The 118,481-nt window shown below is 42.5% G+C and overlaps 1 protein-coding gene across 7 annotated transcripts; it reads left to right on the top strand.

Annotated features, from left to right (window-relative positions):
* Positions 1-5,943: 5,943 nt before the first annotated feature.
* On the top strand, positions 5,944-112,359 carry AGPAT3 (1-acylglycerol-3-phosphate O-acyltransferase 3). Of its 7 annotated transcripts, none has more exons than XM_068915607.1 (10): positions 5,944-6,159; positions 6,321-6,366; positions 90,125-90,351; positions 95,915-96,084; positions 96,284-96,445; positions 98,877-99,030; positions 99,474-99,576; positions 102,947-103,022; positions 104,882-105,080; positions 105,669-112,359. In XM_068915607.1, exons 3-10 carry the CDS (start codon positions 90,174-90,176, stop codon positions 105,755-105,757), a joined length of 1,131 nt encoding a protein of 376 aa, XP_068771708.1. In that variant the 5' UTR covers positions 5,944-6,159; positions 6,321-6,366; positions 90,125-90,173; the 3' UTR covers positions 105,758-112,359. The 7 variants fall into 7 exon arrangements, with proteins under 7 accessions (XP_068771708.1, XP_068771652.1, XP_068771681.1 ...); XM_068915580.1 differs by lacking the exon at positions 5,944-6,159 and adding an exon at positions 40,786-40,856 and having other exon boundaries at positions 6,261-6,366; XM_068915569.1 differs by lacking the exon at positions 5,944-6,159 and adding an exon at positions 7,341-7,519 and having other exon boundaries at positions 6,295-6,366.
* Positions 112,360-118,481: the final 6,122 nt, after the last annotated feature.

The following is a 118,481-nucleotide window of genomic DNA, read 5'->3' on the forward strand; positions in this document are numbered from 1 at the left end:
ATTACTCAAGAAAGTGCTTTAAAGTACATCAAAACCATAGTGGGAAGGCATATTCCCTTCCATGTAGTAGCAGTTCACCAAACTACAAATATCCTGCTTCCAAAACCAGGAAAAAACAACTGCTTCCACACTGGGGTCAGAAATCAAATTTTGATCCGTGTTAGGGATTTGGCACATTCCAGTCCTTTCTCTTCTCACATTTTACATGTTTACCCATAACAGGGCAGCCTACCAGCAGCTCTAGCCAGTAAGTGCAGCAATGGTTTAGCTACGAGTGGGCAGGTTTTGGCTGGAGAAGTGCATGAAATAGGTATTTTGGTTTGTCAACATTCAGTTCTAAGGACTGGGCTGCTTCCTACAGGGCTGACCACCAAGCAGAAATATAACAAAACAGAACTGTATACCAGTACCATCAGAACTAGAAAGCAAGGTATTGCAGTTGCTAAAAAGCTCTCCTAATGCAGTACTGAGGCTGAGGAATCTGATCTGCATTTACATTTTAGCCCCATCCACCATTCTGGCTACGCAGAGGAAAATCGATTGAAAAAGCTGCCAAAATTCTGTGAAGACTCACATAATGATAAATCAGCTTCCTGGTGTATATGGCAAATATCAGGAAATTCGGAGTTAACAATCCCCAGTGAATTCAGCTCTTGTCTCCTCTATCCTATGCCCTAAGTAGGGTTTTTGTTACTCATCCTACTTCTGCGTTTAACTGAACTGGATCAGCCTTTTTCAGACTGCGGTGTGGGAACCGTGCATGACTCATAAGGTATCAGAGGGTGGTTGATGGCACAGGCTGCCAAAACCCAGTATCAAACATACCTGCATCTTATCGTGCATGCAAGTGAGAAAATAAGCAAGGTCATGAAAAGAGGTATAATGAACAGATATTCAAAGCTGACCCTAAGGCTTTCTCATTGCAAATGAAAAACATTGCAGATGCGTTATAGGAGAAGATCCCTTAATTTTATCTGGAGTGGTTATGTAGCCCTTGGACAGGGTAAAAGAGCACTGGGCTAAGTGATTTCCCAAGGTCCCTTCCCAGCCTATGCTTCTGCAGCCATGTAACACACCATGTGCTGGACTCATTACACCTAGCGCTCAGCATCTATGACACAGATGTTTACACTGAGCTAGTAGTCTGGCCTTCCTATATCGTCAGTGGGAAGCAGGCCCTGCTAGGGGATGAACGCACATTTCTCCCCTCCACATAAACCCACGAAGAAATAATTTTCAAACCATTGGAGGGAAGCAGGGTGAAAAGATAAGTGCAACAGTAATAGCAGAATGTCGATTCCTAGATGAACTGTATTTTACTCTCACAGCAACTTCATGTTTGGGGTCATCTGTGCATCTACGCAGCTGCTCAGCTCTCCCTACTTCCCTTATTTCCTGGACCCACAACTGAATACGCCAAGCCCACAAGACAGTAAACAAGTTCAGAATTCTTGAAGTCTTGGGATTTTGAGGTTGAGAATACGCTGCTAGGAGAGACGTTAAGTCAAGTCAGTATTTATCCAACCTTTCCTGGAATCTAATTATGCATATGACTGTAATCCTACTTTCATTGTACAGAAGAACATCCACTAAAGTTAATGGGTATTTTTCCTCAAGAAGATGTACAAGGTAGGACCCTTAGATTATAGGGGAAAAAAAGGAAATTTCAGTGTAAGTCAAGAGTGTTTGGTTCAGCTCAGAGTGCCCTGTACATGAGCAGAACTAAAATTCACCTCAGGGCATTTGAAGATACAGAATGTAATTAGAGGAAAAAGTATATGGATCTGTGGTTATAGAAGAATGTGCATTGTGTATTTGTATTCTGCAAGGTTTTGTTATTTGCCTAGGAGCATGACCTACTTCCCAGCATCATGTGATTTCATATTGGAAGACTCTACTCTAATAAAGAAGTAGAATTAATTTGCCAGTGGAAAAGATACAAATCTGAATTTCTTTAATTCTGCCCAATAAAATATTCTAATTTTGTATTTCAGTTATAATTTTTTGTGTTTAACCTTCAAAACCCTTTTGAAACACATGCACGTGTAAAGAATAAACTTGTACATATCAGTGGTTTGCAGTAAGTAGTTTGATGAAGCTTTTATTCAGAGAATGTACAAAGCAGGGAGAAAATTCAGTTACATTTGGATTTAATTTGATTTACAGTCCATCTCCCACCACAAGTGCAGTTAAGCACTTAGGCATCTAAAGTGCATGAAGGGAATTCAAGCCACCTTCCAAGCCTCTTGACTCACACTGATGCCTAATTTAACTGCTTAAATTTAGCTTAACTGCCTAAAGTTTTTCAACTGTACACATGAAGATGAAAACCTAGGTATCTCACTGCTGGTGAAAATGATTTGGCATTCCTAAACTAAGAATTTGTGTGTCCCAGTCTCGTAAGCAACTCTTTCAGACTTGCTCAGTTCATTTCTAACGCAGACCAACATTAGGACTGAGAGAAGGGAGAAAAAAAATCATGCTATAATTGAGACATCTGGAAGAGAACTAGTTATATAAACTCAACAGCTTTTGAAAAGCAGGCCCCTTATCATTTGCCCAGTTAGTCACTCAAAATTAGCAGGCCCTTCTGAAATGCCTATATATGTATACTTAGCTTGTGACTTCTGTATTTCTAGTCATTTTTCTTCTAACATATTAGAAGCATTTGCATTCACGGTGACAGGATTTTTTTAATGCTTGCATAACTCAAAAGTGACCCAATGAAAGCTGATTACACTTTCCCAAAAGAAAAAAAAATGTTTTATGAGCTGAGAAATTTCAGCTCCGCTGGCAAGTGCTTTTCAGATAATTGACGGTGTTAGGAAGCGTACATTCACAGCACAGATTTCTGTTCATTTGTTAAAATCAACAGCGCAACAATACTGACAACACAACAAAGCAGAGAATACTGTAGAAATGATTATATGGGCAATGTTAACCGTTTGGTAAGTTAGGAGGATATTCGGCTAGTTTGGATATAAAACATTTAACCGCTTGGATGAATTCTAGCTTTTTGCATCTTTTGTATCATGTGCTCATTATTGCATTATGTCTGCCTGTTGTTTTGGGAAGACCTCAAATTAAATATTAAGTTGAGTTTAAGTTTTTCTCCCTGACTTTCCTACAGCTGATGCATCAGGGCTCATGTAGCATCTGCTGTACAAAACATGATCAGCTGCAAATATCCGCCTGGGCTCAGTTCACCCTAGAAGTTCATCAGCCCTCCGCTGCAGTTGACGGGAAGTAATGAAGAGCTGTATTTGGAGTTAGGTGTTAAATATGGCTCCGTAAACATGGATATGTCCTCCAGTGCTTTCTAACTAATGCTCTGAGAAGATAGAATGAGATGTTGGGGGCTGTAGTGGATATAATGGGTAAAAAAAGGCCCACCAATGCTGAAAAGAAAATATCTTCAGATGAAGAGATCTGCATCTCCTAATTGTATTGACATAGTCAGAAAAATTGGTTAGACATGTGAAGATCAATGTGAGACACTTCCTTTCCTGCCGACCCTGCAGACCTGTTGGGGTAATGTAAATAGCTACTTTCCCAAGACTGTTAAATAGATTTCAACGACTTTGATATGTTAAGTGTGTTTTGCTCAATAGAAAAGCCCAGTAGTGCTTTATTTGAAATCTTGCTTTATTCACATAGTGGGTATCGCTTCTGCTGAATGGCTCATTTTAAGCCTGGGGGTGGTAATGGATGAATATCAGGACATTTGTTTGCAATTTCACTGCGGAGGTAACAGTCAGCACTTCACAGAGCTGTCTTAGCATCTGAGAAAGAGAAGATGCTGCTTGCTGTCAGGATGTCAGAATATAGTCGAGCAGGAAGGTAGAAATGAGTTTTCTGGCAAACTTCACAGTTCTACCTTTGGGGTTTTATCATGCCATTCTATACCTACCATTCCTCATCCCAAACTTGAAAGACATTTTCTTTTTTTTTTTTTCTTGCTTTTCTGCATCTGTCCGATGCTGCTAAAATATCCCTTGAATGCGCTATCCTTTCAGATTGCAGTTCTGATCTTCTGTTACATAAATAGTACTCATACGGACTTCAAGTGACATTACAAACACATATGTACTGCAAGGCAGGGCTGACCATATATAAGAAAAATAGGGAATTTTCACTTTTCTGTGATTACAACAAGATTTAGGCGGATCAGAAACAGGTCAGGCAAGCTTACCCATCTTCCTCCTGGTGACATAATCTGAAGGAAGTCTTCTGACTGTAGAAACTGTATGTCATACTCTGCTTTTGCAATGAAACTGTCATGAGCTATTTCAATTAGATCCTTTCTTAGAGCAAATATTTCGTTTTTGGAAACAGACTTGTGAGGTATACTGAAAGTTTACATAAAGAAAGAATGGAAGCTGCACTACGTGCAGCCCTGCCCCCCCTCCATTCTTCCCATTCTTGTATAAAACCAGATAGCTGCAGAAAAATAAGCTGCAAATACCCAAGTACTAGTAGCATGGAAATGTAGAAAAAAAGGGAGTTTCAGTGCTGGGACACTTAGAGGAATGTTATTTTACCTTTGCTCTGTCTCTGGCTGCTTTAATTTATGGCAGCCTGCTAAAAAGCGGTACCAGCTTAGGACTGGCCGAAGATTTTGTGATTTGACAAACCAGCATAAGGTGAGCAGCGTTAGGTTAGGCTGATCAGGACTGTCAATAAGAAGCTGTGCTGGAGTAGGAGATACCAAAAAGAGAAAAGAAAAAGCAACATACGTACCTGACCTGAGGTCAGAATCTGTGCGTTGCACAACAATTTATATACAACTGGAAACCAGTAGTGAGCTCAGCACTAGTAAAAGCACAACAATCAGAGGATTTAAAGGGCACTTCGAGTAAACACAGAACATAAATATTTAGACATTGCCTGCATGTACTTTGCTGAAGTAGGTCGACTTATGATGCTCTGAATGCCACATACTGCAAGTGAAAGCGAGGAACATTCAGAACCTAAATAAATTAAAAATATTTCTTTTGCAGGTCTCTCAGAACTGCTGAGGGTAGCAGGTGTTTTATTCTGATGATCCAGAGAGCGCTATGACTAGGTATTTTCAACGTTACTGCTTAACACTAGTCTCCTCAAAATCCATATTCTGGAACCAAATAAAACAACATAATTTTCAGAGGTACTGAACATACACAATTTCCACTGAAAGCCTCTGCGAGCTGCAAGCTCTCACCCTCTTTAAGAACGAGAACAATTATTTGGCGGCATCGGTATGAATTTTCAAGCATGACATTGGGTACCAGTAGTGGAAAAACGTCGTCCCAATATTAAAGCTTGCTATAAACAAAGCTGTAACCTTCAAGCTTTGGTACTCGCTCGCATCGCAGCGGCGAAGGGCAAGGCAGACCTCCGTAGGCCTCCACCCTCACCCCCGCCTGGGAGAGCCTCCCCGGCTTGGCCCTCTCCGGCCAGGGCGGACGCTGGCGCGTTGTCCCCGCGCAGTATTGGGGACGCACGGGTTTTGTCAGTCTTAGGGTGTTTACGCTTGTTGAAAATTAAACAGCGTGGCCGACGTCTCGCTCTTTTCACGGAGGCCTTCCGCTCCCTTCAGCCCTTTGCGGGGCGTTAAGTTTTAACGCGCACACAGAGCTTCAACCCTGCACCTGAAGGTGCGTTTTGGAGAAGGAAAAAAAAACCCCCCACACACAGAAATCGGATGCAGATTTGTATATTTATTGTAGCCACCTTCACCCTCCTCCGCGAAACACTACCCGCCGCGCTGCCTCCCGGGCACGCACTTCTCCGCAGCCCCCGACCCTCCCTCCTCATGGCGGGGCCGCCGCCAACGGTCGCCTGAGGGAGAGGCGGGGGGGGGGGCGGCCGTTGCAGAGGCGCCCCGCAGCGGGGGGAGGGGTGGCGGCGCCCCCTAGCGGCGGCGGTGCGGGGGGCGCAGGCGGCGGCTGGGCGCGGGCGGCTGCGTGCAGCCGCGGCGCGGGGCCCCCTCTTTCCGAGCCGACCTGCCTCCTCCTCCTCCTCCTCGTCCTCCTCCTCCGCCCCTGCCGGCCGGCCGGCCGGCTCGCCTGCCCCCAGCGGCCCGGGAGGAACTGAACCATCGCTGCACAGGAAGTAGCGGCTGCGGGGAGCAGCGGTCGGCGGCGGCGACAGCTGGGGCTGCCGCACTCAATGAAAGAGGCTGCCGCCCGGCTGCCCGCGCCCGCCCCGCTCGCCCCTTCTCCGCCTGCCCAGGGCCGAGCTCGCTCGCTCGCTCGCTCGCCCGCCCGCCCGCCCGGGGGCACCGCGGAGAGCAGCAGGCGGAGGCGGCGCCGCGGGGCTGCGGGCTGAGCCGGGCAGAGGCGGCTCCGGCGCTTGGCGAGGAGGCGGCGGCGGCAACGACTGCAGGTTGGTGCCGCTGCGCGGATGGGGGGCGGCGGCGGATCCTGTCCTCCGCGGCCGCAAGGCCCCGGCGCGGCCCCCGCCGCCCCGCTCCGCTGCGCTGCGGCAGGAGGAGCCGCGCTGCGGCCGGTGTGTGCCGGCGGCCGCCCTTTGTGCGGCGGCGGCGGGAGCGGGGGGGGGCCGTGCGGCACCGGGAAGGGCGAAACGGGCCCGGCAGCGCCGGCTGAAATTCATCCCCTGGGCGTAAAATTAATCCCCCCACCCCGGTGGGGGTGTGAAGTGAAGGGAGGCCAAGGCTGCCCGGTCGCTGCTAAAGGAATTGCGGCTGGAGCCTCTGTGAAGCGTGCCGCGAAGGTGGGGAAGCAAGGAGGTGGAAACAAGTGAAAGAGGATGGTGTGGGGGGGGGTTTGGGTTTTTTTTTTTTTTTTTTTTTTTGGTAATCCCCTTTCTGAAGAGCTAGGCTGTACGTACCTGGGCGCAGCGCTTGCAAGTGCAAAATGGAGAAGAGCAAACCCTATTGATTTGAGAGCGTGAACCAAATAGGACGTTGTTGTGCCTGGATCCTCTTCAGAGGATGCTGGTGGATTTAATAAGCTGCTAACCTCACGTGTAGGCACCTGAATCAATAAGCACGTTGATGATTCCCTTTTAGCTTTGAATACACTGTTATATTCCGAGGAAACTTTTGTGTTGAGACTTCTGTCTGAGTGTTACCTATCTGATGCATCACTTTTATTTTCTTGTCCTCTAATATTATTCTTTTTCCCTCTTTGAATCTGCATACCTTCACTCCTTGTGTAGGTGGGAGGGTTGACAGGAGCAGAACAAGAAGGGAAAGCGATAGTTTGCAGTGATCTTGCTGCTCTTTCTTCCTCAAAGCAGTAATTTCATTGGCTCAAGCTGTTCTTTAGGTTATCAAACTCATTAATTTCAAGTCCAATATAACCTTAATGGCCTTTCTCCGTCTCCCACTGTAACAGGGATAAGGCGCAAATGTTTGCCCTCAGCGAGTTGCAGATCCGCGCAAGCACACGGAGGAGTAAAGTTGCAAGCTCTCCGCTTGTCTGGGCAGTGTTTCTTTTGGTGTGATGTTCCTCGCTTCAGGCTTTTGGTTTGAACTGCGGGTTGCCTGGGTGAAGTTTAACGTAATCACAGATAGGTATTTATGTTTGGTTTTAAAGTTTTGATTTTCCTAGCAGTAAACACATATGGTTTTCGTTCATTTTTTTTCGAGACTGCAGCTGCGTACAGGGTGTCAAAGTTAAACAGAGTTGAGCGAACCTGCGGTGAACTTGCTTCGCTGCTGTGCCTGTTGCGCTGTTACAAAACTTTGTAATGGGAGCAATTCTAGGCCCTTGGGTTTGTGAACGTAAATGTTCTGGTCTTTCCTGTAGCTCTCACAAGAACCTTGGCTTTTGGTTCCCTACTTTTGTGCCATAATCTTCTACCCCTTCATGTCTATTGTTACTGAACCTTTGCTATTAAAATTGTAAGCACTACGTTCAATGCTTTTAGTCAGCCTTTTTTAAGGACAGTGTTGCCTACTCTTAAGGAAGTCTTGTACCACTTTCTTGCTAATTCCCGCCTTCTCCTCTCCACCCCTATGCACACGCTTAATTGGAAGAAGCTGCATAGAGAACAGTTAGTCTCCAAATATAGCTTGGATTCAACAATCATAGGAGAAAAACTTGACCAATTTGTTCCTGCTGAGCGTGGTTAAAATGGCAGCACCACTTATCAAAGCTTTGTACTGCAGTTTAACGATACATTGCAGATAGCTCTGTCATGACCTCACTCAAGAGCGAGTTGTTTTCTCACAAGTGTCAAAATCGGAATCGGCTATAATTGAGGTAGTCTGGAACTGAAATAAGGAGGGTATTTCCCCTTCCCTCCCAGTGTATGCTTTTTAATCACTGAAGAGATGCATTAACAAACAAAATGATTCTATAATTACATAACATCTACTTGTGCAAAATGTGTATTCTTTTTCCAAGCAGAGAAAGAAAGCCGCCATCAGTCATAATCTTCTTATAACGTGAAGCTGGTTGTTGTACAGTCCAGTGTTAGCTTGACTTTTTTTTCGTTCCACTCGTATTTGTAGAAAGATGCATTGTTTTAAAATCCCAAGTGGTGTTTTGCTTACTTACAAAACTGTTACAGAATAATTGGATTAGAAGCTGCTATTCCTCCGTGTGAGGAAATAGCGTGAGTAAGGTATTGCTGTTAACTGAAAGGAGTTCACTTATATTAAATTTATGATAGCTATAAATTATGGTAGGCTGCTTCTACGTTTTCTGGAAAAACAAAGAAAATCTCGAAGGTTGCATTCAGTCTTGCATCTTTTGCTTATTAAAACATAATGACATTTCTTAGTCAGTATTTGAGTCTAGCTAGAAATGTCTTGTTCTTTCAGCGTGGATTTTTTTTGTGGTGGTGGTTTTTTGCTTGTATGTTTTTTAGAATGTTAATACTTCTTGTTGATACATGATTCTTAAAATCTATTTACAATTGCTGCTTGAAGAAAGAAGAGGTGACTAGGCTACTAGGTACTCTGTGAATTCTTTTATTCTTTTGTCTTGTAACGTTCAAAAAACGGAGGGTACCAACAGTTTCACAGCATGTCAGACTCTTCCACTACCCTCTAGCAATGAGTCCCTAGTAAGGATTCTCTAGAGTCCACAGTTGCGTTTCAGGCTAGTAGCGGGAAACTTTTGCTTTTTGATAGCTCTTGAGAAGATGGTATTGATTACTTCCTAAGCAAAACTGAAAGGAGGAGACTGTTGAGGTGTTAGAAGGTGCTATCCAAATCTCTTGTTTACCTATGATACCAACCAATGTAAAATGGGAAATAGAAACACTAATTATACAACTCCTCTGCAGTATATTTGAGGAAGATATTCTTAAAAGTGTTGTGCTAAAATCAATTTGCCATCATGACATATGATCTTACCAGATTCTAGGAGTGAGTTAACATTGAAGGTGGGGACCTGTTAGTGCTAGGACACAGAGACCTATAGGGAAAATCTGAATTATCTAGAGAGTGTCTTGCTTCACCAGCAAATTAAACAATTCTTTGTCTCCGATTCTGGTTTGTTAATTCCATCAGATGAATTTCAAATTGTTAAAAAGAAAGCACTTCTTACTTCAGTTCCTTTTTGATGCTTCCGAAATCAGTACATGCTTACGGTTTTACCTGTAAAATTTCCTGCATGCCTCAGAGTCTGGACATGTTAGGAATGTGCAAGACATGACAGTGATGAGAAGCTGAACACTTAAAGCCGGTAAATAGAAGTTATGGCAAGAATTAGAGAAACGTCTGTCTCATTTGTAAAGATCGATCTAGGAGGATTGTCTTTTGAATCAGGTGCTTCCCAACAGCACCTTCTTCTTCTGTGCTTTTATTCAGTGCTTGGTTAGCTAGAGCATTCATTCAGGGTGTATAAAGTAAAGCATTTATTCTCTTTGAAAGCTTGAACTTAGCTGAATACTGTGAGCACCAAGCAAGGGATGATGAGAGGTTTATCAGTTGTTTCCGTGTAACTATCTAGCCTTGTCTGGGGTTAGACAGCATAGCTGTACAGTTTAGTAGATGGGGCGTTTGTCTTGGGAAACAGGAGGCTGTGGTTCTTGTCCCTGTCCGAATGAATATTCAGTATTGGTGAAAGGCATTGAGAGAGTGACTCTCTTCCTGGTCCAGAAGATCTGTAAAACCATGTGAAGCAACTGTTTCAGTAGCAGAGAGGGCAGGGGCCAGCTGTGCTAGTATGCCCTGGCGCATTACTAAGGAAATAGTGGGTGAAGGTTATGATCCTGTCCAAGAAGGGAAACTGTCAAAACCACACACTGCTATGTGAGGGTTCTGCCTGTCAAGCTGATGGTCGAAAGAGCCTGACAGTCTCACCTTCCTGCTTCATACCTGTGTTTTGTGAGCAAAGGGTTGGCATAGTCCCAGCACCCTTGATCTTCCCCTGAAGCTGTTGATCCCTACCTAAAATAACCCCTGGAGAAGGCTGAGATTGGTAATGTATCTCCTTCCCATGTGCTGCTGGTAGTGCAGCCCAGCTGCTCAGCCTGCTTTCAACCCCCTCCAGGCTGTTCAGAGGTGTGTGACTCCCTCCATGCATTTCACAGGGAGAAGAGACATGTGCTTTGAGGCTGCTGATTCCTCTGGTAGTCAGGGGATTAGCGACCTAGGCTCTGTGATGCTTGTTACTGCAGTGTCTCATTCCTCGTGCACCTGTAGCTGCCAGCTCCTTGGTAGAAAGCTGGGATGAAAGAGTGGCCAAACAGAGAAACCTTTGTGTTGCACCTTGAATGGGGAATGAAAGCCAGTGTTCTCAACAGGCCTAGTGCTATTATTTACCTTGCTGTAGTATCAATAAGATGTCTTTTGCTTTCAAAACAGAAGATATGGTCTATGCTCCAAAGAGTTTAAAGATCCTTCAAAACTTTTTGTAGTGAAAGTGTTAGTTCTCTTGGCCAGATCAGTTTCTGCTCAGGGTACAATCCTGTGCGTTTCGTTACTGCTGGAGTCTGCGAATGCTCCAAAAAAACACTTTTCGTTGGAGTAGACGTTGAGCTCCCGATATTTTATGAGATTAAAGGGGCATATAAATTCTTTATGCACTTGGAGTGAAATGCTAAAATTTTACCAATAGAAGAGGTGGATCAGAGTATATGTTAGTTTCTCCTGGAGAACATTTAGAATCCAGCACTTTGTATGTATCTGAGTATTTATAGTAGCACTATTTAAAACCCTTTAAAGTAAGATGATTCTGCTTCAGTGTACAGAGCTCTTAAATAGTCAGCTTTAAGTAATACGATAGTGGCCGCTTTGTATGTGAATCACATCTTTTCACACTGACAAACTCTCTCTGTTGCTAAAAGGGAAATGGAATTTCAGTGCATTTTTTATTGTTAACTTTTTTTTTGTATATGCTGTTGTTCTTCTGTGTTAACAATACTTTGGTAATTATAGTGTTTCTTAGGAGCCTGACAGCATAAACTGAGTTATTTGTCAAAAATGTAATATTTCCCTTAATTAAGCAAGACTAGAAGCATCACCTGAGTCTGTTAATAACATAGTCAAAGTTGACATCTTCTTAGGATATATTAATGAGCAAAACAAAATACGTCTCTGACTGAAATCTTGTCCAGAATAAATGAGCTTCTGTGAGGCTTTTCCTATGGAGAAATAAACTATTGGTACTGTGACAGTCACACATTCATGGTCGTGCAGTATTCATCTGAAACCTCTCCAAATCCTGTGGTACATGAAAACAATACCCACTATTTCTTCTTCAGAGCTCTTCACAAACGTTAAATAATCCTTGTGACAACCCTATGAAGTGAGTATTGTAGTAATTTTTTATGGATGGCATAACGATTAATTGGCATTGTCTCTATCTATACTGTGAAAGTGGGATTTTCAAAGTGCCTGAGGCCTAGCCTGCTGCTAAAACTTACAGTTGTGTTAGCAAGGGATGGGTGAGTGCATCTTTCCACCTGTTTTTCTGGCTATAGCTGTGCTGATAAAGGCTTTTTATAGATACAGTGGTCAGCATGAAGATTTGTACATCAGTTTGATTTGTGCCTGTCCTCATAAAGGAAGAAGAACTTAGCACGCTATTAGCTTCAGTTCTTGGAGGAGAGGAGTGCAGGCTTGTTCACTATGCTAATATATGTCAAACTTAAAGTCTGTCTACACTCAACAATTGTGTTCCCCAAGCTGAATTAAAGAGTACAAGGGTATTCATTTATGGGACTCTGAACGGGGACTCATTTACGGGGCTCTGATGGCTCTCTGAAATGCCTGTATAGCAATGTGCGCAGCATGGGGAATAAGCAGGAAGAGTTAGAGATCTGTGTGCGGTCGCAGGGCCATGATCTCATTTCATTTACCGAGACATGGTGGGATAGCTCACATGACTGGAATGCTGTCATGGGTGGCTACATGCCTTTTAGGAAACACAGGCCAGGAAGGCGAGGTGGTGGAGTCGCCCTTTATGTGAGGGAGCAACTGGAATGTGTGGAGCTCTGCCTCGGGGTGGATGAAGAGCAAGTTGAGAGCTCTATCCTATGGGTAAGGATTAAAGGGCAGGCTAACATGGGTGACACTGTTGTGGGGGTTTACTACAGGCCACCTGACCAGGAGGAAGTCATCGAAGTCTACCGACAGCTGGAAGTAGCCTCACGATCACGGGCCCTGGTTCTCATGGGGGACTTCAACCACCCTGACATCTGTTGGGAAGGCAGCACAGCTAGTCGAGGAGGTTCCTGCAAAGCATTGATGATAATTTCTTGACCCAGGTGGTGGAGACGCCAACGAGGAGAGGTGCAATGCTAGACCTTGTACTAACAAACAAGGTCTAGCTGGAGATGGGAAGGTTGGGGGCAGCCTCAGCTGCAGTGACCATGAGAGGGATCATGACCAGTTCAGGATCCTGCAAGCAGGAAGCAGGACAATAAGTAGGATCTCAACCCTGGACTTCGGGAGAGCTGACTTTGGCCTCTTCAGGGACCTACTTAGGGGAATCTCCTGGGGTAGGGCCCTCGAAGGAAGAGGGGTCCAAGAAAGCTGGTTAATCTTCAAGCATCACTTCCTGCAGGCTCAAGAGTGGTGCATCCCTCTGAGTAAGAAGTCGAGCAAAGCGGGCAGGAGACCTGCATGGCTGAGCAAGGAACTCCTGGCCAAACTCCAACAGAAGAAGGAAGTCTACAGAATGTGGCAAAGGGGACAGGCCACTTGGGAGGACTATAGGGACGCTGTCAGAGTGTGCAGGGATGCGACAAGGAAGGCTAAGGCCCATCTGGAATTAAATCTGGCAAGGGATGTCAAGGACAACAAGAAGGGGTTCTTCCAAGACATCAAGAGCAAAAGGAAGACTAGGGAAAACGTGGGCCCGCTGCTGAATGGGGCGGGTGCCCTGGTGACGAAGGATACAGAGAAGGCAGAGTTGCTGAATGCCTTCTTTGCTTCAGTCTTCACTGCTAAGGCCAGTCCTGAGGAATTCCAGACCCTGGGGACAAGAGAGGAAGGCTGGAGAAAGGAAGACTCTCCCTTGGTGGAGGAGGATCGGGTTAGAGATCTTTTGTCCAAACTTGACATCCACAAATCCATGGGCCCCGATGGGATGCATCCACGAGTGCTGAGGGAGCTGGCAGATGTTATCGCTAGGCCACTCTCCACCATCTTGGAAAGGTCCTGGAGATCAGGAGAGGTGCCTGAGGACTGGAAGAAAGCCAATGTCACGCCAGTCTTCAAAAAGGGCAAGAAGGAGGAGCCAGGAAACTACAGGCCTGTCAGCCTCACCTCCATCCCTGGAAAGGTGATGGAACAGCTCCTCCTGGAGGTCCTCGCTAAGCATGTGAAGGACAAGAAGGTGATCAGGAGTGGTCGGCACAGATTCACCAAAGGGAAATCATGCTTGACCAATCTGATAGCCTTCTCTGACGGAATGACTGGCTGGGGAGAGGAGGGCAGAGCAGTGGATGTTGTCTCCCTGGACTTCAGCAGGGCTTTTGACACTGTCTCCCATCACATCCTCATAGGCAAGCTCAGGAAGCGTGGGTTGGATGAGCGGAGAGTGAGGTGGATTGAGAACTGGCTGGATGGCCGAGCTCAGAGGATTGTGGTCAGTGGTGCGGAGTCTAGTTGGAGGCTTGTAGCTAGCGGTGTCCCCCAGGGGTCAGTCCCGGGTCCAGTCTTGTTCAACATATTCATCAATGACCTGGAGGAAGGCACAGAGTGCACCCTCAGCAAGTTTGCTGATGATACTAAACTGGGGGGAGTGGCTGACACACCGGAGGGCTGTGCTGCCATTCAGAGGGAGCTGGACAGGCTGGAGAGGTGGGCGGAGAGGAACCTCCTGAAGTAGAACAACAGAGGCAAGTGCAGGGTCCTGCCCCTGGGGAGGAATAACCCCCTGCACCAGGACAGGCTGGGGGTTGACCTGCTGGAAAGCAGCTCTGCCGAGAAGGACCTGGGAGTCCTGGTGGACAAGAAGTTAAGCATGAGCCAGCAGTGTGCCCTTGTGGCCAAGGTGGCCAGTGGTATCCGGAGGGTGCATGAGGCAGAGTGTTGCCAGCAGGTCGAGGGAGGGGATCCTGCCCCTCTCCTCAGCCCTGGGGGGGCCTCACCTGGAGTGCTGTGTCCAATTCTGGGCTCTGCAGGACAAGAGAGACATGGCACTGCTGGAGAGGGTCCAGCGGAGGGCTACAAAGATGACTAGGGGACTGGAGTATCTCTCCTCTGAAGAAAGGCTGAGAGAGCTGGGCCTGTTCAGCCTGGAGAAGAGAAGACTGAGAGGTGATCTCATCCATGTGTACAAGTATCTGAAGGCAGGGGGGATGTTCAGAGGATGAGGCCAGTCTCCTCTCCGTGGTGCCCAGCAACAGGACAAGAGGCAACGGGCACAAACGGAACCACAGGAAGTTCCATCTGAACCTGAGGACAAACTTCTTGACTGAGAGGGTGACAGAGCACTGGCGCAGGTTGCCCAGAGAGGCTGTGGAGTCTCCTTTGCTGGAGATATTCAAAACCCGTCTGGATGTGATCCTGGGCAATGTGCTCTAGAGGACCCTGCTGGAGCAGGGTGGGGTTGGACTAGATGCTCTCCAGAGGTCCCTTCCAACCTCAACCATTCTGTGATTCTGTGGGACGAGATCCTGGTAGAGCTCTTATTGCTGGGCTTGTCCCAGAGTGGATTTTTGCAGGTTACATGGTACCTTGAGTCTGTGCTCTTATGTTCCGTGTTCTGAATAAGCTGCAGACGTGGCAATTTCCTTTACTCTATGAACATAAGCAGTATGTGTAAGCTGAGGAAGATCTGGAACAGCTGGACCGTAAATTCCCATTCTGGGTGTATCCATGCGTGTCCCTCTGCTCTTCTGGGTCACACCAGTGGCTTAACTTTTCTTTGCAGCCTGGCTTTGGTTGGTGAAGTATGTGTGTCTGTTCTCCTCCACCAATTCTGCCTGCTGCCTTCTAGGATTTATTAATGCCACAACAGATGGCTTGGGGAAGCAATGCCTGAAATCACTGTTGCAAGGTTTGCCTAATCTTGACTCTGTACAAAGAGGACTTTTTCCCTAGAGATTTCAAGATGTGGGTACTGTAAATGTAGAGTTGATCTTTTTAGGGGAACATAAGAGTTAAAATGTAAGGATTATGTGCTAACTTAAAATGCTGTCTTTTCTTTTCATGTGCTTTGCATGATGATTTGGTGTTACCAGTTTGTAGTCTTCTGTTGCTGGGTCAGGTTTAAATTTCTTGGTAGTGTCATAGGCTAGACTGCTTGTGGACCCAAAGTTTGGTAATGGCCGATAAACCTTTAAATAATGCAACCATAATCAGTTTATTTAATAAAGGTGGACTTTAAGATCCATTAGCTTGACAGGTATGGTTTCGTCTGATTTTAATAAAACTTTTGTTTCTTCTCCCTGCTGACTAAACAGATACCAGGCTGTACAGCTGATCCATACATCTTTAATGCCTAATGGCAAGTGTTTGTCTCCCAGTTGCAGTTGCGACTGATTGATCTAATGTTATGCTGCACAGTATGTACTTTTCCATGGGTCCCCTCGCTCCAGTTGCCTTCCCCCCCCTGTATTTGGCTTCCTACCAGCATGTGTCTGGGCTCATCAGCTCCTCTTTCATCAATCTGGTGTCTGCCGCCCTTGGGTTACTAACCATTTAGCCAGCTTCCACTTTAAGTTTACATTGCAAGAGGGCTGGAACCAAAGGGGAAGAAAGGTTTTCACTTGTGCTCAGTGTCTGCTGAGCCAAACCACACAGACCTGCAACAGTGCAGTTTTTCCTTCTGGTTGTCACAGCAGAGAGTGACACCCGATTCCTCAGACAGCCTCCTGGGGATGTTCGCAGCACAGAGCTGGAGTCCCTCCTTTCCAAGGGACCATGAGGCTCTGGTCTCTGTTTGAGGGATTTTTTTCAATTCATTTTGCAGGTCAAGCACTTTCAGCTAAAATTCTGAGCAGCAGTGGGAATTTTGATCAAATTCCTGATCCTTACCGACTTCCCCGCTTCCAGTGGAATATCCTTATCCCTGGAATCATGCGTTCAAGGTCCTTTTTGGTATTTGATTTTTTTTTTTGAGGTTTTTATCTTGTGTGGTTCTTGTGGTTTTTGTTTTGCTTTTCTGGCCATTCCATGGTCGGCTTCCCCTGAAGGAGCAGTGTGGCATGTCTTTTAATAATCTCTGTTCATAACTAACTCTTCTGAAACTTGTAAATGATTTTCATACTGAATTTGTGTGTGTGGCATTGCTTTTACCAGTAGAGAGGACAACAGCTCTTTGGAAATAGACACGATTCAAGCACAGCTAGTGCTGCGGCAAAGATGATTGTATGATCTCCCTGAAAAACTGAGATCACTTGATCTGAAATATAATGTGCTTCTAATAATTTAGTTTGCCTTTTCTCAAGTTTAGTTTGCTTTTTGACAGTGGAAAGTAAGTTGGCTAGTTGCATCTTCCCCAACATCTTCCCGTGATGGTATGACTACTGTCAAGTGCTGTTGATTTCCTTTCAAGCTTTCTTACCCAAATGCTCATCAGAAAACAAGCAGCCCCCTCCCTTAACTCCCTCTGCACCCTCTGAAAGTACCGAGTTTGCCTTCATTTTCTAAAAACCTCTCTGAGTGCATCTTAAGCTGAACTCCAAAGCTTACTACTTTGGCACTACTTCTAGCTAGAGAAGTACCTTGGCTACAGTGTACTGGGTGCCAGGAGGTCAGTCAGCAGCAGGGTCACAGTATGCTTGCCCTGGTCGTTGGCTCTTCCATGGCTGTCCAATATGCTGCCAAGGACGTATTGGGAGGCTGGGTGGACCTTGGCTCTTAACAGATACAGCCATCCCTGTTTTCTGCCTGAATCCTGCTCAGCCCTAGGAAACACGCTCAGCCTTGCATTTGAAATGAATACTTTAATTAAAAAATGACATTTCTTAAACTTGCTTGTTGCAACCATAGCCATAGCTGTGAATTGAGGACCGTGCTTTGTTAATGTGAAAGGTTCTGGCACGTAGCCTCGGAATGAAGATGTCAGCTAGATAAGCCTGTGTGCTTAAACTGTTAAAAGTGTGCTAGTGTAGTTCTCCTGGATGCATTTGTACCCATATAGAAGACCTCTTGATGGTACTTCCCTGCTCTTTTTTTAATTTAGAAACTTCTGCCAGCACCTTATCAATAAGGAAATAAGCTTTACTGGCTGAAGGGTTTCCTATCAGTTTAATTGTTCGCCACAGGGCTTTTACAGACATGAATATGACTTCTTAAAATTTGCTCTGCGTTCTGCTCCAGTAGTAATATTATGCTGGCCAAAGAGGAGAGCTGACCTAAGTGATGGTTGTGATATTAAAGGGAATTTTATGTAGTAGCTCGGAAAGTAGGTTTTGTAGCTTTCCAGGATGTAAAGTCATCATGAGCTTTACTGGAAAAATGAGTTTCCTTATGTTGATGTTTACATGTTTATACAGTATTCACAATATCATCTTGGTAATATTTCAGAGTAAAAGCCAGATAGATAACGTTCCTGATCACTGAAATAATAGGACTTGCTCTTGTTTTAAGCACTGATGTCACTGTGCCTTTTTCTACAACAAAAGGAAGCAATATAGTTCTTTCTTCTCTTTTTCCTTAGAATGTCCCCCCCCCCCCCTTTTTTTCCTTCTGTTTGTTTCAAAGCTAAAACTTCTTATGCAAATGTGATGATCTTGGTTGTTCTCACTCTCCACTTTTCCCAGTAAGCATCCATATGGTGGGTCGGTGTTTCAAAGTTGAGCCTTTGATTTCCTTTCAAGGCATTATGAGTGGAAAGGCAGTATTTTACATCCACCTGCACTAATCCTTAAGACTCCAATTTAAAAACTGTCCTGATGGATTGTGAAGGAGGCCATGAACCCCTAGGAAGGGTTATCAATGGATAACTTTTCCTGAGAAAGGAAGAATATGTGTTTCTGTATGAGGGAAATAGTCAAAAGGTTTACTGCCGTTGGCATTGCATTTGATGCTCATTACACTCATGACTGCTGCTGCGAACTGAGAAGCATCCCTTGATGACATGATTGGGTTTATGATGTCAGAAAGAAGACTAATTTTTCATTGAAGGAACATTTAAAGAAAATTGGGTTTAATATTGATTTAATAAGCATTTCATTAGTTGACTTATTTTGATAAAACTTCACCTAGATGGCTTTTTTTTTAATTGAATATGTAAGCAAGCTGAAAGGAGGCATTTTTCTCTCTGTTTTTAATTTGTGCTGATATTTGGCTTAGTATAATTATTTTTTAATATCTTTTTTTAAAAAATATGGTGCCCTGATTCTGCTGAACCCTCCTTATTCAAGGGAAAAAGTAGCTTTAATCTGTTTGGAGAGAAAAGTCTACTGTATTGCTCCTCTGTGACAAAGAGGCGTGTAGGAGGGGTGGGCTGGGTGAAGAAATTGCTGGCTGTTAAAGTGATGGGTTCAGGCCAAAAAGCTTTAAGAATGGTCTAACGTGTGCTGTGCGGTTTGTAAGCTCCGTTTCTGAACGTCATGAATTCACTTCTAAATAGGAACCTACCAATATTACGTAGATGCTTCAGTTTTACTGGGTGACCTAAAATAACCAAGTTATAGCTTTCTTCTTTTTCCTTTTTTCCCTCCTCCAGGAAGCCTGTCCTTTTCTTGTTCATCAGCATTAACATTCCTGAGATCTGACTATCTAAAGAAGGAACAGAGTAGTATTCCTGTGTGTTCAGGTTTCTGCCTGATGCAGCATGTGGAGCAATGAAATAATGGAGTACTCCTGGGTGGGAGCAATTTGTCAGAGGGCAGATAAAGCTGGCTGCTTACCTTCTATTTAGTTGGCTCCTTGCTTCTTCCCAGTGTGGTAGGAGTATCAGCACTGAAAAGAGATTGGCAGCATCTTTTCTACTGGGATTGCAACTTAGTCTTGGAGGGAGGAGTCCATTTGCTGCTACTCTTAATCCTCTTTCCTGAGTAAGGTCATCTAAAACAGCCATGCTTTTTTGGTCTGCCGTACGGTTTGTGGCCTCCCTACTTACACTGGTAGACCCCGGTGGGGCCTTTTCTTTAATGTTCGTTAACACTGCTATGTTGGCAAAGTATCTAAGGGAAAAGAAAGTCCTAAATTTGTCTGTATTCCTACCAACTATCTATTTTTGATATCTGAATGGAAAATGTAGTGCTTCTGTTTAGTAGATTGACTCCCATTCAGTTTGCAATCTTATATGGCTGCAAGAAACTCCCAAACCCCTCCACTTCACATCTACCTCAAAAGAAAAAACAAGCACATAAGACTGGGATGTGTACCTGCTCCTGTTTGAAATCTGTGAAATAGTCCTACTTAGCAAGAACTGCAGTGTGGTATGCAATTGTAGGTACTTCCTTTTAAGAATTCCCTTTTCCCAAGGGGAAATCAGTGAGCAAAATCACAGAGAAGTCTAGAAACCTTTACTGAAGAGAAGGTTTATAGAATGAAGGTTGTTGCATGTAAAGAACACTTGAAAGCGTGTTGCAGAGGAGAAGGGAATAAACTGCCCTCCTTATCCTCTCTACAGTGGACATGAAGTAACAGGTTTGTGATGCAGAAGGGAGAACTAGAAAGCTTTGGAAAAAGCTTTCCGTTGCCAAACGGGAGTTATGAAATCTGTTGGAAGGAGCTCAAAAGGAAAATCTCCTGGCAGATGCCTTTGGAAAGGGTTGGGGTTTGGTGCCCCTGCACTGGGAACTGGAGTGCCAAGTCCCTCATGTGGAAATGCACCATTTTTAGATGCAGGGCAAGGTGCCGGGAGGAGGTAAAGAAAGTCGTTTCTGGCAGTACCTGCTCGTCCCTTACTTTGCCATGCACAAATGAGAGAAGGGTTTTGGGAGGCAAGAAATTAGTGTGGATGAAGAAGAAAAGTTGGAATTGATGGAGAAACTTAGCTAAGGAAGGTAGGAACAGCTGGGCTAGATGACATCTTGAAATCCCTTTCAACTATATCATCCCTGATTCTGTGCACACTGCAATTTTATTTCAGCAGAGACTGATGCTCCAAGGCTGTTCTGGTCTAGGAGTCTAACATGCTGTAAATCCCAGCACAAGGCAACGCTGATCAATCTGTGCATCAGACTGACCCGGAGAAGAGTATTGGTAGTCTTGCTTTTCTGACAAGGGGTCCTTTTAATTCGTGGCTGCTTTATAACTTCCTTTTAAGTGTATGGAAACAAACTTGCAATCCATGTGTTCCAAGCAGAAAGTGGAGCAAAGCCTTGAGGATGTTGATCTTGTAGATCAGCCTCAAAATTGGAGCCTGAATCCAGAAACTGCAAAGACCACAGTGCCCCTTTCCCTTATTTTGCTATTTTTCAGCCATTCAGTGCTCTGCTGTACAGAATTTATTCCTGACAACCAGCCAAAGTACCTTAGAGTCGCACTGGCCAGAAGCAGTAACTACCAGCCATGTGTGGAGATCACTAAACAAAAGCTGAAAGCCTGAGTGAACCTCATTCAGAAGCTAGCCAGCATGTGCCCTCAGAATTTCAATGCGAGCACTGGATCTGTTTAAAACAGAGTATTGCTTGCCTTCTTGGTATTGCAGTCATTGCACAAAGCTGGTGGGTGCTGAAATAAATAGTTTTGCAAAATGATAAGCAACAAATTAAACTGAGTCAAGTTCCTGGCCCCCTGTACTGGTGAACACTTCACTATCAGGTATTAAAGAAGAAGTACCAGGAGGTCATGGACTCTGAAGGTCTGCTATTCTGTATGGACAGAAAAGAAATACAGTCAAGCTTCCTGAAGTGGTTTCTTTTCTATGTGGTATGCCTGAAATTGTTTGGCAGGGCGTATGGTCTTTGCATGTTAGTGAAACAGAGGCAGTCCAGGATGCTCCACACAAGGAACTCCTTGTTCTTTCCCCAGCAACAGCTAATGCCTAACCTTGGCAGTACTGAACTGTAGTCAACTGCATCTGAAAAACTGATTGAAAATGTGGATATCTTTAATATAAATGAGACACAACTTGCCTCATTATGAATGTGAGGAACTTCAGTCTTCTGTCACTGACTGTAGAGCGTGTGCCTAGGTAGGAGAGATGGAAAAGATAAATTGAGCCTCTGTGGAATGACTCAGTCATTTTTGTGTGAATTTATAATGTGCTGCTTTTTAAAATGCCATATGTTCTTATGGGAGGAGAGTCCTGCTATGCTTCTGTCTTGTTTCCAGAATGCAATTAAAATGAAATTCTTTAAGTTGGAAGCATTTTGGATGTTACTGTTTAGCAAATGGATCCCATATCTTGGGAGAGTGTACTTTTCTTTTTTCTTTTAGTTAGATAGTATTTGGAGTTCACAAATATAGTATAATCTAATGGAATGGATTTTTGCACCTTCCAGAGAAGGTATAAACAACAGAATGCCAATACCTCCACTTCATAATGTGCATTGGCTCTGACTAGCCAGTGAGTCCTCATTAGCTATGTGCTTTTAAACCTGAGAATAATTGTTATACAAATTAAAAACCCACTGCACTGATTTAGATCCTCTTTGCAGCTATGTCTGTTTTTTGTTACTGAATTTTTGCAGGAAACTTTAGCTTGCAAGTCCTTACTAGAAGAGGATGGGTCTTTTCAGACAGGTGAACTTGCGTGGATTTACCTTCTCTTGATCTCTTGATGGAAGTTTCTCTTCATGTTTTGTATCTTCCTACTCTTCCTTGTTCCATCCTACATGCTGTGGATTTGCTCAAGGGGTGGTTTTTTTTTTTTTGAGCACTTAATTAAGGTGCCATATTACGGTAAGGAGCAGGTAAGTTCAGTGCTGTGTTGCATGATAGATGAAGTGATTGTACTAGCAACACTTTGTCAGTGTGTTTGAATCTTTTTTGTACTTCCAGTGTAATTAGATCAGGTTTTTCTTTATTGTGCCTATAACCATTTTCCTGTTCTAGAAATATGGGAGGAAGGGAGGGAAAGGAGAAGGAGCGTGAAGGGAATGAAAAAAACTTTTAATTATTTCTGTTTTTTCTTGAATTTGCCAATAGCAGATAGGCTTATATAAATACAATGGGTACCAGTATCGTTCACCATGATACTATTGGAGCCTTTTGGAGAAGGTGAGACCTGGTGCTCTGAGCCTGAAGGATGAAGAAACTCTTTGCTCCAGCCTGCTCTGGCTGGGGAAGCAGGATCCTGGCTCTCGGGCTTAACCGTGGGTTAGAGCTGCAGTTTTCTCTCCGGATCTCATCACATATGTAGCCAGCAGGCCTCAATGTAACAATAATCCTAAATCCAAGTTGGTATAGACACTGCTATAGATCAGTTATGAACCAAGTTAGAGGATTTTTGGAAATAGTCTTTGCTGAAGTAGAGGGTATGGGGGAAAATGGTAGAGAGCTTGTTGTGCAAGATCTGTTGAGAGCAGATCTCTCCTAGCCTTTTTCTCTTCCTTCCCACCCCTCTTTTCTTTCCAGGATCTTTCCTTGACCCGCTGAAAGCGGGTTTGGATCTTGAATTTGCTTTCTGTCAGACTTCTCAGTTTCCTCCAACTTACGCTCATTTGTTTCTGCTTCTCCATCCCCTCTGCACCAAGCAGAAGCTTTCTACTTTATTAGAAAATGAGAGGATCGAGCTGCCTGCTGGAGTGTTGATAGAAACATTTAAGAGCCTCTTCCCCTTTAGAATTGCAATATCTCTTTTTCCTAGGGAATCTTCATTTGCTGCTTTGAGACTGGATGCAGTCCTAATTTGAGTAGAGATCCTATTTTAATACTATTGTTCAGATGTTAGCCTTGCACGGACAGCTTGAAATCGTCTATGATAGGGTGATCGTTTCTGCATGGTGAAGGAGTTTTGTAAGCCTGCTCAAGACCCTGATTATACTGGCCAGTTCTTGACCCTGGTTTGGCTAGTTGTTTAGTGATATGTTAATTTGGGAAGAAAAATGTAATCAGGTCACAAATCTTTAGCTTGGGCTAATTTATTTTATGTGAGTTTGCTCTGTTTGCTGGACATTGCTTAAATAGAAGGAATAGAAGCTGGAGGAACTGAGGTGTTCAAATTAAGTTTTGCTGGTGATCTTTCCTGTTGGTAATGGGTAGTTTCCCTGATGTGGTTTAGTTTGAGATTAACTGCTGAACAGTGATTTCTGTCCTCTATCGAGTGTACTTTTAACTGTCTGAACAAGAGTGTTTTGGAGAGAATAACAAAGCCAAAAGGAGAACAAAGATTTTTCCTTTTGGCTTAGGATGTTTTCGTTTGTTTGTTTGTTTTGATAGCTGGCTATGTTTTGTTTTGACCTACTTTGTTTCTAGTACAAATTTGAAATTTAAACTCCTGCCAGTTAGCAGGTCAAATTTAATAAAACTTAGGTAAGATTACGTGGAGGACTCTGAGTGTTAAGCAACACTTCTGTCAAGCTTGTTCATGATGTCTCATGGTGGTTCCTCATCAGTAATCACAGTGGCCTTAGAGGAAAGGTAGAATTTCTGTGCAGGTAGAAAACTCTTTCTGAAAGTGTGCATATCAGTTGATGTTGAAATCTTTGATACCTAAAGAACGGTTTTTTGAGTTCATAATGTATGCTCTTAATTTTGAAGCTGCCCCCCCCCCCCCCAGTATTTCTGTTCTAAGAATAGAAATTGCCATGATCTCACATGAATCATTAGACTATGCAGACGTTTTAAACCCTCTGTTGATGTGCTTTGAAAACCTCGTCCTTCCAAGTTTGTATATTCTGTTTGCCTTTGGTGCAGCTCAGTTCTAGTGTGTGCTCTTCCTCCTGTGGTGGCTATTCTCAAAGTTTTTTCACTTGTTTGTCAGACTAATGCCATGCCAAGTATTTCAAATATTTACTTCGCAATCATCTTTTCTAAAATGTTCAAATCTTATGGCCTTTCACCATAGGAGCTAGCTGATAGGGGATAGGGCAGAAGGATTGGGCTGATTATAAATCCAGTTGTAATCTTCTTTGGTTGAATTAAATGCTGTAGAAACTAGGGGAGTGATTCCGGTATCTGAACATCTAATGATGTTTTAGGCACGCTAGGATGTTCCTCTGGCCTTCAGCTACAACTCTCAAAGGGTATAGGTTTCCCATAGGTCCAGTGTCATATCTGCCAGTCCCATCTGGATGTTGTGGATATACCTTAAAAACATCTTTAAATGACACTTGGTGTCTGTATTTAGAAACATAAGCAGATACAAATGTTGGTGCAAATTTTGAGGAACAACTTTATTCTGCCTATCAACTTGTAAGCCTTCATAGTTGATAGGCTTTTCCTCAAACCTCAGTTGTCTTCTCACCTCTCTGCCTCAGTATTGTTCTATGTGTTTAAAACCGAAACTCTAAATTAATACCAATAAATACAACCATAGGACAGTGTATAAATTTTGCTTACAGTTACTTGACTCTCATAAAAATGTGCTTTAATTATTGTAAAATTTTTTTTAAAGTTGCACTGGGATGAAGATATCATCGGGGTGGATGAAGAGCAAGTTGAGAGCTCTATCCTATGGGTAAGGATTAAAGGGCAGGCTAACATGGGTGACACTGTTGTGGGGGTTTACTACAGACCACCTGATCAGGAAGAAGTCGTCGATGAGGCCTTCTACAGACAGCTAGAAGTAGCCTCACGATCACGGGCCCTGGTTCTCATGGGGGACTTCAACCACCCTGACATCTGTTGGGAAGGCAGCACAGCTAGTCGAGGAGGTTCCTGCAAAGCATTGATGATAATTTCTTGACCCAGGTGGTGGAGACGCCAACGAGGAGAGGTGCAATGCTAGACCTTGTACTAACAAACAAAGAAGGTCTAGCTGGAGATGGGAAGGTTGGGGGTAGCCTCAGCTGCAGTGACCATGAGAGGGTGGAGTTCAGGATCCTGCAAGCAGGAAGCAGGGCAATGAGTAGGATCTCAACGCTGGACTTCGGGAGAGCTGACTTTGGCCTCTTCAGGGACCTACTTAGGGGAATCTCCTGGGGTAGGGCCCTCGAAGGAAGAGGGGTCCAAGAAAGCTGGTTAATCTTCAAGCATCACCTCTTCCAGGCTCAAGAGTGGTGCATCCCTCTGAGTAAGAAGTCGAGCAAAGGGGGCAGGAGACCTGCATGGCTGAGCAAGGAACTCCTGGCCAAACTCCAACAGAAGAAGGAAGTCTACAGAATGTGGCAAAGGGGACAGGCCACTTGGGAGGACTATAGGGACGCTGTCAGAGTGTGCAGGGATGCGACAAGGAAGGCTAAGGCCCAGTTGGAATTAAATCTGGCAAGGGATGTCAAGGACAACAAGAAGGGGTTCTTCCAAGACATCAAGAGCAAAAGGAAGACTAGGGAAAACGTGGGCCCGCTGCTGAATGGGGCGGGTGCCCTGGTGACAGAGGATACAGAGAAGGCAGAGTTGCTGAATGCCTTCTTTGCTTCAGTCTTCACTGCTAAGGCCAGCCCTCAGGAGGTGATCCTGCCCCTCTCCTCAGCCCTGGGGGGGCCTCACCTGGAGTACTGTGTCCATTTCTGAACTCCCCAGGACAAGAGAGACATAGCACTACTGGAAAGAGTCCAGCGGAGGGCTACAAAGATGATTAGAGGGCTGGAGCACCTCTCCTCTGAAGAAAGAGTGCAAGAGCTGGACCTGTTTAGGCTGGAGAAGAGAAGACTGAGAGGCGATCTCATTAATGTGTACAAGTATCTGAAGGGGGAGTGTCAAGAGGATGAGGCCAGTCTCTTCTCCGTGGTGCCCAGCAACAGGACAAGAGGCAACGGGCACAAACGGAACCACAGGAAGTTCCATCTGAACCTGAGGACAAACTTCTTGACTGTGAGGGTGACAGAGCACTGGCGCAGGTTGCCCAGAGAGGCTGTGGAGTCTCCTTTGCTGGAGATATTCAAAACCCGTCTGGATGTGATCCTGGGCAATATGCTCTAGAGGACCCTGCTGGAGCTGGTAGGTTGGACTAGATGATCTCCAGAGGTCCCTTCCAACCTAAACCGTTCTGTGATTCTGTGATCTCGGAGTATTCTATAACAAAGGGATGTTTCATGGGTTGGACCTTGCAAAAGTGCCAATGTATTAGCTCTTTCTTCAAACATATGTACTTAGCACTCATGGTCTCATAAACTATAAACCTTAACATTTTCAGTGTTGGCAGGATCAAGATTTTTACTATGCGTTGTATAGTTTGCAGGCAATGAACAAAGGAGTGTCTGATTGTTTACTTTCTTCTTTATTCTTGGCCCACAGTGTCATACTCATTTTGGCAGGTAGCATACCTCTAATATGAATAAGGTTATTTCATTAAAATGAGTAAGGTAGTGAATGGGTTAGTGCAGTAAGTTTTTTGGGTTGTTTTTTTCCCTGGTTTCCCACCGTCTCTTAGCACAACTAATAGATAAAATGGAACAGTATGTGATAGCTTTGTTTAAAAAAAAATTATGTATAATAATAAAATTTGACTATTTAAAGATGCAAAATATCCCTGGGGGTTTCTAGCTTCAGAAATATATTTGTTCTGTAAAGAGCAAAGTCATTCCCTAGCAAAATAATACTTACATCTCTGTGCTTTCCAATGATTTTACTCCCCAGTTTATTAAAACACTTAGGTGTATGTTTAAGTTCTCTTAACTTCAAGATTCATATATGTCCTGAATGAAGTTTTTTGGTTTGTCTAAAAACAAACCCCCCAAAAAAAACCCACGAACAAATTTTGAAATGGTTTATGAATAAAGGGATCAGAGTTATAAGAACACTTTAGAAAAGAAACAACCATCTTGAGCTGTGGAAAGAATGGTTAACATGGATATTAAGAGAAAATACAGTCCTTCAAAAGCAGCCGCATGAGTGGTGCCAACTCTGGTAATAAAGACTTTGAACGTTATTGAGCTTGGCACCTGAATGCCTTTCAGAAATTAAGGTGGTGCAAGTTTTTTGCTCATTAAGCATTTAGTTATTAAATGTGTGTGTGTGTATGTATATACCTTTTTTAGATGCTATATGGACTTAGTATGTATGTTGAGTAAGCATTTCATGTTTTGAATCTTTCTTCGGGAGGGAAGGCACACAGTCGAAGGAGAGGGGAAAGCTATTTTTTAAAAAGGTACATTTTTAATTAATGTATGTGCTTCCAGAAGATGTTAACTGTGTACTTATTTTTTACCATCCCTTTATCTACTAATCAACCAATACTTTTATATGGGTCAAAATATAGTCTGTTCACCAGTGCCTATACTGTAAAGTGGACAGTCTTTCTAAGGACAGCATGTTACAACATTATAATGAAATGGATAAATAATACTATTATTTGTGCTTTCTTATGTGTTCCAACTGTTTGAGGGTGGTAAAGAAATGCTGCTCTGTGGCATAAGAGAGCACTGGTGATGGGGCTAAGGATGCTTGCAGGGGGTGAACGCAGCCTGGCAGAAGACAGCAGTGAAGCCTGCAGCATTGTGGTGGGGGCTGGACAGTCGGACAGGACGCTAGTTTTAAAAGCCACGTGACACCTGGCTAAATGCAGTAGTGAGAACTCTGACTGTGTTGCTGGATAAAATGCACTCAGAAGGAAAGAAATCCTTTTGTATTCACTTCTGCTTATCAGTAGACCTTATTGAAGGTTGCGAGGATGTTTCTCAGGTTCATCTGTCTCGATACGCTCAGTGCCAGGGCTGACCTAGCGGGTCCAGAGGGCATTTTTATATTTGTGTCACTTGTGCACTTTACCCTAGTTATGTGACTCTGCCAAATGCTATCTTTTGTATTTTAAGCAACACGAGATTGCAGCAGATCTTTGAAGGCTGTTGCATATCGGATTCTGCTGTGAGTAGTTAAGTGAATAAGTGTCAGTAAATAATTGCAGTTCTTCTCTGGATGTGATTAGAAGCAATGCAGGCTAGTTCCAGCCGTTTTAGCAATGCCTTCCAAATCGTCTGACATAACAGTGGCGCGTGCAGGCGGGCACATCTGGCAGTAGCAGGGTGTGCGAACATGCCAGCATCTCACCAGCTGTCTCTTGTGTAGGTGGTGCCGTGGAGAGCATTGCTTAATCTAGGACTCTTTCTTGCAGAGGAAGAAAAACCCATAAACCTCAAGTCAGCTGTCCCTTTGTGCCAGTAAGACCAAATGGTGCTAGGTTAAACCTTACGAGCTGCGTGGGGTTCAAAGGTGGGTAAGTCAAGGAGGCTGCTGCTATGGCTATATGTGCTGTGGCAGCACCTTTAAGATGCGTGGTACCTTTTGTCACTGGAATCCCCGAGCAACAGTCCTCTGTCTGCAGCCTGCTAGTCTGTAAGCAGTATTTTTCATTGATGTTTCTGAAAGCCCTGGTTTGTCAGCCTGGTGCTGAAGATACTAGCTCTTATGTATGAAAAGTGGCACAGCTTTATTTCTCAGCTTGTAAAAGTGGATCACCAGTTGCTATTTTAAAAAGATCGCTCTGCTACAGGGTGAGTGGAAGCTGGAAACTCTCAAGCGGAAAGAAGTAAAAGTTGGCTTTTATGCCCTGCAGATGTCTTCTCTGAAGTGTGTGCAATACCTTAATCAACTTATCACTGAATGCACTATACTTACAATGCCCTGTCATCTGGAATTTTATTTTCCATGTACCATTAAATATTTGAACCTTGAATTCTTTATATTGTTGTATCATCTTATGCATGCCATGTTCCTGGAAGAGCAATCTTTTTCTTAAATCCACCAATTTCTCTAAACCATTTGGGAAATGTTGTTTTTATGTATGAATTTCTATTTCCCAGCAAAATCATAAGGACAGTTCTTGCCTCCCATGATATGCAGAAATAAATTCGTGTTATGATGTAGAAGGGACGTGTTGCTTTTTTTGGTCTTTTGGGTAGGGAGAGAGGTATGGCGTTTTCTTTTGGTTCCTTAATAGGATACAAAGTGGCTCTGCTGTTCCATTTTAGCCTCTTGGGGTATTTGAGAATGAGAGGAAACCTAACCCTCTGCTTAGAGATTTCTGACAGATAGGTGTGAGAACTGTCTTGCCACATGTAGATCCCTTGACTCTTGAGCGTGAAGGCAGAAGGTCTTATTGCAGCCCCCAAACCTGTCACAGTTTAAAAAAAAAAAAAAAAACTCAGTATTTGTCTATTCTTGACTCTCTTTTTTTCCTTTACTCTTGTTTCTGTGAAGAGAGAGAAAAAAAAAAAGAATTTTATGCAAAGAAAAAAATTTAAAAACTGGCCTATTTGGACAACATTAATTTTTTTTAAAGCATCAAAGAAAAAAGATAACAGAGCGTTTGGCTGTTTTTAAAAAAAAAAAAAAGCATGCCATTCAATTAATCTGGAAAACAATAGGTTGATTAAAAAAGAATACCATTTTCAACACGAACAATGGAGCTCACAGGAACAGAGTGTCGGGAGGGAGAGAAAAGCAAGAGAAGGAATAAATATTTTTATGAATTAGCTGTTTTATATTCTAAGAGCCTTTCTGCATGGGGCATGAGTAAACTACCAGCCGTCTCTAGCGTTTGGGAAGAGCTCCTCCCCTTTCCCCCCTGAGTCATGCCATGAACCCGCACGTTAGCGAGGGCTTTCTGCCTCTCGTCCTGGTGCCTCCAGAGTGAACGCTGCCTGGGACAAGCTTGGGAAGCGCGGATCGCTGAGCCGGTCCTGGGCAGTGTTACCCAACTTGTTAAAGGGCCTATTTGGGGGTCAAAGGAGGAAAGATGGAGGTAAAAAACCATGCCTTTGCATGGTGGGTGAGGTTTTTGGGTTTTGTTTGTTTGTCTTTGTTTTTTCTCTCCAATCTCTGAGTAGGAGGAGCAGTGTGGATGAAACATGGCTGTAGGTGAAAGCAACAGGGAAAGTTGGAGAGGAAAAAAACATATATTTTTTACTAAGACTTTTAGGAGACTTATTTTCCCTCAGTAACTTTTTGTGCTTGTAGGATGCTACATGTATTGTTAACTTTTTTAAAAATTAAACCTAGTGGTTGTGCTCAGTTACAAAAAGTGTAAGCTTTATGTACTGTGTACCCACTTCGAAATTTCTGTTCATGGGTGTGTGTGTGTGTGTTCCTGGATGTGAGTTTTAGAGCAAAGTAAAGATAGGAGTAAACTTGGAGACCTGATAAGGGAATTGATCTCTCTGCCCTCTGCGCGCCCCCTCTCCCCCTCCGAGTAAGTTATTGTATATGCCTAGCAAAGGGGAAAGAAACATGTTGTCCTGCAGGAAATAGACTTTCCCTTCTTGCTGTGTTCAGAGAGATTGATTGCTTTCATTGATAGAGATGTAAGCAGGACAAAACAGCTTGCTTTCAGTAAAGCCTTCATGGCTAATGAGTTGGTCAGTACATTGTGTGTGCTTTTTTTATTTTGTGTGGGTTTTTTTTTTAAAAATATAATTTATCCTCTTAGCTACATCTGACTATGAACTAAGGTTCAGCAGGCAAACCCTTATGATTTGGTTATTGTTGCTTGACCCTGTCGTCGTTGCTTGAAGAAGCCAATAGAAAGTATACAAGGAAGCAGTACCTTCCTTCTTGGACTTCTGTATACCGGTGTCTCCTTCTGTGTCTTGGTGTCTCCTTACTCTCTGCATAGATCACAATGCTTGCACACATCCGATCCCCTGGCAGAGCTCGTGTCCAGGTAAAGTTTCTCTGCTGTACTTTGTCACAGCTTGAAGCAGTGAAGTCAATAAATAACAGCTGTATTGATCATGGCAGCATTTGGAGGAATGTAGTGGCTTTAAATGGTCATCTGCTTATGCATCTCATTTGGGCAGGGAGTTGGCCTTGATCTGGAAGGTCTAGGCTATTTTTTCAGTGTGACTGGGGGATGTGTTTCAGGTTTAGCATTTTTCTGGCTCGCATCGTGTACTGTCTGCACAATATGAGGTTGATATACCACACAGCAAGCTGGACCTGGATTCTGTGAGACTGGAAACTTTACACTTGAAACTCACTCCTAAATTACTCAGTGCTCTGAAGAACATGTTTTCCCTCCCAGCCCCTTCTTCACCCCCTTCCAGCTGCAGTCTCCTGCCACAGACTCATTTTCTCTTGTTCCTCTTTATTTCTTTCCTTCTTCCCATGCATATTATATGAACAGTAAAATGATATAGATACTATTGCTTTCTCTTCTTTGGCTGCTCTTACATGTTCTAGTTTGATATCAATGTGCTCTCCTTGTTTCCCTCTGTGTCTTTTTTATAACCTCTTACTTTCATTTCCTGCTCCTTTTTTATCCCCCCACACCTTGGATTTATGGGTCATAAGCCAATATTAGAGGCTATAAGAATTATCAGAAGGTTAATCCTGTGTTTCATGTATCTATACTTAAACTACAACTCACCTCCAAGGAAAACATCCAGACTTGATTTAAAAAATGGTTAGTTATGAAAACTCTGTCCTGACCCTTGGTGAGTTGTTCCAGTGGTTGGTGATCTTTGTTGAAGTATCGTATATGGCTTGTGACTTGAAATTTTTAGTTTAATCTGGAAGCTGTTGACACTTGTTTACCAAGCTTTAGAGCCAGCAGCTGAGGTATAATCTACCTTAAACTGGTTTCCATGACTTAAACTGGAATCAAGCTTTTTTCTTTTTTTCTCCCCTCCCTTTTTTCTCTTTTCTTTAGTTGAAACAGCTATTGACTCTTGCAGAAAACTCTTTTTTCTGATTGTTGAAACTGTTTGTGAAGCTTTTCCATCACGCTTTTCAGTCAGTGAACGTTGTCCCTGAACTACTGAACATAGTGACACAGGTGCATGATGACAGTCTCATCTCCTGTTTATACAGCTCCTAGCTACAGCAAGGCCCTTTTTTTTTTCCCCTCCTGCTCCTCCCCAGGCCTGCTTACCACCATACTGCATTTTCTATGTCTTTGACTATCGCTTCTTCTCCTACCTCTGCCATATTGTTTCCTTTACCTGCTCTGCTTCCTTTGCTCAAGGACTATCCCACCTTCCAGTGATGCAGATGTCTGTCTTTTCCCCATTTCCCCAGGACCTAATCCCTCTACCCAAAAGGTATAAAATTTATCTAGTTTGAAAGCCATTGAGCAAACAGTGAAGCACTATCCATATGGGTCTACTTTTGAGGTACTGTTTCTGTTTGGAAGGATTGGCTTTGGAGGAACCATTCATCTCAAGTCATGGGACTCAGCAAGTTAGGGAATTAAATATGTACCTAGCGCTCTTCCTTTGTTTTCAGTGCCTGAATATTTAGAATTAGAAAAGCTACCTTTTTTACTTTTCCAAGTGCCTATCTAAAGAAGGCATATGTGGAGAATGTAGTTCTTTCAGTTACCTGGAAAAAAAAATGAGGAAAAAACCAACAGGGACTAGATACACAGGACTTAGGCTGAGTGTAATAGTTTTATTTAATAATACTATCTGTCTAGTTTATTTGTGAGGCCCAGTTTATTTTGTCTTATAATTGGCAGGGCTCAAAAAGTCTTGGAAGCTGTTGATCTTCCCCCCTCCTCCCCTTCCCCCCCAGTTCACAAAGGCAGCATGGGAAGATATTTGAAGAGAGTAAATACTTTTTTCTGCCCTTCAGTTTGACAATCTGACTAAGCATGTTCTAGGGAAAACTGTCACTTGTCTTTATAAGGTCATTCACATATTCAAATAACTGTATGCAGAAACAGAAAACTCTTTCAGAGTAGGTGTCCAGAGGTACAATAAAAGATAACTTCTTGTATCTTATTATACCTGTCACCGTAGAAGGCTGGTGAACAAGGCTCCAGGTGCCAGTGGGAGAGAGAAGTTGCAGTGAACAGTAAGAGAGAGGCCCACCGGAAATGGCAGAGGTATCATCTTGCACACATACTGGGAGCTCCTTTATATCATCTGAAAAACAGAACAAAATAACTAAAACTTTAGTACGCCGCTGATGGGACACAAACGTGAAGCATTAGAAAAAAGTTAAAAGATTGAGTTACTTAGCGGTTCTCACTGAACTTAGGCCTTTATCTCTGAGCTGACAGAATTGAGATGAGCTTTTATTTATTTTTCAAAGAAAGGAAAGGATCCTTCAGTCCAGCCTAGGAACAAAGATGGGCTTTTGTTCCTGAAAATCTAAAATTCATTGGCAGAGTGGATTATCGCATGAAAAGCTGTTAGAACACATGTACATTTGTGGTTGTAATTTTTCATTACATGCTTCTTTACCTTTGGTGCGTGGAGTACATCACTGCTAGAGGGTTGTTATCTGTCATCGAAAGCATGTTTCGAGTGGGGAGACAGTAGCAATCAAATGATAAACTAGTATTGTGTTTAATATGTGGAAGAACAGTTTTGTTCCCCAATATTTCTCTATCCTGCTAAGGTCACTTGGAAATAAAGATCATCAAAGCTGAAGCAGGCTTGTACCTTTTTATTATGGGTCTCATTTAACTGCTCTGTGACTTAGCTGGAAGGGGCAGGAAGATGCTGATCAAATCTTTGTAACTGATTAAAGCCAGTCGGAGAACAATATGTATTTATCAGGCCTCCTCTGGGAGGTTTATCTTGAAGAGTAAACAATCCAGCTTGTACTGGGGTTTTTTAGTAGTCATGGTAGGTTTTCATATGAAGCACTGATATTGTATTTTAGATAAGGGCTTATTCCACATCAGTACTCCTGTGCAGGTATATATTTGCATCAAATGTTTGATAAAAGTGAAATAATCCAGAACATGTCCCTGGGATGGCTCTAACCTACCTCCCTTTGAATCAACGCGCTTGTGTGGCAGCTTGTTTTTGCAAGACTAGCCAGCCATAGGCTTTTTGCTTACCTGCTGTTTGGTCTGTCTGCATTCTGGGATTCACTTTCCTGTGTGTTGTAAGAGGCTTTCCAAAGGACACCAGATATTTGGAAGTGTGAGCCCAAATATCAATTCCTGTGATTCTTTTATCCTTCACATTTTCCATTTTTAGGTTGCTGTCAGACAGCAAAGTGGAACGCTTTCTTGGTGGCATGATCCTGAAAATCATCAAGATATTTAAGCTGCAGCACGCGTATGTGTGATCGTGCAGCCTAGTTGCTCTGACTGTTCAGCTGCCAGGGTGGAGGAAGAAGCAGAACTGCTGCTTTGCGATGCCCTTGTCTGCAGCAGCCTCTCTTAGAGGCTGTTTTTGAGTATGGAAATGAAATGTGGGCCTGATAAGAGAAGATAGCCATGCAGGGCAAGGGTGACCGCTGGCAGGAGCGCAGCCTCTGCATGCTGAAGGTCAGCTTCCCAGCGTTGGTGCTGTTTCAGAGGAGCTCTGCGTGGGAGCACATGGGTGTGATTTTTCCCCTGGTGTTCTGTGCAACCCTCGCCACCTGGGAACTTCCTCTGTCTCTTTGCTTCTGATCTGCTGCTGCCTAGTTCGGTGCTCGATTGTTATGTGAAGAGCAGCTTGACAGTGTGCTGGAGAGCTCTGAGGAGTCTGTGCAGCAGTGGCTCCTGGAGTGGCTTGGGGCCACTGATAATGCCATCAGCCTTGAGCCTGCTTTCTCACCTCCAACCAGGTCTCTTGGTGTGTCAGCAGAGACTGGGCGAAGAAATCCCAACACCTAGACCTTTTTTGGAAATTCACTAACTAGCAAAGGCCCGTGATGTCAAGGTCCTTTCACTCACTCTGCCCTCTTTGTCAACCTGAAAACAACTTGTTCTGTTGCAAGAAACCTTTCCTCTAGTCATTCTGGGAGACAATTTGATTGCAATTCCCCTGACTTAAGTATTTCCCAAGGATTGTTTTCCTAAGGAGAATAGCTGCCTTGGGGATTGTAGCGAGAGATGGGTGGAATACCCCAGGCAAGGCTTGATGCTGCAATATCGAGTGCTGCTTTTGAGTTGTTGGTTGAGCTTGTGTGCAAGACTGGGAGAGGAAAGGGGAAGGTGGAAGCTTCATTGAGCAGAAAAGGTGCAGTAACCTCTGCAAAACGTTGAAGAAGCAGGAGGACTGCTTCTGCAATTGCAGCAAGTCTTCTGGGCTGCATAGTAGCCATACTTTAGGTTTTGTAGCGCTGTTTTAGTCTGAATACTCTTTAAGGTTCTTACAAAATAATTTTATAAGGGGCATTTTAGGTGTATTTTGCATGTCATTTTATGCAAGTTTGAGTGGAGATAACAGCCCAGACTTTAAGCCAGTGGATCTTAAGTTACCACCAAAAATACCCCCAAATAACCAGAGCAGGCTTCATGAAATGTAAGTGTAGATATGTCATAAGCTCAAAGCTTTTGGATGCACATGATTGATCATTGTCTTTGTGAGGAGTGCATTGGTATGCACTCCTTGGTCTTTGCCACATATTGGAGAATGGATTTTTTTGGTTCACTGTTACTTGTACCTACAGTAGCAAAAGTCTTGGGTTTTGCTGATCTTGCATTTGGGAGTTGGAAGGCAAGTGCCTGTGGCTAGGTTTTGTAAGGGAATATGTATGTACCTTTCGGGCTGGAGGACATGCTTGGTTGGGGATGATGATGGCCAAGAACACTGCACCAAAATGTTTTCCACACAAGAGTCTGCTCCAAATTCAGCAGCCGCTTCCTCATTGCTTTCTTCTGCAATGCTGTCGTTTGCCAGTTTTCTCTTCTCTCCCGAAGGAGAATGTACACTGGTGAGCTGATTCATCAGCCTAGACAGCGATTAGCTGTGCTCAAATTAGTCCTTTCCTCAGGCCTCAGATTATTGTCCAAACACGAACAGTAGTGGATGATAGGAAGGTATTAGTGTACAGCTCTAGTCAGGATTTTCCCTCAGCATTTCTTAGGGTCCCTTGTTATCTCCTATAGAGGTGGGGCTGCCTCTGTCATCTCTTGCAGGCAGCTGTCAGCTCTGCTTAGTCAGTTCCCTTAATATACCTTTTTGACTCCCCCTCCCCCCCATCCCCAAATTTGGCTGTTCCCTGTTGACTGCTACTCTCACCCCTAAAAGGGGAGTGGATTGCCTGTTCAAGAGTGTGGGGGTTTTTTCTTCTCCTTTTTCCTTCTGTTCTGCAGCTGTTTCTTCCCTCTTTGGGGGAAAACGCTGAGGTCCACCAGAGAATTTACCTGTAGGTTAATGTTTGTATGTGTGTAAGATCCGATATCTCTCAGGTTTTCAATGACTGATAAATGTTCTTAGTTGGGTTTGTCAAGCTGCACATCTAGTGCAGGAGCTGGGAAAGCTGAGAAATAGAGAAGTGGCTTACTGAAAAAATAATGCCAGTCTCTAGAAAGAGTGATAAAGGTTATTCTCCACTTCCCCCCCCTCCCCCCCCCCCCATTAAAACATTGCTCATCCTTCCCCACCTTCCTCAGTATTGGAGTACCCTTCTTGTGATCCCCTCAAATCAGGGTAGGCCTAGTTGTAATAGAACGTCCCCTCCATTCCTTGATTTCTCTTTTACGTAGGATCCATGCAGCAGGCCAGAGTAGTGGAGTTAGGAGGACAGGAAAGGACAGGGCACTAGACCTCCTGTGTGCATGTCTGTAGAGTCCTTATGTGGGAGCATGGTGCTGGTTCACTGCAAGGCAGAGAAGGGCTGTGTTCAGGAATGAGTGCCTAGGTCAGCAAAACACTCGGAAGAATTACTTGCTAGAGTGCTGTGACTGCTGCAGGACCAAGAAGACGCTTTGTAGAAAAGGCCAAAAAATGATCATAAAGGCTGGATCCCTTTTCATCAACACTGCTCAGCTGTCAGCTTGCTCCCTGATCTGATTTGGATGACACTGGTTAGCACTCTTGAGATAAACCTACCTTAGGGTACCCTAGCCCTGAACTGCGTGAATATGGGTCAGTCAGTGCTGCTTGGCTTTCTGGCCTTCTCATTAACAGCATAGCTCCAGCTGCAGAGTAGCGCCTCAGGTAGAAGCAACTGCAATGCCTGACAGCATGCATGCCAAAAGAAAGGCCTACCTTTGCCTTAAAGTCTTTGTATAGTTTGCAAATCGGCACAAAGTCCACTGAAAAATGAATAGGCTTCTACAGCAATTTATCCTTAGCTCATGGGATTCAGATCCTGAGAGGATGAATAATACTAGCGCAGTGTTTTATAACCTTCGGGTGTCTGAATGTCATGTTTGGGGAGGGAGGGAAAAATATGCCCATGTGAAACGTTCAATCTCAGGATATTGCTCCAGCTGGGAGTCAAAGGACTTTGTTATGCTTTTCTGTCCATATCAGTTGAAATAAACATGCCATCTCTGATTTTCCTAGTAGTTGTAGTGGTTATAACAATTGTACGTGTTGTAGTGAAGGGAAGGTTGGAAAGGCACCTGTCCATCAGATACCTAAAACATATGTTTATTAAAACAAACCAAACCCAAAGCAATGGAACTGCACTGTCCTAGAGAACATAGTACTCATAGTGATTTCTGGTAGAAAGTGTCTTCCCAGCAGTGCAGTGTTTGGCTTTGGCATGGATTTTTGGGGCTATCTTGCATGAATTTGTCTGTGTTGGAAAGAGATCTCCTTGCCCGGGCGAGCTTTGGCTGGCTGTATCTATATTAGCCAGTTGTGCAGCTTGGTAGGATCAGATGTCTATTTTATGTGGTTTGTGTGTTAATTGCTCTTTGAATGAGAGTTAGGCTGCTCCCCTTGACTGGCTGTCCATTCTGTGCATGTGGTTCAGAGTTATCTGAAGGAAAGTTGCCTCACTAACCTCTGTTCTTTGGACCATTGCTGCAGGAAGGGTCAAATCATCCACTTGTCTGATTGACATGCTAACATCATCCGTGTTACTGCCACGTGCCTGTTGCCTATGTAAGCCTCTTGTGGGAACAAGCTTTTTTTCTATTCCCGCTCACTTGAGCGACCTAGGCAATCTGATGTGTGCTTCCCCTCCTGACTCCTGAGTTTGGTCATGGTGGGGGCGAATGGGGTTCTTTACCATCAGCTGCCCCAGGAGCACACCCAAATAACTGTACTCTCACCTTCTGGGCATTCTGTTTTTTGGGGAAGAAGACAGAAGTAACAGCTTTCTCTGAAGTTTTGTAGCTGCTTTGCTTCTTGTCCTGCTGGACAAGATTGCTTGGTAGGATGCCATTGTTCTCGAATCATGAAATGACCAGCAGTGAGCACAGAGCTTTTGCGTGTGAGGAGCTATAGTCAAGGCCTTCTGCTGTCATGTGGAACAGCATTTCTGCTGTCACTGTATGAAGTTCCTATCGTTGTATGAAGTTCCAGCAGCCTAGGCCTTGTGCAAGAGAGTTACTGTCAATATGTAGAGTCATGTGACCTTCAGTGTCTACGACTGGTGGTGAGCTGATGCGGAATGAGAAAGTCCACCCTGGGTGTAGTTATGATTAAGGTTTCCAAGGCAGTCTTCCAAACGTTTTACCTTCGGATAGTGGGTGTGGGAGGGATCAAAAAGATCATTTGGGTTTTTACTCACACCCAAGTGGTGTGAGCAGCATTGATTCCAACCTGATGCCTGGTCCAAGGCCATCATGGATAAGTAAACAGTGGGGACAGCCGCTTGACATTCCTGCGGTCTTTGAACCATTGAAGCATATTTATCGCTGCTGCCCTCATATATCTTGCCTTGTTAGCGCTATCTGCAGGAGAGACGGGATGTGAATATTCACAACACCTCCAAATCACAAGTGGCTGCTGTGTCCTGCACAGCATCGAGGCAGTGGATGAGTCTTTTCAGAGACTGTAATTTCAGCCTTCCGCAGCTACTTCAGGCAGTTGGGGCACCTAGGGGATGGCACTCCTCCAGGGCACTATCACAGAGAGCACCACCATGCTGAGTATCTTGTTCCACTCAGTCTGCTCCAGGGGAACACAACTACATGGCACGCCTCATAAGTGGGTGAATGATGTGCTGAATACAGGGCAAGAGATTCCTAATGCTACTCTGTATCTCCTTAACCTGCTCATACCATGTTTGTAAGCATATGCATGCACACACATGTGCACTCTCTTCCTTGTGGCACTCAATCAAACATCCCTTTTTGACCACACTGATTACTTTGACAGCATTTTCCCTGATCCTCCTTTTGGCCTTCCATATGTTCAGGTGTATGCCTGTGACTGCTATCATATTTATTTCAGGAGACTTCGTAAGTCAGAGTGGTTTGCAGAAGAAGTGGGGGGCATGGGCTCAAGGGGCAGCTGTCTCTCTGATTTGCTGGGGTGGGGAAAGGAAGGCAAGCTTGGTAAGGTCTGTATTAGCTGCTGCCATGTCATGGGAAGAGGTTGCTGAGGGGAGGCAGTGGTGCCTAGAGCTTTTAGGACAAGAGAGACGAGGAATATTGCAAACCATGCAAGTGTCCCATCCCCGCAAAGTTTGCTTGTGAGGGATTAGGCCAGGTTGGCTTTTTTATCATTTTATTGTATTTTATTTTTTTATTACTATTACCTAGAAGTGCAGAGACTTCTCTCAGAGTTGTGATGATAGAAGAGGCCTCATCAGTCATAACTCTATATAAAGCCTATGTCTTCCTGGCCCCATTTAAATAACTAAGTAAAAACTATGTAGATTGTAGGGGGGATGTGTCAGCTGACACTGGGGCTGGCTACATTTCTTCCCTTCCTGTGCAGGTGTATGCACTGGCATCTGTGATTTTTTTTTTTTTTTGGGGGGGGGGGGGTTGCTGGAGATGGAGGACTTTCTGCAGGAGCTGCAGAGGGTGGGGGCTGTCTTTGCCTTTGAGACCCTCTCTACATCAGAGGGGCTTATGGAGGAGAGAAAAGCAAGCTGGTTGGTCCTTGCCATGTGGCTATAATGCAGTAGTGTGACTGTGGCTATTTTCCCCCTGGTTTTCAAGGATGCAGGGTGGTGGGAGTGGCAGAAGGAGGTGGAAGGTGTATATATAAATTAATAGACCTATTTCTGCCCTGGCTAGCTCCTGTAAGGCACAAGCGAAGTTGAGCTCCAAATGAGATGTCCTACCTTGTGCTGGTGAACTATCCCTGTGCCATGGTCAGCGCTGTGCTGTAGGAATCTGTCCTGTGACCCGCTAATATTTGCAGCAGGGGAAGGCAGAGAAGCATGGGAGGAGCAGGAGAAAGGAGAGCGGCAGAGAGAGTGAAAGTAGAAGGGAAGGAAAAGGGGTCTCCTTGAAATGTTGATTCCTTGTTTTATTTTTCTGGTCTCCACTGAATGGAGAGCCTGTTGAGAATCTCTGGTGGCCTTGATTGCCCCCATGATGGCCTTTGAGGACATCTGACCAGTGACTGCTGTGAATCTGCTGTAGGCCACATCACAGTCTATCCAGATCAGGGGATGGTCTAGGCCTGCGTACTCTTGGGGTTGTGCTAAACACAGGGCTACCCTCCCTGGTACCCCGTGACCTGGGATTCCTGCTGATGTTTCTCACGCTGGAGTACAGCATGGCAAGTTGTGGCCTTCATGATCCATCAGACATGATGACAGAGCATGGCAGACATCACAGAGTAACCATTCCCTCTCCCCTCTTTCCCTGGGGCACTCACCCGACAGGCTCTCCCCTGCCTGCAGCCTGCCCACTGAACATGGGAATGAAGTCAGTTGTGTATTTGGTCCTTTTTCTGCAGCTCCTAACCTGCTGAGCACAGAGTCTCCTGGTTGCCCTGCAAGATCTCTGCAGGAGGATGTACGTTGCTAGGTAAGTATCAGGAGTGGGATTGCAGCACTGCTGCTCACCCTTGGTGACAGCGTGGCGCGTGGCTCTGCCAGGTTTCAGGCTTTTTGGAATATGAAAGACAGAGCAGAATGAGGGGAGGAGTTGTTACCATGTTTGGTTTCTGCAAGAGCTGCTCCCTGCCTTACATTCCAGAGAAATGGGAACACCACAAATTACACTCCTTTTTGGCCATAGGGGGGTTGTAGGGAAGCCTAGGAGGGCTTCATTAGCAGGTTATGCTGTATATAGGTGGGCTTGGTCGCCAAGGCCTCAGTGGAAGATTAAGTGAATCACAAAGAATTAAGAGTTGGTGGTTAATAACAAATACAAAAGTGCAGGTGTTACTTATCCCTTTGTTTAGCGTGAGGTATTTCGGGTATTGCACGAGCTCTTGACACTTGAAGTATCTCCTACTGCTTGGGACATACTGGAGGACGTCGCAGACGTGCAGTCCGCTCATTGCTTTGGATGTTCGTGTCCCAAGTAGGGTTGAGAGTGCATTAGGTGTGACTCTTGCATGGATCTTCTGGTTTAGTTTCATCCACAGGGAATTTTTTGTTCACAGCAAAAATCATTCTGTGATCCAAATCAGTGTGCAGTAAGTGGGAGCGATAGGGCATTCCCTTCAAAATCGGACCAGTGCTGTGAACGAAGGTGCAGTTTTAGATGTGTTCATTGAGTCTGCGGCTTCCCTGGTGCCTTTGATACTATGACCAGGGCTCAGTGGTGTTCTTGCTGGACTTGACAAGCTGCAAAAAGCAACAAGGCGTAATCGGGGCAGGTGCTGGAGGTCTTGTTGCAGTCTTAATTCCTCTGGGAGAAGATATTTTTATAATTCATGTGCTGGAGTTGATTCTCTTGGCTGCAGCATTGCTGTCCTGGGAATGACCCCCTCTGCTGTTTATTTGCATGTATCCTTGTGAGTCTCTGTGTCCATGGCTCCTGTGAGGAACCAGCTCTTCTCTTTGGGATGTCTGCACGGGCCTGTTCAGAGGAGCACAATGGAAGACTGTAACACTGAGAAGGGTATGTGAGTGACTGTCTAATTACAAACAGGTTATAGCTAGGTGTACGTTGCCCTTGAGGTGGACAGGTTATATGTGGTCAGTTTGACACCAGAGAACTAATAGAAGCACAAAAGAGGTCAATTTGGACACGAAATAATATAGCAGAAGGGAAGACTGCCAGAGGCAAAAAATAGTTCATTCAAAATGCGTATTTCTGGATAAACTTTTCTGGATATGCTCATCCTGGAATTAATTTAATCCTTTTTTAAGAAGGGGTTATCCAATTCATGAAAAGTGGACAAATTGTCCAAAAAAGTCATGTGGACTCAGTTTTTTTTTAAATCTATGAAATAAGAATAAATATGAAATGTTCTCCCTTCTCCCGCAGATATGCTTCTCTTGAGAAAACCTTAAGTCTGAGTTTTTGTTGTGGCTGGGATTTTTTGTTTGTTTAATAACCAGAGAGGTTTTTTGGTTGGTCTCTCCCTCCCTCCCTCCCTCTATCCAAAAAAATTGTATTTTGGTAGTAGAAGAGGTGGTGGCAACAGTGAGAGAAGAATTTCCTTATTTTGTGAATTTTCTGTGGCTGAAAAGAGAGGATTCTTGAATTAGAGCTAGCTATTTCCTTGTTTTTGGTTTTCTACAGAAGACTGAAATGAAACCATAGCTGGTTGGGAAACATTTTAATTGACGGAAAAAAATAGTTCCAAACTGGACAGAAGGACAACTAGGTGGGTTTGCTCAGTTAAAGCACTTTAAGAGCAGCTTACTTCTTAAAACTGTGTACATTTAATCTGAGGAGTTAGTGGCTTCCATAATGCAATATTGATGCAATGCAAGGTCTGCTAAGGGTCAATATACAAGGGTCAGTCCAAAATTCGTGAAACTGAGATGCACACATTTGAACTTGAAAAAGGCTTGTAATTTTTAGAAAATCCACGCTTTTACCTCTCTGGAAAGTTGCTGACTGAAGTGATTTGTACTGTATGATGGTACTAATACCCTGCCATTGACCAAGCTTACTCATTTGATACCAGTATGAACACTGAGGAAATTCCTGGTAAAGTTTCATATTATGAAGCCCCTCAGTTGTTGTTGTTTGCTTTGGGATTCTGGATAGAGACAGTTAGAGAGCTGTCAATGTGTGGGTAGCGCTATTTGGAAAGATAATTGGAAAGTATGGATAAGTGACAAGATGTGTCTGTCTGGTAGATAGAAATATCTCTTTTGATAGAGACTATATGGAAGGAGGGCTAAGTCTTTCAAGTTTGGGGAGAGAGAAAAATTTCAAGTCGTATAGAAAGGTCAATATTTTATCAGTACCTTCCCTGCCCCAGCCCAATTTTTGCTGTTTGGATAAGTGTATTAAGGGATCGGATCTAGTATAATGCAAAAATCTAAAATTACTGCAGTTAGACAGCTAGTATCCTTCTAGAGCATTGAATTGAAATACTGTTAGCTTCAAAATGTAAGTTAAAATAAGCCCTTCTTCCAATTTTTGTGGATTTAAAAAACATCTCTTAAATAACCATTCTATTTTCTGTTTGTTTGTTTTTATTAATAAAAGTTAATTGCAACTACGAGAAGCTTTGTTGAGACAGTTTTGCTTTTCCTGTCTCTGAAGTATGTCTTCCCATGCGAGTAAGCCATACCTTTGATAATCTGTACCCTGCTCTAAGTACTGACCCTTGAAAATAACTCTTCCGTTAATTTGCCTAAGATCACGGGCAGGAGGCTATTGAGGTAAACAAATTGGAGGTAACAGGGAAAGGGACTTTGGGACAAAAAAGGTGGCAGCTATAAGGAAAAAGAGTAAGGAAGAGATAAGTAGTCTTTTATCACCTGCAGATATGTATGACCCGAGCTGCTGCTGTTGCTGCTGACCTGAGGTTTTGTTGAAGTGTGATATGTTCTGGAATTGAGGTTTGGTTTTGTTTTTAACAGAAAATCTACAAAGCATCTTGAGTTTTGTTGGGTTTTAGGCAGTTAAAAATGCTTCAGGTTGACTTTCTTTTTTTGCATGAGGCTAAGGTGCTGCATTTAAGTAGAGTGGTAAAAGATTTACACTGAGGAGTTTGCTTTCCATTTTTAAAAGCACTACTTTGAAACCCTGAGGAGCTATTATTTTGTATACACTGCTAGCCGTTAGACTTGTATGGTTGAATGGATGGTGAGATATACTATTTGCAATGCATCTGTGCTTCATTCACCTAGCTGAGAGCCATAAAGCAGACTTTCCAGCAGAATATATTTTCTGGTAATGCTTCATCAGAGATCAGGCTTGCTTTCTTTCCCCCCCCCCCCCCAGATAGACACAAAGGAATAAATATAGAACAAGTGAGGCACTAAAAATATCACTAGCATTGACGTCTACTTTTTTCTTTAAAAGAGACCTTCTGGATGTTTAGCAAGATGCTTCATATCTGCTCAGAATCAGTATCATTTGGGTTGCAGTGATTGCGAGGGAGAGAAGTCAACTGATCTTAGAAAATAACTTCTCTTGGTTTGATTTAAGAGTACGATGTGGGAACAGAAAAGATGCTGAGGAAGAGACTTGATGTGGGTAGTGGTATGAGAAGTTGGTTTAATTACTCCAGCTGTAGAGGCTGAGCACTTGCAATCTCAGAGATTACAAGACCACTCAGCTCTTGCGTTTATGGAAGAAAGATACTAAATACCATAGTGAAACCCTGAAATGTATAATGGATCTCACTAGAGAGATGGTTCCACGATAGGAAAGCTGCTTGCATGGAACAGCTTCATTTACAGTCAGAGATTTAGTAATTCTGGCATCCTTGTCAGTGTGAGATGAGGGAATAATCTTGCAAAAGATCTCTAATGTTAGAAGCTCAGATTTTTCGGAGTGGGAGAATGATTTGCTTGAAACAGAGTTTGAAGTAATTCTCAATTTGCACTTTGAAGTAATTCTCAGTCTGCAGCAGATAGGGCTTCTTGCACCTAGTTAGCCACTGATTATATTCGGAGCAGTCTCTTCAGATCTGTGTTGTGAGAATGAACTGGGGAATGGGTGAATAAGTTTACGTTGGTTTAAGATTTGGCTGTTACTTCAGCACTCTGTCATGTATGTTCACCCGTCATGTGCAACTTGAGACTTTATTAATTCTCTGCCACATTCCTTTATTTACAGACTGCACATGCATTTTGGTAGCCAGTAACACCGAGATGAGCCAAAGGCAAGTGCATGCCATCTACAGCGTGCTCCTGTCAGAAGGCCTGTGTACTCTGTGGTGCATGGGGAGGTCAGGCTTTTTGGCTTCTCACAGGTTGTGTGAGAGAACACAGCTGCTATCTTAGAGAAAACAGAGTTGGAGGCGACCCAGGAGGCACATTAGCTCTCCTTATGCTTCAGTCATCCCTGGCAGATGTTAGCCTAGCCTTTTCTTACAGGCACCTGACAATAGTTTCCCTCCTGCATCCCCATGCAGTGACTTGCAATGCCTTGCTGTCTTTCCTAGGAGAAAGTTGCGTGCTTTTTGTGTGTACGTGTATCTATATCTCTCCTTCTGGGTGCAGTTTAAGCCTCCACCAGCCTGGCATGGATGGGGAGAGCAGACTGTTCCTGTCTGTGGCCCGTTGGGCGTTTCGTCGCCAGGGCTGCGTCCCCTCCCAGCGACAGCCTGCCCTTCTGCAGTCGAACGGGGAGAGCATCGCAGCGCCTTCCAGCTGGGGCAGCTTATCCGTTTGAACTTAACAGCAGGTCAGATGTAACTTGTGGTTTAGCCCTAAAAATATCTGGCACCTCCTGCAGTCATGCTGGCCTGGGGTGAACTGGGGCCCCGCAGGTGCCCTCAGCCGCCCTGGGGCGGGCGTGAGTGAGCACTCTGAGGCTTTCCTCCGCCTGTCGCGGCTGGAGCAGCCCAGGCCACTGGGAGGAGCTTGCATCACCCATTAGCAGGTTCCTTGGCTGAATTCATGCAAGATTAATAAAACGCTCCGTGCTGTCACCCTTTGCTCACAAGTATTTTGTCTCTCCTTGGCTGTGCCCTCTTCCGTTTGACTTGGGATTTTTTCTTCCCCTCTGTTTTTAACCTCTGACACAAAAAGCAGTTTACTCTCTTGCTGTGTTTGACCAAAGACAAGCTAAGATGATATAATGCATCCTGTTAGGAATCACATTGTTATTTTAGATTACAACCGGTTCAAGCTGGATCAGGCTTTTGGAAATCTATGTGTGTATATATATATCTGATTATTTGAAATACTCTGAAGATGCGGTTTAAAAAAAAAAATCTTTTCTTACTATTTACACAAAGAAAAAATTAGGTCAAAGGTCCAGCGCACAGATTTTTCTGGAGAAGATAAACTAGGACTTCACCATCACGTCATTTAGCTCTGAAAATAGTATTTTTCTTTTTTAAATTGATTGTTGGTCACTGTTGCTTGGAGAGGAATATGTGGAATGTGTCTTTTTTTTTTTTTTTGAGATCCTGAACAGTTGATGTATGCAAAATTATAACCTGGTTCACTGCTAATTATGTGCACAAGGACAATATTTTCAAGCACACACATGTAGTTAGTTTACTAAGAGAGAAAACTGACTTCACCCTTAATGAAAAAGAATATTTTTCTCAGGGTACAGCTATGTTTAATTGTCCTCTCTGATTGAGCGAGGTGTGATAGTAAATGCAACTAGTTTCACCATTGCCTCTTCAGATCTTATGCAGCAGTTCAGAATTTTAAAGCCTTCCTTAAAAGGCTTTTACTTTCTTAATGCAGTGTGCTAGGGGATTGGGGCAGGGAGAACGCTTTTGACTAGTTGTGCACGTGTCTTATAGTAAGTTTTTATTTCTAAAATCCTATTCATTTTCATTAATGTTCTTAACCAGATTGCTGCTCCATAACCTTTTAATTTCACTTATATTTGAATTACGAATAGTGAATAAGCAGAAGCACATGCAGTTAGCTTAGTCTAGTCTTGAGAAATAAAATAACTACCAAAGTGGAGGATCCTAACAGGTGCAGTTTGCTGCCACGTGAATTTCTGCCCAGTGCTAGGATGTAGCTATCTCGTGTGGCAGTTTACTTGTGCTAGTGCTGATAGTAGTAGATGTTCTGCGAGCAGCTTGGAAGCTTGAAGGATCTCCAGAGCGAAGGCAGATAATCAGGTGGACAACAGTAGGGCTAAGGAGGAACAGTTTGTGAGAATATTTTTACCCAAGCCTCCTTGATTCACTTACGACCCTGGTGGCAGTCCCTTTTTAATAGGGGCTTGATGGCAATATGTGTATGGGTGAGCTCTGGGAGAGCTTGTTTCTGCATCGAGGTTGGGGAAGGAGGAGATCCAGGGAAGCAGATGAGACAGAAGATGATGTAATGCTTATGGTTTTGGCAGGGGCCTTGTGATCTTGGGAGCTGTTGCGTGGTTGATCCCAGACTTCTGGTTGAGTTATGTGGCCCTGCTGTGCCCCATTTCCCCACTTCACAGGTGGGAAAACAGCACTTCCCAGTGGTGCAGCAGGGCTGTGAGGCCGCATGTGTCAGCGGCTGGCAGGGGACACCCTCAGGGGACCACCGTTCCCTTCCAGAGCTGCTGCTGGTGGGATCAGTCGGCATCTCATGCTACCTTGCTGGATCTGCTGAGACTACTGGTAAATCCCCTCCAGAGAAAGTGAAGTCTGTCTAGTTTTCCTAGTGAAACATCTTCATGAACCTTTGGTTTGCCCCTGTCCTTGCTAGCCTCAACACGTGTAGCAAATGCTGTGGCTAGTGCAGAGAGTGGCACAGCAGCTAGGACCCCTGCAGGGACTGTGAGCAGAGACCCCACCACGGAAACTAGCTGATCCAAGGTGTATCGTGCACACAGAGAGCACCAGGATTTTTAATCCTGGTAAGGTGAACGCTTTATATACACCTTTTTTTTTTTTTTTTTTTTTTTTGAACTTTTACAAATACAAGGCTCATAAATGAAAGAGATTTTTTACAGATACTAGCTGGAATTCTGAAATCCCATGAGGTTACTCTTTCACCTTAACTTCATCAGCCCAGTGAATTCATAAGAAAAAGATAATGAAAATCTGCTTGTGGAGCATGAAGCTTAATGATCAAGTGCTTCTCATCAGTGGGTAATTATGGAGAATTGTGCTTTGAGTTTTTGGGTTTTTTGTTTTTTTTGTTTTCTCCTAACTGAAGACCATTTAAAGACCTACAGTCTAAAAGCTATCAATAAATCTACTGCACACTAAAGAAAACCTCAGAGTAATGGGAGGAGTGCTTATGCAGGCTCAGCTGCACAAGAGAGGTTCCACACTGAATCAAACTGGGTGTTTGAGGCAGGGCACAAAATGAAGATGACAGAAGTGCATCATAATGAAAGGAGCACATCATTGTGAAACTCAACTAGAGGAGGAAGAAATGAGTGTTTGCTTCCCCCCCGCCCCTTTTCCCTTTATGGACTTGAAAGATGAGAAAAGGAGAGAAGCTGTGAAATTAAGATTAACCCTTGCCCTGTAAATAATTCCTGTGTATATTTTCCATACTCCACAGCAAGTCTTAACTGCTGTAGTGTTTAGGTGCTACACCTGACACTAAGTATAATTGTTTCCATGTATAACTTTGTGTTAAGCAGAACTATGTTCTGCTGCAGCCTTAAATATATTCTATAATAGGCATATTCTAAACACATACATTCTTCCAGTTCTTAAAATAAAAGAAGAGTCACTGGAATTGCTCTGGCGTTACAGACTTCTGATACGCTATGGTAGAAAAACTTGTGCTTACAATTAAATAATCATTTCCTTTACAAAATTAATTTAGGTGTTTTTTCACAGCCCGTTTATTCCCAGAAGCCAGTTTAGTTAATTCTTCATTTAATAAAGCGTATATGAGCTTGAATAAGCATTCAAGATTTATTTGTAATTTATATTTCATCAATAATACCAGCTAAAACCCCTCTGTTTCAAGTACTCCCAAACGCAGGGAAATTTGGAATCCTAGCCTGAGTGTACTTGGATTTCCCTCTTATGCATCCTCTTTTTGACTACCTTTTTCTAGGCCTTTAATCAGGGTTAAGTTATAGTAAAGCTCCAGAAGTAACTAGTCTCAAAGAAATTGCAGATAAACGGGGGAATCTTGGGAAGAATCTTTCGTGGGTTGTAATTTGGGTAACAATTCCCAGGATAGGTAACACTTACCTTGATTCAAAGATGTTGTTTAGGGCAGCTAAGGTTTTCCCAGTTTACCTAATTTCATATGGCTGAGGCTTCCTTTCCTGTATGTGATATATGAAACTGTGAGTGAGATGAAAGCCTTCCAGCTAAGCACTGTATTACTATATAGATGTCTGCATTGGCTTACTGAGGAGCTGTGCTATATCTGGTGCTGGGCTGTTTCAGGTAGCAGAAGCCTTATAGCCTCTCTAACCAAGAAGAATTCAACCTCTTCAGCTTACACGAGCATCCTCTAGTAAATCTTGCTGCAGTGATCTCAGACATTGCATACTTCTTCAGATGTTACCAGCTGCTGGCATCACAGAAGAGACCATGTGCAGGTGCTTCACCCTTAGCAATTCCCAGCTGGGAACTTCTGGAGAAGTTCTCAGCTTAAAAAAAAAAAAAAAAAAGAAAAAGAAAAAAAGAAAAATCAAGGAAAGGTTATGGTAAGAACTCACCTTTTTCAGGGGTTTAAGCTAATGCATTGAGTTGTGAAGGGAGGGCAGGTAAGGTGCAGGCACGTGTTCCAGCTAGAAAGCAGTAATCCCAGCAGAAGGCTGGGACAGACAGGAAGGGGTAGTAACATCTTAGGCTCCCACAGCTGGATCTTCCCAAGGATCAGGAGTAGCTCAGGACAGCTAGGTGCAACTAGTCTTCTGCTGGTGCTCAGGCTCAATGTGATGCATGAACAGAGAGGTTTGCAGAGTTACGAGGTCATGGATGCTTTCCTTTGCTTGATTTCTGCTCATTTGTTCCTTGTCTTACAGAGAGGCTCAAAAAGTGGAGGGTTTGGTTGCAAGTAGAAAGGGAAAACTAAAAACTGTTTGTCTGCTGCAGAAGTCTCAGAAATATCTTGAAGACAGAGAGAGTCCATCTGTCCTTGGTACATCTTGGTCAGTATTCTGGCTGGATTATAATGAATGCCTTAAAGAAGGATTTACAGTCAAGGCGGGCAATGCTTAGTATTTGTTCTGTCATATTTTTCCAATTTTAATGTCTTCAGTTAATGTCTAGTCCCTCTTTCCAGCCTACCGGTGCCACCTATAACGTCCATGGCAAGGAGTTTCAAAATTCAGTTATGTCTTATACGGAAAAACCTTCCTATTGTTTGTTTTAAACCCCTCATAATTTTATTGGTATTTCCTTGGTTTTTCTACTATGACTGAAGACCTCTGTTTCTGAAGGCACTTTTAGAGTGCTATCACTTCCATTTGTCATTAAGGTGGTAGTTAACTTGTAGGGGTTGCCTTTCTAAGAAGTGATGGTCACAATAGTAAGATAGTGGTGGGAGGTAATTTCTTGAATTTTCTGTTAATACATGTATGACTCAGTAATGACACTGAGAGGATTTTGTCATTAATTCAGTTTTATATCTAGGGAGAGTGTTAACTTCTGATTAAAATACCTTATCAAACTTTTTTTTTTTTTTCGGCCTGGCTACCATTCCCCCTTCAAAACTGGGGAATTACCGTATGGAAGACAGTTTTTTGGGAATGGCCTGAACTGTAGGCCAAGCAGATAATTAGGAGATTCAAAGACTTTCCCCATGTGAGATGATGCTGAAGACAAAAGCAGATGGATACAAGTGAGTTCTGTACGTTCTAAATGTTGGATTGCTGAGAGTATTTTTTTCAAAGGTGGGCTATCAAAGTAGCTAATGGAAGGATGATTTTAGAGCTTTTCATATTGAATTCAATGTAAGATATTATGCAAGAAAGAAAGTACATAAGCACTTAAGTGCACACACATTTATATTTAATTGAAAGCCTTTTTGAAATGGAAAAATATGTATGTACTTAAATGTACGTGACTTGTTTATACTCAATGTACTGCCTAAATTAATTTGTTCAGTCTTGGAAGACATCAGAAAAGCAGTTAAATACTGTTTTCAGTTTCCAGTTTGTGATTTAAAAAAAAAAAAAAGAGAGAGAGAGAGAGAGGTTGGTCGGGGGAAATAAGGATCCTAATTTGAAAAGCTTTTCTTTCATAGTTTAGAGCTCAAGTATTTCTTGTGCGGTCATCAGTACAATAAAAAGTATCAAGCCAAAACTTGCTTTCAAAACCTGTTCTCTTGTGTGACGCTGCCATTCTTACAGAATCACAGAATGGTTTAGGTTGGAAGGGACCTCTGGAGAGCATCTAGTCCAACCCCACCCTGCTCCAGCAGGGTCCTCTAGAGCACATTGCCCAGGATCACATCCAGACGGGTTTTGAATATCTCCAGCAAAGGAGACTCCACAGCCTCTCTGGGCAACCTGCGCCAGTGCTCTGTCACCCTCTCAGTCAAGAAGTTTGTCCTCAGGTTCAGATGGAACTTCCTGTGGTTCCGTTTGTGCCCGTTGCCTCTTGTCCTGTTGCTGGGCACCACGGAGAGGAGACTGGCCTCATCCTCTGAACATCCCCCCTGCCTTCAGATACTTGTACACATGGATGAGATCACCTCTCAGTCTTCTCTTCTCCAGGCTGAACAGGCCCAGCGCTCTCAGCCTTTCTTCAGAGGAGAGATACTCCAGTCCCCTAGTCATCTTTGTAGCCCTCCGCTGGACCCTCTCCAGGGGTGCCATGTCTCTCTTGTCCTGTGGAGCCCAGAATTGGACACAGCACTCCAGGTGAGGCCCCCCCAGGGCTGAGGAGAGGGGCAGGATCCCCTCCCTCGACCTGCTGGCAACACTCTGCCTCATGCACCCTCCGGATACCACTGGCCACCTTGGCCACAAGGGCACACTGCTGGCTCATGCTTAACTTCTTGTCCACCAGGACTCCCAGGTCCTTCTCGGCAGAGCTGCTTTCCAGCAGGTCAACCCCCAGCCTGTCCTGGTGCAGGGGGTTATTCCTCCCCAGGGGCAGGACCCTGCACTTGCCTCTGTTGTTCTACTTCAGGAGGTTCCTCTCCGCCCACCTCTCCAGCCTGTCCAGCTCCCTCTGAATGGCAGCACAGCCCTCCGGTGTGTCAGCCACTCCCCCCAGTTTAGTATCATCAGCAAACTTGCTGAGGGTGCACTCTGTGCCTTCCTCCAGGTCATTGATGAATATGTTGAACAAGACTGGACCCGGGACTGACCCCTGGGGGACACCGCTAGCTACAAGCCTCCAACTAGACTCCGCACCACTGACCACAATCCTCTGAGCTCGGCCATCCAGCCAGTTCTCAATCCACCTCACTCTCCGCTCATCCAACCCACGCTTCCTGAGCTTGCCTATGAGGATGTGATGGGAGACAGTGTCAAAAGCCCTGCTGAAGTCCAGGGAGACAACATCCACTGCTCTGCCCTCCTCTCCCCAGCCAGTCATTCCGTCAGAGAAGGCTATCAGATTGGTCAAGCATGATTTCCCTTTGGTGAATCTGTGCCGACCACTCCTGATCACCTTCTTGTCCTTCACATGCTTAGCGAGGACCTCCAGGAGGAGCTGTTCCATCACCTTTCCAGGGATGGAGGTGAGGCTGACAGGCCTGTAGTTTCCTGGCTCCTCCTTCTTGCCCTTTTTGAAGACTGGCGTGACATTGGCTTTCTTCCAGTCCTCAGGCACCTCTCCTGATCTCCAGGACCTTTCCAAGATGGTGGAGAGTGGCCTAGCGATAACATCTGCCAGCTCCCTCAGCACTCGTGGATGCATCCCATCGGGGCCCATGGATTTGTGGATGTCAAGTTTGGACAAAAGATCTCTAACCCGATCCTCCTCCACCAAGGGAGAGTCTTCCTTTCTCCAGCCTTCCTCTCTTGTCCCCAGGGTCTGGAATTCCTCAGGACTGGCCTTAGCAGTGAAGACTGAAGCAAAGAAGGCATTCAATAACTCTGCCTTCTCTGTATCCTTCGTCACCAGGGCACCCGCCCCATTCAGCAGCGGACCCACGTTTTCCCTAGTCTTCCTTTCACTCTTGATGTCTTGGAAGAACCCCTTCTTGTTGTCCTTGACATCCCTTGCCAGATTTAATTCCAGATGGGCCTTAGCCTTCCTTGTCGCATCCCTGCACACTCTGACAGCGTCCCTATAGTCCTCCCAAGTGGCCTGTCCCCTTTGCCACATTCTGTAGACTTCCTTCTTCTGTTGGAGTTTGGCCAGGAGTTCCTTGCTCAGCCATGCAGGTCTCCTGCCCGCTTTGCTCGACTTCTTACTCAGAGGGATGCACCACTCTTGAGCCTGCAGGAAGTGATGCTTGAAGATTAACCAGCTTTCTTGGACCCCTCTTCCTTCGAGGGCCCTACCCCAGGAGATTCCCCTAAGTAGGTCCCTGAAGAGGCCAAAGTCAGCTCTCCCGAAGTCCAGCGTTGAGATCCTACTCATTGCCCTGCTTCCTGCTTGCAGGATCCTGAACTCCACCCTCTCATGGTCACTGCAGCTGAGGCTGCCCCCAACCTTCCCATCTCCAGCTAGACCTTCTTTGTTTGTTAGGTACATGGAAACAAAAATTGTTGGAGTTTCATTCTGGGAACTTTGACCTTGGTATTATCAGTTTTAGCTTCTCCCTTGCGGACACTTTAACTATACATACACAGTGAAAAGGCAAAGATCCCTTTGATATGCTATGAAGGCAGAATTCAAGAATCACTTCAAGACCGGAAAATGAACTTGTTCCAAGCAGCAGCTTGGCTTGTGTGATGCAATTTACTGAACTATGGCATGCTTTGTTGCATTGGATCTACAGCTTGCTTTATTGTGGGATACTGGGAAGTAGGATGAGATTCCTTCTGTAGCTTGCTGAGCTTTTATAATGCTCACTTTATATTGCCACACTTCCTTGTAAGGATTTTAATGTAAATAAAATTACTGAAATTATTACCTTAAGTTAAAGGATATTTGTTTGCCTTTTTCTCTTCCTACTTGTTTGGGAGAAGGATTAGTCACTATTGATTTGTAATGTGCATATAGATTATTATAAATAGCCTTCTCTATAAATCGCCCCCTGCCCAGTAACCCACACACCATGTTCCACCTTCCCCCACTGGCACTGAGAGCCGACTGCTTTGGGCAACAGTTTTACAGATCCTTCAATTGATGTTTAGATGGAACAGCTATAAAAATGGCTGGAGCTGTAGAAAGCAAGAGTTGCATCATAACATCCTCCTCACATGTAAGGAGGGCATCCTGTGTACGGAGGCTTACTTCCTTCACTGTTGTCAACAAATGTTTCTCCCGAAGGCTTGCTGTTCTGATGGTTGGGTTCCAGCCTAAACTTACTCCAGGCCAGTTTATATGTCTTTATTCTTGTATCAGCAATGTCTTCAGCTCAAATAGTTTATATTCCTTCCTAGTGATTATCTTTACTGTCTTATAGGGAGTCATTTTGTTTAGCTGCTCGTGCTGATCTCCATGCATGGTTACAGTGCTGGAGCTCCTCCTCTAGACTCGTTTGTGTTTTGAGTGTCTCCTTTTTGAACACAGGCAGCTTCTTTTGTGTATTATTCCAGATGGGGTTTCGGCAGTGACTTCTATAGCCCTTCCCCATACTTCCTCATCTTTGCTGGAAATATTTCTCTGGATAGGTCCCAGGATCATACATGCATTTTTCACACCTGCATCCAAACATGACTTAAGGCCATGTGCGCTAAGGAGAGCTTACCACATGCCAGTCCTTATGCTCCAGGCACTGATGATATTCCAAGGTCTAGCAGGGGCTTGTTGATTTTATATAAGTGATTATTCATTGTATATTAGCAAGTTTGATCCCACTCTTATGACTTCAGCCTTTACAGTCATGTGGTGCTTGATATACAATAACTCAATGCACCCCCATGTTGAAGTTGCTTCCCAACATTGTCATCAATTACCTTCATTGTTTTGTGTATGCAAGCAGTTAATCAGTTAAAAACAAAAACAAAAAAAATTACAGATTTTAGTGTTTTGTTGAGCATTTTCATTAGTAACTTCCCAGATGTTTGTAGCTTTTTCTTTCCATGCTATCTGTTGCCATCCCTCTTGGGGAGGATCCTTATAAAAACCACAGTTCCTTTACCAGTCTCCAACTTCATATGCTTAAGTAATACATAATGCCTAGTGATACTGCCTTAATGTTTGTTGAAAGTCCAGAGAGCTGAGATTTACTTTAATTTATTTTGAGCAATCTCCATTTGGCAAACCTGTGTTTTATTATGTTCTGATCTCTTTTTAGCTTCATATCTTTATTCTTCTCTTTTGAAGTCTTTGTTGAAGTCTCGTGTACTGTTGATGCTGCTTTCATGAGTTCTGTAGCCTTGTCTATGTGGGAGGTCAAACTGGATTGTAAAAGCATTAGTACTGAAATCTTCAAATGTATCTACATCTTCCACATTTTGAAAGGTAGTTCTCTGTTGGTTCAAAATAGTTGAATTTATATGAGTATTGAGCAGTTGTGTTTTGTTCTTTTTGGACAATTTCTAAGAGAAAGATAGAGTTGTAAAAAGAGGTGTATCTTGTTAAATTGTGTGTCTGGTCATCCATTTTCCTTCTCTTTTATGATGGAGGAAGATGCTATGTTTTATTCCAAAAAACGATGAATGTGTTTTGACATCAAACAGGCCTTGGGAAATCTGCCAGCCCTGGTAGACTGACAGCTAGTGATGTTAACTGGATACAAACCTAAATCTGAGGTAGACCATTAGCCTACTGAATAGCTAACTAGTTTTGCTGGTATCGTTTGGTTTCAAGAGCCTGTCTGCACTGAAGCCAGTCACCATCAAGCAGTTCTTGAAAGGTGGTGTACCAGAGATGAACACATAAAGTATGAACTTACATGAGTGATCTTTATTTCTGTTCTCCTGAGGAAGATGTTGCAGAAGTCTTTGTCTCAGTGCATAAACAACTGAATACTGACTACTTCCAGTGGCAAATATCTACTGGAAATTCTCTGAGATATTTTCCTCGAGATCTTACATCCTAATTAAATCCAGTAATAAATAAAGCAGTTTGTATGAGAAGAGCATTTGTTGTTACAGCTTTTAAGATAACATATCACGTGACCTTTTAACTTTGCTAAAGGCAATGGTAGATTTGAGAAATGCTGTATATTAGCTTTTGTGACATATCTGAATTGTTGTGGTAATGTTTGAAAAAATGTGTTTATTTTTTAGAAACATATATTTTCACTCTGGTTAAAAAATGTTTCTTCTTTCATATTTTTTTTAAGTTTGATTTGAATATTTCTGATAGTTCTCGGCAGAAGACTAGCATATGGCTTCTGAAATTAGATAACATGCTTTAAACAAGCCACCTCTGTGTAAAGTACATCTCTAGTTAGTGAGACTAAATCATTTGAAAAGTGAGCTTGTCTAAAGTAAATTTTCTGTTTGGTAACTCTAAAATTAAAGAATGATTAACTTAATTTCTCCAAGACCATTAAAAACTACTCTTAATAAAATGCAGGATTCAAGTGTGTGTTTTGAGAGAGGGTAATCTCATCAGCTTCATCAAGACAAGGTTTGTAGGTAAAAGAAACACCTTTTGTTATGCTTATTAGTAAAGCTGGGAAAAGTAGACTTAGTTCTTGGGTATGAAAGCCCTTTCTCAGATCTCAATAGAAGCTGCAAACATCACTACTAAATATAAGCTGAGAACGCTTGCTTTTCATTTCATTAGGTACGTGTCAGTTAGACCTTCTGAAAGAAGTAATAGTTGGTACCCTTGGAGAAGAGTGTAATATTAGTATAAGGAAGATGGATAAAATAGTTATTTCTCCTAGGAGAAGAGAAACATGGGTAATTTTTGTAAGAGTTGGAGTTAAAGAGAATTTATGACCTGGGTTAGTAACTTGTGTGGTTTGCATTGTATTCTATTTTTGAATAAAATGTGTTTTACCTTGATTTAAAAAATATATATATATCTATATATATATATATTTTTTTTTTTTTGCCTGTAGACAAATGAGAAAGCAAATCTCTTGAAATATAAATAGTGGCACTTCCCTGGAGGGAGGAGATGGAAATTCTCCTGTTACTGAGTGTTGCCAGGTGCCAGAAGTGTTCCGTGGTGGTGGTGGTAAGAAAGAAATCTTCCCCAGCATCCTTGTATTTGCACTTTGTTTGTAGCAATAAGGAGCTTCTAGAAAAAACTGGAGCTGCAGATCCTCCAGTTGGTTGCATAGTCTGTGATCTATATGAATTACTTGACGGGGGTCAGAAATCTCACACTCTCGGAATTTAACGTAGGGACAGTACCTGCTCTTCAGGTTGGTGCTTGCTGTAGTGTTTGCTCACACCATCTCGTGGATGCTGTATCTGTTAGTAATAATTGCAGCAAAGGCTAACCACAAAGAAACCTCTAGAGGACTCTATAAATAGTAAACAATATCTTTCACCCCCCTCCCCCCCCCAGGTGTAAAAAGGGAATTGTGGCCTTACAGTACTTTGAAAGACCTTCTTGTAGAATTCTTAGAAATCTCTTGAATGCTGATTGTAGAGTGATCTTGAACTAGGCTGCATTTAATTCAGCTATCCATGAATTTTCTCCAGTAACCAGATAGGAAAATGTTGTGTTAAAGCATCTGACTTGTTTCTTTTTGCCCTTTTTTCCCATCTTTCCTAGAAAAGGTAGCATCAAAGGGGATAAGCTGGCAAGACCCCACTGACACAACAATAGGACAGGCTTTATCAGGACAAGGTTTTAAAGCCTTGGAATGGCTGTGTCAAGTGTTGACATCTTAATGATGATTTCTGTGATGCCCTACCCTTCATGGACTCTTAGTAGCCCTTTTATAGCAAAATAATTTAATCTTGGTGATTTTACCAGTACCAATAATGCTGGTAACCTTTCAAGGCCTGTTACAGGACAAGTAGTCTCCCAAGAAACTCTGGTTTCTGTGGGATACTTCTCAAAGTTCTGTTCCACAGAGTGATACATGCTGGACCAGCCACAGTCTGTGTTCAGAGCGTGTATTCTAACCCTGTGTAAAGTTACGCCCCTTCTGAAGCAGGACATTTTTTTGCTGTAAAGAAAATTAAAGTATTTACCTAAAGCATGCTGGGTGGGTGGATAACCACTTTCTGCAAGCCCCATATACTCTTGGACCAAAACTTTACCCTAAACCAACTAATTTTCGCACCTAAATCTGGTTAGTGTTGACCCTCTGTGGCTTTGGTGGGTGATGGGTGACCCAGTAGGTTAACTCCTGAAGATAGCCTTGTTACAATGTCTTGGCAATCAGCTACTTTCAAAACTGATTCTGCAGAATGTTTTTGCCTGGGCTTATTGTTGTCAATGTAAAAGCAATGCCAGGGAAATGCTTGAAAGTCTCAGTTTTGGTGGTTTTGCTGTTTTGTAGCTTATTACTCAGTTTATATGGAAACATATGTTTTATTTATTTTTTTTTTTGTGAAAGGCCTGAAAAGGCCATCAATACGAGTGTTATTGTGCAAGGCTGTTGAATTTTCAAGCTCTGCTTCTGTTTGGAGAAGAGAGAACTTGGGCTTCTTGTACCCTGCCTGTTGCTAAGCCTGGTGCACATTCCCCTTGTGTAGTAAGTGCCTGGGTCTTTTATCTTCCTTACAAGGAAGAATAATCTGGAAATGAAAAGTTCTGAACGAAGTGGAGAGCCATGCACGAAGCTGCATGGCTTGAATTGTCCCACAAATAATTCTTTCAGCCTTCACTGTCTTGATTGTTCAGATGAATCCTGAGTGGACTGATAGATATTAATATGGGTCAGAGAAATTTTGCTGGGACGTTTTCAGTGCCTCAGTAGATACTTCTTATGCAGAGCAAACCTCTACTTTATGAACCAAAGTATAGCTGGTACCACCAGGCACACAGTTATAACTGAGTTATGGGGAGAGTAAATTGTAATTGCATTTGGCATCGTGGCTGTCCCTTCATGTTGAAGGGACACAGAGCTTATAGCTACCATCTGCTGCTATTGTCCTTTCTGTGTATCTTCATGAGGGAATTTCTTTTTCTCAGGCTTGCCAGTGTGATGATTTCCAACAATTGTTGGAAGATTCAATTTTAATAGAAATTTAGTTGGGAGGCTACAACTATGGGAGCTCCTGCAGCTTTCCACCTGTTTGATTCATGAATGTTATGGATATGCCTGCTGGAGGGGGATCTTTGCAAAAGCTCTTGGGGACTAAAAAGGCCGCTTATAAAAGCAGTAATAGCGGTCACAACCTCAAGAACTTCCTATAGTTCAAGAAAGGGGAGATGTAAAGTGCCTTGGAAAACCTTTTAAAATTTCTGTTTTCATATTTAATTTGCTGGTGTAGAACCTGTGGTAGCATGTTGCTTAGAAGCCTGTAAGAGAGAGGCCTCTCTTCCCTGGCAGACTGGATAGCTGCTAACAAGGATATGCTCACTGCCCTTAGTCTTGTGTGGCTTGATTTTAAGCCCAGAGCCTATTTTTTACATTTAGGGAAGTAACGTTTTCCCGTATCTATTTTTACTAGATAATTCAGTGAGTTGGGACATTATGAAAATGAGAAAGGACTAGTTTTGAGTTTCCTTGCTAGTCTAGAAGCACACAAAAAGGCTTGAATTGTGTTTTTTATAGATATAAAAAATAGCAGAGATTATTCAAAGCAACATTTTCCAGCTTGCACAATAATTTTTTCACATTGGGGTGTTTTTGTCTTTCATGTCAGCATGTCTTCTCTGTCAAGCCTACGCATAAGGGGGCAGAAGCAGGCGGTCAACCTCCCTTGTTGTGATTTTATTTGGAGGGAGGTGTACCAACTGTGTTTTGTGAGGCACTTGGCGCTACATGCTACTCGTTTTTGCTCCTCAGGAGACTCACGGAGAACAGCCTTGTTGCACGATGCTGGCTGCACTCAGGCCTGAGACCCAGCTCTGTTCAGTCTTGCCGAGGTGGTTGCTGCTCCAGGCACGCACGAGGGAGGACCAGTTCCGGCACAGGGGGATTTATCTGGTGGAAATCGAGGACCTGTAAATTGGGTCTCTTAAGCCCTGGGCAAGAGGTTTGGTGATTCCTACTCTTAGGTGGCATTTAAGCACCTATTCCTAAGTCCCAACTTAGGCTCTAAAGCTCTTTCATGAACGTGGTCCTATAGCCTGTGAGATGTCTTGCGTAAGGCTTAACTTTTTTAAAGTTTGCTATTAAAGCCCGTTTCATTCAAAATGTATGCACCAAGGAGTGGATTACGCAGGGCCAGCTTCCCTTGCTCAGCCAACCTCTGATTACTAATTGCCTGTTAGGGATATTTATTTTGAGAGGAAAAAATAATCCAAACTAAAAATGCCTGTAAAGAAGCTATGAAGGCGTGTATTATTACTGTTTCGTAGTTGTTTTCAAAACGTAAATGTTGCACTGGGAGTTATTATTTCCACATGTGAGCTAAAGTTTTAAAGGCTGTGCATTCAGGACTTTTGACAGTGTTTTCCGAAGCAGCAGAAAGTACAGATGGGAGTATGAATGTTGTCTCAACAGATGTTTTGGCACAGTGTTATTACGCTTTGTAAGCAACGTCAGCTCTGTCACAAGGGTTCACTTGCCCAAGCTCTGTACTTTTACTCTCCCTTTTAAGAAAGAGTCTCCCTTTTAAGAAAGAGAAAGTTTTTTGCCTTAGTTTTAGCGTTCAAGTTTAACCGGACAGCTAGCCAGCTGCCCAAGAATGGTTTGACCTGAGACTGAGGAGTCAGAGGTCGTGCAGCTGTATACATTTCTGACTGAAAATGGCTGGCAAATAAAGGATGCCCCTCTAAAAATAGAATATCCTTCGCTCCTGCAGCAACATTAACAAGAGAAGCAAGTTTAATGCAGTGTGAACAGATGATGCAGTTGCTGGGCTGCTGTGGCAACAGTTCTGATTTTTCCATGATGAAGGATGAATGTACATTTAGGAACTCGGAGTGTGCTAGATGCATAGCAGACAACTACAAGTTCAGACTGCTCATCTGCGCTGTGGGACCTGTCTGTGGTGGCCCATTTTGTGACTCCCTGCTGGAAGACCAACAAAGCAGATGATACTCCTTCCCCTTTGTTTTATGAGCTTTTGCACTCCTCAGTAAGTAGTTATGTGGATGCTTTGGATCTGTATTGCAAGATGAAATGTTGGAACAAAAGGCTGAAGATAAATAAGAGTCTTTGTGATGCTTTTGCCTGTACTGAAGGTATAGCAATTGCTACTTATTGCTGTTCTGTGTATCCCAGAAGCAAAACATCTGCACTATTTGAGACTGCATGCCAAGTTAGTGATGGGGGTATCTGGTAACAAACTTAAGACCCAGTGACATGTGCTGCTCTGTTACAGCTGCTCATCCCTGTTATCTATCCTGCTCACCCACTGCTATCTATCCTTCACTTTTATTGGGTTAACTGTTCCCTAAGTAGGCCTAATAGGATCTATTTTCTTAAACAAACAGACCTGAACAAAAATATCAAAAAGAATCTTTTGTATCTGTTCTGTATCCTGCTGGTACAAACTTGGGTTGGGGAATAATTGTAAAAGTGACTATGCAAGCAAACCTGAGGAGATGGTGACCTTAAGCATGAGTTAAGAGTGAGCCTCTGGTTGTGCCTGGCGTTGGGGACCTGTGAGCAGCCAAACAGCACATCTAGATGATGCTTCAGTTGACAGGAAGATGGGGAGGATTAATGAACTTAGCAACAAAAATAGTTTTTATTAATACGGCACAGTTTAGATTTTTACAGGTACTTCCAAAATCTGACTTATCATAATAAAGGTAAAGGAGTTTAAATAGAATGAATCAGAAGAGAGGTGATTCATGTTTAATGGACTTGAAAGTGAAGCACAGATTGCAGACTCAAGAAGCAATTATGCATTGCTGAATAAATAGCATGAAGGTTCTTGTTACATATATCTCGATAGGAGAAATATTGATTCTTTTAGATTTAGTTCTCATGATTAGACCAGTCTGTTTGTTTTGTTTTATTTTAAATGACGCTAGTCTGGTTTTGTGGTTAACACATTGTGTTGAACTGCAGGCAGTTTTTAATATCCTTGAATATCTGGTTTTTGGTATGTAACTGGAGATAAGCTAAGGGTTATTGTAGTGGATAAAAATGAATCATAAGAGCGTAAATGCTGCTTCTCAAATCAGTACTTTTCCTAACTGAGGAGCTTTTGAAGAGCAGCGTCAAGTTAGGAGCAATGACATCCAGAATCTGAGTATGGCACACGGGCTCTTTTGAATGTGAGGCTTTAGTACAATAAACACCTCCCTTTACTGATTGGTTTCTAATTCTTCAAGTGATGGGGAGCAATTTTGGCTTGGCAGTCCAACTATTTCAAAACACTTGACAGATCCAAGAAAAGCAGGTGCCTGCTTTTATTGTAATAATTTCACATAACACTTCAGCCCTTTATAGCTGTGCCAGGTAACAGAAAACATAATCTGTACTCTAATTATCTTGTGTGTCGCTAACAGAAGTGTAAATTGATACTTAAAAAAAAAAAAAAAATCCATGCACAGATTTGCTAATCTGGCTCGGGTTGGGTGACTCAGAAATCTCCCACAGCTGGATTAATCTCAGTGCCATGGCACACGTAGTACTGTGAAGGGACTTGTGCTGTCAGAATTACTTTTAATGTCCTTTCATCTAAATCTAGTCTGAGCTTATTTACATGAAATGATGTTTAAAAAAAAAAAGCAGAGCACATCTGTGCAAACTTGTGTGCTTTTGTTATCACTTGTGGAGTAGCACTCATGCAAATTCGGTCTCTGAATTTTGCTGATGCAAAGAAGGCATGCATTTCTAGTAGGCTAGTCATTTCAAGTATCCCTTCAGCCTTCAATAAAAAGATATTTAGGTCATCTCCCTCTTAACTACTGCATTAAAAGCCTACTGTTCAGAAGAAGCTAAACAAGTGGAACTAAGTCATGAAAACAGCAACCAACCTTGGATTTCTGATCTTTTTTGGCAGTATCTTTCACAGACTATGCGTGCTACCATAGAAGGGTCCCTGGCTCTGAAGAATTTGTAGTGATGTGAGTTAACTATATACTTACTACAAGAGGCTTATTTATCAGTAGGATGCCAAGCTACCAGGAGATGGAAGATGTTAACAACTGAGGAGAGCTATAGCTATTTCTCTCAGCTCGTTCTCCCACGTGAACTTGAAAATGGATGGAGCGTTTGCAGAGCGGCTTCTGTTCAGTTTCCCAGCTGATGGCCAACAGTAGTCTGAACTTTAAATTAACAGCAAACTTTCCATGTCCAAGTTAAATTTCTGAATGCGTGGCATACTGTATTTATAAAATGTTTTTGGTTGTAATTTAAAAAGACTTCAATGTGTGCAAAAGCACACGTTTATGCACACGGAGTTCAGCTGTGCATTCAAAACATGATCTCCAAATTTATGTAGGAGAAAAGGTTTTTTTTTTCCCCACTTGCACCAAAAAGACTGAGGGGTGTGTAGCTGCTGACGGTATTGATATTCATGCCAGAAGGGGCTAGTGTAATCCTCTCTTCTGACAACACAGAACAAAAATCTTTGTCGAGTGGGTCTGTGTTTGTCTTTGCAGTCAGTCTGCTTGAGCTGTGCCCTGTCTCTTCAGAAAGATATCTGGTCTTATGAATCTGCAAAAAGCCATCTGACCACAAGGATAATTATTAATTTGGACCAATAACAATACTGTGAAATATTTGTCAGTGGAATCATCCAAAAGAAATATAGCTGTTGTATTCAGATGGGAACATGCTGCTGGTGACAGGAAAGAGAAGAAAAGTTGGATTGCATACAAGGGAAAACGGAGGGGGCGAGTGTGGATTGCTGTCCTTCTGCCCTGTGCTACCCTTCTTGCTTTGTTACCGTTTGGATAGTAAATAGCAGGTTATACACAGCACTGTGCGAAGCAGTGTTAATTCAAACATGGTCCTCCTCCGCAGAATCAAGTTCTCTAGTACAGTTTAGACTGCTGTTTCAGTTTGCACGAACAGAATGAGAAACTGTTTGGGTTCTGTACCTCTTGTTGTTCCAAGCCACATTTCTCACCTCTTATGCCTTCCTGACAGTAAGCAATGGGGTTTTATCTTAAGCTGTTGAGTGACAATTAGTCACCCAGCAGAACACCTACTACTTCTAATTTTTAGTATTTTTACTTCTCTTTTGTCTCTCTTGTGATTGAGATCTTCCAAAACCAATTTTAGAACAACAGCATTCGTTTTTTCCCTCCCTCGCTCTCGCTCGCCTCGCACCTCCCCCCTGCAACCTGCACCCTTGAAAACCTTCTGGTGAAAGCATAGGCTTCCTCTGAAGAAATGTCCAGAGCCAGACATCCTTGTCCGTGTAACAAATCTCAGTCTACTGACAATAGGCTAGTTGTTCGTTCTTGTCACAGATTTCATGAAGCCGCCTGTGGACTGTATATGACAAATGACTGGTATATATTCTGCTTCTGAACTCTCTTTTGGAGCAGCCTTTCTCCGTTGCTGGGAATGTGCTGGTAAGCTATGAACGGTTAGGAGTGTGGGTGGTACGTTTGTAAGGTCAATTGCATCTTTGAATGAAACGAAGTGCATGCTCTTCTGTGGAAGTTCTGGTTTTAATATAGCAGAGCATTGGCAAGGCAAAACTTTCCTATTGTCCCTCCTCTGATTTAAAGATGTGATTTTACAGAATATAGATAGTTCACTCTTGTCATCTGGGGCCCTCTCTTTATTGGATTTTCTTAAATTTTTTTAAATTTATTTGTTAAGCTTTTCCATCTTCACAGTTCACATAGTGGTAGCAAGCACAGAGCAGAAGCATAAGGCATGAGTAAGAGAGGCCGATATTCTGAGTGTCACATTGTCTCAGTCTACCATCGGGAGGGGGTTGACTTGCTAACAGGCAGCCTGAGAACCGGCTTCCTACTCCATGCAGTGGAGTGGTGCCGCTGCTCATGTGGTCCTGGGATAACTGAAGACAAGTGTTATTGTAGATGCAGTCGTAGAAAAAGCTGTGTTATTCCTGTTTTGCAAAAAGTAGTGCTTTATACCTGACACTGAAAGCAGCTCAGCACTTCTTGAAAGACAGACTTTCATTTTCTTCCTAATTAACATGCAGTATGTCAAAGAAATGCTTTGAACTTGAGTAAGGGTTTGTAGGTGCACATACAGCATTGGTTGAAACTTCATTTGGCAGCAGTCAGAACTTGTCCTTGTTCGGCCGCAGCATATTTTCATGTTGACAGATATGGCCTGATTGGCTCTGTTTCTTATAATTGAGAGTTGGTTTTGCATAGTGTTTCCATGAAGAAAGTAAAGGATATCATCCTTCTTATTATACTTAAAAATCTAATCCATGATCATCCAAGATTTTTCTTTATCCCTTATTTTGCATCCCTGTTTTAAAGCTAAGGAATCTATATCACAAAGAATTTTCCAGATTCACACAAGGTGAAGACAGCTCAAATTTATCCCCCCCCCCGCCTCCATCCTTATATTCCTCCTCCTTTTTTAGCCACAAATCATTCTGTGTGGCTGAAAGTGGACTTTTGGATGGGTCCTTAGATTTTACGGCTCTGTGCTGCAGATGCACTTGAACTCGCACTCCTGACATTTCTTTTGCAGATTATTTGAATACAAAAGATGAATTCCCACCTTCTTTGAAAATTCAACCACTTGGAGCAGAGAGGATCGTTTTTCATAGCAATGAGTAGACACTACTGAGGTTTTTCTTAAGAGACTAAGATTGGCAACACTGTATAATTACATTACATTGATTATTTTATATGATACAAGAGATGTATTATTCAGAGATCATTTTGTACTAAGAACGCTTCTGTTAGGTAACTCCTTTCTGTTTGTTATATAAGGGCTGGTATTATAGAATCACTGTTTGAATGCTAGCCTGTAATTTTAGGATTGGTTTTATAATAGAAATACCAAGTAAGCCTTGTTCCAAATATAGGTAATTATTGCAAATTCCTAATTAAAAAATAAAAAAAAAATTTATTACTAGTGATTGCTAGTTTGCTTTTGATTTTCACTTACAAAATCTTGACAGCCCTGTGACCAGTTATAGTCCATTGTATGCCATTTCTATACTGAATATTGTGCTCTGGAAATGTATTGATCAGCAGTGCTGGAAACTATTGTTTTGGCTTCCTCTGTTGAAACACTATAAGCCACATACCAGTTTACAGTTTATGCATGCTTGGAAACCTTCTGTCACCGCTGAACTACGTATGTGTTTAGGTTTCTCAAATTTTTGTTGTGAAAATAAAATTTTGTATTTATAATTGAGAACAAACAATATGGCCAGCCTCAAAATAATATTGGCAAACACAGTCAGTAGAAATTCCTTTGGAGTCCATAAAACCTGATTATTCCCAAGCAAGGAATTCAGTTGCAAGCCATCGCCTCATTTTGTGGAGGTGTGGATGGTAGCAAGCCTGTTACCTGTGCAACCACTTTAGAAATGCGGTTGAGTTGCAGGTAAGGTTGGAGAAGTGTTTAAAATAGACTCGGACTTTGCACAGAATACAAAAGGGGTAGAAGGGCCTTTTGAATTTGCCCATTGGGAGCACTTGAAATTTTCCTTTACTGCATGAAAGCTGTGATGTTTCTGCCCTGGTTGAGATGTCTGTTTCATATAGGCGCAGACCCACTGGACCCTCCTCACCAAACTTTCTGGGACGTGTCGTATTTATCTTGTACGTATGTGCCTCTTTAGGTCAAAAGACATTCTTCTTTATTCCTATTTTTGCCACTCAGCTCTACTGAATTTCCTATCAGATAACATTTCTTAATTTGGCTGTGATTTTTAAGTTCTCTGCCTTTCCCCCCCCCTTTTGGCTATACTTGCAAGTTGTTCCCAATATTACCTGTTTTGTTGACTGTAAAACTGCATTCCTTTTAAGTGGTTTTTGTACTGCCTCTTTCCACTTGAATACAATCTCCTAAAAATCTCCACTTACAGGGCAGCCAGGGGTTTAAAAGGAGTTAGCAAGCATTCCAGGAGCTTTCTGCAAGCACTGCTGCTGAAGTTTGATGAGAAAAGGAAAACATTGGGTCTGTGGCTACGACTTTAATCTTGCAATGGATTTAAGCTGGACTTTGGATTTTGTTTTCTCTTGTTCCTTTTAGAGGCCGAAGTCTTCCCTCATGAGTATTGGTGATGCCAGTGAAGATAACTGTTCATACGAGGGGCCATATTGGAGTAATGGTAGACAAAACGGAAGTAATCCCACTCTTCTGCCCACTGTTTGGGTCCCTGTGCAGGCAGGGCCTCAAGTCTGTTTGGACTGTTAAGATTATGGTGTTGAACAGGTACAGGCCATCGGGCCTTGATCACACCAGCAGCATGGTATTGCCTGCTGGTTGGTTTCTCTTTTCTTCTTCGTCTAGACTCCAGTGTCTCCTTTTCGTTAACCCAGCAGCTAGAGCACACCTGTCATGGCTCAGGCCTCCCTAACGCTCTGAATGTGGAGTCAGCAGAAGAGAGAAAACGCCAGCCTCTTAATTCGGTAGTTTCTTTAGCAGAGCCATCCTTGGAGGCGTGCAGAGGAAGGGAACGGGCAGCGAAGCCCCAGCCTCCCCTCTGAGCCCAGCGCCCCGGGACCCGCTTCCCAGCGCCTGCAAAGCCCCTTTCTCTTGTCTGTGTAGTTTAACGATAGCCCTTTGTCGCGCTGCCAAGGCGAGCAGCCTTTTGGCCCCGCAAGGACACTGCTCCACGTGCAGGCCAGGCCCTTTCTCTGGCGCGCACGAACCTTGCGTTGGCCCCTTGCCGAGGGACGAGACCAGCCGTGGTGGGAGCTCCGTTGTTGTTCAGTTCCAGCTTTGTCCTTTGCCAGCTCTTAAGTGTCAGGCAGTAGCGTTGAACACGCTCACCTCATCCGGCGAGCGAATCCAGTTGATCGTAGCATGGTAATTTCCTGTAAGAAGATTATTGGATTAGAGCAAAAGCTTGGTTTGTCAGCAACACCACCTGACAGCAATATTTATTGAGAAGTATTGCCTATTTTTAATATTAGTCCACTTATGCCCCGATCATGCCCTCGTTCTTGAGGTAAGAGAGGCTTTTCTAGTTTAGTGTTTTACTAAATGGTGTAACAGAGAGGACACGCAGCTTTCTTCCCTGGTGCTGAGCAGGCAGTTTTAGTAGCTGCAGTGCTTCCAGATTTACCTCAATGTGCTTTTGTCATCATAATCCGTCCTCCATGTCAAGACTGATTTACTTTCTTAGCAAAGGCTCGCATCGTCCGTTTTTGCCATTCCATTTTTTCCTCCTCTTTTTTTGGTTTTATTAAGCAATAACAAATTGGGAAGATGTTGCTAGGCCAGTCGGGTATGTGCTTGCTAGCTGGAGTTTGTGCTACGCTCATTGCACTGGCTTTAGCCTATTACTTGTACTGGTAAGTTGAACTTGGACTGCGTCTGTGGTAGTATTTTGTCCTGAATGTTTTCTTGGGCGTGGGGAGAAGGGTGGTGGTCCTTTTAAAAATGCTTTTGGAGGGTGATGCACATACTAATGCGTGGTTTCCCTCACTCCTCTCCACCTGTGTCAGTGTCCTGTTAGTTGTCACGGGACTTGGTGTGATGTTTTGTGGTTTTGTATGTTTTTATTTAGCTGAGAGTGTAATGGTTAAGGATGCCATAGCAGGTGTTAGGAAAGATGTGTTTGCCATCTTACCTGTTTGCTATGAGAGCCTTTTCAAATTTTTTGCGCTTTCCCGGTTTTCATGTTCTTGCTTAGCATTCATACAGTTGCCTCGCTGGGCACACAGCTTGGAAACCAGGCTGAGACAGGCTCACAGCTGCTGTGCCTAGCTACTATAGGAACTCCTTTGTGCGACACCTGAGTCTTTGGAAGAAATGCTTCAGGCAGGTGCAAATGAAGGACCACCATTGTTTTCCCCTGCCGTGGCCCGGCGGCCAGCTGCTGGAGGAGCCCTCAGCAGCACGGCCTTCGGGGAGGGCAGAGCAGCGGCCCCGCGCAAGGCAGGGGTGCTTAGGTTTCTGGGCTGGCTTCATTGCTCTGTGTTTCTACATATGCCCAAGACTTTCCGCCAAAAGAAATCTTGGAACCTCTTAGAGCTGTCTCTGGAGCAAATAGCAACTTTTGGAAACCTGAATACAATCTATTGACTGGTTTTAGTGCAAATATTGTCATTTTAGCTGTTAAAAAAAAAAAAAGGGCAAAAAATCTGCTGGAATTGTATTTAATACAGCTACGATTGGCAAACTTTCCAAGGGATACGATTTCACTGAGGACAAGTCTCCAGAGTAACGTGTGGATTTTGTATTCATTTGTTTTTTTCAGAGCAATGAAGAGAGAGAAATGAAAATCTGTGAGGTGATACTTTTGTTTTTGTTTTTGCCAAGTTATTTCCTTGAGGCAGCTATGCTGTCTTATTTACAGGACTACAAGCAAGTCTGTGTGTGTACACATAGATGCACACATGCTTCTAATATTGATGAGTTTGTTCATGTTTGTGCTTTACAGTGATTTTTTGCAGATATGTAATTTTTCAGCCACACAATGCAGCACAGATTAAAATCTGTGTGATTACTAGCCTCTTTATTCTTAAAAATGTTCACAAACTCACGGTATGAATGTTTGTAAGGACTGACTTCACAGCTTTTAATGTGGAAAGAACACAGGAGATGCTGAGTTTAAAGGTGGCGTTAACAGCTGTACAACTAAATGTTCTTTTCTAACCAAAGTTACATGTGGTATATGTATACATTAGTAAAGTGAAGGTGTTTATTTTTGCATGTCCCGACTCAAGTATAAGCGTAGTGAATCACTTGTGCCTCTGTGTTGACACAAATGTTGTAAATTTGTGTGCAATATGCATAGGCGTAATACATTCATCTCTTATTTGTAATGTTTTCTTTTTTCTGTTTATAAGGGCAGTCTGGTTTGTTCAGTGTAAAATTCTTGACTTGAATCCAGGTCAGATCTGGTTCGCAGGGCAGATTACAATCCTGTACACAGCAGGAATTAACTGGTATTAGGTCAGATTCTGTTCTTCAACAGCCTGAAGGTTCAGGAGAAAATTAGTGACATCGTCTATTTGTTTCTGGAAAAGAAAGCTTATTCAGACCTTTCTGTTTAGATATTGATGAACCGTAACCCTAGTACCTCAGAGTGCTTTTGTGACATTAGTTGTTTTGAGTAGGGGGTTTTCTGGTTGGTTCATTTAACTCTTCAATGCATGAATGCTTGAAGGGAGCTGACTTTCATAACATGTCTTAAATTCCTAATTTTTTAACATATCTGCTCTGGAGGAAGTAACTACAAAGACTTTTTTTTATTTGTTAGTTACTTTGACTGCTGCAACCCTCCTCAGACAGAGCTGGGCTGATTAAGATGAGAGATCACCAGTTCAGCCGGGAATCAACTTTGCATATTGAGAGATTAGCCCAGTTTTTCTATAATTCCATCCACGACCTTTTGCTTCCCTTAGTTTGGAGCACCCTTATTAACTTGCTGGACGGGAAGTGTTTGGCCACCTTCTGGGCTCGTGTAATTCATACTGTCTAAGGAGTTCATCTGAGGAACCGAAGGGTCCCTGTTTCTCTGGGATTGACCTGGCACCTTGCAGACTTTGGGCTGGCGGGCTGGCTCCCTCGCTGCATACCTGATGTGAGCGTGCCATCGACCTGAAGAACAACCTGGGAAATCCAGCCCAGGAAAAAGAACGTGTCGCTCAGACGCGCGAAGGCTGGTGCTCGGGCAGCAATGAAGGATGTGTGTGGGGGAGCACAGTAACAGTCACCTGAAATGACAGGCAGCTGTGTATTAAAAAGCTAGCCCAAAGGGCTCACAGGCCCTAACATCTCTGCACATAGGCTTGTTTCTATATCGGGTATGAATGCCTCACAAAATACACTGCAACAGTCTATTACCTATACAGTTAGTATAACCTGTAGTGCAAAATAAAATCCACGGAGATGATAATGACCTAAGAAAAGAGTAGCAGACGTTAAAGATTTTTTTTCCCCTTTGATCAGTCATTATTGTCACACAACTTCCTTGGTGAAAGTATTCCCACAACATGGCACCCTACAAAAATTGTCCTTGTTTAGCAATCAGTGAATTGCTTGGCACATAAATAACAGAATTATCGTTCTATATGTGCTTGTAATCACTTAATAATATATAGAGTGAACCCATAAGGATCCACTGCTCTGATTTCTTGTGTTTTTAACTGAGCCATTCCAAGCTACAAAATGTTCAGAACAAATCTTTCCTTTATTTTCTCCCTGGAGCCCCTCTTGCCAAATCCGTCATGAAAGTTCCAGCTTTTGGCCAGCAAAGGAACCTGAAATAATAATGTGTAGTTAGATTAGTTGGTATACTTTTTATTAGAACAACAAAGTAATGATGTTACTAAATTCCTAGCCCTGACTTGTAACTGCAGTGATTTACCAAAACACCTGAGCTTCTCATGAGTGAAGCTGCTTAAGGTTTTGATTGTATTAATACACTTTTCTGTGTTAAGAGTGAAATAATTCAGATCAAAGTTTTGACATCTGTTGTATTTTATTTTGCAACAGTTTAGGGTTAAAGGGCAATGCTATGCTTGCTTTCATGGAGTTTTAATAAGCTGCATAATTTCACAGGCTGTTTTTTTTGATTGCTTCTTGAATATAATTGTGCTTTGATCTTTTGATTTCAGATATTGGAAACAATAGTTTGGCACATCGTCTTTAACGTAATCTGTCTTCCAGTTTCACTTACATTTAATTTGCATTTGCCATCATTTTATTTTTGGAGAGAATATTTGTATTGCATGTTGGTTTTTTTGGCTGCCGTCAATCTGATATCTTAAGTAGAGAATAACCTAGAGATTCCTAATGTGCACAAATTAGAGGAGTGATTTGTACGCAGTGGGGGCAAGGCATTTCTCTGTCTGCAGAGTCTGGCATAGCTGGACCCCAGGATGGTTAAGGATTCTGGGAATTACTGCAGTATAAATGCTAAACTAATCAAACATGAGCTTAAAAACCTGCTCCTGTCAAGTTAGTATTTGATTTGTATGTTTCTTAGGAGAGTAGCACAGTGGGAGATTGTATAGTGACTGCCTACTGGAATATCGTTGTAAAGAAAGGTTGACTTCTGGGGAAAATAAATAGGCAGAAATGAATAGCCAGATCATCTGTTACTACTGTTTGTGTACCAGTTCCCAAGTCCCTAGGGGAGCAGCACAGCTCATGGAAAAGCACTGCTCCTCTGGTGAGCTCCTACCTTTCAAGCCTGGTTGGGATGGGGGAGAGTGTCCTTTTATGGGGGATGGGCCCTTAGGAAGGAGTTTTAAAAATACGTATGGCTCATCTATGTTTAATATATTATTTGCGTGTCTCAATGCTAGACCACTTTACCAGCTCCTATAAGGACTTACAATTGCAGAAAGGGTTGATGCCTTAGAGAGCAAGGGCTCTGCTTCAGCTCGCAGGCCTGCATAGTCCTCTCAGAGGGACTCTGTGGGCACAGAGGGAAGAGGTGTCCTCCAGATCTTCCTGTCCTCTGGTGTATCTCTGCACCTGGTCACAGAGCAGAGAATTTGGGCTCTAAGCAATTAGAAACGTAGTGCTTGTGAAGCTGATGATGTGTCTGGGTTTGAGAAGTTGATGTTTTTTCTTAAAATGATGGGGAGAGAAGAATTACGCTTCAGTTTGTAAATTCTCTCGAGCCTGTAGAGGTACGACTGTGCACAGCATACAAAAGAACGGATGTAAACATGACAGGGGAGAAGGTGTCTGTTCCCCCCGCCCTGGTGCATCTGAACAAATTACCACTTGACGCACGAAGTGCAACATGATACACTTCTATATAAAGTCTATTATCTATGGAAAATGCGCCCATAATCTACGGGCTGCTGTGCTTTATATATCCTTTTGTATGAAAGCCATTCTATGCTCTGCTGCTTTATTTAGAAGGCTTAAACTAAAGCACCGGGAATATAGATGTCTTACATTGACTTGATGGTTGTCTGTGGGATGAGTGCCTAGAGATCAAACCTCCAGTGTCTTCCTAACTCAACCATAGGATCAAACCATGTGATTTTATGAGCGTAACACATTCAAATAAATGCAGCGTTTATAGAGAAGTTGAAGCTTTGGAGCGTCTTCTTAATTTGGATTTCACAGGCGGCTGCTTCTCTACTCTGGTTGCTGTTCACTGGATCTGCAAATATGGAAGTGTTGAGTATCTGAAAACTCATTACCCTAAGAATTTATTGACCCTACCAGTGTGCACAAACAAGCCCTGAGTTTATCCAGGCCAAAATAGCATTGCTATATATTTAAATTTGATGACTTCAAGAGGTTGAGCTTGGCAGATTTTTCAGCCTGCTTTGGTATGGAAATATGGCTTACACTGTTGTGGTATTCAAATACATTTTTCTGTGTCCCTCTCCTCAGCTCTAAGCTTTGAACCTATTGAGGGGCCACGGGAGTGGCCAGGGAGAGGAGAGCAGTGCTGTAGCAGCCTCCCTCGAGTTCCCTCAACATGACAAACTTAGGTGTTGTTTAATATCAGGGTATGTACAGAGATGTCAGGCTGCAGAAGAGTCAATCAATGCTGAAATGCAAATCCGTAGGGAACCAGGCTCATGGAACTACTTGTTAAATTCCTTTCTTTTGCAAGCTGCTTTCTAATAATTAATAGCTAGTTACTCAAGCTTCTCTGTGCAACCAGAACAGTGTTTACATGTGAACAAAGGGAAATTCCTATGTATTTATTGCAGCTGGAGCTTAGGAAGAATGTAAGATATTACAAGCTAGAGGAAGGACTGGGAGAGCTGCTGTCAACACTGCACAGCATGGTTTACTCTTGAACACAAACCAAGTTGACCTCAGGGACTTTCTCGTGCTCGTTGCAGCGGCTGCTCTGTTGTAGACTTCCGCTGCAGAGAGGCGGATGCTGTTCCCATTTCACTAGGGATGTGCAACAGTTCCCCAGGCGCTCTGTCTCCAGTGGCTAATTTGGATGCCCTTTGCAAACAAATGATGGCAGACTGTGGTGTGAAAAATATGTGACTTAATGCTCTGAAATTTAGAAGACGTTGCCAGAAAGTGGTGAAAAAATGATTTATTTTGTATGAATTTTGGTATGAATTAAAACCATTCCGGCTCGTTATTTTTGCTTATATTTATATGCCTGTATAATCATGGCATAATTGCTGCAGTAACTGGACTTAACTTCTGGGAAGTCAAGGCAGCATTTAAGAGCCACCTTTGCAAGCTACTTGATCTCACTGTGAATGTAACTGTACACACAGTTCAGCCCAGCCACTGGGTAAACTGACAAATCACGTTCTCATTGGGCTTGACTGGAAAGTCAGTAGGACATGTCCAGTCACTGATATTCAAAGAACAGCTCCATTTTCCAGTGTGAGATAGGATAAGATTTAGGAGCTATTGTTCACAGGAAAACAACCAGTGATGGGGTGGGAAAGGTGGGGTGAGGTCAGAAATGCAGCGTGGTGAAGTTTTTCTGTGCTCTCTCTGCTTTTTTTAGATACTTAAGAAGACTTTGGGTTTGGGATATTTTTAGCTGTTCTTTGTTGTAGACTGTCTCATGTTACTATTGAGATCTCCACCTGGGAAGCAGTGGATAAATTCTATCTAAGCAAAGAGGGAGGAGGGGAAAGGACAGTGGAGATGGAACTAGACTTCCCTCTAGAAGTGTGTTGCTTAGGTGTAAACCAAAGGGATCAGCCTGGCCCAGTGAAAATAGTAGATGCTGCAAGTGTATTCTAGAAAGCTGCCATACCATTAAAAGACTGAGAAAGGAACAGGCATGTCAGGCTTGAGCAAGGAAGAGCACAATAAATGATGAGACATGTCTTAATGCTAGTGAAGAGATTAAGAGTAAAGACACAAATGCTCTAAGTAATACTTAATTTGTATTTATCTTAAGAAGGAAAGGGGATGAACTTGCTTTAAATCAAATCTTAGATTTGCAGAGCTGGCAGGGGAGAAAAAGGAAGCTATGGCAAGTTACCTGGTAGCGTATGTCTACACTGCAGTTGGGATGTGATTAGTTTTAAAGGAGGGGTGAAATGCTTGCAAGAGTAGCCATGGCAACATAAAGCTCACTGCAGGCTGCAAAAACCACCTGGGAAGTAGAATGAAAACTCAAGCTGTCTGGACTTACTGTTGCTCAGAGTGCACTACCTCTCCTTCTTTTGAGTGCACTTGATGCCATTTCACGGGCAGGAGGTCCCAGGATGGTTTTCCATGGTCAAATATGAGATCTCAACATCCTTTTTTTATATGGGGCTGTAATTGAAGGCTCATAATTCTCCGAGCATTCATTTTTAAAAAAAAAAAAAAAGTAGATTGGATGGGACCCCTGGGGCATGCCTTATGAGGTTGAACCCAATTTCAGTTAGAGTGGGTTGCTGACAGCTTAGTCCGGATGGGTTTTGAGATTCTCCAAGGATGGAGATTCCTCAGCCTCTCTTGGCAGCTTATTCCAGTGCTTCCATGTATGTTATTAATAAAGTTAGCAGTAGTACCAATCAGAATCTTCTCATAATGTCTAAAAAGAGAGAAAGGAAGCCTTGGCAGGGAAGGTATGTTGCTGTTAATTCCTTTTGGAATAAGTTCTGGGAATGTGAAGGGCTGTTGCTGGTTGGAAGTTCTTGATCCTCTCAGTGTTCATGTTTAGGCTTTTTAAGTTAAGACACTTGTGAAATATCACTAATGGAATATGTGCACTGGTGGGACTTAGACCTTAGTATGGATAATATGTCTGTTATGGCTTTTCTATATGTGCCTGACATAATTACTGTGGGGCAAATTAGTACTTTCTCCCTTTTTATTGGCCATATTCAGATAGTGCAGCAAGATGAAGGGTGAATTGGTGAAAGAAGCCATGTCTAGGGTTATAATTTGTAACTCAGTCCCAAGATTACTTCATAATGTGGCCAGTAACTTTATCCAGAATTTCAGGAACTGATATGTTGTCTTATTAGTCAGTGTCCAAAGGTGAGTGGTAAGTAGGCATTCTGGAGGCTATTTCATAGGAAAGGCCAGGTCAAAATGCCAAAAAACCTTAAGTTTGGTCATCGTGAAACTGAAGTAAACCCAGATGCAGCCTGTAGGTTTTCTTTCTTGGCAGCCCTTTTGTCTGGGAAGGGAAGGAAAGAATCAAATCATTTACAAGTGTCCACAATTTGGCCTTCTGAATGTGAAGACCCGACGTCTCATCCTGTGTTAGGAATCTGCCTGGAAAGAGATGCAGTCTCTTAGGTCTCTCTCCTTCTGCTACTTGTCCTGTCGTCTGACATACAGGTTTATTAGTAGTCATTCTAAGACAGTTTCCCACGCGTCACTGTTAAGCACATACTCTATTCACTTTTGCACACTCAAATTTATTTATAAAACTGGAAGCTGAAAGCAACGTTTTGAGTTGTTTAACAAAGATGATAAAGTGCTCACAGGAACTGTCATCCAGGGAAAGACTGAGGAGACTAATTAGCTGTATATATGGGAGTAGGTAAGAAGACAAAAATGCCATCAATGTATAGATATCAAAAATGCATTAACATAGGGGAGAGGAAGAAGCTTTGCAGAGAAAACTAACTAGAAACAATAGTATGAAATGATATGTCAGGAAAAAATGTTCTTATAGCCTGTATTCAAAATTTTTTAGCAAAACAACAGAGCTGAGGACGTGTCTTGTAATGACAGAAAATTGATGGGAACTTGAGTTCTTGGGAAATTACTGTAAAAATAAAACTTGCAAACCATTAGAAGACTACTTTGTACCTTGTGTGCCAGAATAGCATCAAATGCACTCCACTAAATAGACCGTCTTTCTACTTAGTACACATATTGTTTTTAATCCTCCCCTCGTCATAGCAATCTTTGTTGTTCTCAAGAGATCAATGGTAAAGGCTACACTGCTGAAAATAGAAGTTTATGTGGAACGGAAGCAAGATAAATCAGGTATATTTTAGTTTACTGTCCTATTGCTGTGCCTGAGAAATTTTTGGATTGCCTGGTGCCTGCTTTGCTACTCCATTGGGAGCAACCTAATCTAAGGAAGCTGATGCGAAGGGCAGAGGCAAGGAGGGCTGCAGCAATGTGAAATGTGCATGCATGCAACTTCCTTCCTGTGCCTAGAGAGTCAGGAAATGAATAGGCAAATTCAGATTTTTTTTTTTTCCTGGCAATTGGTAAGCTTCTGCTGCCTCACTAAATCAAAGACATTAACTATGTCTCTGAGACATAATAGTAGCTGTCAAATAGATGTCAGAACACAAAATGCTTGTTTTAAGCCATGTATTTGGCAAGTAGAGGGAAGAGATGAAAATGAGGAGGATTTCTTCTGACTTATCAATAACTCCTGTAGCTGCATGTAGTGAGGGGAGGGAAGTAACATGCTATAAACATTGGCACAGAGATGGAGAGCAATGCAGAGAAGGCAGGTCAGTGTTGCAAGTTCAGATGAACAGATTTTGGAGGGGAACATGGCTGTCTGATGTCTGCTCACCGTCCTGCTTTTTTTTTTCTCGTATTCTGCCTTTGTCTTCCCTGCTCTCAGCTTTTTTGCCTTCTACATTTGAAGGCCACTCTCTCCCTCCTCCTCCTAGCGACCTGAGCACCTGCTGCAGGAAGCTTGATTGAGAATAAACATTGAGCATCCTCTGTGCTCCCAGCCTTCCTCCCCAAAATAATCCTGGGAAACTGCAGCTTTGAAGGAAGTTGGTGCTCACTCTGTATAGTTCTTGGACTGAACTTACTGTTGACCTGGGTAGTGGCAGTCAGATATATCAAGTTTTCTGTTTTGCAATTGTATGGTTCACTTCAGAGAAAGTCCCCCCATTCAAGGGAGTGACTCCAGGGGACATCTAGGACAGTGCACTTCCTTTCATCAAGGAGACAGTATAATACAGTGATATGGAAAAAGGCAGTGTTTTTCAAACACTGCATTTTTATGCAATATTTACATTTGTATTGCTTTACACCTTTTGCTGTTCTGCGAAGAGTGCTAAATTACTGGTGTTAGGAAATTTATGTAGGCTATCTGATAAACATTCCTAAATGTTTAAAGAAATCACTTACTGTGTCCAAGTTCACTGCTTTATTTGCCGGTTCAGCTAGCTAATAGCTTGCTAGCACTTTAGTCATTTGCTGTCAGCAAATTTCTCTCTTTAAAGAGAATGAAGGGACTCTTAATTTTTTGTTTAGTTGTTTTGTTTTTTAGGAGCTTATGATTTGTATTAATCAGAATGGGAGATTCAGGAAAGAGCGTTGCAGCAAACCTGCCAAATTGTAAATGCCTGTTCCAAAACAGAGAAATAAAGCTTCCTGCAGAAGTGTGTGTGTGTGTGTGTGTGTGCGCGCACGTGCACGCATATGGTATATATTATTTATATTTTATATATATTATCTTTATATAATATATTATAAAGTTATATATATATTTTTAACCTAGCAAAGCCACATTAATACCCTCTAAACAAAATAACTTTAAATGCTGCTTTCAAGAACAAAAGAACTTGAAAAATAGAGTAATGTAACTGCTCTGTGTGTGTGTGTGTATACATATACATATATATATACATATAAATTTATATATACATATATATATAAATTCAGAAGGTATCCAACACTTGGGCAAGGTTTAATCTGATCAAGTAAATAAGGCAAAATTATTGGGGACTAAAACTGACATAAGTATATCTGTGAACGCTTCTTTTGGGTCTTGCAACTGGTCCAGGATTTGGCTGATGGAACTTCAGAGTATGGGACCTAATGGGAGGCTTAGTACAGGATACAAACTAGAAGTCAATCTCAAGTTAGAAAGAATGGTGGGAGTCAAGGTAGTGACAAACATATTTCTGAATGTATTACTCTTTAAATACTTGTTAACATTTCCCCCATAGCGTTCATTTGATGCTGACAGGAGTACGTTTTAAGCATCTAGACGTAAACGTGACCAAATCCATCTTTATGGTACCAGTCATAGTTATTGTAGTTGCAGATTTTTGTATCCATAAATATGCTTTTGCACCTGTACAGACAAGCTATCTGGAATAGTAACTGCAGAAAAAATCAAAGGCTTTGGAAGGATATTGAATTACTCTGGAAAAAATACACTCCTGACAGTAATTCTTTTTACTAAAGAGAGTAGCTGCAGCCAGACCATATTCACTTTGAGAATGGAATTGTACTACAAGGCAAAAAACAGGATTTAAGTACTAGGGAAAGTCTGGCCCCATTTAAAATTCAGAGATGTCATTTTTTCCCACCTATTTTCTTTCTTTTTTTTTTTTTTAATTCGGAAATTGCAAGAGGCTCTTTGCTTTTTCAGCTCCCTGTTGGGTTCTCAACTTTGAATTAACTAGGCCAAATGAAGAAAATAGTCTCTCTACACCTGCTAGCTCTATCAAAACCAACAGTAATTAAGGCAAAAAGTCTTTCTTCACAACAGGAATTGAAAATGCTTACATTTGAGGGGGAAAATGTCAGTATCAGCATTTGTGCCATAGGAAAGGTTGAAAATAATAGAGTTGCTAAATGCAGAATATGATTTCTTGGTGTTTAAATTTTGACTTGACCTCAAACCAAGTGAGGGCAAAAATCCTGAGGTCTTTAAAATAATAAAAGTGCCCTTTATTTCAGTTAAGTTGAGAAGAGCTCACTGTTTCTGGTAATAGTTCCAATTATTTTTGTGGTTAATTATATATTTGTAATAAATTATACACTAAATTTTGGTCTCAGACATCTTTCATCATTTCACATTTAATTTTAAGCAACTTGAGTGTATTTAACTTTTTTTTAAGAAATCAGATTAGAAATCTGGGTTCTGTTTCTATCTTGAAATATACCTGTGTGTGTATGTGTGCAAGTATGTTTGTGTCTATATATATATATATATATATATATATATATATATATATATATATCATATTTTTTACATAATTTTTTTTATATAAGCTAAGCGGTAGTCAGTAGGGATGAGGTTGGTGTATGTGTGCTTGGGCAGGAGGTAGTGTATTCTGTGCTTAACCAGTTTTCTCAGAGCCCTTCTGTATTTTCATAGCAATGAGAACTGGCGACACCAGCGTTACTGGTCAGCGGAACAGTGTTTCCCCCCATGTTCCAGGTACCTATGAGCAATAATGATAAATGTTAAAACTGCACGAACAACGAAACTAGGAGAAGCTGATGATCTGTAACAAACGCAGCTTCTTTAGCATTTGTGAAGTTAAATGCAAGGCAAGAGTCAGTTCCAAGCTGTTTAAAAATTGGGAGGAATTGCTTCTTTCCCTCTGTGTCCTTCTTGGGAAAAAAATATATTAAGTGTTTATTTAAGTTTCCAATTATTTTGTATTTGATAATCTGTGCCTTGGCTCACCAGGAAGAATTCAGGTGGCATTGATTCCTTTTGTGGAGAGGAAAGAGATTTGATATTCTTGCCACACTGCCTGAAAAAAAGGCGGATTCGTGCTTCTATCAAAATGAAAATTTTACCCCAGATTGATGGGATCACAGGTACTCTGTAGCAACGCACAGGTGTGTACCGTGGCGTGACCGAACATGTAATGAGCCGACTCCATAAGCACATTTGTTATGGCCAGCTCAACCTTTTGGCATGAATTATAGATTACGGAGTACGTGCTCTCCTCGCTGCCAGTTCCCACGCTTTTCTCTCGTTATGGTACTAATTATGTAGGGTCCGTTTCGTTCCAAATAGTAGCATGACGGTTGGATTACAATGAAATGCTGTCAGGCCTGCAGCTATCCTCGAAACGGCTGGTGCGTCCTGTGCTCGATACACACGCTGACCTCTGTGCCTGGGCACCGCTCGCGGCACGGCTGCAGGGCCGTAGGGTCACAAGCCGTGCCATCCGAATGCAGATGTAATGGGGCTGCCCTGGACCTTTGAGATGTGGGCAATCGTCAGCGGGGCCGTGGTTCTGCCCCGTGGAGGATGCACCACCATGCAGCCGTCCTCCGTGCTCCCTGCCTGCGGTTGTGAGGCACGATGCGTCGCGGGGGGGGCGTCCTCCAGGGCTCAGAGGCTGCGGGGGGGTTGTGGTGGACACAAAGGCCTCACGGGCCTTGGATGGGGTCAGATCTTGCCTGTCGCCAAGATGGGTTAATGCAGATTTTGCGGGGGGAGCTTTCCTCCCCTGAGTCCTGCCAGCTGCAGGAGGGTTTCCTTGGCTCACCTGCGGGGTGGAGGAGTAATGCTTCCAAGTTCCTGCCTGGCCACCCGGCTGAAGTGGGCCATCCCCTCCACCACCTCCTTCCCACACCTCTGCCTGGAGATCCACTGTGAAAGGGGAAAACTGAGCCGTTGCAGTGGACGTGGGTGTTTCCAATGACTTAATCCTGCTGCTGCAGCATAGAGGGCAGTATTTCAGATCCTTTCCTCTCTCCCTGCGCTGTGAAAGGGATATGTCTCTGTTCCTCCCGCAGCTTCAGGAGGAGGTGACACGGGTGTGCATTCGAGCAGATCTTCGTGGACAACTGTGTGCTGTTACCTCACTCTGCCCAGTTCCACTTTGGCCAGCTCAGATCTAGAAACCTTAAAACCACATTGCCATGGCACTTGTACCCCAACTTGTAAGCTGCGGCTCAGGCAGGTTCACCTGGCAGCAGCGGGGAGCACAAGCCAAAGGAGTGTGCAGGCAGTCCCAGGTGCCTGGAGAGGCACCTTGCGTCTCAGGCAGCGTCCTGAAGCTGTGTGTTGTCAGTAAGCGTAAGATTTCCTATGCCTGCAGCGTAACTTGGCAAGCAGGTCAGAAGCCTGCAGATACGGGGATTGCTAGAGGTTTGTTGGCTTATTTTTCGTGGCAGACGTTCAAAACTGCTCCAGTGTTTTGTGGTGCTGTGGCAGTTTTGTTCATGACAAGTGCCGTCGTTGAAAGGTGTGTGAACTGCTGCTAAGCCATGCTGTAAGCTCCACCTAGCTGTTGGCTCTCACAGGTATGAGATTGTGTATAGGGGTAAAGAGATGCACAATGTATAAATTCCATATACATATTTCGTAGTTTTGCTGGACAGAGAAGATGCTGCTGAAGTCCTTTCTTGGATCTTGCTGATGAGAGAAACCAGCTGGGAAAAGAAAGGGAGCGTTTAGCACCAGGGGCACGGGAGAAATCACAGCCCAGTACTGCTTGGCAAGTGTCGCATCCCGGTATTGCCTGTCACCTGCCGCACTTGAAATTGGGCAGAACACCTTACTGTTGGACTTAAGAGTCATATTGCGGAGAGCGGTTAGCAGGACAGAAAATATTTGGCTCTGCTGTAGAGAGCCAGAGTGGAACTGCGAGATCTGCTAGAGTGTGCTAAGTTGTCCAAGAGCGTCTTCCAGCCTGCTTTTGCCCTCAGTGCCTGTGAAAACTGGAAACCTGACAAGCAGTTCTCAGAGCTCAGTGTTGATGTACAGACTGAATACCAGATGGCCAGGCTATGCCGGTAACAATGTGCGCAAAGGTTGAATGGCATAAATCCTCTGTGATGCCCAGTGGCTTTCACAGACCCGGGAGGTTGCCTGTATGCATAACAAAAAGGAAGGTATAATACAAGTGAAGGAGTAGGGGCAGGAGAGCTAACAAGTATTAGCACCTGCTTCTCTCTTGATGGGGCAGGAGCTTCTGGGTTTTAGTTAAAGAGACAAAAGGGTGAAGAATAGCCATCCACAAAGAAAAGGGTTTACAGCTCCCAAAAGAGGGAGCAAGAGTGGTGGAGCAGAGCTTGCTGAAGGTATTTAACAGCGATTTCTGACTGAATTGCTTTTAACTGCCTCTCCAGAGTTGTAACCTGGAGGAGCCCTGCCATGAGGAACTCTGAAAACTCATTGTCAGTTATTCCTGTTTCTCTCTCTCTTTATTTCTGGTACATTTTAGCATAAAATATATTGTCATGTACTGGTACTTAGCTGCTTTTCCTTTTTCTCTCTTTTAATTTGCAGACTTGCATTACCACCACCACTGCCCTTGGCATAAAAGCTGCTGAGGTCCTTTCCCTCCATGCCCCTTGCCATGCCTGAAAGCTGCTAAGAACATGAATCCCCCTTGATTTGAGTTGATTTCTTCCGTCTTTGTGTTTGACTGCAGCAAAGACTGCCTGGTCGAGTCTTACCATGAGATGGTGTTTTTAGAGGTTGACTTCTGTAATGCTGCAGGAAGGGCAAGCATATAGCCCCATATGGCCCACGCTAATAGTAGTCAGCGCTCAGGAGGGATGTGGGACCCAGGAGACTGGTGAGCAGCACCTCTCAGTGGGGAAGCTGCGCTCCAATATGTGCGTTAACTTACAGTTTAGCTTAGCTGTGAGAAGCTGTGAGGCTTCTTCACAAGCAGATCCTTTTGGAACTGGATAGGTCTTATTTTTTTGCCCTTAATTTTGGACTTTTCTCCTTCCATTAAAGATAAAACCTGGAGTACTGTTTTATCTTTCTTATTCCTGTCATATTGCTAAAATATAAGCAAGGTACACACATGCACAACCAGATCTTGAAATAGTGGAACTCCTTTATCAGAAAGCAAAATGGAGAATCCTGTAACGGTCCAGTGTCTTGCAATTACTGTGTAACTGTACCATGGAAAAAAGGATGTCACTGTAGTTCACAGTGATATTCGGCTCAGATAAGGAAGATGTTTTGGGCTGGTTTTACCCAGTGAACTTGCAAGAGAATCACTCCGATTTTCCTATCATAAGCCGAGAATTATTACAAAAATACCAGTGTTTTTCTTTGTAGATAAAGACATGCCTGAAGCGAGAGAGCAGTTCTTCCTTGAGTTGGTTGTCTTGTGGTCAGCGAATTTCTTGGCAAGTCAGGTTTCATTTCAGATACCTGATGCATTTATTTAAGTAGAGGCTGAGTTAAGTGAGTATGTATGTTAAGTAGAACTGGACTTTGTGCACTCACGCTAATTTTGTGTGTGTGTGCTTAGCACAGTAGAAAGGAAATTGCTAAAATTAAATTTGGAAAATAGCCATTGCAATATCACTTGTGCTTTTATTTGTAATATTGTAGCAACAAGTTAGTAAAATAAAACTACACCTCTGCTAGAGGTGTAAAGCTTACTATTCTGCTGCTAGCAAGGAGGCTTGATCATATCTGTAATACTTCATTCAGAACAGGGAAGAGAGGGAAAACTGCCCCTCAAGTGCAGCGATATGTAGTCTCCAATGCTGTTTTATCCTCTTCTAAAGCAGTTCCGTCAAGTTGTTTGAATATTTTTCTGTGCGTTGTTCACACATTCTGTGGTTCTCTATCTGTGAAGTACAAATTAGGCAACTGGTTATCCTGATTTTTAGAGCAGCCCTCATCTTGACAGGAAGTTGCCCCAAGTTTTGAAAGCAGGAGGGAGTGTCTGTGGCTCAAGTCCTTGTAGGGTGTGGACCTATTTTGGATGTTCTTCATAGGGCAGTGGAGGTTGCGGGTTGTTCAGCTGTGCTGCAGCTGTGATGTAGATCATCTGCACATAGAAAGGCTGCCCCACAGCTGGGTGATTTCTTAGCACAAGATTCATGGAAGGAAAGGGTGACACTATAGTTATTCCCCAATGATGCTCACTAGCACTCAGCCGCAAATTATTCACTGCATACTTTATGTATCCATACTTTATTTTGTAACTTACTCTCTCATAAAGTTTAATTGGTAAATTTATAATCTTATGAGAATATAATTAAAGACTTGCAAAGAGTAGAGGAGGCATGAACAGAGACTAGTGTTTCTTTTGAGGATGTGTGCTTCTCATGTGGTTTACTTTTTGCTCTCCTAAGATTTGTGTATGTTTATGAAAAGCTTTGTTGCTCTGATTTGGTTGTCATTGTGCCTCGTGACCATCACATCACGTCTGAAGTTAGCAATACCTACGTTATAGCAGAGGTAAATGAAATAAACTAAAGGTAATCTATCAGTGCTTCTCATTCTGCATGCTCATTAAATGACAATGAATGTCAGACCAATGTGCACAGTTGCCTTTTTTTTTTTTTTTTAACCTTGAAGTATCTGCATCTCATTAGGATGATGAGCTAAGCAAAAGACTTCCTATTTTCATGAGAATAGTCAGATTAATCTCATTATAGATCTCTTAAGATTCTGAGCCAAGCCTATTGATATTAATGGAAGTTTCTATCATTTAGTGGGCTTTGGATCAAGACTAAAATAATGAACATATTTGAGACAGACAGTTGATAACCTTCTCCTGTTGGCCCTCTGTAGAAACTGGCTCTGGTGCTGTTTCAAAGCTAAAATTGACAATATTTCAAGGAAAAAATTCTTGTCTAATTTTGTGATGGTGATTTAGTAACAGTTATTCTATTTGAGGCCCTATTCCTAGTCCTCATAACTCAGAAACGTATTTGCATCTTTGTGACCTGAGTTTGGCTTTAGCTCTTCTTCCATATACTTTAATTTCGGAAATTCATGATAAGCAGGGTTTTTAGTATGAAAGTGTGATTAAAATATGACGGTAAATGGTAGAATTTAGTATCATAATAGTTTCACTCTTAATTCCTGAACTGGCAAAAACGTTACTGAAGCAGGTAAGATAGTACCAGAATTTAGGGTGAGGGGCATCACATTCAGAGCAAAGGATGCTGGTAATTAATTTCATAAGAAGAGATAAATATGGTGCAGTAGAGCGGAAACAGCTGGAAAACTGAAGTAGCCTGCTCAGAAAAACTGAGGACAAAAGGCTAAAGATGTAATACTGGCTGCAGCAGTTTTTGTTCTTTTCGAGCACATTAATTGTCACTGGGTTGGAATATTAGACTCAGGGGACCAAATTCTAATTCTGTGCTCATAGTCATGCAAGCCTGATGAACTTCAGAGCATTCTACATACATGATGGCCATAAATGAATTAAAAAAAAAACAGTTAGAACTGGAAGTATACACATATGGAATTAATGGCTTAATTTTTCTTCTTGATTTCATAAATAGATATATATTTCATGAAATGGCTGTAATGTGCTTAGTGCATATGCTGCCTCTGTTTTTAACCTAATCCCTTAATGAAATGAAGCTGATGCAGTCATGTTTTCTGTCTGGCTTTTGAACTTGGTGGCAAATTTAAACCACATTTAACAGAGAGGTAGAAGCCTCAAAGCAGTTTAATCATTAGCAGCTTCATGAATGTAGGAAGCTGGATAGAAGAAAGACAGTGTTACTACTACTGAGAGACAGGTTGTTTGAAGCACATGGTATCCTTTTGGATACTGGAGAATCCGTGTGAATGTGCAGCCTGAAGACTCAGCTCCTGTATAGGATCTGCCACTCCCAGAACTCCTCACCTTTTGAGTGACAGCCGTTTTGGGTTTCTCATCCCACTTCTGTGATGCACTTTTTGGCAGAAGGATGACAAAGCCTGTTAAGAAAACGTCTTAATCCATGCCTTGTAAACACATTTAGTAATAGGAGGTAACCAAAGGTACTTAAACGTCACTGAATGTGGTCGTATAAGTTTCAAGTAACCCTTTTTCACTTTCCAGGTCCACACATTAGAAGCCTGTGTGTAGCTAAAAGTACAGTTCAGCTAAGCAGTGATAGCTTACCCAAATGTGCCAATGCCATTACAAGCATTTAGTCAAGATCCAGAAGAGTAACAGCCAAGCCATGGACTGGAAGAATTTCCAGGTGTAATGTAACCATTGAGGGGGCTGAGGAGAGGTGTATAAATAAGCGATGTTGCTGAGAAAGATACAGACTTTCTCATCAGAGAAGATAAAGGTTAATACTATGAGGAGTGGTCTCATGACGTAAATGACCCTGCAAGATGCAGTGCTAAGCTGCAGTGGAAATAAGCTTTTTGGTTTGAGCTGGGCTTTACATTAGAGCTGCCCTGCAGCATGACTGTGAAAGGTAGGTACTTTGCGAGGAGATGAAAGGGAGAGTACTGGAGCTGCAGGCAGTTCTCAGTGCAGTTATACAGGGAAAAAATGGGGTTTTCATGGTGAAAGGTCAGTGTTGTGAAGCTACGAGATGCTTTGGGAAAGGAGAGGAGAAAGAGACTTTACCGGCAAGTCTATCAAGTCCGTTCATGATATGGGTGTACTTTAAAAATGAAAAAGTGAATAATGCTAAGATTTGCTGACTTAAGCTAATTTCACAGACTCTCAGCTGTCCTTAATATATGTGTCAATGAGATGCAGAAGCCTGGTTTCTCATCCTGGCAAATGCTGATTTCCCTGTCTGCTCTGCAGCCTGACTGTGGAATTCAGCAAAACAGCCTGCCAACTACCCTTTGCCTGTTGGTCTGGCCCCACGTAGTCTGGTTGTCTTACATGGGCAGGAATGCAGAAAAGTAAAGAATTTCTGGGATAAGATTAACTTTTAATTATCTTAAAAATCAAATGCAGTTCAGTGAGGGATTGGCAAAAGGGACACTGGGATTCTGTATCCAGCATTGAAACCAGAGGTATCAGACAACAGGATTTATCGAATTTTGTTAATCCTTGTCCATTTTAAGAGGAAGTTGAAGTAAGACAACTGTGTCTTATAAAGTAATTGGGCAGACACTGTCCCCTAAAGGTGCTGGAGAGCACCAGCTATTTTTTGCCTACTGTTCTCTCTTCACACTGCAATAATATTCACAAGACTTGCAGTCCCCACATGCCTGGGGGTGCAGTGCACACAGGTACAGGCTCACGAGGCAGCTGCGCTGCCACCCCATCGAGAGCCGTGCAGCGTTGTGCTGGAGGCCCACCAGCGTGAAGCTGTGCCCGGAGCGCAGGGCAGGGCACCGGTGCTAGAGCGATGAATCTTGCCTTCTACAAGTAACGAAGCCACTTAAGTAACACATTGCGACATCTCCAGCTTTCCGCTGGGTAGACCTGGATGTGCCCTTTTGGGTCTATAATATGCCCTGTTGGGTCTGTAATACAGCCAAGTCCTCCTTAGTTTGAGTGACAAATACTGGAGTACTCCATACTTCTTCAAAGCAAAGATATGGAAGTGGAGCCAAACCATGTTGCTAGATAGGAACGTCTGAGGATAGTACTTGAAGTTTCTGCCTCCTTATGACATTTGTATGTGCTTTTGACCCTTGTCAGAACGGGGCCAAGCTGTGCGTTAAAAGGTAGTAATTACTATTCTAGTAATTATGATAGACACGGTCATCAGCAGAGTTGGCTGCATACGGCTCTGCAGAATACAAGTGGGGTTTCTAGAAACAGATGTCTGGCGCGAGAAGGAAATTGGTCTTTTTTGGTTTGTACTGTTTTTGAGAGAGAACAGATGAAGAGAATGACTCCGCTTTTGGAAGTGAAGAAGTGGATACTTATGTTTGACAGTAGTTAATGCAATGACTTGAAGAACATCCTAGTGAAAAGACAAATGCATCTGTCCCTGTGTTAGGGAGTGGGAAAGTGAGCAGCGCAGCTGCCTCCTGTAGGGCGTGTGTGAACGCTGCTGCCGCGTTCGGGTTACTGCAGGCACCTCTACTCTGCAGCCTGTCAGTGCAGGGGAGAGGAGAGGAGGGCTCCCCTTGCTTCTTTTTAAACATGATGCTCTACTTCCCGACAGCTGGTTTTAGAGGAATTTTTTAGCAGAAGAAACATCTTGTCCATCTTTCTTACAGGAAAACACTGAGACAATTTAGATTATTCACCATAAGCTTAACATCAGCTTATTCAACTTGCTTTACTTTCTGTGATAGGCCTGATAGTTGCTATGTTAAAACAGAACAGTTTGTCCTGTCCCGTCCCGTCCCCCGGTAACATGTGTCTGAAGTGGTTAGATTACTAATGATAAAAATAATATTTAACTGTGTAAAAGACAGTGGGACGTTCTATGGCTTGAAAGGCAGTACCTGATTGGTAGGAGATGCATTAGAAAAAAGCTTTTCCAAGTAAAATTGCTGTTGAGTTGTATAAATAGTACCATAATGTAAGCAGGTGGCAAATGAAAATGTTTGGTTTCTCACAGCTGGCAGGTACTTTTATTTTTTTCAGGCATTGAGAACTTCTAAATCACCTTCGGATGCTCGACTACTCAAAAGTATTCGTTCCCATCTACCGGTGGTTTTGATCATTTGTAACACTTACAAAAGCAGAACATTAATTCTTTCAGCAAACGTTGGCCAAGATTAGGGTCATGCCTTTATTTTTTGTGTGAGATATCGAGGCTGTGGTTTGACTGTATAGTAAATCTGGTTTTAGGGCTTCTATTACCAAACGTGTCAAAAAGGGCAGTGCCAAATAGTGCACTGTCTGGAATAAACTCAATCTGATGGCTCGTTTAAAACATTTTTCCGGTTTACTTTGTACTGGCAGGGTTTGTATTGGATCAGATGTTGTCTGTTTAAGCTGCTTTGACTTTATGCTGGTTCAGATATCAGCCATCCATCTGTACCTGGTGTAAATGTGGAACATACTTTGAGTGAAGTGCTCTGGCTAGTACAGTGGAAACAAGGTTCTGTGCCAAAGCCCTTTCCAGATCAAACTCGTACTGCTGTATAGCCAGTCATTTTTTATTATTATTATTTTATTTTCACACTGACTGATATATTTGGTCGTGGAACTGTAGCCTGAGAAAGTAAGAAGTTTGCTTCAGCCATGGATTTTAAACCTGAAATAGTTCATTTCCATTTCCATGCCTTACTTTACCAGGCTGATGCTCTTTGGGACCATTACTACTCTTTCATTGTGAAATTTGCTGCAGGATGGAGAAACAGCTCTGCAGGTAGTCCACTGTGCTATTCTAGCCCAAGCGAATGCGTAACAAAGTCTCTGTAGCCCTCAGCAGCCCTTGCTCAGAGCTTATTTGGAAGAAGTGTACATAGCAGCAGCTTTGATGGCAGGCCAAAGGCATCACTACATTTGCACAGCTCCAGAGACTCAGCATGCCATGTTTCGGGTGCAGAGGGACAGATCAAGGGCAGGACTAAGCAATTTTGGAAGTACTGCAGCCATAGTGCTGCTTGTTTACTGACTGGGGCTTGACTGATTTGCTGCAAATGCACAGGTCTGTGTTCCTCCCAGCATTAAGTCCCTTTTATATAAACTTTGAAGAGAGGTGTGAGATTCATCTTTAGCAAGCAGTAATCCTTCTCGGTGGGCTGTAAATTGTAAATAATGATTCTTTCCTATTTTTGAAAGTGGTTTGTCTGATCAACAACTTATTTTGTGACGACCTGAATGAAGCAGACCTGGAAAACGGTGTTGTTGAGTTGGGCTCCTGTTTCTGAAGTTGCATGGACTATTTCAGCACTCCCATCTTGCCTCCTCAGGGCTTGTAAATCCAGTCTCAAACAGATTTTTTTTCTTTCTCTTTCAGGACAGTTATTCTGAGTGACGGCCCTTGCAAGCGCTTCTGAGTGGTTATCATGGGCTTCATTGCCTTTCTGAAGACCCAGTTCATAGTTCACCTCCTCATTGGGTTTGTTTTCGTTGTGAGTGGACTAATCATTAACTTCATTCAACTATGCACGCTAGTCCTCTGGCCCATAAACAAGCAGTTTTATCGTCGAGTAAACTGTCGCCTTGCCTATTCGCTTTGGAGCCGTGAGTATGCTTGAAGGGGACGTGAGGTCTGAGGGGGTGGTGGTTGTTTTTAGTTTTCTTTTCAAAGGGAAAAATAAATATATTTCTATATGTTCATGTTTCTATATATATTTGAACATGAGCCAACAATGTGCCCTTGTGGCAAAGAAGGCCCATGGTATCCTGGGCTGCATTAGGAAAAGCATTGCCAGCAGGTCAAGGGAGGTGATCCTTCCCTTCTATTCAGCCCTGGTGAGACTACATCTGGAGTGTTGTGTCCAGTTCTGGGCTCCGCAGTACAAGAGAGATACAGAGCTACTGGAGCGAGTCCAGCAAAGGGCTGCAAAGATGATTAAGGGACTGGAGCATCTCTCGTATGAGGAGAGGCTGAGAGAGCTGGGCCTGTTCAGGCTGGAGAAGAGAAGGCTCAGGGGGATCTTACCAATGTGTATAAATATCTGATGGGAGGGTGTCAAGAGAACAGGGCCGGATTCTTCTTGGCAGTGCCCGGTGACAGGATGAGAGGCAATGGGCACAAACTGAAACACAGGAAATTCCATCTGAAAACAAGACGACACTTTTTCACTGCAAGGGTGACTGAACAGGCTGCCCAGAGAGGTTGTGGAGTCTCCATCCTTGGAGATACTGAAAACCCAATGGAGCATGGTCCTGGGCAGCCTGCTCTAGCTGACCCTGCTTGAGCAATATTGGTTAGACCAGATGACCTCCAGAGGTCCCTTTCAGCAGCAACTATTCTGTGTTATGTATTTCTATGTGTGTGCGTGTGTGTGTGCGCATGCACACATATATATTTACCACCCCCCACACAAGAGAGAACTAGTAAGTTAGTAGCAGACTTTTTCAGAAAGGTCCAAAGCAGCCTTCTTTTACCGAAATACTGGGAAAACAAAGTCATGTGACTACATACTGTGACTTTGTTATTTAAAAGACATGGAAAGTAAAGCCACTCCCTTCTCTCTCTCCCCCTCCCCGCCAACTATATCTTGATTGGTAAGAAATTGCCGATTCTTTCTCAATACCATTTTCATCCTGTGTTAAGTTCACAGATTACATCAGATATTTAGCATAGGTGCTACGCTGACCGCTTGTTTGGGAGCCCAAGTTGACTATGTGGTCTGTGATGAGACATGTCTGTCTTTTAAGTACTTAATGCAAATAAATACCTTTATAGCTGAACCATGTGGCAGCTTCAAAGTCCTTTTGTACCCTATGATGTCTGTCTATGGTGCCTGTGTCTCCTTTTTTGCCATTTGCAGAGTGGGGCTGCTCTGCCCTCCTCCTTCAGACCTTCACAAAACTTCTTCCCTGTAGATGGATTGTTTTCTCCTCATACAGCTTAAGATTTTTGAAATGAGTGTTTAAAAGGCTCCTTAATCTAAATGTCACCTCCTATTTCAGTGGTGAATCATCTAATTCATTTCCGTTCTCCATCCCCTCTCAATGTACATGACCAGTTACCTTAGTGGGAGTTGCTGAGCACTTTGGGTGAATGAGTGCTTAAGTTACAGTTGAGCAGTCTGCTAAACAGGCACCCATATTTCTTGAATCATTGATGCGAAGTACTGCCAACAACAATTCTCTATAGTATCTAGCTCAGTTGCTTGATAAGCTTATTATCCTTGTCCTTCCTGTGCTTTTTATCCCACCTATTCAAACTGTTGTCTAAGAAGCACAAGAGAAAGGAAATTAAGTAGAGAATGGCAGGCAAATTGTCAAGAGAAAAGGTTTTGTAGTGGAAAAATGTATATAAAACAAAAGTTAGCATGGTTGAGGGGGGACATGGAGATGTATGTGATTGTCTTGTTTATTTTGCTTGTAAATAATGCTTAATATCCTTTTAATAACTTACAACCTGATCTTATCTGGAAAACTATTGTTGCACAAGTAGTTTGGCTTTTCTGAGGCTATGCGCTGCTTGTACCTGTAAGGTTTGTAGGTTCAGACTCTTGATTTCTCCAAGTTAGCACTGTGTAGAGAGAGATCACATTTTAAATGCTGTTGTCAGTCTGCTGGGTGTACTGAAAATACCCTGCACTGTTGTTCAAAAAGGTTCGGAGAAGTTGAGCAAATAATTGGATTGCACCTAGAATAACCCCTTGTGTATAGCCTACTCTATAAATCAGAGTGAGAAATTAAACTATGAAAATAAATGACAGTGTTACTTGGGCTAGAACAGTGGTGATGGCCTGTAATGGAAGAGCTGACAGAACATATACTCCAGTTGTGATTTAGAATGAAATAAATAAGCCCGGTGAATCAAGTGGTTCAAATGTTGCCATTCATAATTAAAAAAAAAAAAAATTACTCCTACTGCAGGGAAGCCTTTTGGCAGTGAATCTGTAGTTTGGTATTCTATTCCAGAAGCTATGTTTTGGTCACTTATTTCAAACTGCTTATTTTTAGGCTGGTAATTTTTGTGCAAGAGCTCTGCTTCCAGTAGTTTCTCTTTAACAAAAGCTGCTCCGCCACTGTGGCGGAGGAATGTATGTGCAGGAATAGATACACAGGTGTGCATGTGGGTGAACATGTACTGTAATCTAGAGAAAACAGAGCTGTACACTTACTTTGCATATTTGAGGTAAGATATGGTATGGCTGCAGAGGGGGAAGGACATAAACTTTCTCCAGTGTCCATGGCAAACACTGGGGGGAAAAAAAGAAAAAGCAGTGAGAGAGATGTGGTTTGGACTTGGAAACTTTTTAACAGTAAGAGATAGTGAAGCACTGCAATAATCTGGGGAGGCTGCGGTTCAGATACCTAAGGACAAGTCAGACCAGTGGTCTCAAACTTGGTGGTATCCGCTCTCAAAGTGGTATCCGCTCCTCCTCTTTACCTGTGACAGCCAAACCCTCTCTTGGTGCCACACGCACGTACATACTCTCTCTCCCCACGCTGCTCTGCCCCAGAAGCATGGGTCAGCCATACCCCCTCAACCCAGCCCTGCTGAGCACAAGTCTGCAGTTCATATCCCTCCTGCAAAAAGAGGATTTGCGCCAGAAGCTTCAACAGGTCCTGTCCTGCCTTTCTGCAGCACCCATCACCCCTGGCCAGCTTTTAGCCTTCCTCACCTGACCTGCTGCAACCTGATGTGCAGCCAGCCAGAAGCCAGAGCTCCCCCAGGAGCAGCAGCTCAGCTCTTGCCTGCATGTGTATACACACGTACACGTGTTCCCATGCTTAGGTGGGTTATCTCTGCGCTGAGAGCTGCTGTTTGCTGCAAGCACCTCTTAGGGGTGGTTTTTGCACAGCTGATGTAGCTGTCAGTTGGGGAGGACTGGATTTAGGTACCTCCAGAGGTCCCTTCCAAATTGATTATTTTATGATGTTAATACTTTCCCCTGACAAATGGTTTGTTTGTTCTCGTGGCTTCACATACGTTGCCTAGGTCTCACGGAGCACGTGCTGCCCCTGCCGCGGGGCCAGCCAGGCAGCGATACTGGCCGTGGTAGCTGGGTCGGAGGGACCTGCAGCCCTCGCGGTGCTGTGGCGCGCTTTGTTCTGGTTTGCCAGTTGCCGTTGAGAAGCATCTAATTTTTGTGAAACAAATGACGTTCAGCCAGTGAGCGCATCCCAGCGCCTTACAGAATCACCCTTGAGGGCCTGCCTCTTCCCCAAGACAGTGCTGCCTGGTTTTGGGGTGACGCCGCCTCTCTCCATCACTCCTGCCAGGACCATCCTGGGGTAAATTGGTGCTGGAGGTTTCTGCCAGACTCTGTACTAAAAGTGAACGCTTCTTCACATATTTAATTCATGAAGGAAAATCTATATTCCAGGCTTACTCATGTTAACTCGTTTTTTCAGATGACTCATGCCTTTGGGTAGCACGGTATGTTTAGTTTAGTCTAATTGCAAATATGATCTCCCAGAATCTTAGTACTTTAAAAATGACTGTCCTTAGCTTTCTAAAGAGCTGGGAGATGAGCTCTGCCTCTCTTGCTTATTTTGTTCCCAGATGTCTTGTGAGGCCATAAGACCACTTGCTTTGGCGTGTTGGAATCTGGACCACAGGAAAGATTTTTATTTTAGTAGGATGTTATTGTTCCATTTACATGAAACACTGCAAGTCTTACTTGCTCTTTGTTTAGAAGGATAGGCTTGCTGTAGCAGTGACAGGATCAGTACCACACAAAATGGCTATAAGCCACACACCAAAAAGGGAAAAAAAAAGAAAAAAAAAGAGGAAATGAACCCACTCCTTGTTATAATTGCATCATTTATCAGTACTCTTGTAAAGGACAATTTGTTTCCTCATATTAATTCTCTGGCTCATCAACCCTTCTGTTTCAGTATGAACTCTGGCAAATCACTAAGCAAAGCTTCCTCCACTATTTCAGAATGAATAGTATAAGAAATGCTCTTGCACTAAATCATCTATGCCTGCCTCAGCAGAATTTTTGCCTGATCTTGAGGAAGAAACACGTGTTTTATTTTATTTTTGATAAGAAAATGCAGCAACCATATCGGATACTGGCCATGTTGCTCCTCAGTATGTAGAGAACAATGGAAAGGCAAATTGTTCAGGGTCCCACGCTAAGTTTAGTCTACTCTCCTGAGCACCTGCGAGAGCGTAATGGGGATGTTCTCGCTGTCCTCCCTTTTCACTGAGCAGAATAATCAGAGCAAGAATGGTAAGCGATCATGTCATTCCTACAGGAGACAAAGCTAGAAAGACATCACAGAAATTCCTAATTGGTATAAGCTTTATATGAAGTTGATATAAGTTCACTCGACAAAGGTTACGCTCTTTTGACCAACAAGTTGCATAACCTTCTCCTGCTTCCAAATGAGTCTTGAAAAAATGGTACAGTATAATGGCCTGGTAGATACATGGACATGAAAGGAATACAAATGAAATGACTAGTATTGAAGAAGCTGTGTCTGTTCAGCAGATTGTAGTATTTTTTTTCCCCTGCTATTCACCGAATACCAAGTTTCCCTTCTCTCTGCTGTGGTGCAAAATGGGACCAATTCATATGTAGTAGCATTGACAGAGTATGCTGAATTGTGATTCCACTGATCAGAAGCCCTTGTGCCGGAGGGCACTAATCCGTTTTGCAAAACTCTGTTGCAGAAGGTCTATGGTATGGCATCATATCCATGTAAAAGCCTTTTGTTGGTCTGTTAACCTCCATAAAGCTTGCTTCATGCTGAGTAAAAACATTAGGCTGGATCTATGCTTAATTTGTATTCTACCTGGGAGAAAGTGTACTCATTCAGTGGTGCAATCAACAGCTCAACAGTCTATCTTCAGGCAGATTTTTTTCTTCTTTTGGTGATCATGAAATTTCGTATTCATAATAAAATGAATACGCCTACATTTGTCACTGTTTAAAATTATCCAAAATGTGTATAGTGCCCTAAATAGTGCGTAAGGATAGTGATGTGGTTTGGTCCATACTTGTCCAAGCTTTCATTTCATCTGTAGTGGATTGAATTGAAAAGGTGAAAGTGATGTTTGCAGTCAGAAAAAGCTGGGCATTGCGTTGGGCTGGAGATTAAATGGTAAATGCTTTCTATAAGCATGACACCTAACTTGTCTCTCTGTCTCCATTGTGTCTGTCAGAGTTAGTAATGTTGCTGGAATGGTGGTCAGGCACAGAGTGTACCTTGTTCTCCGACCAGGCTACGGTGAATACCTTTGGGAAAGAGCACGTCATCATCATTTTGAATCACAACTTTGAAATCGACTTCTTATGTGGGTGGACTATGACAGAGCGCTTCGGAGTACTAGGGGTATGTGGTGCCGTGAGCTCTCCCTTCAGCCTGAGGACTACAGGTCTATTTTAAACCTGTGCACGTTCAGTTTCTTTGCACTTGGGTTTCCATATGTAACTCCATTAGGTCTCTGTCATCTTAACCTTAATGTTTTTGTCTGATCTCACTGTATAAATCAGCAAATGACAGTTTTGGATTGTTTTTGTTTTTCTCCAAGAGTTCCAAAGTTCTTGCTAAAAGAGAACTATTATATGTGCCCCTAATTGGCTGGACGTGGTACTTCCTTGAGATTGTCTTCTGCAAAAGGAAATGGGAAGAAGACAGAGATACAGTAATTGAAGGATTAAAACGCTTGTCTGATTATCCTGAATATATGTGGGTAAGTGTGAGGTTCCTCCTATAGTATCGACTGTGCAAGAAGTGAAATGATGAAGGAGGTGCTCGTGTAGCGCAGTAGCCATATGTTGGGGGAAGTTCTGCTCCCTACTTCCTTCACACATGGTCAAGGAAAACGTATGCCTTGTTTCAGGAGGTTTTGGGGATATGCTTGTAAAGACTTGCTCTATTTGTTTATGGTTAAGGAATGTCATTTGGGAGGCAACTCAGAAGCTTGTGTAGATGATTAGAAGCTTGAAGATGGTTTATAAATCAGGTCTGTGTAATGCTTGCTAACTTTGTGTTAATTGCCTTTTACTTTGTTTTTGTTTTTTTAAAAAAAAAGCCCGTATTTGACTACTGTCTGTAGAAACTTAAGCTAAATTTTCTGAGGTAGGCTAAAAAAGACGCAAATGAAAATGTTTTTTTCTTGGAAAAGTGTTTAAGTAGTATCATTAACCTCTTAACCTTCTTTTAGCTTTGAATGCAAATGTTTTGATAAACTTACTAGTTTACGTTTATAGCAGCATATTTAATGTGCAGTTGTTTGACTGATAAAACGTTTTAAGTGATTTGCTTTGTTCATTTTAAGTGAATTTCAGTACTATCCAATAGTTTATCAAAATAAGTAGTGAAATAGTAAGCTTTAACTAGTAGATAGTGAATTTGCCATTTGTGATTTTTCTGTCATTACAAAATTATAAAGGACAATGTATTTTAAATTATTTAATCGTTTGAATAAACAGGTATGAACAAAATTTAATATATCCTCCTGATTAGTTAAAAAAGCAAAAACCTACCAATTAAAAATGTCAAGACAATATTTTTAGTTGTGAATCTATACAATTTAATGGTTTTACTATTGAGAACCAAGGACTAGTCTCTAGGGAAAACAGCTTTTAAGAAAATGCAGAACATATGTAGCATTGATTATTTAAATTAAGACTTCCTGCTTGGTAATTTAAATCATGATTAAAATTGACTTGAATAAATCGATTTCCTAATTTCTGTGCATGCTCAGTGTCACAATTAGGGTTGTCTATGCAGCCTTCATTAGGTCTTTTTCACATATGCGTTACAGTGTAGTTTGTATCATGGTCACATACTTTAGTTCCGAAGAATCACTGCATAGTTGAGTAGACAGGATGAGGATGTTTCATAAAAGAGAGCTTGAATTTAAGAGCGTAGGCCGAGACTGCAGTATTACACGCTATACCTTGCATTGTCCTAGCCCACCCGTCTGTGGAGATGGGTTAGGTATTCATAATGAGTACTTCCCAAAGAGCCAAATGAAGATTGTGCGGCCAGCTTCTATTCTGCCATTGTGCTCTGGCATTTCTAACTGTTGCGTTTGGCTTTGCAGTTTTAACATTCATTTAACTTACCTTTTATGGTACACAATGTGTGTATACACTACAAAGAAAAAGTCGACACCACAGTACTGACAAACAACAGACGTATAGTGACTCATTCAGCAAGCCTTTCTTTTGAATTGCAACATGACAGCATTGTGTCATACTGCTGTGGGAAGGAGTAGTGGCGACCGTCCCTTTCCCTTTCCCCCGGCTATTGCCTGTCTGTGATGCAGAGGTTTGTGCTCTGGAACACAGCAGTGTTTGAGGTAAAACGAAGTCACGAGGGGAACGAGGTCCACCATTCAAAAAGGCCAGCGATGAACAGAAATTCTCCCTGGGGCACTCGGAAGAGCTTGATTTGTCTGCTGTTGGTGCTGCTTCTGTTCTCTCTTGCAAGTAGAGCAGAGGTTACACAGAGGTTGGAGAAGGACAGATCCACATTTTGTGCTGCTTGAAGTCAGTATGGGAGGATTTCAGTGTTAATAGTTACTCAGGATACAGTCATACTGGTGATCTGCAAGATGAACAAGGTGAAGGGTAAAGGGGAGGTAAAGGTAAAGAGGAACAATTTTAGGGAAGGCACCACTTTTTCTGAACACAACTGATACAAAATACAGGAAAAAAAAGAAAAGCTTTCAGGCAGACAGGTCTGTCTTCAGATGAGTAATTCTGGTTGTACACAACAAATTTTAAATGAGGTATTTAGTGACTAATGTTTTTTCCAGAAGTGACTGTGTACTGATGTTTGGATTGCTTTCCCTGATTTGCAGTCTAGTCTACCACCAGCCAAAGCTCTTAGAGATTTTTATTTTCGCAAGTGAACATTTCACGTATAACTATTTGGAATTTTGTAGTCTTAAATTTGGGAACAGTGTTGTTAAATTTAAATATCATCTATTGTGAATGAGTTGTGAGGTGATGCTTGTGCCAGATTCGTAATGAGCAAATCACGCAGCTGAAGAGTGCATCTGTGTATGCACACATATGCATGTGTGTGTCTTGCAAAAATTTTCAGTATTCTGCCTGGTTTCTTCTTATGATCACAGGTTATCTTTGTTTTTTCCTTTTGTCTTGTACTAGTTTCTCCTGTACTGTGAAGGAACTCGTTTTACAGAGACCAAGCATCGTATCAGTATGGAGGTAGCTGAATCCAAGGGGCTGCCTAAACTGAAATATCATCTGTTGCCCAGAACCAAAGGTTTCACCACTGCTGTGCAGTGTCTCAGGGGAACAGGTATTGGCAAGCTGTTATTTGTTCTTAACATTAACTGTAAGATGTTGTTTAGTATACTGTGTTGTATAGTGTGGTTTAGTATACTGTTTTTCGTTGTGTGTGTTACAATTAGTGGGTTAGCAGTGATAAACATTCAACATATTAACCTAAAGTTGCACCATGTAACTCACAGATATCAGTCTTAAAAAATATAAACTGTTCATGCATGTCATTGTTTTCTAGCTCATCAGGTCTTGTCTTTGATAGCGTACATAGATTGGAATGTCAGGTGGTTGAGGTAGATTTAAGCACCATTTTGTGCTTAGATATTTTGAAAGACTCTGCTACCTGACATCATTAATGCAAGGCTTTCATGAGGCCCTGCTGCTGTCTAGTGCAGAGATACTGGCAAAACAGTTGCTAGACATGCTGATGTAACAGCCATATCCTCTTTTTTGCGACAGTTTCAGCAGTGTATGATGTAACACTAAATTTCAGAGGAAACAAGAACCCGTCTTTATTAGGAATTCTTTATGGAAAGAAATATGAAGCAGATATGTGTGTAAGGTGAGCATATCATGGAGGTGAGCCCTAAGATGCTTGGTTTAGCATGTTGAAGTGTATTCAGATTTTACAGGGAAATGTCCTCTGCCATAGTCCCCTTTTCCTTATCCTTCAAGTTTCTCTGCAGGCCACAAAGACCTTTCTGTTTTCGCTTTGCTTTATTTCATTTCTGTATTTGCAAGCCAATGACATCGCCCAGCAAGACAGAGCACTGGGTAGACTTTTCGAGCCTGGGTATGCCCACGCTGTCTTTCCGGGGTTTCCGCAAATTTTGTGAAATGAGGACACTTGTTTGCCCTTTTCCTTTCTCTGCTGAGAACAGAAAACCAAGTGTTCTGTCCCCTTCCCAGTCCTTTGTGAGCGTATGTGTAGTATAAATAGGCTGTCCAACAAGAGCTGTCTCTTGTAATAAGTGGTGTAAAGCTCCTTACTGTGCCAGTTTCTCTCCTTTTCTCATGTGGTTTGATTAGCAGATTAGAAGTTAAATACTGCTGAAATTGAAACATGATATGAATACAGTGGTTCTTTCCTCACAGTTGCACTTACGCCTAAAAAAAAAAACCTCCTAACACCTTGCTCCACACAACATATACTTGCAGACACGCACACACAAACTTATCTCTTGATTTCTGCTTATTGGCTTCAGCTTTGATGGTGTCCTTGTGATCATAATAGCTATGACCTTTCCTGTTGAATTTCTTCTTTCCCCTTTTATGTTTGGACTTGACAAATGTCCTGGTTGTTCTTTCCATAGCTGTTTTGACAGCTTATCATTTGTGCCTTTTTCAGGGCTTAGCCCGCACTCTGGAAAACATTACTATATTCTGGTAATGGTGTTGATCATGTTTTTTTGTTTATAATCAATAACCGCTACAACAAAACTGCCACTTCCCCCACTCCATCTGCCCGGCTTTGGGTCTCTGCTCTGCAGATGCATGCTACTGCCCTGTAATGAAAGCAGAAGTGTCATACCAGAACCTCCAAGGGTGAAAGGCTATGAGGAATCGCACTGATCATCTGTGGTGCCTAGGTATAGCAGCAACAGTTTTGTGGCAAAAAGCTAGCCCAGGGAAGGCAGAGTGCTGCGGCCTGAGTAGGGAAGGACACGTGTTCCAGTGCTGCTCTCTGGTAACGTGCAACTACCATGAGATTTTGGTCTTTCAGGTGGAAAGAAGGTTCTGGAGGTGGTTGGGAGATAGATGGGGTTACCCATTTGGAAGGAGGTTCAGAAATGCTCCTGATAAGGAGTGGATGATTTGTAAAGTGAGCAACTTAACCAACTAGCAAAGCAGCACATTAGGCATTTACCACATATAATCCCATACTGATGGTAGATGTGCGTCTCATGTCTGAGTAGGTCTGGGATATACAGGCGTGGAGAGTGGCTGTATCCAGTTGAATATCCTCTAGCTTGCTAACTGAGATGTGAGTTGGTCTGATTTACTGGTGAGGTGGTGGGAAGAAAGAAGAAGAATGTAGTCTTCAATAGTTTTGGGTTCATAAATTTCTGTCAAAGAGCAATGATATTGCCAGGTGAAATTACTAATTGTACCCTATTAAAGAAGCTTATGACTATGTTGCTCAGATAATTTTGATTTTAAAATATGCTTGTGAACTGAATCAACCTTCTCGAGACACTTTCTTACTCTTGAAACTTTTTCTGTCTTTTGGGGAGGATGCTATAACAACGAGGAAGCTATTTTTACAGTCTCTTTGCTGAAAATTGATTGTATCTTTAATGTGCTGACAGACTTGGCTTAGATCAGAGAAAGGTTTTTGGTAATAGGTATATGCAGTTGCCTGTACAGAGGTAAGAAGCTTAGCCTATCTGCAGATGATCTAGTCTTTCTTCTGACTGGCTCCAGGAGAATAGAAATCATTATCTAAATTACCAAGTGTTCTTGCTGTGAGTACCCTCTTGCGGTGATCTCAGTGGAGTGACAACTCTAGCACAGCTTTCAGCAAATGGCTTTTTACTGGGCTTTTATTGAGCATTATTTATATTAATTGAGCAACTCCTCCCGTTAGAGCTATTAAAAGGAAATCTGTAAAACACTAGTGTTTGACTGGTTTATGGGAATGCGGAAACGTATTAGAAGCTTTGGGATTACGAACTGGGCCTGATCTTTGGCAAACCATCTCTGGCTTGTTTTTTCCCAGTAGTGTCTTTCTGCTTGGCTCAGTGAAAAACTAATTTGGATACTTCCTGTCCCCTCTGAGGTTGCTGTGTAACTACAAAGAATTGAATCTTGCAGGCTTTGGCTTTGCAAACTGCTGTCCTAGAAAGGTGACCCGTAATAGTGTACCATCCATTGCTCTGGCATAAGAGTTACACTCTACAGGTTTCTCGCTAAGCCCTCTACTTCTGCTTCTTAATATGGGACACAGTAAAACACCTTCCCCCTGCTGCTCTGGACTCATAGGCTTCGAGTTTATTTAGCAGGAACGTATTGGACAGTAGCACTTAAGTTGTATCTTGGATCACTGGACCTGGAGTCCTCCCAGAGATCTTATTCTTGCTCTGGCTGCCCTGCGGTAAGACGGGACTGAGACTGTCCTAGCGTTGTCAGAAATGCTTCCACGTTGAGGGGAGGAGGTGTGTGTGCTTGCCCTATACGTGCCAAGTGACTTCTGTCAGAATTGATCGTGGACTGAGAGAGGTGTGCCACTGAGAAAGGAGATGATCCATTTGCGAGTGTGCTAATGGCATATCCCAGAATTAAGAGAATGCAGGAAAATGGGCTTGCTCGTCACTGCTAGAAAGAGACTCCTAAAACACTTCTGTTCCAGGTGAGGTCAGGTCAGTACCCTGAGGTTGTACATAATGTTTGTACATACCCAGAGCCGCATGTCTCGATCTGTAGGGGCAGAGGGGAAAAGAGAAATGCAGTCTCTGTGGAATAAGGTATTTTCTTTCGAGTTGGTACAAAACAAATTTTTAAAAACCCTTCCCACTCTTCCTAAATTTTTTTCCCCACTAACAAATTATAATGAACTTTGTCCTGGGTTTTGTCACTTGTTTGTTTTTTCCCAGCTCTGGATGTCTCGGTCTGAACTCATTGGCACTTGGCTAGTGATGGCTCTGCTGAGCAGAGCAGAGTTTTAATGGGAGTGCTTGTTTTACTGAAGTGCTCTGAAATGGATGGGAGGTTGTGCATTTTCTTTTGTTCTAGGAATCTGAGTTTTTAGGTGGAGAATCAGGGGTTGTTTAACTCCTAGATCTTCTTCACGCTTAAGAACTCTGATGCCAGCAGCTAGCGTTATCTCCTGCTTGTGCCCAATATTGAATGAAAGACCTTCCCTACTAAAGGTCTTAAGTTAAATACCTGGATTTTTCTTTAATTCTATTTTCTAAATCTCTCTAATAAACTAGGAGATTTCCTCTGGAAGATATCCCTCAAGATGAAAAGGAAGCTGCAAACTGGCTTCATAAGCTTTACCAAGAAAAGGTAAATGGCTTTGCTTTCTCCACTTCAGGACTTTCACAGGGGCAATGTGTTCAAGAACTGGGTGATGCACACTCCTCCACTGGAGGGAGAGAGGACGTGGGAATGTTATGTATAATTTGGCAGCCATTTCCTCAAATTGCTGGAAGGAGCAGTGCAAACAATCTCTGAAGGAGCCCTCTCCTTGTGTCCTTGGGCACAGAAGGGTGGCTAGTAGGTAGGTCTCAAATTGCAGGGAAGCGCTATGGGATTCAGAGAGAAACCCAGGCTGGAGAAGACTAATATCAGCCCATGATCTTGTGTTCTTCAGCTCTTGGATCTCTGTCATGCCTTTCTAAAGCTCCATTTCCGCTACAGATGTCTTTAGGCACTCAGGAAGAGTGATAACTGTGTGTCAAGGGCAGCTAGTCCTGGTTCTTAGCCACAATTATCTTCTGCTTTCATTTCTTTTCTGCTTTCACTTTCCTTCTGCCTCTTTGTAGTATTTCTGCAGTTATGTGTGACATGGTACAGGCAGTCCCATGACAGGATCTGCTGCTGGAGACTAGTATAGCCTGTGGTCAGAGTGTCTTCAAAGCGCTCAAAGCTTTTTCTAAATTTTTTTGTTCTGCTCCCCTCCCCTCCTTTAGATGGTTAATTTCTTGATGGCAGATTTAAGTTCTGTGGGGAGGGGGAAGAGAACTGTACTTAAAGTTGCTGAGCCCTAATGCAGGCTGGACTGGTGAAGTTGAGATATGTATCTTGATTTTTGTGCTGTCCCTGTGTGGGGAAAACAGAGGACACAGAAACCTTGACTTTTGTAGGCTTTCTTCTGTGATGATGACCTGTGCTGCAGCATTTCCAGGCTTATGCTTAACCTGTAGGTAGGCAGCAAATTATCTATAAGGATCCAGAAGTTCCATTTCAAGTTTAATTTTGTTCATTTTAACCTACTTTGTTTGAGTAGTTAAGCTCTAATACAGTTCAGGGGAGAGAAGTTATCTTGCAAAGAGCAGTAGTTGTCTCCCTTTCCCACTCCCTCGCACAAGCAGACTTCTGAGTCAGTGTAGCATAGGATTAGAGAGCTTGAAAGAAACCCCTTGGGGTCCTTGAATCCAGCCTCCTCTTATGTATAGCTTAATGGCATGCTATACATGCCATTATGTAATTCCTTTGTAAAGAGGTTCTTAGATGTGAGAATTCCTTCTGAAATTCTCTAGTTTTGAGGAGCAAACTTTAAGATATATTTTGCAAGGGGTTTCTTTCTCAATTTTGCTCCTTCTTTACAAAGCTAAGCAGACTCAGCGTGGAGCATTCCACTTTGCTTGGCTCTGTTCCTCAGACAGTGCGCTCTGCTTTGCCTCCAAATGGAGAGTTTAATGCTTCTTGCTGATGTTGGCTGTACTTCCATTCAGCTTTGGTGTCTGACGATGTTAGGGGAGGTAGTACTTATGCAGGTGGGTATTCTATATATTAATCTTGTGGTGCTAGCAATCTGTTGTAACTGGAATCCTTAAAATATTCTTCCTGTACAAAGGGAACATCCTCAAAAGGATATGTTGTTGACAAGGAATGCCTTGAGCTTCTTGGCCCTTCATAAGAGAAGCTGCAAGAAAAATAACTTAAGTGGGGAAAAAAATGAAAAATAGTCTTACTGAGCCGTTCTTGATAACTTTCAGGATATAAACTTCATATAAACTGAGGGCAGAATGTGCACGTTACTCCTTTGAGTGATATCTTTCATTTTTGCATCTGTATACAGAATCTTTGCTTCATATCTTGATGAGCATTTGGTCCTTGATGTTGTCCTAGAGTTGACTAGTCTTGGATTGTTTTGTGTAAACATTATGAATATATTTTCTTCCATCTTCTCTTTCTCCCAGGATGCTTTGCAAGAGATGTATAATCAAGAAGGCATATTTCCCGGTCAGCAGTTTAAACCTCCTAGAAGACCATGGACTCTCCTAAACTTTCTCTTCTGGGCCACAGTTCTCCTGTCTCCTCTCTTCACGTTTGGCTTTGGAGTTTTTGCAAGTGGATCACCTCTTCTTATCCTTGCATTCCTGGGATTTGTTGGAGCAGGTAATAAAAGCTGAGGAGAAAATGCTAAGCCCAGAATGTAAAAACAGGATCCATTAGCTCTGATAAGTTCAGTGCATCAATTAATATGAACAGCAGTTGCAGAAAAGTATTTGGATAGAAATTGAGGGCCTGCTCCCTAGACTTTCTCTTGTATAGCATTCTGATTTTTGAAAAGCTTTAATCCAGACAGACTCATATCTTAGGCAGTATCTTTAGCGATGAAGAGCAAGCTTCACTTGTAGTCCAATATTATGATACAAGGAGAACACGCCCTTACTGCACATGCTGTCTGTGACTTAACAAACAAACACACAAAGCTTCGGTTTCCAGGCTACCTGTCCAGTTAATCAACACAGGAGGATTAATGATATTTTTTAATCTGGATTGTCCTCCTCTTTTAGTGACATCTGACCTGTGATCAGTGTGCAGCCTCATACAGTACACAGATGCAAATCAGTGTGTGATCTGTAGACACTACTGATTTCAGACTTCGGATAGCTCATGTTTGTTCTGCTTGTGTGTTTGTGTGCAACTTTCTGAATCTAACTGGCTTTAATATGCCTCCCATTTCTCTATTATATTTTAAAGCTTCCTTCGGAGTTCGTAGACTGATAGGAGTAACTGAAATAGAAAAAGGCTCCAGCTATGGCAACCAAGAATTCAAGAAAAAAGAATAACTGACAGCTGCATTTCAGCACATGTAACCAGACTGTGGTATCCAATTAACTTCAGTTTAAAAAAAAAAAAAAAACTTAGAAACTATCTTTTTCTTAATAACTGATGACTAATCTTAATGAATAAAACTTGAGCCAAGAATGAAGACGTTGGAGGCCTCAACTGAAGAGAAAGCATCAACTTCCTGCCTGTTTAAGGATTACTGTAGTCAAACTGTGGGAGAAAATCTGGAGGAAAAAAGAAACTAATTTTTCTTGCTTTGGGGACGTGGGTGCGGGGAGGGGTAAGAGGGGGCATTGGACATGGCCATGTGCATCTTCAGATGACTGTACGCACTGGTTTCTGTCAAGAGCACTACACTCGCTTTTACAACAGGAGCCACTGAATGTTTCCTCTTGCTAAAGCCAACATAATATTTGTTGATTTCCAACTTTTTTTATTAATGCTCCAGGAAAAAAAAACTTACCCTTCTTAAATTAATTGACAAATGTTCTTTGGGTTAGAGTCATTTTGGAAAGGCTGTGTTGTCATGACTACAGAGGAAATCCTATTTGTATGTTACACTGATACTTTTTTATTTTCAGGCAACTTCTTACAACTTCTGTAATGCAAGAGAATGAATAGTGGAGTTTGGATGGAAGCAGTGTATTACTGATCGGCACATACTATAAAACAGATTCACTAGTATTAAAACCTTATGAAATTCTCATCATATCTCCTGCCAACTGCTCAAGGCTCAGTTTAAACTCAATATATTACTTTGGTCTTGAGTGTTGCTTGCCCTGTTTCACATCATACATGTATGTACACATGAATCTGTTTGGACTTATTTTGTTTTCTGAGTTAATGGGATTAGGATTTGGAGTTGTACAAAGAAGGAAATTTATTCAATTGTCCTGACATTTCCTCCTTTTATTTCTGTTCATGTCTGTCCGCACTGAAGTCCCATTCAATCAATCTCTCTCAGTAAACTGGCAGACAGCAGCAGAAACCAGCACAATAGTTTTCAAAAGGTCGTCTTTTACATGAAATAACTCTAAAAGGAGAGGTGTGTAGCAATCAGAGTTCAAATACTGGCATCTCTTGAGCTTTTCATGGGAGTTTTGACGTTGATTCATATGGGGACAGGATCTTACCCTGTGTGCTCTACCAATAGGCTATGCTGCACTTTTTACCTGGTTGTGCTTTAGATGTTAATGTGAAGTATATTGCAAGGCGAGCTGTACTAGCAAGCACTAGAGTAAGTTTGGGATCTCTTCAGGGATTTTAAATAACTTTAGTTTTGCTTATTGATCTTTGGAATTTTTTTCACTGAAAATTAGAGATCAGAATCGTGGCTGTGTCTGTCTTTTTTGTCTCTTTTTTTTTTTTTTTTAAATTTTTCTCAAAAGGCACGTTTTGAGATGTTGTAGATTGCTGGTGTATGCATAGCTGGAGAATTATTTGCAGACAGATGGAAACTACCGATATGTTCAAGTCTGAAGGCGAGATTCTGCATTTGGCTGCGCTCAGAAGTTGGTGGAATAGATTGCAGATACACGGCTGGGTGCGGAAGCTGACCCTAAAGGTCTGTCATTTTAACCCAGCTGCCACTAGACTATATATCTCACTTTTGTAAAGAACAGAGCTTATCAAAGCACTGATCATTATTTTCATCTTTGCTCTAGTAACCAAGATAAGAGAGTAATAATTTACCTTCTTTTCATATTTACTCTTAACTGTTGGAATGTAGCCTCTTCTCCTACAGCTTTTTCTTTGTTTTCAAACATTAGAAGAGTAATTTCATAACTTGGAAAAATACTTTACTTGGGGTCATTAATCACTGTTCTGTCATGCACTTGATTTTTATTTGTGGTCTTTTCAACAAGAGGATTTGAAGGATGTCCTGTGTTGTCTGTCTTTTGTTAGACCCATCCATGGTGCAGCATTATACCAGCAGCCCCAGTGTTAGTATGTTGTGCTTCTACCCCCAAAAATTCTGCCCTAAGCTCGGAGGTGCAAGACTCTTAAATATCAGTGAAATTTGGAATATGCTTTGGGAACTGAGGAGAACAGAGCCTAGCCATGACTTTGTTTTCCTTACTGGATGTTTTTGCACTCTCCTTAAACACAGTTAGATTTCCAAATGCTGATAAAGCGAACTCTCCGATTTTCTTTTTTTTGTTTTGATCAGAGGACCAAAACCAGTGGGCTTCTCTTTTTTTTCTCCTTTATTAAGTAATTCAGTAGTGGACGTAATTCTTGCTTGTTAGAAAGATGTTACAAATGCTGTATTCTTGCTTTCTGAAGATGGTGATGCGTATATGCAAATTGTACTGGTTTATCAAAGTGAGGCTTGCAAAGCAAGCTGATCGTTGACTCTGTTTTACACTTATCTTTTATGCAGTATGCTTATGGACATAAGAACTTCACAAAATAACTCCCTTAATGTTGAGAAGAGGGAGAAATGCTTAAGGGGGAAGGAAATAAGTAGCCTTTCTCTTTATGGGATTCTTCTCTCCTCTTAGTGCATGTAGCTCCCTCTTAGGAATCGTGGGATTAGTGCATGTACATCAAGGAGATAATAGTCAACATTTCATATTTTCTTATCCTAACTTATTAGTAAAGCATTGTTTTTGAAAATATAATAAATTATCATTTGCTTAAATTTTGCTCTTCTAAGCAGACATATCAGTAACCATTTGGAAAACTGAGATATACAGCAGTGCACAAAACAGTACAAGAACAGCACAAATCTCTTCATTTTGAATTTTGTCTCATCAAATAGGATTTTTTATACATATATGAATATATATATACACATACATGCATACACAGTATGTATAAGTTAACATGATGGGAAATAGCTGAACTTAATGTCACTAATGAAGATAAGCAGGTGGCTTAGATTGGAAAACTGAGCATAGGTTGTGTGTCTTACACTATGTTCTTCTGTTTAACAGATCACAGCTTGTATATTTGACTACCAAGCCCTCTGAGAGCAATAATAAACAAAAATATATCATGTTTTTTGTCTTTACTTTTCAACCATGCTGTCTGTAAGTGTAATAAAACTTAATGCTATAGGAGCATTTCCTCTCCACCTTTCAAAACTTTCATTTATTGCTTGATTAGATTAAATATCATGTTCTCAAGTTACGGACTTGCAAGCTGACTTTCATGGAGCTCAGCGTTGACTCAGAAGATGCATGGTTTCACAGACTAAATATGGACAAATGCTGTGCTCTGGGCCTTGGCAGCCCTATCATTGTCGTGAACAACAGTGATGTTGCTCTCAAACCAAGATTTGCAATTCCAAGATAGCATCATGTTGACCTATATCTATCTACCTTGCTAAAAACCTGGTGGGAGAGCTCTCAGACTGCTGGCTTCATGGCAACTCTCTGTTAGGAGGGCAGAAAAGTGATGCTGAAGAACGATGCATAATGTTGTCCAGATAACTGGTATGGCATACCAGGTCTTGGCATCCGGATAGCTGATATCGAGAGGTCTCTGCTCGGTAGGGATTACCATTCTCTGTTGCTCACTGTGGGCTAAATGTGCTATTGCAATTAAGTTTGTGTTACTGAGTAAAGTATTTGTCTCAGGCACAAAGAGCATGAGCAATGTTCCTTTGTTCTGCTTTACCTTTAACTTATCTTGAAGGGCTCTACATTTAATTGCTGACCAATGAATATGACTACTACCTTTGTCCTAATTGTCTAGTGTTCACAGAATAAGTGAATGCATACTCACTTCTTCTGTGTGATACCACTTGTCTCCTACTGATGTCTATGTATTTCCTTGCTTGTATTTTCTGCACATTGTTCAGTTACAACCATTCAGCAGGAGCTTAGAGCTTTCCATCTCTATCTGACAGAAGCCCTCTTGTGTAGCCTGAGCTTCTGTCTTCCTGAGTTTCAGCACTGGCTTAGAAGGTCTGAAGTGACATAGTTGCGTTCAAGTCTACCGCTAACACAACTTTGCTACTACAGAACAAAGCTGGATTAAGGAAGATAAGTCCTTCCCAGGCCTGTTCACAGATGCTGTCAGTACCTGCTAGCAAGACTCTCCCTGGCAGTGAAGAAACCAGTTAGAGGGGGTTAGCACACGGTCTTCGCTAGCAGTCGGAGTAACTCCACCAGCAGGTGGTCAGTATATGTTGGATAACAGCTAAAGGTACAGTTCCTGTCTGGGACAATCCCCAAAACGGTTTTCACTTCACAGTCGTTTTGCTTAAGGAAGCATGGGGTTGAAGGCGTGTGGGTTTTTTTTGTTTGTTTTTTGTTCTGTTTTTTTAAATGCTGAGTTCACACTACAGAGTGAACAGAGCGTTTCAGACTGAAGTGTGATAATATTCACAGATTTTAGCGTCTTGGAGAAGCATTTACTAAGCAAATCCAAGGCCAAGATGGACAGACTTAGCCCAAGCATGTTTCACTCAAGTGCTGCAGGACAGTGCAGCTGAAAGTGAAAAATCCATTCCTAGGTTCTCTCCAAAAGCTGGATGCAGCACTGTGGCTCCCAGCGTCTCCTAGCTGTCCACGCACTGGTGCCACTTGGCATGAAGTTTCTAGTTCACAGCAGTAAATGTTACGCATTCTGTTTTGTGCCTGTTAATAGAAGCCCATCTTTTTCATGGTAATGTTGAATCTGTACTTTGATGCACTTTGTCACAGCTGCTCACTTCTTTACTTTTGAACCCTTTGATCCAAAACAGGCTGCTCTAGAGCTGCCGACACTGAGTGAAGTTGGGATTTGAGGCAGATAACAGCTGTGCCGAGCTGCAACTCGCATAGCTGAAAGTAGGAGGAGCACATACAGACACAGACAAATTCTTGCCCTGAAAAAGTGGAATAATTGCCAGGAACTTTGTAAACCGAAGATCCGAATCTCTTTGTGGACGTTTATGAGGTAACTCTCGCTACACTTATGTGGTTGGGCTCATCTTGAAGGGCCTATCTCCTTGTTACAGATGGCAGCTTGTATTCTGCCATGCTTCACCATCTTTATCTTGAAGAATAGTTTATCAGATTTTTCTCAGCAGTCTCTGTACCAAGATCCTCACGGATCTTATTTTTTTAACCTGCTGTGGTTTTGAAGGAGAATTTTGTGGAAGTCAGTGTTACAGGGTCGGTGTCGTGTTTGCTAGCCACCAGAAAATGTCATGAAAATATCCCACACCTTTTGGAACTGGGAAAACAGTGAATTGGCATCCATAAAGTAATCATCATGTCTCTTTTCTCATTAGCTTCTCTAAGTTTATAGAACACTACCTGTATTTTTAAATACATATTTATATGTATTTATCCATAGTCGCAAGCTACTCTTCAGTTTTAGAAACTTGGAAGAAGGTTAATTTGTTCACTTTAACTTTTGAGAGTACTTGAATGTAGTTGATTGTCTGTTTCTAAAAAGCTTTATATAAACTCCACTAGCAGAAGAAGCATTCTATCTTTTATATATTTGAAAAACAGACACTTTTATCAGAAACTGGAATATAATACGGCGTTTATCTACCTTGGTAGTATCCTTTAATGTGGGGACCACCATTACCAATTTTCAGTCTTGGAGTTCTATTTCTTTTTTTTATTTTCACCAACATACATTTTCAAAGAAAAAAGAAATTGCCAACTTACTAGTTACACTAAAATCTAATTGAGAAGGGAGGAAAAATGGGCAGCACAGGTTAATTAGGAATGAAACTTTTTTCCAGGGCATGAAATGCTTATACAGACCTCATTTATTATGTGCATATGTATCTGTGCACACAGACAAGCTGTACCTATTTACATTATTTTGCTTCTGCTGTGTCAGAACTGTAAGTTGTGACAATTGAATGCTACTTGCCTGAAAGGCAGTGAGCTACTGTAAACTGGCATGTTACTCAGTCATAATGATCACCAGCAAGTACTGTAGCTTTAACGAAAATCTTCTCTCTGAGAACACTAACCATCCTTAACCTGAATGATTGTTACACACTTGTAATTTGGGGGGGAAGTGCGAGCACCAGATTATCATTATTAGCCAAATCTAATGAGTAATAAAACTGTATACAGGGTACACATTTACTGTGCATGTGTATATATTTTTGTACATTTTTACAGTTATTTCCTACGCTTGATTTTATGGCGTTCAGAAAAGATGCGTCTGAATCTGGTAAAAACTATTACTGGAAAAAAAAAAACCCACTGTCACCTACTGTAGTTTCTAAAAAGAACTGTGCCCCAAATGAATGCGCAGATTTGCAGTGCTATGCAAATATTATTTTGTAAGTTGTCTCTTAAATTTTGCTTAAGTAGTTCATGCTGTTTTTACCGAGCTTTCAGAAAATGATTAATGCAAAAGACTCGTCTTGTGAAATAAAATAGCTTTGGCTGTGTGAGAGTACTGTATGTTAGAATCTCATTCGTGCTTTCAGTTGCTTATTTCAACTGTTAGTGAATTTGTACATAATATGCTGGCATAGAATTTTCTTAATTGTGCTTAAATGAAAAAGGACTACTGCCTAACATCTGGTTTTCTGCAATGTTACTTAATCAGTAGCTCATATGTAAATGAAAGACCTTCATTTTTTTGGTTTTTGCCAGTGATTTTTCCAGAACTAAACATGCACTAAGGGCTATTTTCTTTTTGCTTTCTTTGTGTCTATTTCCATTTGTGCTGCAGCAATAAGCTAGGTGGATCATTTTGTCGGGGCTGGAACCAAGTAACGTTACTTCCGTTCACTGCACTGTCGTTAAGAACTGTGGAGGGAGGTGTGTACTGAGCATTGATAGAAAAAGTATATAATGTTTCGCATGGCTCCTCAAGAGGACCAGGACTGGAGGAAGGGATATTTCTTTACTGGAGAATCTTCCAAAGTAAATTCAAAGCTATGTATGATATGAGAAGCTAAGAGTCCAGCAGGGGAAGCAGGTTGTACAAATAGATTCTGTACGTTCAATTAGTTTTTACATCTGCCATCTTTCAAGTTTTTGTTTTTCACCGGAACATAAAAAAGGACTTTCTCAGCTGCTCAGCTCTACTCCACATCATGCGCTCCCATTTGAAAGCAAATCAAGACTCATTGGAAGATGACTTTTGCCCCCCATCCCTTTCCCTAGATTTATCAAAAGGCTGCCCAACAGAGCTAGATCCCTCCAGCTTCTACCTCAAATATATTCCTGACCTGCTTTTGTGACCTACTTCTGCAACTGTTTGGTATTGAGCTACTAGTGTCCCCAAAGATATTAACTCCCTTCCTGGTATTTGTCTCTCTGACAAATACCTGTGTGATGCTAGCACGTCTTTCAGTCATCTTTTTGCAAAAATGCCAAGTGCTGAGTTCTTGGGCCTTCTCATAGGTTTTCCCTTCCCTGATCACCTGCTCCATGCATATACTGCCTTGAAATAATTCAGCAGTAACACTGTATGTTGTTGTACAGACGGAGCTTTTGTTATGAAAGGATGGGTTCTGTTCCTAACATTATGCAAACTTTTTTGTTGTTATTTTTCTAGTTTGTGCAAACACAGCTTTTCTATGTCTGCATTAAATCTGCTCAGATTCGTAATTTGTTTTTAAAGGCTGATGGTTTAGGTCTGGAACCCTGAATCCTCTGTTCCAGGATTATTTTTTCATCTTAAAGATGAAAAATACAGGTTGAGGTTTTTATCAGTGCAGCATAATAAAGAATTCATTTCATTAAAATGGTATGGTCCTTAACACACTCATGCAAAAGTCAACACATGAAAAGCAAAGCGAGCTGATGGTAGAGCTCTGTTCCTCCGTGTATGTTTTGTCACCATGCACCACAAAAAACCATTTCAGTTGTTCTGGTACCCCACCGAGGCAGGTCAGTGGAATAGAGAACGACTGCAGTGCGTCATGGACGGTGCTGCGTATGGTAGGTTGGAAATGGAAGAAAATGTCTGCTACTTGGGTGGACGAGTAGAGGATGATGTTGGGTGGTTCCTCTCTAATGACCCCAACTATGCTACAGTGACTTTTATGTTATGGGAGCTTCAATGTGTCCTCTTTCTATAGTGAAACACAGTAGGAAGTTGCATGTCGTGGTAGCCCTTTTTGGGTCTGGCCCTCCCAAATTAACGTGATCCTTACGCATTTCACCCTTTTTTCTTGGAATACAGCATTTACTACATTAATATATTTAGAGAAAACAACTGGGATGCAGTATCCTCAACATCAGACATAATCAGCTGCTATGCTGGGAGTGAAATTCATGTTTCAGAAGTGTCAGACTCCTGACAGCAGTTAAGTTGGGCAGAGGGCTTTTCTTGAGGGGATGGGAGGGGGATGCACTTCCTATGTACTTCTAAAACTGTAATCTGCTCTTGACAGTCTGAGTGCATCTATGGAACAAATCTTAAGTACAATAGATTTTTTTATAGGTACATACAAGTTTAATAACTGCGGTGCGGTGTAAGGAGATAATTCTCTGGATTCTGCCACCCCATGGCCTCACATCTGTGAACCTTCTTGGCATCGTTATGCTCCTGCTGCGATAAAGGTCTGCTGGACGAGGTGAACCTGCTGCATTTGGAGCTGCTGTGGCACTCCTGCTGCTGCTCGGGACAGGTTGGACATTTGCTAGCTAGCAATGAAACCACCTCAACTGGAAGGTGGTGGGGGAAGGGGAAGTCATGGATGCTCTTTTTCCAGAACGGTGGCTGTAGGTGGTCAAAATGCTCTGGCACTTGCTGAGCGCCTGAGCTTGAAGAGGGCAGCTGCTGTCAGATTGGGTTTTGACCGTGTTGTGCCAGGAACATGCTTCAGGACCTAGCTCAGTGACCTGAGCCCTGGAAGACAGCGATTGTCTGTGAAAATGAGGAAATGGAGGGAACCTCCCAGTCTGTTCCTTGCTCAGGCGTTAAGTAATAAAATACTTCTCCAGAATTGAGCTATACACCTTTCTCCTCTCTCCTTACCTCTAAATAGAAAGCTCAGTCTAGGTCAGAACTGACTATTACCTCACTGCTTACAGCTGCAGAAGGACTACCAGCTTCATTCAGGTGATTCTCATTGGTAGGCTCCAGTCACACCCATGCTACATGCTGTTCTTCCATGCATTTCCTTGGTGTGTATTTGAAGTGGCTCTTGCTCACATAACGTCATAGCTGAGCGATTGTGCTAGGTCCTCTATTTGTGCCTTAGGATTACTCTCCAAGGTAAGCAGCAACAAATTAACCTCAGCATTTGTATCAGCTGTGTTTTTTGGTTTTTTTTCTCTTCTATATCTGATCTTTGTTCTATCATCACTTTGTTTGTTTTCTATGATTCGTTATGCTCCGTTTAATCCGAGCACAAGGATGAAGGATCTTTTACAGCTAGATCTAGTGATGTGGCTTTTTTCTAAAACTTGCAATACTGGGAAAAGCAAGGTTATAAAAATACAGAGTATTTTTATAACATTTTTCACTTACGGCTGCCTGAGCGCTTCTAAAGCTCGCAAACGTTACTCTTCCCATGTAATTCGTCTCCTTGAAATTGTCTGGTTTCCAAGCTCTGCATAATCTTGACCAGGTATAACGAAGGGAGAGTTGCAATATATACCCAGACAACCCAAAGAATTTATACGGGACCAGGAATAGGATAAAGAAGTTTGTGTTATTTTTAACAACTTCTGCTGAGAATAAGTACAGTTTTCCATGCCTGCCCCACCTCTCCTGGCCTGGCTCTCTGAATATAACATATTTGTGATCAAATGGTTTCAGTGCTGAATCGTTCTATAGAATTAGTGGTTCAAAATGTTCCACCTGCAAAGCATTAATACAGTAGGAAATGGTCTGGTACAGGTGACGTTAGGTCTTTCCTCACTGATAAAGCTTCCAAAAATATAGATTAAGAATGGGCAACAAAGAGCTTATTTGCAGAGAGAACGGTACTTTGGAGTTAGGAGGTGACTTTCTGACAGCAAACTAATCCTCAGAGCTCTGTGAGGAGTAAGCAGTAGGTTTCTTACTTACAGTCAGGGACATACCAAAACCATGTGGCTCAGTGATTTTTTTTTTTTTCCCCAAGGCTCTGGGATAAAGGGAGTGAGTAGTTTGGGCAGTGGGGATGGGGAGGCCCTCTGCTTGCGGTTCCACTGAAGAGCTATCTGTGACAACCTGTATATAAATAAGTATCACTTTATGTAGTAGCTCTGTAGGATATGTTTACTATTTCAGAAAGCAACTGTAATGAAACTCTGCACTCAAATTTCAGTATTTGGAAAACCTCTTATTGTGGATAAAGTTATAGCAAAATGCTCTGAGGACGCTTTTTTCAAAATTAAAGATCATTTCAAAGTATAAGACATTTAACTAGAAATTCTAACCTGTGTGCGTACATAATAAATGCAGAATGTACCATAGCAGTACTTTTCAATCTTTGCCAGTCAGTTGAATGGAATTTGTATGGCATTTGCACTGTTTGTGAAAACCTGCTCCACAGATAAATGATTTACCTTTACAAGCCCTTATGATGGGATTATTTTTTTTCCTGTGCCATGTGCAGTCCTGCACAAGGATTACAAATGTATTCCGAGGTCATTCTCTGTGTGGGTACCTAGTGATAAGCCATGGTCTCTACTTGATCACCTCTTATACATATGCCTTGACATTTTTGTAAGAAACTTTGAAATAGTTAATGCATAAGAACAGACACACTTTTACAGCACTGTAGCACACAAAGTGGAGCCCTGTGAGAAACAGGCAAAGAGAATGAGGAGAATTCTGGCAAGGTTGATCAAAACAGCTGTAACAAATATCCTTTTGTGAACCTCCTGAATACTAGTACTGATTTTAGTACTGTGAAGCTGGTTTGCAACATATCTATGGTGGCTGTTTTTTTAGATTGGGACACCTTTTTGTGTGACTTTTAGCTCCATGTGATTTTAAATTGCATTCTCCCTTATGGAAAGCAGAGGATCACACATGCTATTTTGGGGTTATCTCATTGTTCCTATGCAATCTGGTCTTGTGGAGGTGCTTGAAAATGATGAAAAGTAAGGCACATCTCAGCACAGTGCCTCTTGGGAAGGCCAGGTACTGTGTTTTGAGTCACATTAAGATGAGTATATAGGCGGCTATTACATGTATGGTTTGTCTAGATCCAAACCCAGGCAGCTCAGTCTTGTTTCTAACGCTGCCACGGTGTCCCCAGATGTGACCTCCCCTTAGGGCCGCTGCAGGCTGGGGCTGGCAGAGCCCAGGCCTGGCCCCGGGGCAGCCTGGCACGTGATCCCACACAGCATCGTGAAATCCAGCCTGTCTGGACCAAATGCAGATGCCAGGCTAGTCTGGTAGCTACTGGGCAGTGAAAGTTTTCTAGCCTTTTCTTACAGAATTATATTTCTTAGTTGCTGCTCCCAGAGTATGACTAGCTTGTGAGGACAAATTTATGAACTGGGTATCGGTAGCGCCCCACTTGCTACACTACAGCATCCCCGTCTGAAACCCCTCTAGAAGAGCAGGTTCCAGTAAGGAGTAGGGCCAGCACCTTGGGCAGATGTCATCCTCACAGCAAAAAGCCGGGACAGACTTTCATTCCTCTATCTCATTGCTGACAAGAAAATGGTCTTAAAAAAAGGCCAGAGGCATACTTGCCCCACACGTGACTGGTGTGGTGGCAATGAGTGTCCTCCACAGTTCACGCAGATAGCCAAGCAGTTGCGTTAGATACAGCAGAGTATTAAACTGGATTGCATAGCAACACCCACAGCCAGTAACCCCAGGTTTAAACGAGGTGGGAGGTAAACAGCATGCCAGGTCAGGCAGAGACGCGTCTGCCTCCACTGTTGCTTTCCCTTAAGTAACGTACCCCTGTGTAACGCACTTTCTATTAAGGAGGCGATACTAGTGATGTACACTGAAGCTCAAAATGCCTCACTACGTCCACCCGCGTGGTTCTCGGCCCCAGCCTCTGGTCCTGGCTTCTGAAAGATCTGAGTGCCAGGGTGAGCTGCGAGGCACTGAGCATCTAGCACCAGCCGTGGTAGAGGCAGTCTGATTTGTATCTGCTTTTCTAAATGTGGGTGTATACATAAATATGTTAAATGGGATATAGCAATTTAAATAGTACTGGAGCAACCAATTATATTGCAAAATTGGAACAACAAGACATTGCTCTTAAAAGCTAAAGCAATGATAAATTAAATTTATGATGACAGAATAGTTGGAGCAAAACCCTGCAAATCTACTTACAGACTTCCAGTTCACTAACTAACTAACAGCGTGTGCTGTGCGCGCTGCATGGGCACATGCTCCAGATTAACAACTGGAAAGAAAAATCCAGTCAGGGGAAGCAAGAAGAAATATCAATTTAAGGAATAAAATTATGATTAAAATATTCTTGTTCTCTGGGAAGCAAGGAGAATGAATGGGCTCTTTGTGAAATGACATTTGGGGATTTATGTTCTGAACTATTATTAGCACTATATTTTAATTTTAGGAATTTTAAAATGTCAAAATTTTAAGAATTTATTTTTAATAATTAGATATTCCTAGATAAAATGTCAACAACCACAAGTGAGGTTATGAGAAAAACCTTTGAATTTGGACCCCACCATCTTCTATGCACATTCTTGGTCCTTTCTGTGATTGAAGCTATGGCTAACAGTGAACAGTGCCCCAGTCTCCAGACACTGTAATTACCTATTTTAGAACGTAGGTTTGAAAGCAGACTGTGCCCTGAAGTGTCTCCAGCCTAGACAAGGAAAATAGCAGGGAAAAGAGATATATAATGCACAGGCAAAGTGAATAACA

This window comes from Struthio camelus, chromosome 1 (assembly GCF_040807025.1).
Source record: "Struthio camelus isolate bStrCam1 chromosome 1, bStrCam1.hap1, whole genome shotgun sequence".
NCBI lineage: Eukaryota > Metazoa > Chordata > Aves > Struthioniformes > Struthionidae > Struthio > Struthio camelus.

Excerpts from the sequence above, each read along its gene's own strand:
- AGPAT3 (XM_068915607.1), top strand. The coding sequence starts at position 90,174 with ATGGGCTTCATTGCCTTTCTGAAGACCCAGTTCATAGTTCACCTCCTC. Across the intron at positions 96,085-96,283 it reads AGCGCTTCGGAGTACTAGGG|AGTTCCAAAGTTCTTGCTAA; the intron begins GTATGTGGTGCC and ends TTTTTCTCCAAG. Across the intron at positions 99,577-102,946 it reads GAAGCAGATATGTGTGTAAG|GAGATTTCCTCTGGAAGATA; the intron begins GTGAGCATATCA and ends CTAATAAACTAG.